This window comes from Buteo buteo, chromosome 9 (assembly GCF_964188355.1).
Source record: "Buteo buteo chromosome 9, bButBut1.hap1.1, whole genome shotgun sequence".
Lineage (NCBI taxonomy): Eukaryota > Metazoa > Chordata > Aves > Accipitriformes > Accipitridae > Buteo > Buteo buteo.
The window spans coordinates 10,045,171-10,169,906 of NC_134179.1; the positions used below are offsets into that span (position 1 = coordinate 10,045,171).

At 42.6% G+C, this 124,736-nt stretch overlaps 10 protein-coding genes across 18 annotated transcripts; 6 read left to right on the forward strand and 4 right to left on the reverse strand.

Annotated features, from left to right (window-relative positions):
- Positions 1-304: 304 nt before the first annotated feature.
- Positions 305-17,627, reverse strand: BUB1 (BUB1 mitotic checkpoint serine/threonine kinase). Its single transcript, XM_075035322.1, has 25 exons — positions 17,547-17,627; positions 17,206-17,265; positions 16,981-17,125; positions 16,402-16,598; positions 15,351-15,391; positions 14,973-15,079; positions 13,507-13,556; positions 13,186-13,376; positions 11,778-11,944; positions 11,092-11,426; positions 10,152-10,204; positions 9,486-9,623; positions 8,371-8,466; positions 7,622-7,712; positions 7,138-7,219; positions 6,286-6,466; positions 5,653-5,731; positions 4,912-5,126; positions 4,241-4,381; positions 3,500-3,615; positions 1,991-2,152; positions 1,634-1,791; positions 1,363-1,540; positions 1,012-1,118; positions 305-589 (listed from the first exon to the last, which is right to left on the reverse strand). The coding sequence occupies exons 1-25, from the start codon at positions 17,561-17,563 to the stop codon at positions 394-396; spliced, it is 3,303 nt and encodes a 1,100-aa protein (XP_074891423.1). The 5' UTR covers positions 17,564-17,627; the 3' UTR covers positions 305-393.
- Positions 17,628-17,960: 333 nt separating this feature from the next.
- Positions 17,961-32,826, reverse strand: LOC142034308 (two pore channel protein 2-like). 2 transcript variants are annotated; one of them, XM_075035323.1, is made up of 19 exons: positions 32,700-32,826; positions 32,422-32,504; positions 30,296-30,410; positions 29,523-29,651; positions 29,148-29,264; positions 27,932-28,050; positions 27,650-27,751; positions 26,548-26,674; positions 25,310-25,511; positions 24,481-24,625; positions 22,596-22,781; positions 22,088-22,152; positions 21,640-21,727; positions 21,280-21,349; positions 20,494-20,713; positions 20,164-20,254; positions 19,728-19,841; positions 19,255-19,373; positions 17,961-18,498 (listed from the first exon to the last, which is right to left on the reverse strand). In XM_075035323.1, the coding sequence occupies exons 1-19, from the start codon at positions 32,718-32,720 to the stop codon at positions 18,353-18,355; spliced, it is 2,259 nt and encodes a 752-aa protein (XP_074891424.1). In that variant the 5' UTR covers positions 32,721-32,826; the 3' UTR covers positions 17,961-18,352. The 2 variants fall into 2 exon arrangements, 1 of the variants encoding a protein (XP_074891424.1); XR_012651582.1 differs by lacking the exon at positions 17,961-18,498 and having other exon boundaries at positions 19,262-19,373; positions 19,633-19,841.
- Positions 32,748-33,443, forward strand: MTLN (mitoregulin). 2 transcript variants are annotated; one of them, XM_075035326.1, is made up of 2 exons: positions 32,748-33,033; positions 33,120-33,443. In XM_075035326.1, the coding sequence occupies exon 1, from the start codon at positions 32,837-32,839 to the stop codon at positions 33,011-33,013; it is 177 nt and encodes a 58-aa protein (XP_074891427.1). In that variant the 5' UTR covers positions 32,748-32,836; the 3' UTR covers positions 33,014-33,033; positions 33,120-33,443. The 2 variants fall into 2 exon arrangements, with proteins under 2 accessions (XP_074891427.1, XP_074891425.1); XM_075035324.1 differs by having other exon boundaries at positions 32,763-33,033; positions 33,123-33,443.
- Positions 33,444-34,624: 1,181 nt separating this feature from the next.
- NPHP1 (nephrocystin 1) lies at positions 34,625-52,732 on the forward strand. 4 transcript variants are annotated; one of them, XM_075035327.1, is made up of 20 exons: positions 34,625-34,708; positions 34,801-34,865; positions 35,394-35,454; positions 35,888-36,024; positions 36,471-36,675; positions 37,004-37,105; positions 37,952-38,043; positions 38,508-38,550; positions 39,086-39,170; positions 39,804-39,898; positions 40,564-40,692; positions 41,883-41,957; positions 42,700-42,810; positions 44,416-44,498; positions 45,733-45,809; positions 46,661-46,760; positions 47,169-47,281; positions 49,707-49,780; positions 50,608-50,652; positions 52,457-52,732. In XM_075035327.1, exons 1-20 carry the CDS (start codon positions 34,640-34,642, stop codon positions 52,730-52,732), a joined length of 2,037 nt encoding a protein of 678 aa, XP_074891428.1. In that variant the 5' UTR covers positions 34,625-34,639. The 4 variants fall into 4 exon arrangements, with proteins under 4 accessions (XP_074891428.1, XP_074891429.1, XP_074891431.1 ...); XM_075035328.1 differs by having other exon boundaries at positions 46,664-46,760; XM_075035330.1 differs by having other exon boundaries at positions 52,403-52,614.
- Positions 52,733-54,666: 1,934 nt separating this feature from the next.
- Positions 54,667-57,060, forward strand: LOC142034314 (MAL-like protein). The gene is made up of 4 exons (XM_075035338.1): positions 54,667-54,787; positions 55,916-56,083; positions 56,436-56,564; positions 56,922-57,060. The coding sequence occupies exons 1-4, from the start codon at positions 54,686-54,688 to the stop codon at positions 56,982-56,984; spliced, it is 462 nt and encodes a 153-aa protein (XP_074891439.1). The 5' UTR covers positions 54,667-54,685; the 3' UTR covers positions 56,985-57,060.
- A 201-nt stretch (positions 57,061-57,261) lies between these two features.
- Positions 57,262-87,651, reverse strand: ASB3 (ankyrin repeat and SOCS box containing 3). Of its 4 annotated transcripts, XM_075035331.1 has the most exons (12): positions 87,603-87,619; positions 86,935-87,001; positions 86,058-86,295; positions 69,678-69,891; positions 69,113-69,271; positions 67,492-67,604; positions 66,777-66,912; positions 65,893-66,070; positions 64,300-64,497; positions 60,971-61,222; positions 58,578-58,711; positions 57,290-57,997 (listed from the first exon to the last, which is right to left on the reverse strand). In XM_075035331.1, the coding sequence occupies exons 3-12, from the start codon at positions 86,085-86,087 to the stop codon at positions 57,726-57,728; spliced, it is 1,686 nt and encodes a 561-aa protein (XP_074891432.1). In that variant the 5' UTR covers positions 86,088-86,295; positions 86,935-87,001; positions 87,603-87,619; the 3' UTR covers positions 57,290-57,725. The 4 variants fall into 4 exon arrangements, with proteins under 4 accessions (XP_074891433.1, XP_074891432.1, XP_074891435.1 ...); XM_075035332.1 differs by lacking the exons at positions 86,058-86,295; positions 87,603-87,619 and having other exon boundaries at positions 57,262-57,997; positions 86,935-87,582; XM_075035334.1 differs by lacking the exons at positions 86,058-86,295; positions 86,935-87,001 and having other exon boundaries at positions 87,603-87,651.
- On the forward strand, positions 70,085-82,308 carry CHAC2 (ChaC glutathione specific gamma-glutamylcyclotransferase 2). Its single transcript, XM_075035337.1, has 3 exons — positions 70,085-70,485; positions 77,272-77,307; positions 80,686-82,308. The coding sequence occupies exons 1-3, from the start codon at positions 70,351-70,353 to the stop codon at positions 81,067-81,069; spliced, it is 555 nt and encodes a 184-aa protein (XP_074891438.1). The 5' UTR covers positions 70,085-70,350; the 3' UTR covers positions 81,070-82,308.
- Positions 87,636-103,249, forward strand: ERLEC1 (endoplasmic reticulum lectin 1). The gene is made up of 14 exons (XM_075035336.1): positions 87,636-87,893; positions 88,567-88,671; positions 90,487-90,567; positions 91,481-91,558; positions 91,705-91,768; positions 93,727-93,767; positions 96,091-96,314; positions 99,286-99,415; positions 99,880-100,041; positions 100,713-100,772; positions 101,267-101,391; positions 101,816-101,893; positions 102,091-102,166; positions 102,572-103,249. Exons 1-14 carry the CDS (start codon positions 87,636-87,638, stop codon positions 102,641-102,643), a joined length of 1,554 nt encoding a protein of 517 aa, XP_074891437.1. The 3' UTR covers positions 102,644-103,249.
- Positions 103,250-108,633: 5,384 nt separating this feature from the next.
- On the forward strand, positions 108,634-112,945 carry LOC142034937 (uncharacterized). Its single transcript, XM_075036773.1, has 2 exons — positions 108,634-108,854; positions 109,993-112,945. The coding sequence occupies exons 1-2, from the start codon at positions 108,634-108,636 to the stop codon at positions 112,616-112,618; spliced, it is 2,847 nt and encodes a 948-aa protein (XP_074892874.1). The 3' UTR covers positions 112,619-112,945.
- A 3,987-nt stretch (positions 112,946-116,932) lies between these two features.
- Positions 116,933-120,290, reverse strand: GPR75 (G protein-coupled receptor 75). The gene has a single exon (XM_075036775.1). It carries the CDS (start codon positions 120,288-120,290, stop codon positions 118,671-118,673), a length of 1,620 nt encoding a protein of 539 aa, XP_074892876.1. The 3' UTR covers positions 116,933-118,670.
- Positions 120,291-124,736: the final 4,446 nt, after the last annotated feature.

The window sequence follows — 124,736 nt, forward strand, 5'->3', positions numbered from 1 at the left end:
GAATGCAGCATTGACCCTGCTTTCAGGTCAGAGCAGCAGAGTTCCCAAGGTCCCTTTGACATGAACGCTTCGATGAACTTTTTCAAAAATCCCAGGGGAGGTTGAAAGCAATTACTTCATCTGCACACTACTTTTCACCAGCTTCTTTTCCCCTTTAGAAACATGCAATATTATGACAACTGTCTACAGTCTCCAGCATGCCCTTGCCTCCCAGACTGGACAAGTTAAATTAACAAGTAATGTTAGTGTAATTTTTTTCCACAAAGGCATAGAAAGATGAAAGTTATCATTCCTGAAGTTAATCCCAATAACATTTATTTTTAAAACAAGTTATTACAAAAAGATTTCACATCAACAAAATGCCAGGGCTCAGCAACTGTGCAAACTAAATGCTTATTTTCGTGACCGTTTGTGTTCTATGAGCAACACAACAAGTCTGTTCCGAAGGAACTTTATTTCCTTTGCATATGACCTGCAAAATAAGTCCTTCAGCCTTTTGCGCAAAACTCCTAGAGAAGGCAGGCTGTGGCAGTTGGGGATGTTTAGCATGCTCTCAAAGAACTCTTTCCACAGGTCAGCGTTGGCAAGCCTGCAAAGGAACAAGAATGCATCAAAATAATTTCTAAATTCAAGCTGTTAAAATATTGTTTCCCATATCTACCCTGCTCCCTCCCCCAGTTAGCAGCTGGAGTAGCTGCAGACATCGCTGTAACACAACGCAGCTTCCGTTGTGGTGTGCTGCTTACTGAACCAATGGGATTTTTCCTCATTAGTTGTTGTTTCCTCTTTCCAGGCAGCAAGTAGCTGAGGATGCCCTGCAATTCACCACGTGCACTGCTGATCCGGTGCTTAAGTCAGTGAATTCTATAAAGCATTTCCCATGCACTGAACACCCACAGGTTTTAGGGCATCAAGAAACGCATGCAAGCAACACTGAAAGCTGTACAGAAACTAGCCTCTAACAAGCCCGGTACTAATGACGCATCTTTCAAAAACATTTTTGACACCAACCTTCTGAAGGCTCCCTCAGGCTTCCAGATACCGTTTTCATTCTTCACTTGCATGTAGGTACCAAAGAGCATGCAGTAGACTGTTGCTGCAATGCCAAAGTAGTCTGTCTAAACAAAGCATAAAAAAGTTTCATATTAAAAACCTATCGAGACCACTAAAAATTAGCTGAAAAACACTTTGTGGAGCCAACAGGGCAAGCTCTGTAAGAAGAGGGTTCAGGACTGCATTTTTAAAGCAATTAGCTGAAGCTAGAACTCTAATGCAAAAGTCTAATATTTCTATATTCCATTTATTCATGCCAGATGCATGCAGTAAGCTCCAAACGTTCAGGCTGTCTATGCAATCTCATACCTGGTAGTTCCACGGTTTCTGTGTCAGCATTTCAATACACTGAAATCCAGATGTTTCACACTTTGCAGTAAATGCTGTTCCTTCAGGAAAGAGTTTCATGTCTATACTCTGGCCCAAGTCAATGAGTGTCAAGCCATGAGAGAGACCATCTATGTCACACGTATCATTGTCCAGAAACCTTCAACCATGACAACAAGAAGTGATCACATAAGTATCAAGGCTATGATATCATGATATGCTGGCATCTCAGGTAGCAAAGGGAAATACTGGCCTTTCTCCAAGTATGAAATTGTCAGGTTTAATGTCACCATGAATGATTTTGCAGCTGTGGAGCTCTTCCACCATATGAAGAATTTTTACAGCAAAGTAGACTACGAGTGCTTGAGGCATCACCTTTTCAGGAAGCCTTTTGTAAATGTTTATGGCATTCTGTAAACAAAAAGGTAGCAAAGAACCATCAGCTACGCAGAAACAACTTGATACAGATTACAGGTCCATGTTGATAACCACAGAATATGTTCACAATAAAGGTCCATAAAGTGGGGAGTAGAGGGGATATCTGAATATTGTAATGTGATAGCACTCGAAAGAATATAGATGATCCAGAGCACAAGCTGATCATGCTTACCAGCAATGTTCCATAGTTGTAGAGCTCACCAACCAAAATGCTTCCATTTTGAAAGAAATGAGCAGAATAAAAGTGGATGTAGAGATGGCGTATACTTGGATTGAGCCTTTCTACCAGTTGCGTTGCTATATAGAACTCCCAAGGGTTGGCAGGCTTCTGGACCTGATACCAAAAAGTTGATTTACTAGGAAAAATCTATCAGCATTAAAAGCAGAAGTTCTTCTCAAGTTGTTTTTTTTGTTTGTTTTGTTTTTAATGGCAGACTAGGCATTTTTCCTCTTGACCAAATAGAATACTTATATCTACAGCAATTAACCTCAGGTCGATACACTCAATGATTAATCCTCTTGAATAAATACTTCAATTACACACTACAATTCCATTCTGGCTTATACACTCTTGTGTTATTTAAAATGTCAGCCTTTCTGCAACATTGATGTTTCTGCTGGCAACGGATATTTTGTGTAAGACAGAAAGCTTTTGAAGTCAAAACAAGAAAACCTTTCCAATTCCTTTCCCTACTATTTCCCCCACTATGTTGAATACCTGATGCTCAAAAAAGAAAACAAAAACCAAAAAAAACTTAAACCACCTTGACATACTAGAAAGCTCTCAGTTAAGGTGTTAACAAGTTTGTGTTTTTTTTTTTTCTGAAAGATTAAATGTTGCAGAGGAGAGTCATAAAAAGGTTCCAAAAATAGATCTCATGTGGAAAGGCTAAGGGTGTGTGTATGTCAACTCAATCACATAAGCATGTTTCAGCCAGACTGTAGTAACTGTACATGTGCCCTCTCAGCCAGCAGCAGATGCAGGGGTGCATGACCTAGTACAACCCTCTTGGGCTAAGCTGACCTCACAGTTGCACAGACTTTCCTTTTGGCAGCGGTTCTGATGTAAACACATGCTATCATCTGTTGCTCATTCCTGCACTGAAGCAGCCTGGAAGAAGATAGGGCAGAGCAGAGAGGGAGCCACACAATCTACAAGCACCATCAAGACAAGTGTGTTTATTAATAAAACTGCACTAGAGAGTTATCACCCAGCAAAGTCTATGCAACAGCCAGCTGCCACCAAACAGGCTGGCTGCACAAAGTGCAAAAATGCTTGTGGAAAGCTAGTGGGCATGTATCTGGAATAAGGAGTGGCCCCAATTTTATCATCAATCTACACACTTTTTCATTTGCTGTGGACTAAGAGCACTCGCACAAGTAGCTGCCTTTGTTCAGCAGAGAAAGACAGCCTGGCTGTAGCTCTTACTCCTTACTTAGGATACTTGTGACTATTTTATAAAGAAAAGATGAAGAGGCAAGTCAAGTTAAGAGGATAAAAAATGTTCCATGTAGAGTGAATCAGACATCATGGCACTCAACCTGAACAAGGCTTTGAGGATAGACCAATATGCTTTACTTCATATTTATAAATAAGAAAACTCAGCAGAATCCACCCAGGGTAGGTGATATAAGACTCACAAATTTTCCAGCAGAGCTATTCTGAATCAACACTACTTACCTTGAATGTTACTTTCTGATTGTTTCTAGGGTTATTTGCATCCAGAATGGAAGCCTGATAGACTTGAGCAAAAGCTCCCTCTCCAACCAAGCAGTCCACATGGAATGAGCTGGAACCTTTAAGAGATTAACAACATTAAGTCCTGCTTGCAAACTTCACAGAAGAGACATCACTACTCCAAAAGAAAAAAAAAAAAAAGGGAAAAAGAAAAAAGCAAAAAGCACCAGCCTATATCAGTTATTGCTTCAACCCTAGTGCTAGTCTTTCTTTACAAGTCTCTTCTTGCTAGGCAGCCTTTCCATAGGAGAGAGCCTGTACTCACTCTTGAGAACAAGAGTGCTGTGAAGTGCCACACACTAAAAATCAGTGTTTCTGTTTTAGTCTGACTCCCTGGAAGTAATCAAATTCCAAAGTGCATTCCTTGAAAAAGTAAACACTAATGTTTAAGTCATACAAGTATGTTGCAATTACTGTCATACGGATTTTGTTGACACAGGATGGCTGCTGTTCTATAGTAAGTTTGAGAGTTGTGTCACAGATTACTAGGAGAGGAAAACTAGGAAAATTCCCTACTCAGAATGCCTAATCAAAAATGCTTATGCTATAAAAGACAAAAAACCCCCAGGTCTAATTTCAAATCTGAGGTTTAATTTGGAAGCTATCTGGGTATACATGCAAGTAAACTGAATTAGAAAAACATCAAGAAATCCTTTAAAGTGAAATATTTGAAGTAGCTCTTACCCAGTGGGAATTCAGCCTTCAGTATGATGGACGGAAGAGTAGATTTCCATTCAAAGTAGTTAGCATACGTGTGGAGTGGTTTAGGAAGCTCTGATAAGAATTTGCAAATTAATTCTTTATCCCAAGGGTTCTCAACAAGGACTTCATGGAAAGAAGAAAAATATTTAAGCTATAAAAGCTATAAGATAACCATCATTTCAAAAGGGTAACACAAGCTTATACTTGAATGAGTGTCACTGATTTAAAAAAAACAAAACAACCCACAACACAAAAATCAGAGAGGGGTAAGTTAAGTATTCCTTAATTTTGACAAACCAGCTTTTATACCTATGCCTTCTGTTAAAGTTGCCCAGAAGTTTTTTTTTAATCACAAGTTGAAAACAGATGTTTCTGAAGTATACTATTTGAGCCTCAACTAGCAAAGAACCCTTAGGTGCTCCCAAGTACTCCTGTACTTCTGAATATCTTTGGCATTATGTAATACAGTTACAACCCACACTTGTCCTTCCTTACGTCACTTGTACATACGCAGCAATCTCCTTGCAGAGGCCACAAGACAGTTTGCTTACTGCAGTGACCACATTCATATTGGAACAAAGCACTGCTGCAAGAACACGACGCTGCTCCGGTCTCAGACTTGGCAGAAGAAAACTGTAGGCAATGCTCAGTACCTGCAGCTCTAACACTCCAGGCTGTCCTGTCCTGCCCAGCACCAGACAGCTTTTCATGGGAAATTTTGTCCACCCCAACAGATGAGGAATATTCAGTTCTGCTCATGGCAGTCTGCTCCTGTAATCTTTGAGAAGCACCTGTAGCAATTCCTTGAATTCCATTTCCTTGTTTCAAGACATTTCCTTGGAGCTCTCCTTGTTCTGCAAGAGCAGGGCTACATATTTAAAACAAAATTTTATTAATTGACAGTACTGCCATGGTATTTTTGCATCTTCACTAAGCAAATGTGTCAAATGTCTGTGCTTGCAACCTTGGCTATAGCCAACATAAAGATGAATAAAATGGACATTTCTTAAGAAAATAAGATTTGGTCGTTTCATGTTACCCATAGTCTAATAACTTTCAAGTTCATCGGCCAACAAGTTCAGCCAATATTGAGAAGAAATCAGTAGTTTTACATACACAGCCATTAAAACTGTCTGGACAGTTAACTTTCAATTGAAACGTATCAGAAAACTTAAGTCATAGGAGCATTTTTGGGGCATTATCACCATACCCAGGTTCATTTAACACCACAAAGTGCTGAGATGTATGCTAAGCAGAGTCAGTCTGACACAAATACGTCAGCTCTAGATTACTTCAAAAACTTGCAACGAGAGCAGTATAGCAGACCTGCCTGCTCTGGCATAGCTTTGCCCAGCGCTCTCAAGCCTTGAAAATCTCAGCAAGTCACGACATACCTTAGCTTCTTAGTTTTTGTCTGCTTGTGCAGTTCTTCAGAAAACTCCAAATCCATTTGTGGCAAGTCATCCCCATAGGCTGAACAAAGGGAATAGCAACAATAGGAAATGTTTATTCTCCCCAAAGGCAAGCACATTTAGAGTATTCTTACCAAGACAAGAAGGTTAAGTCACACTGCAGCTGTGAAAGCTGCTAAGGTATCACAAAAGCTAGAACTGAATAAGCCTATTTTAAAATATGCAAGTAAAGACAACAGCTTGATTTCTTTAGGGAGTGTATTCCGAGACTAAAGAGGAGCAGACAAGCATAAAGGTGCCCCCAGAAGAAGAAGGTGCTGGGACTTCAGTCAATTTTTTGACTATTTATAACCCCTTGGAACAGTTCAGAATAGCAGTTTGACGGCACAGTCAAAGCTTCTCTTATCCCCCAATTAAAAATTCTTGGAACCTTATGCACCGGGTCAGCCCACGCTCCCAGCTGCTGTTCTGCAAGGCATGCGTACTTGGAAGTGGCAGCAGTGGGAGCCATACCTATGCGGTATTCGGCAAGGCCTGTGAGGTAACCAGGACACAGAAATGGAGTTATGTAGTACTGAATTAGATGCTCTCAACTTCAAATATTCATTATTTTACCTTTGTTGCCCAAAGCTTGTCGTGAATGTGCTGACAGGTAATTAAATGGTGTTGATACAAGCTGGGCAGCTCGTGCAAAGTCTCTCGTGTTATTTGGACTGGGACCTAAAGTTTTAGTATTACTTGGTACATTCCACACCGTATAATCATCCCTCAAGAACTCCGGTGTCCCTGTTTCATCCTAGATGGGAAAAAATATGTGAATATTTAAAACTAAGCCATCAAAACTACCCTGCCAGAGCTGCACTGTAACCTACCAGCAGTCTCTGCAGTCAGTTTCAATAATGGTGAACCTGCATGTGCCAACTTACAATATTAGAAAAATAAAGGAATGGCAATACAACCTAAATCACAAGTTTACATAGTTTTGTATCAGACCTGAATGTTGGCAATAACGAATACCACAGCAAAATGTTAGACAATAAAAAATTGCGATAAGAGTCTTAAAAAAAAAAACTCATTACATGGTGACCATGTATCCAAGCAGCCTGAAGTTTTATGGATCTCCTTGGCTATGAAAACTGTTAGGTGGTTATTAGAACATTAAGTGTCCTTTGCTCCCTCTTCCTCCCTCAAACAGATGCCAAATCCACCCATCAACTGCAGTAGGATTTGTTCTAGGGATAGAGATCGCCACTGTCAAGTTCCTGGAAGCTTTGTGAAAATTAACAACTGAAAGTTCATCCCATTGGCAGGAAATGGGAAAGGGTATCTAGACATCAGCTAGGTATCATTCATAAGAATACTGAAGGATTGGGATAGAACAAAGGTAAATACAACCACCTCTGATATCCCCTATAACTACATAACCCATTTTCAAGGCTAATTCTTGCAATAAGACCAAACACTCACTTCTGTACTTGCTGTACAGTCAGTCAAGGGACGTTCTCCAGTAGTTCTGGGCTCTTCTGGCTTGTTTTTATGCTGTGGGATCCTGACAAAACAGGTAGTTTAGAATAGCTTTTCCCCAGAAACTTTCCCAGGCAGACTGACTGTAACAAAGACCTGTTGGTTTTAATTTTTATTTTGTAAAATTTGTTTAAAGAATCCCATTTGCAGATACTTAGAGAAGTTGCAGTAGCTCAAAGAAACAAGCTATCCACAGTTTTCCAGAAAATTAAGCATCTCAAGCACACTATCCAAACAGGAAAGTTGCGCAATTCCACAGAGAAGCAACTACAACTTTCTCATGCCACTTCCACACAGCTGCTAGTGATTGTATTCAAGCCAATCCTGATACTGCAAATACAGTCACAGCAAAATTATATGGAATAGAATCAATCCTATACGTAATTCTTTATAAAATGAACTCAGCTGTTATTTTTTTCCTCCTTACCCACTGTTCTCTTTTTCATTCTCATCTTCAAAGATAGAAAATGCAGGCATGACAGGGGCAATGACATTAGTTTTCAGACTTCCATCAGGCTCTTAAAAATAAGAGATAACCAATATTATTTTCACCCAATAATGATTATATATACAGTCACATTTTCACCCCTAACCAGACAACTGATGGTCATGGCTGCATCTAGCTAGACCAGGAGCATCCTCAGAATTGCCACTCAAATCATGTCTCCTTTTGGAAATGGGGAAGATATTTCCATCTCAAAACCAAGCCTGGCCAGAGTACAGAAGCCTTCTTGGCTGCATCTGACCAGTTGTGAAATATCTCTTGCAAGCCACTGCTACTGCCTGGTTTTCAGACAACTTTAACTGTTACAATAAGCTGGCAATTCAGAGACTAACACACAGCCTGCAAAATGTTGTAGAAAAAGCTTTACTCATATGAAGTACCAGCTGTACCCTTTTCAAAGTTAGGTTTTAAATACCAGAGAAGTCTCTAGGGAGAAGCAACATGTCCAATGAACACATTAATAGGCTTGCTAACAGTAAAGTGCTTCTGCTGTTCTCAGACTGTGTATCAAAATTTGGAACTTGTCATTAAATTAAATTATCAGGAAAGAAGTTGCTTCTTCACACCTACTCAAACAACTACTCATCTCAAAATTATCAGGACTCGTGGGAGGGGTAAATGGGAAATAAAGGAGTGAAATATAATGGACCAAAAAAATAAATAGTACATACCACTTTTTCTGCAAAAGACTTCAAATTGCTCCTCGCTCTCTTCAAGAGTAGATGGTTCAGGCAAGATGGGTGTTTGAAACATATCCATGAGAAATCCTAAGAAACCAAACCAAAACAAACCCCACAGGAATATCACTCACAGTAAAAGAAATTTTCAGAAGTTCTTCCATTGTGTAGTAGTCAAATGCCAATTATTTATAATATTCTTATAATTTATCAAATGCCAATAACCAATTATTCCTTCATATTTAAACACTCCAGACAACTGAACAAACACAGGAAGATCTGACTTGGCCAACACATACTTGCTGGTGCCATGGCCTTTTTTTTTTTTTTTTTCAGTTCCTCTCCAAGATGAGATTTCAAAGTTCTCCTAAAGGAACAAATTCTCCTTTATCTTCTTAGATATTTGGAAGACTAATGAATATCACAAGGGGTTTTTCAATCATTATTTTTACAGATACATATTCAGCTGCAGCAGCTTGCTACATGGTAGCGGTTAATGGGCTTACTGTCAAAACAGAAGAACAGGGCAGAAGAGTACAAAAGGGATAAAACAGCATCAGGATATTATTACTCCACATCTGACATCAGAAACAATTGCAATTTCCCTTTTAGGATTTTGAAAAAGCAATGTTTAGAATTGACAATGTCTGTTAAATAATCAAAGACCTTTTGCATAAGTCACCCTTGTTTCAGCTTTGGGGGAAGCTTAACATCAACCAGAGTTGACTTACTAACCTCCTAACATTCTTCCACATTAGTCTGTTGTAGGTCTTCATCTCAGAAACAGGAGTCCCTGACAGTACTGACAAGAGCAGCTCAGAGAATGTGCTGCCCAAAGAAGCCTGGCAGGTGTATCACCAGTGACTTATCTGGGAGTTTACAGGATGTGGCTGCTGGGATGTTATTAAAGCATCTGTTTCTGGTCAAAAGTTTTGGGTCATCCAGAAAATTGCAAAGGAAGAGTACCAATTTAATTTTACTTTCCTCTTTGATTGAATGGTGCACACGCCCATCACTAGATAGCCTCCTTGTATATTCGGCACCGCTAAAATTACCAGGCAAGATCCCATTAACTCCAGTGGAACTAGCATGTTATTCCAGATGCTTACCCAACGCTTCCTTTGTATGAACCGTAGGTGAAGGTTGCACTTTGAAAGGTGTTGCCTGCATTGCTCCTCTCAGCGAGGTGTTTGGGGTAGCTTGAGAAGCATTTCCAGAAGCAAAGGAAGAATTTCCAACTCTAGATGCTAGAAAAGAGCACAGCAAGATCATTTCTGAAGTAGCCTGGGATTGTTTATTAACATTTCGGTAGCTAGCAAAGCATTAGTGAGAAAAGTGAACAAGATAAGTAGCAAAATGACAACCCAGAATTTCGGGGAGAGCAGATTTTGACTTGTTCTGAGATCTGCTTGGCAGGCTCCCAAGGGAGACTGCCCTGAAAGGCAAGAGGGACCTTGGACAGCTGGGTGGCCCCTGAGGACTCCATCTTCAATTCACGGGAGCGACCCATTCTGACACAGAGAGTCAAGCAGGCAGGAAGCCAGCAAGGACAAACAGTCCTCCTGTCCCAACTCAAACAAAAAGGAGTTACACAGAAGGTGGAAACAGGGACTGGCTCCATGGAAGGGATATAGGGACACTGCCCAAACATGCAGGGATGGAGTTAGGAAAGTCGAAAAGCTTAGCTAGGGTTGGAACTAGCCGCATGCTATTGATCCCCAGCCAGTAATGGTGATACCAATAGCACCAGTCTTTATCAAAACTGGGCTTACTACCTTCTTTCATGTCCACAGAAGCAGTTAGTCCACCAGCTTTCTTGTTAGGGTGCCTTCAAAGGAAAGATTAAGAACATTAGCTTGAAATAAAAGCTATCATTTAAATTCCAGCTTCAGGTCAGGACTTAGCAGTACTGCACTCTAAGCAGTATAGAGGCCTTTCCCAGCCTAGAACACAGGAAACATCCCAGAGAGACAACAACTAGTTACCCTATGTTTTTCTCCCATGAATGACTCTTTTTAGTCACATAAATGAAGCAAGTGAGAGATCCTTTAGAATATTATTAGAAACTGCCCCCCCGAAAGTTTCTCACACAGTTGCCAATAGGTGTAAAACCTGAAGGGCAGCAGACTCCTTTAAAAAGGTTAAAATGCAGGCATTAAATACTTTTTGGATACAGTTTGCCTCCAAGTAACTCCATAATATGAGTGAATAACAACTGGTTCCATTTCCTCTTGTTGGCCAAGCCTACTCACTCAGCCATGCTTGTCTGCCAACCTAGGTTTCTCCCTCTGCCCCTGAATTTTGTTTCCTATACTAGCTAAGTCACAGAAGCAAGAGCGCAGAAGATAAATACAAGTGCTTTTTTTCTTCTCTGGAGACCTCTGTGGCCAAGATGTAACATATGGGATCTGCATGCACTAAGCATATCCTGTTGTTTATTTCAGGCATGCCAGGGACAGCAATGCTGAATAATTACTTCAGTTATACATTGAATTTCCTCTTAGTTATTAGAACTAAAACACAGGGTTAAAGGAATTAAAAACTGAAATGAGGACTGTAAGTTTGATCTATGTCTAAATATTGGTTTCCACAAGCTACTTCAGATTTCTTTTCAGAAGAGAAAGAGACTTTTTTTTTTAGTTAATTCTCAGCTGACGTGTAGATACTGAAGACTGCACAATTTGCAGAGCCAAGAATTAGCCTGTTTATACGTACTGTTCTCCAGTGCTCCAGTTAGAAGCTGCATCAGGATGTGCCCGTTCCCGAGCTGCAATATTATCAAATGGAGGGTGTAACAAACTGTTCTGGAGTTCTCCAAGCTCTAGCTGAGTTTTGACTGCATCCTTCTTATGTGTTACTTCCCACATGGAGGTTGATGTCATCTGGTGGCCAGCGGGTTTCACTGACTGCAGTGTAAGAGCAGTGGATGATAAAGTACTTGATTGAGGCTGGTCTGGCACCAGACCTTGGGCATTTTGCAGATCTGAACTTTGACAAGATGCCATCCAGTTCTGCTGTAGAGCTGCATGGGGTGTCACATGCGGATGCACCTTCAGAGATGAGAAATGTTCTTTTACACTCAAACACCCCCCCAAAAGTATAGCCATTGCCATTTTCCCTTTTATTTCTGCAGAACTAGAATGATTTTTCATGCAGAAAAGAACTTTCATATGCAACTAAAACTAAATTGCGAAGAAGCAAAAACGAACTTTTGGGTTTAACAATTAAAACATATGTCATCGAGTATTTAAAGTTATGCCAGGTATCTATACTAGTCAGGCACTGCAGCCTGAACGTCCAGATCTGGTTAACAATCTCCTCTGGTTACTGTCTAAAGGATGGTTAAATTTTGTGAGATAAGTTCATGAAGACTGCTCCTATTGATCACAGTACATACTTACCACTGTCTTACTTGGTTCAGCTGATGATGTAGATGCTGGTGCTGGTTCCAGTCTAGTTTCCTCCAAGCTTTTGGTGAGCTGGGTGAGCTGCTCCAGCTTCTGCTGCAGGGCTTGCAGTTCAAGGACAGCTGACTCTTTTTTCCTTATGGAGTCTCTCTCTTCTTCTTCTAAGGATTAAACAATGTTATTAAGTGAAACAGTTAATCAGTATCTAAATGAGTTTCTCAACAGTGACTACAAGCTGCTTGAATTTTAAAAATTTAAATATATATAGTCTGTGCAACTGCAGGATGACACTAGGATCTAGAGGCATAAGTTTGGGAGAAGCAGGTATTTCCCACACGACTCAGTGCCTAACCTCTCAGTCCTGATCCCTCGAGGGAGGGCTACACAACACTATCTCAGCACTGGCCTGGCAACCAGCAGCAGCCCTAATTGCCTTTTAGCAGAGTTCACAGGCTAGCCTACCTCTCAGCTGGTGTGCGCTTGTGCTGCCAGACTCAACCACTTGTTTTAAAAATGCATTAGCGTCTTTCCTCCCACTGAATCTCTCTCCCTTTTCGACTGACTACAATTTATCCATTTCTTCCTTTACCCAATGAGATAAGTAATTCTTTCATCCAGCAACATTCCCTGGCAACTTTTTTCCCCCTCCTGTAAATGGTCAGATACACAACTAACTCACTTCTGAGCAGCTGCTCTTTATTTGCGCTCAGTTTTGGTTTTGCTTCCCTAGGACTTATCTGTTTGAAAGCCCACCTGCTTTTTCTCCAAAATGTCATCATTCAGCAAATAAAAGTATTAACTCTAATGACAAACTTTTCCTTGAGACCATCCCAGCTACAAGCATGCCATCGCTGACCATACAAGGAGCATCCCACAGCTGCATTTGCCAAGAAGGCCAAGTGAAGATGGAGTGCTGCTCTCTTAGCTGCAGCATGCCTTTAATTGACTTGGACAAACTGTGGCATCATATGTAAGCATGTGACAGTTTAAAGCATACTGTGGGCTCTTTCTGATTAAGCCTACCGATAGGAACCAAGATGCTCTCTATCTTGAATTACAGGTGGCAGAGAGCCACAGCTAGAGCTCACATCAGGGTAGCTAATACAGATCAGAGTTCCTCACACTTTCCTCCTGTTTCCTCAGGGGGAACACCACGATGACAACCTAGGTTTCAAAAGACAAACCCAAGGGATAAGCTTAAACAGTAAATATCAATGTCAGTCATGTGGCATGTTACCTGATGCTTCCAAGCTCACCCCACCCTGTTTCTGTATTGGGATGCCAACTTGGGCTTTGAGAAAGTTTTCAGGCTTCAGTAGAGAGGTTCAAAAGAAATGAATGCAGCCAAGTATTAGTTTTTCAAGAACATTTCTGAAATAGCTAGATGGAAAGAGAAGAATACCCCATTCTTGCTGTCTTCTGAGGCGCTCGTATTTCTTGAAGTATCTCTTGGCTCTTAGCTCCTCAAACGAAAGTTCAGAGCCTTCACATATGAGCAGTTTTTTGTCATACATTGCAACCTGCTCACATTCAACAACAGTGGATGACGACTTAGGGAGAACTTCAGATTTGGAGATGTAAGTAACATACTTTCTGTGAGGGAAAATAAGAAAAAGTTCTATTCAAGTTTATTGGATTTATTCTGTGAGCATGTTAATTGTCCTACAGTGTGACTTTTAAAAAAAAAAAAACCAAAAAAAAAAAAACCAACCCAAAAACTTACACTTCTTTTCCACCAGAAGAGCAGGACTGAGTACCAGCAGAATCAGGACCCTAACGTAGGACAGGGGAAATAAAAAAATGAGAAAGAAAGAATTCCAATATTATAGTTAACCACCCATTTTGACAAGACCAGCAACCACAAAGCCCCTAATATTTAATTCTAATTGAAGAGATGACAATTCAGACCATGCGCATGGCAAGAAGAGTTAGAAAGAGAGCTCTACAAGTCATCAGAGCCTGAGGAAGTTCATCCTGAAGAATTAACCATATAACAGTTTGCTGTCTTCTCTGAGAGCTTTTGGCAAACAAACAAGACCCCAGAGAACTGAGAGACAGACGTAGTTCTGGAAACTGCAGTCCAGAAGGACACTGGAACTAGTTGAACAGGTAATTTCTATTCCAAAAACCAGGAGCATAAGTTACAGATCACTTGGGTTTGTTAAGAACAGACTGGATGGCCCTACCCAATTTCTTTCTTTGACAAGCTATCCAACCTCAGGGCTAAGGAACAGGCAGTAAGTTTTAAGCTCTGTTCCATCATCCAAGATATCTTTCAGTGTTTGCAGGCAATATCAAACTGAAAGAGTCATAAGCACTTTAGAAAAGAGGACCAAGTTGAGAAAGGTTACATCAGTTTCCCACCCACCCACAATCTTTCAGTCTTTAATTTCACCCCCTGTTCACCTTTCATCTGACTGTGCCAGAAAGACTGTGAAGAATTGTAACTAGCTTTGCCAAACCTCAGAAGAACGAGAGTGCTGCATTCTGGTACTTAGCTGAATTACAAGAAGTATAGTTTCCTTTTTTGTTGTTTTATTGTGGGGAAAGGAGTGAAGTAAGATGACTACAGGGTGACAGGATTTGGACTGTAAAGTTAACCCAAGATCTCCATGAAGTATGAACAGACCCTCAGCTGGAACTTGCTAGAGACAAGCTAACTTGGCAAGCTAAAGAGGGGCTCATGAACTGTGATAAAGTGACCTCCTAGTCATTTCCCAGCTCAACAGACTGACTTCTATAAGAAGCCACCATCCCACTGAGGACCAGCCTGGAAACTTCTCTTCTTCCTCTGGCATTATCTTCTATTAATTCCTAGAGAGGGTATTTAAGAAGTAACTTGAATTTCACCAAAATTCAGTGTCAGCATCTCCCTAGAAGCATGACTGGCACAGAATCTATTGATAACATTATTCCTCCAAAGAATGCTAACCAGCCAGATGGATCGCTCTTTGCCTGTGGTTCTGGAAACGTGTCAAGTGACTCAAAAGTGTGTCCCAATGCTTCCCAGTCGAGACATTTCTATGAAGATGTTTTTATGCTGTAAGCATCACATCAGTAACATTTTTGAGATACATCAGATGCAGTTAATATATTTTATCTTTCTTATTCAGTCAAGCTCATCAATCTAAACTTTATGTGAGGGCTCCACATTTTTCCCACAACGTGTAAGTGGCTTAAGTCATTTACCTGATTTTTGCAAGTGTACACTGGGTCATCAAGATTTGAAACACCTTTTCGCGGAGCCATTTGATTTGCAGCATGAGAAGTTTGAAGTGGTTTTATAACAGCAGCACCTGGGACAGATAATATAGGTCTGCATTAATGAGTAGAAATCATTTTCTCATTTATGAACTTCTATTAACTTTAAGTATCGGAAAATTAATACCTCATTTTGAATACACGCCCCTTAAGAATTTTAAATATGGCCAGGAAAACGGCGGGGGGCGGGGAATAAATATCAGTTTCTACAGTAAAATTACTTTCTTCACTGACAAAATTCACCGATCGAGGTAAAAGATTCATCTAATTGAGCTACAGCTCACAGGCAGATATCTTTAGCCTCACCTTGCAAAGGAGGATTCTGAGGATCATAATTCTGCAGCCAGCTGAATTGCAAGAAATGTCAGTTACTATCAGTAAGTCACCTCTCCCTCATTCCTCCCTCCTCCCCAGGAACCTTTGATTTCCTTGTACGGTCATCATGCTATGAAATGTAACATTAAAAAATTCAAGTTACTTACAGGACACTTATTACTGTATATGGACATATCCTGTTAGCTTCACACTCACAAAATAAAAAAAGCCTCCAATAGGCAACAGTATATGGAAGTTGGGTTCTTGTTTTCTCATCACCAGAGGGAACACATACCATCATGATAAGCACCAATTCTAGCGCTTCCAACAGCTCTAGTGCTAAACTCCAACAGGCACCCGCTCTCAGCTACATATTGTGCAGTAAGCACAAGAAACTGGATATATGTTATTATTGTCAACATATCCCCAAGGTGAACTAAAAAGTCCAGCTCAGATCAGGAACTGATGTTTGATTTCACTGCAGTTCCAGCTATGGCCACAAACCAAAATCAAAGAGGTTGCAAATCATGCAGCAGCTGAAGTATGCATTCAACTGACAGTGTCAATAGAAGCACAGGCAGCTATAGGGTGAGCTACAGCCAGTTAATACACTCTGGAAAGCATACAGATGTCCCTAACTTGAAAAGCCAGGTGTCATGAGCATGGCCAAATTGCTTGATCTTCCAAGGAATTAAGGTCTCACACAGTATTTCCAAGGTAGGCTGCCTGAAGCAGGCCAGGCTATGCATCTTTATAGTCTGGATCAACTTAACAGAAAACAGACAGGAAATGAATCAATTAAGGGGGTTTCTTTCTGAGCCCTACTTCACTGAAGACACGCTGGTACAGTTTTTCTCAATACACCCAACAAATATTGAATGGTGAAGAAGTACTGTTAAGCTTATACCTACCTTTAACAAAAATATTATTAGTCTACCTCTGCTACAGCACAGGACATATGCACACAAGAAAAAAAAAAACAAAACAACAAAAAATGTACGCTACCTGAATAGCTCAACACGTAAAAGACAATCAGAATTACCAATACAGTTGTTGCAGGCTCTCTTGTGGCTGTGCCTGGTTGTGAAGTGCTTTTTGAAGGACAGCTCCTGCACACTGCACATTGCCTTCCTTTACAAGCTGCTGAGCCCAAGCAACATAGAAGTTAGATGCCTTTGCACCAATTCCCTCTCCATATAGGTAGTCAAAATACAGGCAAGGAGAAGTGATGAACTCTGCCTGAATAAGAGAAAGATGCAGAAGCCATAGGCACGTTCAAAAAGATCCAAGGAAGTTGCAGGCAAAAACCCAGTAATGATTTCTTAGTTACCATCATAGAAAAGCATTCTTTTCTAAAGGTAAAACCAGTTGGTAGATAAGATACCTCTCACAAGCTAAACAGCTTAATAACACAGCTTCAAAAAAATACGCTATCCTTCAGCAAGACTGAAAAGCTCTCAGAGCTCCTGCAGAGAGCAGTACATCTGAATTCCACACCACATCCCTGTGGGCTACTTTTCCTCCCACAGCTCTCTGCAGTCACAGAACTACAGAACTACAGAACGGTGGGACGACTTCAATTTTTTAGGATAGCTTAATTACCCCAAAACCATGTACCTACCAGCTTAACGCAGTAGTTAACAAATCTTGGATCTTGGTGGTACCTCTTGTCGCTCGCGAACGCCTTCACAAGCTGCTCCAGGAGACTGGGCAAGCGGTTTTGTTTTTCTTGAAGGGGAAGACATCCTTCCACCCACTGCACGTACCTGAAACGCACTCAAGCAAGTTACAACCCTGCCGTGCCACCAGCAGCGACGCCGACACCCGAGCCAGGGGGCGGGCTGACCTGTCCCACGGCTCCAGCGGGTCACTCCCTTGGTAGTTCCGTATCTGAGCCTCGTAGCTCCTGCAAGGCAAAGGGCAGGTCAGGCGGCCGCCTCAGCCCTGCCCGGCACGGGTTAAGGCCCCTCTGAGGCCTCAACACCCCCACAGCTCCGGCGGGCAAAGGCCGAGCCCTGCACCCCACCCTCTCCCCTACGCACCTCGGCCCCGGCGCCCGCCCCAGCACAGGTCCGGGTGGTCCCGGTGCCCTCCCGGCACACGGCGGCCGCCGGAACCGTCCCGTCCCGTCCCGTCCCGTCCCGTCCCGTCCCGTCCCCCCAGCCCGGCGCCGGTGTCCCCGCTCACCGCGCAGCCCCCTCCATGGCCGCCCGCCCCGCCCGCTCGCCTCAACCGCTGACCGACGATTCAAACCCGCCGCGCACGCGCGCCGCGGCCCCGCGCCGCCTCCCCATTGGCCACCGCGCTCCGCCAATCTCCCTCGCTTCCGCCGCGAGGCCACGCCTCCTGTGCCTCCCAGCGGCCGGTCCCGGACCCGGCTCGGGCAGAGGCTGCGGGAGGGAGACCCCGATCTGCGAAATCCTAAATCCAGATTTAGCAGAGCTCCAGGTTGCGCAGGGCAGGTCCAGACAGCGCTGTTCTCTGCGCCTTGGCCCTCGGCTTGGCTGGGATTACTTCCCCTGCAGGCAGCAGGGAAGGGGGCAGGCCGGAGGAGCCCAGCGCCCGGAGGTGTGCCGCGGCCCCCTCCCGTCATTAACGCTGGCAGAATCGGTCATTTTTTCCAGACTGCCCAGTTTAATGCACTAAAGAGCTGTTTAGTTCCGCTTACATTGGTCCACAGAGGCATATAAAAGCACTGTAATACAAGATTCCAGTTACAAGTAGTAGGTATTTCATAACATGCTGACTATGGCACCCTTTCTGGGCTGGCACAGCCAGGTACACCAACTCTCCCTCCGCCTTCCCGCGAGAGTACTTCCAGTTTCAACATTTATATGAGACTTTACAACAGATAAAGCCATTTCAGGCATCAGCCGCCCCTTCCCCTGTGTAATCTGGCCCCCATGCTGAAGGCAGCCAGCCAGGGAATGGGTTCCAGACCCAGAACAGCTGAGAATTAGCTCCTCCTCGCCGACTGCCATGGATTTCTCCCATTATGCAGTGTTCTCCAAAGTCAGATTACTGGGTACAGCAGCGGTAGGGGACAAGTTTAAGATCTCATCAAATGAAGGGCCTTCGTCCTCAAGGGGTATCTCTGCCTCAAACATACGCTGGAGCAGAGCGTCAACCGTCCTGTACCCTGCAGGTGGCCAAAAAAAAAAAAAAAAAAAAAAGGTCACTGTAAGCATCCACTCCTATTCCTCAGCAGGAGTTAAGTAGTGGCTGCCTTAAGGCAGCTCTTACACAAAGGCTGCTCCCCATGTTTTACGCTAAACAGGCAAGAAAACAAATGCCCCAAATGACATTTCCTGGTATTTTACCCCATATACTTTTAAGCACTGTGAGCGCTTGTAAAGGGTAAGACCATTATTTTAAGCACTTCTATTACCATGTGTCCTTCAATGGATTTGTGACCCCAATCAGCTGCCATGCCAAGAAGCATGAGCTTGGGGAACTGCTAAAGGTACAGCAAGAAAGCCAGTAGAATTAAAAATAGTCATTAAGCTAGAGGAAAGGAGCGTATAGTCACCCTGTGATTGAAGGCAGGAGGAATGCAAAGTGCATATAGGAAGGAGAAAAGATAACAGACTTCTTGGCAACAGCAGAACCTCAGCCACCAAGGCAGTGTCTTTGTAGACTGGCTAGTGAAGACAAGCGTGCACAGAAGGGCCAAGGTAGAAGAGAGGAAAAGAAGTTGCTACAGAAGTAAAAAGAAACAGCAAACATCAGTGTGTCCACAGTTCTCTCAAAACCTCCACCTGAGTTTTAGCTGCTTTTATAGCCCAAAGGAAGCAGAAGTGCTTGGGAGCTTCCCCAGAGAGAGCTATGATCAGAGACAGTTCAGAGCCACAGCCTCTTAAACAAAAGACTGGGCACACTGAAGGGCTGCACTTACGTTTGGAGGCAATTTTAAACACCAGTCCTTTAGACTGTGGCTTTGTTCCACCTTCCCCCTCAAGATCATGCTCAGCACTCTCCATGTTATCAAGGAGCTGTTCCTGCTGGAGCTCATCCCTGTACAAGAAGGACCACAAGTTACCCCAGGGAGGGACACGTCCTACCCCAGGGCCCCACACGTACCCAGCAGCAATGGATTCTCTCGGTTTCCAGCATCTCTCCTGTCCTCTGGGCAACAGCCCTGGGCTGGAAGAGCTCAACGAGACAGCTGCAAGGCCAATGCGAGTAGCCTTCTGCTAAGATCTAGACCATGCTTACATGGTCATGACAGGTTAGCAAGAACTTTGTGACAAGGAAAAGGAGTCTCAGCTCACACCTCAGGACAGAGAGTGGCGTCTTCCTCCAGTCCCACAGCCCTCATCAGATGTGCCAAGCCAGCCACATCTAGCACTACCCTTTTGGGGGGCTTACTCTTGAACTCCCATTCCCAGCTCCTGGATTTTCTGTTCAATGGCTGTTTCTACTTCACTCTTCTCTAGGGAGTACTCCACAAAGAAAGCTTCCAAAATGAATGACACAAAGATACTGAAAGAGATGATGAGCAGAATTACATAGCAGCATTTCCTTACTGGCTTCCCCCGCCCCGCTTTTGGGCATCAACAACTGTCTCAGTATTCCCAGGCTCATTCCCCAGCACTCCATCCCCTCCTCCACTAGAGATGGGGAGCTCTGAGTCAGAGCAGCACTCAGTGGAGACAAGAATAGATGAAGCCAGTTCCTCTGTAATGCATGTCCTGCCTGTCTCCAAGAGTCACACTATGTGTGACCCTGAGACCATCAGCAGCGGCCTGGCAGGGGACAGAGCCCCTCTTCCCTCCAACGCAGAGGAGAGCAAACCAAAACTTACTTGACAATAATTATCACCATCACAATGTGGAAGGCAATGAAATACAGCTTTGCAGGCTGAACCGTCACGTTGGCAAATCCATTGGCAAAGAGTATCATGGGAGTTAAGGGCAAGGGTGCTAAAGGAGGAGAAAATCTTGCTGCAGAATAGCGCTAAGGGAGAAACCAGGTAATACTGCCCAGCAACGACCTTCTGAACAAAGCCCTCTGCAGGGACCATTTCTCTGTTGTCTGGCACTGTGTGCATGGGCGCGTGCAATACAAGGGGAAGAGCAGAGTCAGGGAAGAGCATGGATCACCTCTAGTCTGGACCTTCCACCACAAAGGATATCATGCCACTGATTGACTACAGTGAGTTCCATCAGGACGATGAAGGACGATGCAAAGTTGTTGAAGTTGTTCTTGCAGTATTTCCCACGGGCAAAGAGAGAGTCTTTGAGAGCTGGGTTTCCACATTCCAGGGCATGAGGAACATTCGAGCTTGCAGGGAAGAACTGGATTTTCCCATGGAATAACTCCATGCCAATAATAGCAAATACACAATACACAACCTGGGAAGAGAAACCCCATTGCCTGCTTCTCCAGTGAGCAGCAAGCTCCATGGCAAGTTTAGAGTTCCAGCAGGTTTTGTGCAGTTTTTACAGACACGGCAAGCTGCTGAGGAGCAGCACAGAGTCCAAGAGACCCAAGCCACTCAAGAGCAACTACCAGGCAGGAATAATAAGCCAAGAACTACAGCCCAAATACAGGGAAATGAAGTATTCTCAAATCATAATAGAAGCTATTCTTAGGAAACTATTTGAGAAACAGGTTTCTCATTCAGCTTCTTGCCCAAACCATAGTTTGATTCCTTACAGTGTGAAGCCCAGACTGCACAGAACATCCTCACTGCCACGTAGAGCAAGTAAGGATGTCCTGACCTGGCAGTTAGCAGGAACCCAATCCTTTTGCACACGTCTACATGTGCAATGACCAGAATCAAATGGACACTTACAGTTTCAAAGGTCTGCCATCCAGAGATTTGCATTTATCCTCTTGGAAACAGCATGAGCATGAGACTTAAGACACATTCCTGTAAAACTGGAGTGCTTTGAGCTAAGATACCAGGATTTCTTACCAGAGTCAGCCCACCAAATGTCAACATTGTCGGTACGATGTTTATCAGTGTGTTCATGATGACCCGGAACCTACAGCAAATGATTCATGACAACACTTGCTGTGGGGAGGGTCTTTTAAAGCCCATGCTTGCTTATTGTCACATCCCATCCAGCATGTGCTCCCCACATATTCTTATTTATAAGTAAGTCTCTAGGGAGGCTGCAGCAACTGGGCTCACCCCAGGCATATTGGGATGCTTTGCTGAGCAGCCATAGTCAGTCCAAACCAGCCAGGCAGAACAACTCAAGGCACTGTCTCAGCCAGCCTCTGACACAGCCTGCCCCCAAAAAGCATATCCCTATCCCATTCTCTTCATTACCTTTGAATGCTGTCAACAATCCTTATTAGCCTGAGGACCCTTAAGATGAAGACAATGTCCAGGATCTGTTGGCTGTTGTACTTCGTAGCTGAGAAAGTAAAAAAGATTTTTTTGGTTACAAAAAATAAGCAGGGAAGCATAGAGGTAAAGCATGTTCTTACATTTGTTACGATTATGTCCTTGTTAAACACTATTTGTAACAGCTATAAAAATAGCTATAAAAATAGCTATAGCTATATATATATATATATACACTTTTATATATATATATATATATACTTATATATATAAAAGTAGCTATAAAAATAAAGACTACGTTAGTTCTTAGGAACCCTATAGGAAATTCATTGTCTTGTTAAAAAGCCTCCCAAGCCCAAGGTGATGGCAAAAGATGACTCAAGACCACCAAGTTTCCCAGATGCATGCAGACTGCTTAAGCTGCACTTACTCGATTTCAGGGTGGTATTGAGTACCGTTGCAGTCAAGGCAGCAAAGATGATGAGGGTATCAAACCTAGCACGAGGGAAGGCAGTGCTGTTAGATTTGTGGTGACAGAGAATGGGCACTTAAGCTGCCACACGACATAGAAAAGTAGTGTTCCCTCTTCCTCACATCTGTGCCAGACAGCCCTGCATCATCTCAAACTCTTTGCAGGGTGGGAAGATGGAAAAGCTTTGTTTAGCAAAATGCTTTCCCCTGCCCAGCCATTATCTTCACACACTGCAGAGTGACTTTTGACTGAGACAGAGAAGGGCAGAGAATAGTAGTCTCTGTCAGAGCCAGGTTAGGCCAGGAAAGAGCACAATGTCCTCTGATGCATACAATCATTTTAATTACACCCTGGCACAGGAGTTAAGCAGCCCATCTCTCCAAGAGACTTGCAATTATGAGGAGCTGAACACAAAGATCTCATCATACTTCACACCACCTTTAACAGAAACATTCATCCCACTCACCAGTTCCAGAATTGATTTTTGCCAAAGAACGCCCTTGGTTCGTAAGTGTACACTTTCAAGAGTATCTCGATTATATACAAAGCAAGGAAGACCCACTCCGCATAAGAAATATAAGGTGTTTCCTCATCCAGAGCAATGAAGATTGCATTTATTAGAATGATCACATCGTAAGTCCAAACAAATCCCCTGCAGAAAGAAAAAAGAGAAATCAGTTTGCCAGTCCCCAAAAGGTAAAAGTTACAGTGTTATTTCAGGAGTTCTTTGCCTCCTCTCTCAAACATTGCCATTTAGGAAGCTACCTTTATCCATCAGTTCTCCCCAAACCCAAGAGTTTGGAAAAGCTACTGCAGAGTTTAGCTTTTCCCCTGAAGTCCAACACAAAGCAGAGCACAAGCCTTCAAGGTACACCACTGCCAATGCTCTCAGTGTTAAACAAACTCTTAGAGACTGACTGCAACTGAGTTTCCAACAAGTCAAGCAGTATTTCTCAAGCAGAAAGACCAGATGAGTGAAATAGAAGACTATACAGGATTGGGAGGGGTGGCTGGTACACCAGATGGGTGTGCTGGAGCCAGAGGGACCTGGACAAGCTGAGAAAGTGGGCAGAGAAGAATCTTGCTATGTTCAAAGGGAAATGAAAAGTCCTGCTCCCAGGGAGGAATAACCTCAGGCAACACTGCAGGCTGGGGGTCAACTATCTGAAAAGCAGCACTGCAGACAATCGCGGGGGACTGGAGTGTCTTGGCTGAACGCGAGCCAGCAATGCACCCTGGTGGCAAAGGCGGCCAAAAACATGCTGGGCTACATCAGAAAGTGTTGTGAAGAGGTCGAGAGAAGTGATTTTTCCCATCTCCTCAGTGTGGTGAGGCCACATTTGGTGCGCTGTGTTGACAGCTAGGCTCCCCAGTACAAAAGAGATGTGAACATACTAGAGCAAGAGCAGCAAAGGGTCACAAAAATGATTAAAGGATAGGATAGTCTGACACATTGCATGTTGAGAGAGCTAGGATTGTTCAGCCTGAAGGAGAGAAGGGTCAGGAGGAACTCGGTATGTACAAATACCTGGTGGAAAGGTGTAGAGAAGATGGAGCCAGACTCTTCTGAGTGGGATCCAGTGAAAGCACAAGACGCAAGGGGCACAAGTTGAAATACAGGATTTTCCATTTAAACAAAAAAGCTTTTTTTGGTTTTGTTTGGGTTTGGTTTTTGTTTTGGGGGATTTTTTTTGTATTTGTTTTTTTTTTTAACTGAGGGTGGTCAAACACTGGAACTGGTTGCAGAGAGGTTATGGAGTTTCCATCCTTGAAGATACTCAAAACCCAACTAGACATAACCCTGAGTACCCTACTCTAGCTGACCCTGCTTTGAATGAGGCAGTTACACTAGACCATCTCTAGATGTTCCTTCTGATCTCAGTGATTTTGCAATGCTGGGAAGACTCAGGTGTGAAAAAGAGCACTAGTAGCTTATAGTACCAACTTGCTAAGAGCTGATGAAGCAGCACAATGCAGCTTTGCAGCAGAGACTGCTGAAGCAAGATCACCTTTAAGTGAGGCATTTAGTCTGGTCCTTCAAGGCAGGCCATAACGCACTTCTTGCTTTCAGTAAAAGCTATTTACACTTGGCACCTATAGAAGATCTGAACAAGTGGGACTGGAAGAGGTATGGACTCACCAATAGCCAAGTCTACTTTCTCTGCACCACTGAAAGAAGGCTAAGAGCAGAGCTGGTCCACAGAACACTTTCAAAAGTGGAACCCCCAATGTTTGCCTAAATGCAGTTTGCACTTCCCAGCATGACACCCAGATGAGCATTTGCTTGCAACACCACTGCTCTGCTGTCCATTGAACATTAAGAGCTGCTTGTTCCACCAGTAGAGGCTTACCTGTGCCTAACCATGCTGCGCAGGAACCGACTCACTGCTGACTTGTATACACGAGGCATCCATTGACCCAGCGGATGGCTGCGTATTTTCAGGGTAATCACCTGGATGTTGAGGAGATCTGCCAGTTGTACAAAGGACTTCTTGTCTGCAGTTGGGGAGAGCACTACACATCAGTCTGCCATCATTAAAAAAGACAGTGTCTGGCAAATGCAAACCTATATGCACACAAGTTGCAGCAGTCTGGACTCAGTATCTGTTCACTGCAGCAGACAAAGCACATGCCCAAAGTGGTATCCACCACAAAACAGGCTGAACTCAGTACTCAAGCAGCTCCTCTTGCCCCATTCCTGGGGGACTGGCTCAAACCATAGGCCAACAACCAACACAAACCTTTAATGATCAGGATGGGCACGATCTAGCATGAGAAGACTGACCCATCTCTCCCGATATCCTGTCTCCAGCAGGAGCAGAGCGAGAGGCTCCAGAGGACTGTGTGGGAAGCCACATTGCTTGGAGGAATCTGATAACAAGGGAGGCTTTCCTTTTCCTGTGCTGAGAACAGGAGGTCCCATTCTCCATGGCGAGCTTGGCCTGGTGTCAAATGGCCATGAAGAGCTGCCCACAGCGTACATGACACGGGCTACAGCACAGGCAGAAAGAACAACCTTTCAGGACTTAAGCAATCTGTAGGGAAGCAGGAAGAGGGGCCTGGAGTCCCTCTGGGTCCATCACAGACCACAAGTCCCAATGCCAAAACCCTTGAAGCATGAGGCTCCTGACCCTGGGCTCCTCCCCAATCCCTTGGGCATAGCGGTGCCCCACTGCTCACCTATGAAACCCTTCTGCTCATTATCCGAGATGCACAGCAGCAGCTCTCGGTGGGAGTTGCTGATATCAGGAGCCACCAGCTTGACAAGCTGCTTCCAGCGGGCTTCTCTAACCACAAACTGTGCTCCTTCCTCTTCCTTCAGGAGGTTGAAAGCCTCTATCATCTTGCGGTGCTTCATGTAAGCAAGCTTACGGATCTCATTCTAGAGAGAGTATTGTGATTCAGGCAGCTTCAGTCACCCTTCCCCCTCCTTTTTTTAAGAAAAAAAAAAATCTTATTTTCACAGCACAGAGATGCAAGAAGAGACTCAGAGGAAAACACCTGGAGTGGTATTAGACACAAAGTACAGCACAGTCAGTGGGGGTGACGAGAAACACCATTTAACAGGGAACCAGGGGCCCTCTGCACAGCACTGTGGAAGGATCAATAGATTGCTTGCTGTTGGGACATACATTGAAAAACCGGAAGAAAAGACAAAGGATAGTGTCTAACAGGAAGGAGATGACAAAGACCACAGGATCTGCATGTTCACAGGTCACAGAAGCAAAGAGGGTGTGTCCACACACGCTTCCCATCCATAAGTGAATACTGCTGAGATCAGGGGCAGAGATCCTCTTCTGCACACAGTTACAAGCAGGCTAAAGAACCTTATACCCTTGGGACACCAGCCTCTGGGAAGACCTAGCAGGCTGCTTACTGAGAAAGAACCAATCCCCTCATGGGAGCACCCAGGAATTTCCAGCTCTCACCCTTTGATCACAAGTACCAAACTGCACCTACTCAGTTTGGGTAGAAGCAGCAAGAGTTCCAATTTACTTAGACCTCCCTTTACATTTTCTTTGCTTTAAGAGCACGCACAGCGGCAGGAAAAGTGTGCCCGTGCTCATAGCCAACTGAAAACAGTCTCCTGCATACAGACAGCATTTCTGAGCTAGGACTAAGCCTCTAACAACCATAACACAGAGACATGTGCTTCCTATCTGTTGCAACTTCTTGGGTCCACAGCACCATAGAAAATTTTTGTTAAATGCTAAAAGTAGAACTCACAGCAATCCCCATGATACGAAAGGTGGGCCTGTCTTGTTATTTGCAGAGCATCAGCAAAGGTAAGAAGCTGTATGCCCTTCTCCACACTTTCCAGAAGCAGAACCTTTCCAAGGGAAAGCCAGGTATTTCCTTACAAGGCTATATAAAACAGCAGGCAGTCACCAATCACAATTCACCCCTCCAAACATTACCTTCAGGTGTTTTTTGTAGTTGTTGTACACTACAGCCAGGAAGAGAGACATGAAGATATAAGTGTTGACAATGACAAAGGCGATGAAGAACAGGGCATACCATGAACTGAAGTCAAATGCCGGCATCCTAGAGGAGGGGACAGACATTGCTACTTGCTGGGCAGACAAACAGGGAAATAAAATAAACCACAAGAAAACAGTCTTTCAGATAGATTTCTAAGTACTGTTTTGGACAGCCAGATCAAGATTGCCAGATAATACCCAAGCTAAAAACTATGCATTAATTCAGTTAGAGAACAGTTTTCTTCCACTAGGTTTTCATCCTAGTTTATCAGGCCCTGACTGAAGGGATGCAAAGGAGAAAGCACAGAGTTTAAGCTTCTGTCAGCATGGCTAAGTGTAAGTGCAGAGTCTTGAGGCGATGTCTCAGTCATAAGCTGGTTATTGGCTTCACAGACCCTAACTGCACTCAGACCTCCTCTTCCACTTACTCTAGGAGGACTAGCGGCATTTCTCAGTCCAAATGCCCAGGGTCCCTGTAACATCGCAGTTCTATTCAGAGTTCACACAAATGAGTGTGCCATTCCTCCCTGTCCCCCTCTTTGATGGCACCTTTGCAGCACAAACCAAAATGGGAACCCAGTTAGAACAAATAAGGATGGAAAGACCAACCTTTGCATAAGTTTAAACACAGCTGTGCAAATCAAAAAAAGTCTGCATAGAAAGCCCTGCAAATATTACAAGAGAAAAAGACATCTGATTACCAGACCACAACCTTCTTTTTCAGGAAAGGGTTTTAATCAGAGAGTGTGTGTGTTTGTCCTCTGGTTTAAGCCTTTATCAGCTACTGGGTCATTTGGAAAGCAGTATTTTTAATGCATCATTTCTAAAAGTCTTCCTAGACTCTGATTCTGGTTCGGAGCCATTTATAAAACAGATGGCTGAGAATTCATGAAACCCCTGCAGGCTGGAAAAGTAAAAGCCCTGTTGCTGCTCTGAAATACCTTGTACAAAACACAGTATTGTTCTAACCAGAGATCCTGCCACTAGGAGCAGGATACCAGCATTCACAACAGAAAGACTGCAAGCTCAGCATACATACATGACATCTGGGCTGTTTGCTGTCGTCACCAGCACATAGAGGTCAAACACAATTTCTAGGTAGTTTTTAAAATACGGCAAGCCTTCTGCTGTCTGGAGATTCCTAGGAGGAAAAGGACAGTCTGAAGTTAAGCACAGAGATGACATGTTCCACCGCAGGAACTGCATGTATGAGCAGTGCTTGTATTCACTAGCAATCGTTTGGAGTTGCCAGATTCCCTTCTGCCCCAAAGTATCACACACATTCCTCCCACCCAGCTCTGAGCAAAAGCAGTATTCACACCTCTCACCAAACAGCTTCAAGGCCATGAGGGAGAACATGAGAAGGCTAAACATGAAGAGCAAGAAGACGTAGGTGATCTCTGGCAGCGTGTTGCGGATGCTGCGGAAGGCTCTCCGAATCTGCCAGGGAGAAGGAAAGAAGCCTTTAGAGGCAAGGTGGTACCCATTTTTCCCCTCACCATCCCACCTGGATCAAATGTCTACACAGGGACAGGTAAGCAGAGTGGGATACAGGTACTCTTCTGTCGCTTGGCAGGAGAGATTCTGACCCAGATGGGCCAGCTCTGTTCTGCTAAAACCTGTGCAGGAGTACCGGACCTTTCCTCCTCATTCCCTAGAAGAGATGCTGGAAGGAGAGACCCTATCTGCTAGCCAAGGGACAGAAAGTCCTGTGGCATGGCTGGGATGCTCTTGCTGCAGGGGACTGGTCAGGGACAGAAGCCCATCACTCCAGGCCACAAAACACATGCTCTGAGCCTGAGAGTTCAACTGCCCCCTCCCCCAGGCCTCCACACCACCGTAGTTTATTAATTTGTAAGTCAGGACCAGAACGGTCTTGGGCAGCAGGGCAAAGATCTTCCTGTGACAAGAGGAATCAGAGTCCAAAGCACCCATCTGGACTACAAGTTCAGTTTCTGAGAACAGCATGACACTTGTGCTTGTTTGCCTAGGAGGCTTCCAGAAATAAGTAACCTGGCCCCTGACCCAGGGAGAAACAGTCTTCTCGTCTGCAGTGCTGCTCATGTTCACGCCTCCCAAGGACAGTATCTAACTCTGCTTGCAAACAGAGGCTGCTCCTCCACACAGGATGGACTAAGCACAGCTCATGGACTGACCTTACAAGAAATATTCCTCCTCCATGCAGCCTTACACTTTGTTAAGCATGATCTTCCCTAAATCATCACAGTACCGTGTTTGGTGAGAAGCTCTAGTTCCAGGCCCAAGCATGCCCAGGGCTCTGGACAACAATAACATGGCCCATGGGTACAGGGCAAAGCCTTTTGGTACTTTGCACAGAGCCCAAGCAGCACCAGTGAGAATGCACCCTTTTCTCCATCTCAAATTCTTGCTTCAGGCCACCTCCGAGAGAAACCTTCACTCGCAGGAACCTAAGTTCTGCTATTTCTGCACTAAATCCCCTGGGTCTCAGAAAGCAGCAGACTGTCCAAACATACGACCCTGCACCAGGGGTACACCCCACCAGACCTCTTCCTTACCTGGCGACTCTCTGCAAAGTTGATCAGGAAGATGGGCCTCACAATTCTTGACCATCGAATGCTCCTCATGTTGTACATCCTGAGGACCCCATATATGGCCAGGTCGGTTAGAGATAACTGTAGAAGAAAGAAGGAAAATTCCCAGAAGCAATGTTGGAAATATGTCTAGATGGTGAAGACAATAGGGTTAGCTGATACAAGATAGATGCACACACAACAGGCTTGTGAGAACAGGCCTGAGTGTTGGTTGATTCGGCCATGGCTCTTGTAGAGCCCTTGTACCTCAGTGCTATGTTACCAGGAAAGCAAGAGGAGGAAGAAGCCACCTCCATATTGGGCAATTCAACCTTGGAGGCTCCCCTAGGCCTAACTCACTAGGATTGCAACCATGATGCAGATGTTCTTGGTATCCTTCCAGAATACGTTGCGAAGGGTGACTTTTGCAAAATGTGTCAGTCGGCCAAAGAACACCAGAAGGCACAACACTTCGATCAGAGAAGTGACCTGCAGAGAGAGAAGGGGCCCAAGTCACGACATCCAAGAGCAGCTCTAGCCCTCTTTGCACAGATGAGGATGTGCAGGCTGGGGTACAGGCTAAGTGTAAACAGGCAGAGTCAGTATAAAAGTTTTTCCAGTGGTTTTTGCTGTTGGCTATTTTACAGGCTCACATATCTGACACTGAGCAATAGTTTCAGGCTTCCTTTTGTGAAATTCCTGCCACAGGCATGTTAAAGCCAGTAAACTTGTATTTACTTAGGATTCCAGGAGCACATTCAAGGAGTGCAGAACAAATAAAGGCTACAGAAAAGTCAGTCCCAAGGGCAACACTACACTTCTGCTTTCAGACATGAAGACTGGACTTGGGTCACATAGAAGGCTGGAATTTTTCTCCGAGATGCAGAAAAGCAACATGACTTTGTCTCTAGTCACACCAGCCATTGCTGATGGCCACAATGGCTCCCATAGTCCCTGTCTAGCTCCCATGCCCTTTTTCATCCCTGTTTCAGTAGATCAAAAATATCAACAGAAATACCAGCATCAATTGTCTCTCGAGGCCTTTGACAACTAGTTTCAAGCAAAGTACCCTTGCTTGCTCTACCGAGCAACACAACACTGGCTGCGTTGCTGCTTCTACACTGAAAACTTACCAGGAAGGGAAGCGGATACACAGCAGGTTCTTCAAACACAGCAAGGGAAAGGTTGAGAAAGATGAAGAAGTAGGTGACTGTTCGCATAATCCAGTGATTATAGAGATAATAAAGTCTGTAGAAAGAAGGCAGTGGCACCATAAATAAAGGCTTCAGTGCACATACCTATGGGCTCACCAAATGCACTTTGGCAGAACAGCACATGCTGTCCCAAACAGTCATGGAGGGAGAAGGGCAACAGCAGCACAATTTTTGCCAGCCAAGGATTTGGCAATTTGTTTCCTGGCCCTTCCTTATAGTCTCATAGCTGATAGACACTATACTCCTTTTCAGGGAGCAAAAAACCCAGGAAGGTGGAACACAGGCATTCTTCAGTTCAGTTTAAGACTGCAACATACAGATTTGGTAAAGTTGCTTCCTTTTTGTAATTACCTTGTTTCTTAATTCGAGTGCAAACTTATGCTAAGCTCAAGTATCCACATGACACACAAACTAAGTCTGATCAGTTATCTAACATCCTTTCTTTGCAGGTTAAAAAGCAAAGAGATAAGAAGAGCCACTGGAGAGAAGTATGGAGTCGCACAGTAAACTTTTTTTTTTGTGCAGTTTTTTTGTGTTTGTTTTTTTGGGTTTGGTTTTTTTTTTTAAATACACAACTCAAGCAGTATTCTATCCCCTATGGCAGCAAAACCTCCAGTGAATGCTGGCAATAACCATGAACACATCCAGCTCTAAGCCTCTCACAGGAGGTTTCACACAATGGCATGCAGCAGTGGCTCCTCTGGGGAGATGCAGAGTAGATCTATAGAGCCCATAGTTTCTCTGCCAATAAAAAAAGCTGCCAACATTGCCAAACAGTTATCTCATCTGCCCAATAACCACCTGCATAAAGGCTACAGGGCAGATAATTATACAGATTACATGATATTATGCCCTTAATAACATCACCAAGACACAGCCATGTAAAACCTGATCATTTATTTCTACTATTTATACTAAGCATACTTGGGCAGGATAAACTATATGCATGCAGTCTGTTTTTCCAAAGCCAACAGACATTACAGCTACACAACGGCATACATCTGCTCAAATCCTTTGTAACAAACATACTTAACCATACTTGTGCCTCCAAGACACCCAAAAAACTTTATTAGCTAAGACATGAGAATTAAATAAAAGGGAAGGGTTTTGGAGGGAAGGATATAGGAGTCATTAGTGCTCACACACTGCTTTGCTGGCAGCCTGTTTATCACCTTTCCTGCTACACTAGCCATTTCTCTTAGGTTTCACCCATGGAAACAGTTTGCCTAAAGCAGTCCAAGCCTGAAGGAAAAGTCATCTCTCTGACTGAAGCTGCTCAGCCTCTTACCAGCAACTAAAAGAGAAGAGAGTCAGCACTGCAGGCAAAACATTCTTGACTTGGGGAATTTCACTTAACTTATTGCCAATTAACATAAGCTTTTAATGACTCCTGCCCCTAGCAGCCACCACCCTTTCTGAAGTACACCTAAGCAGAGGTGCCACAGGCTCCTTTGATTAGCTGAAGTTTTGGTGTGCAGTGGATTGGTGCCACCTGTGACCAACCCAACCAGTAACAACCGTGACCACCAGGCACAGGGCTGTTCTACTACACAGGCCAACCATGCAGCCCCCTGTCACCGAAACCCTGCTGCTTACACCCAGCACGGCCACACTCCACACTCCAGCACCCATTCCACACAGGTGAGGGCTGATAACACTTCCCAAATTTTTCATCCCCGCAGAGTGCTTGCAGCTTCAGTCTTGAAACATTTTATTTTTTATTTTTTTTTTACACTCTGGGAAAAAAACAAGTTTTTGTTTCCTTTTCCATCCTCAACATACAGATGCACTGAGCCCCATTTGACATACAGATTTCAGCTTAAATCCAGTTCTTTGCATCCCACCCACCCAACCTTCTCAGCATTCAGCTGGTGAACCCAAGGCCCCCAGCCTTTTTTGGCTCTTGCTCTTTGGACACAATTGTGGTTAGCTCTCCCTATCCCAGCTTAAGCGCCCCACAGCACCGCACACCGCCTGTGAGACTAGTGCAGAGCCCCGCAGAAGTGCGATGGCGTGGGTGTTTGCGGGGACGTGGACCTCCTTACCTGACAGCCTCCGGAGAGGTCCTAAAAGGAATATTTCTGTTGTACTGCGCATCGGAGACGAAGGCTGCTGCCAGCAGGAGATCCTGGGGAAAGGGAGAAAACACAGACAGCTGGTCAGTGGGTGTGGGAGCAGACATTCACTCACAGGAGCTCCCTCTCACCCCGAGAAGCGGTACAAGGGATGCCGCAGCTTCGCACACCCGCCTCCCTCGATCTGCTAGCGAGGACCCATCACCGTCCCAGCCCGGGGACGGGACCCCCCGGACGGCTCTCGCTACCTGCGAAGCCCCCTCCGCCATGGCGCGGACAGACAGACAGACGCTGCGCCTCCCCGGTCCCGCCGCCTTTAACGGGGCCCGCCCCCGCTCCGGCGGAAGCGGGAGGCGGTGCCGAAGCTGGAGCCGGTTAACGGGGAATGGGGTTGGAGGTGCTGCGGCCGCGGGCCGTGCGCTGGGCGCTGCTGGCCGCCTTCGCGGCCGGGGTGCTGGTGGGCTGGCAGGCGGGCCGTGCCCGCCGCCGGTTCCTCCGCTGGCGCCAGCGCCGCCTGCAGCGCCGTCTCGCTGCCGCCCAGGAGCAGCTGGAGGCGGCTTGAGGCGAGGAGAGAGGTCCTCGGTGCGTCCCCGGAGCCCCTCCGCCTCCTTCCCTGCCCTCGCAGAGGGTTTGGGAGGTCAACACGACCCTCCGGTTGTCTCCTCCAGCAGCCTTGGCCTCGGTGGACGTTGGGTGAGCAGAAACGGATTCGCCCCCTGCGCTGCTGTGGGAGCCGGTTTGGAAAAGGGCTGGTGAAAAACGGCGTCCGTGGAATACCAGGGCCTCTCCTCTGTCCTTCAGAAGATGAGATTCCCAAACTGCGTCAGGCTAACCTAACAAAACACTGGGGATACAGGAACGACGACACCAGATGTATTTCCGTATTTCAAAGGGTTGTCTATGTTTGTCTTGCTTTCAGTCCGCTGCTGAGGTATGCTGCTCTGCCCTTGCCGAGAAGCACTGCTGATACATTAAACTAGCAAAAATCACGACGCGATGTTCCTAGATGTGTTTATTTCTCTGTGAAGGTGAAAACGTACCTTACAGGTGCTTGTAATGAGTGACGAATCTCATTATGAAAGTACGCACGTGAAAAAAACCTGTGGGGACAACTAAGTGGGGAAATAGCTGCATGCTTTGGGAGGGTGAATGAGCAAATTAAATGAAGGATGCTTGTGCTTCGGACTCTGAATTTCTTCCCGCGCTGTGGACAAGGAATTGTGGAGATGGCTGTAGCGGATTCCTTCTTTCCCTCCCATGGCTAGCAAATTCCAGAAAAGTATTTCCTCGAGACTGAGAGAAGGGGGTGCTCCTGCTTTGCGCCAGAGGATTTACTGCACGCTGTGCAGGCTGCTGGCTTTTCAGCTATATTACTGAACTGTGAAAAGTTATAAAAGTTTTTTGGGGAAAAAACCCCCGCTGCCCAGCCCCCCTTATGATCGTGAAATGCTGATTTCTAGCCAAATAAGTAGTCCTGTGGCTTTTTGGTAGAACCAGGTTTCAGACTTTGGAAGTTCCTTCAATGCAAAGGCTGGGGCATGCAATATCGAGTGCCCGTGTTCAGCAGAGCTGCTGTTCACTGGAGTGGGTGGTCCGAGCCACGTCTGCTCCATCCCAGTTGTGCTTACTTTACCAGTAAAGCATGGATACCTTTTCATGGTGCGCCTTTTGGTGTTCTTAACCTCGAGACCGGCAGACCATTAGAAATGGGGGCTTCCGTACAGCTCCCAGTGCCACGTCGTGGCCTTGCCTAGGTGGGAGTGCCATTTTGTGGAGGCGGGGGGGGGGGGGTAGCGATTCCCACTGAGCGTGAAGCGTGCGCTGGTGCACGTTTTCCAGCACAAGCTAGAAGTGGATGTACCGCAGGCTTTCGGGTTGCCCTGGGGAGGGCAGGCACAGGATTTACCCGCCTGCTGCGTGGCTGCAGGCCTGGCCGGCAGTGAGTCCCTGCCTGGTGGGCCAGGGTTGGGTGAGGCCCTTCTGGCTCCGTCCCGCCGCCCAAAGCGAGGTCCGGCGGGGGTCCCCGAGGGCGGGGGAAGCCCCCAGCGCGGCCGGGCCCTGCCCAGCCCCCGCCTGTCCCTCAGGCGGGCGCCCCGCGGCTCCTACAACTCCCGGCGTACAGCGCGGCCCGGAAGTGACGGCATCGCGCAGCGCCGCTGCCCGTCCCCACCCCCGTTGCCTAGCAACCATGTCGGGGCGGCGGGCGCGGGGCCCGCTGCAGCGGGTGCAGCGGCGGAGCCGGGAGCTGCAGGCGCAGGTACCGGGGGGGGAACGGCCCGGCGCGGCCCGGCCCGGCCCGGCCCGGCCCGGCCCGGCCCGGCGGCTGACGGCACCTGTCCTGTGTTGCAGGTGGAGGCGGTGCGGGCGGAGAGCGCGGCGCCGGCCCCCGGGCAGCGGAAGGCCCTTTGGCAAAGGTGAGGCGGAGCTCCGAGGAGGTCCCACCGGCCGGCCCCTGCCCTCAGCCTTCCCCTCACTCTTAACTTGAGTAGCGTCCGGCGGCCAGGAGTTGCGTGGCTTAACAAGAACCGTCTCCCGGTTGCTCTCAGCAAAGCCCCCGGCAGATTCACTCCGTTCCCCGTCAGCTTTGCGTCAGAAGAAGGAACAGACGGTCCCCCGTACACCGTCCCGTTTTTCTCCTAATCGTACACATGTCTTCCCTGCCCCTTCTCCCTCGTCTGTTTTCCAGGCAGAAGCAACAGGCTAGCTGCTTCCCAGTCCTCAAGGGCTGAGGTAGTTTTAAGTGGGAACTTGCATGTCACAGGTAATAACCAGCTAATCTGCCGTTTGGGCTGGTATCGGTATTTGTCACGCTGCATGCACACAGAGCTGGGCGAAGGTCTGAGTGTCTAAATGGACATCTTTCAGTAGGTGTGCCTGATTTGGGTCACCCATCTATCAGAAGTTTAAGAAAGTGCTATCTATCTGTCTTGCTGTCAATGCAGATGTATGCAGCTGAAGAAACTGGTGGATGAGAATAGAAATGCTCTTCATGATTTGAAAAAAGTAAGTATGGAGATGAATTTGTTAATGGTTTTCTCCAAAATGCATCATGGAGAGCATTTAGAGAACACCAGCCTCCTCTGATTTTAGGTGCCTCAGGACAAGGGTGATGCCTAGCACTGCATGATGCCTGATTGGGATCTCTGAGATCCATTTATGTTATTTAAAAGCACATTTTTAATGCTTTATCATGTATAAGTTCTGTGCTTATAATGTTTATCAACCCAACACATTATACTGGGAGTGGAGAATGCAGATTTGAAATTTAACACAAAATTTCGTCTTGGCGGAGTAAAAGGGCAAGAAAGATGTCACTAAACGGGGAGTGACAGCAGCCCAGGAAGGTGAAAGCTTGTAAGACATGTGTGGAAACTAACTTTATAGGGGGACTTTAACTTTGATTCTTTGCGCAATTTGTTGTGTTCTTCTTTCTCAGGCTGATGAGCCTGCACCTGTGGGGAATTACAATCTGAGGAAAGAAGAAGAAGAAAAGCTATTGCTAAAACTCTCTCAGCAGCTGCAGAAACTTATTCTTGTCTTGGATCAGGATAATGTGACTACAAATCATGCGGCGTAAGTAGCTTAAACAAATATACTCTGCGCTTTTACTGAATTGTACACGTATGGTTGGAAAGGACCCTGAAAAATTGTTAGCTCATCCCTTTATTATTTTAACACACAGTTAAAAAACGAAGTGCTCATGAGCCAGCTCTTCTGGGGCTTATTTTCTTGATGCAGTCGTGAATGACTTGCTGGAATTTTCTGAGGGTGTTGGTTAATGGCTGAAATGTAATGTGGCTGTTGAGAGGAGAGGATGCAATGTCATCTACATGCTTAGGGAGGAAACACCATTGGGATTTTGGAGTTTTTTCAGATCAGGACAGAGAGCGAAACATAGGAATGAAAATTCTGTATCTGGATAATGTCCTTGCAGAGAAGTCCATGTTGCAAGGCTTTACAGCAATTTCAAGAAGTTTTGTTAAAATAATAATAAGAAAAGTTTGATTTATTTTGGGTAGGGATGAAGAACATCAGAAAGATCCTCAAACAGAAGATGAAAGTGAAGAAGAGGATGAGAGTCAAGATGAAGAAAGTAGTGAGGAGGAAGATAGTGAAGAAGCAGATGATGATGATGAGGACAAACTGTTGGATGATCCAAATGTTAAAGAATGTATTGCAGTGGGAAACTTCAATGCACAGCAGGAAGGGGACCTCACATTTACAGTAAATATGTCACTCTCAAAGTTTTTTGACTGGAGATCATCCTGTATTAAGGAATAACACCAATTAAATCCTATGCTTCTGGGATTCAGCTGGTTCTTTGTGGGATTCAGGGAGAAATGGCTTTTCCTGGTGTATGTTTGGCTTAGTGGAGTCCAGTGTCCTTTTGCCACCTTCTGTAGCAGCAGGGTCTGTCACAGTAGTCTGTGATCTCTGTTGTGGGTAAAATTAAGCTTTTGTGGTTTTGTTTGTTGGTTTTTTTTAAATTGTGCTTGGAGCCATTTTGAAATACTTGGCTGTGTTTTGTTTCTGTCTCTTTCTAATGGCAAAGAAAGGTGAAGTCCTACTTATACATGACAAGAAGGCGGATGGCTGGTGGGTAGCTGAAAACTCGAAAGGGGAGAGAGGCCTCGTTCCTAGAACCTACCTTGCGGTTAGTGTGCTGCAACCTTCTTCTGTTCTAGTCTCACCTCTGTTATGTATATTAATGATAATATAGCTGCATAAAATTGGTCATAATGCTTACATGGTGACACACAGCAGTGTTTTGCCAGTTATTTGGAAATAACACTGTGTTTGTGTACATGTGTATAGAGATAGCTAGCAAAAGTGGTATTTTTGTGCCTTGTGAAGATGAGACATGTAAGTGCAGAGAAGTTTTTTGAATATTGAAGTCATAATCTTTGTCACTAAAGGTCGGCTCTGAAGACTCCAAGCAGATATGGACTAATTCGGGCTTTTCATAATTTATAGGAAATGTGAGTCCATGTAAATGTTGGAGTATTTCGTAATTCAACAAGGTTTGGAAGAACTTCTTAAAAATGGATTTTAAAGCTTTGTAACTTTTTTAAAATTATTTTTAGAGTTGTTTACACATTTTAGTTTATGTACTTATGCACACATATATCCAGTGTGCAATTATGGTGAACATTTAAATGTGGGTACACAGTTTGGATTGAGTGATCAGATGGAATAGAGCTTTTCACAATGTAACTAAAGAGCATGTTGAGTAGCTAGCTTTTTACTTCACGATGCTGATGTATTTCTCTTTTTAAAGAATCCACTTTGCAAATGCATCCTCTTGCTTACTTGTAGGAATACTCCAATCCCTTGCTGTAGCTGCAGAACTAAGGGCAGTGTTCTGCAGTTACAGTGCTCTGGAGTGATGCATCACAGACAGAAAATCTCCTCTTCTAAACTATTAATGTGTGCTATGGTTGGAGAAAGAACAGAACTGTGAAGAAATCAAGCACTTTGCCATTTTGAATCTGAATTACAGGTCCATAATGAAGATGGTGAAAGCCAAGAGCAAAGTGAAGAACACATAGAAGTGGTGGATGAAACAGCAGATGGAACTGAAATTAAAAAAAGGTAAATGGAGTGATGTGAAAGCAAGTAAGTATAGAATTATTCTTCCTTTTCCTTAAATCTGGCAGTACATTTCTTACAGTGAGAATACCTCACAAGGGTATTTGGTCCTTTGCATTTTTCTTTTTAGTACAGCAGTCACTTGCTTTTCTTTTTTTTCAGTTTGCAGACACACTTCTACTAGAGTGGTTTGTTGGGGAGTTTTGCTTTGGTTTGGCCTTTTTTTTTTTTTTTTTCCCCCCCTCCCTCATAAGATCAAAGAATGACTGGGTCATGTATTGAGTTATGCTCCAGCTCATGAGACAGTCTAGCAATTAGTTTTAGTGGCTGGAAATATGTCATTACTAGGATCTCAGATAGGTATGGTTATTAAGCTGCTGCTGTTTGAAAACAAGTCAATATTTAGTGTTTAAATTTTTGTCCACCTGAGGATGATATATTATAAAAAAACATTATTTTTCTTTCAGAACAGATTCTCACTGGAGTGCTGTAAGAAGAGCTATCACAGAGGTAGGTATATCTCTTACATAGCAACTTCATCTACCATAATGTTAATTATTTTGTAGACGAGGTTTGCCTTTTACCAAACACTGTTTCTCATATTACAGATGGTTGTTTTTAATTAGCATCTCTATTTTATTTTTTGTAGCAAGAAATGCTACATGAATGTTCTCTAATGCTTTAGAAATGGGCTGCAGCCCAGCCCATATGTCTGAATGAAGATGCAAATAAGATGTCTTTTGTTGTTTTGCCACAGTAGTACTATACCATTTCTTTTTCAAGGGTATGATTTTGTTCTGTAACTGGCTTCTCTGCTGCTGCTTTGAAATGGAAGGGGGATTTATCAAAATAGGAGCCTGGGTTCACACATGAAACAGAGTAAAAGTTCCTCAGGATGGGCCACACTAGCTTCGGATGAGAAGAGGTGCCTGATGCCCCAGGTCTCTGACATTGGTTGTGTGAGAGTTCTAAATTAGGATAGAATTAGCTGTTAAAATAGCAGGAATACTAATATCCTTTTTCTTTTTCTTTTTTTTTGTGATAGAATGACACAGTAGAGGTACTGGCAACGATAGGAGCAGTTCCTGCAGGATTCCGCCTCTCCACACTTTTCCAGCTCTTAGAGGAAGGTAGGATTTTCTCACAATAATTGCAGTACAGGATTCTCAAGTGTCTGTGGTGAGTTTCTTATCCTGGTTACTAGCCTATTGGACTAAAATCGGTATTGCTTAATTGTACTTGGGTAATCTGTACAGGCTATACTTGACCCATCAAATAATGTATAAAAGCCTTTTTTTCTTCTTCAATTAAGTTTTCATTTATCTGTGTGAAATCCTGGCCACACAGAGGCAATGACAAATTTCCTAATGATTTCAAAGATTTCTCTTTGTCATATAGTTCCTGTTGACATTGCAGAAAATGATGAGGTTTTTTTCTTTAATCTTCCCTTTTTCTCGGACACCTTTTGGAGTCTCCACCAAATATATTACACATCTCACATTTTGTTAGTCTTTTTGTTTAAAACTGTTTAAAATCAGTAGCTCTTTTTGTTCATTAAATTACTGTGTTTCTGGAATGAAATACTTACAAATAGTAAAAGTACCCTTTTTAAAGGGTGTTTGTAGAAGGTACCTTCATAGTTTTGTTTGGACCAGTCAAATATTCAAACAGACTTTAGCCACATCTGAATTTTGGGTGTCGTTCATTTTGTGGCAATAAAGATAATAAAAAAATGTTAAGAATTTTTAAAATTACTCTTGTAGGCTATCAGTTTCGAGCAAGTTACTTTTTGCAGCCTGAACTTACTCCATCACAGTTGGCTTTCAAAGACTTGGTGTGGAACTCTGAAAAAAATACTGTGAGTATTACTGGTAAGAAAGCTATGATGCTTTTGGTTTGAGAGAAATGACAGGATCCCTAGACGCGAATTGCTAGAAATCTTTCGTATTGGTAGCCAAATATTGCTGTGAAACAGATGATGGGTTTTGATGTCAATCCAGACTCCTTAGGCAGTAGGTGTTACCACATCCTACTCTCTAATAGGCAAAAAATTGGTACAAATTGTCATGTTGGGTATCTTTTAAGAGTCACGTTTCATCTTAAGTTTGTGGGTTCCTTCGCTGTCTGGGGTGAAGCAGCTCTGCATGGGTGACTAGCCCGGATTTTTAAACCATGAGCTTCTGCTAGGCACTGTGAAATCATGAATTTAAATCGTCTTCTTTCATTTTGGCTAATGATTATGTCTTCATCTGCACCAGTTTTAGAATATTTCTTTCTTCTCAAACTTTGATAGGACCTTCTATCTGTCACAGTAAAATATTTGTAGTAATTTCCTTAGAAGAGGGCTAAAGGCTTATGAAGAAATTTTGCTGCTGCTGCTGCTAATACTACGCAAGCTTTGTGGTTAGAAGAATCCAGTCTAGTGAACACTACGCTTGATCATCTCAGTAAATAAACACAAAATGATACCATGTGCAGGAGGACCCTGTAGATTTAATCCTTCTTCTGTTGTCTGTATTTCAGATCTATCCTAGACCAACTCGAGTATCCCTGACTGTGACTTTGTGTAGCTGTAAAATGATTCCTCTCCCAGGAGTCAGTATACAGGTTCTCAGTAGACATGTTCGACTCTGTCTATTTGATGGCAATCGGGTAAGTTGTTTGGCTATCAAAAAAAGTCTTGATGAGTGGATCTTTCAGGATCTTTCACGCTTTGGCTCCTCTGGTAGCCAACTCCTCCAGTTATCTCACTCAGACACAGACACACGCACACAATCTGCCTCCCAAGCCGCTTAACTGACTCTCTGATTAGTCTGGCTCGATACTTGCCTGTGATCACACGCTGACATACGTACCCTCTCTCACTTGCAATCACTGCAGACACATAGGCCCCCACCAACCTGTGGTCTGGCTGGTTGCTGACACCTAGATGTACACACACACATGCATTCAGAATAGAGAGCCCGTTCACCCGGAAAAGTAGTTATAAATGGAGTTTAATGAGAAAACAGGACAGACTGCATTGATAGGTGCCAGGCATGTCCAGACATGCATACTTAGCCCTCTATTTTCCCACCCTTGTTACTCCATAAAGCACCTCGTTCCTTCCCTTCTTTTGCCTTTGGTTTCTCCCCTGGACATCCCATAGTAAGTCACCTGCGGTCCCAAAATGCCCTTCCCTGGCAGGCCAGTGTCTCATACCCCTAAGCAGTAACCCCTTTCAGTCTGAAAGGTGATCCAGTGAGCCGCTTCTGTTGACTCATCATGATGGGAGTTGCACCCAGCCCCTGGGGCTGTCCTGGGCAGCCCGGGGAGGGGCTGGGGCGGGAGCTCTGAGTCCCTAATTTCAGTTCCCCCACCTGCCATTGTGCCTCTTTTCTCCTTTATGTTTGTGGAGAAAAGCCTTTTCCAGGCTGATCTCTCTCCTGTGATAGCCTGGGAATAGCTAGGTCAGGGTCATATTCAGATTCCCCCACCTGCTGTTGATCCTCTGTGTTCCTTTGTGTGGATGTGTAGAGCAGCTTTTTTTTTTTTTTATGACAGAATCTGACGCTGATGATCTGACAGTTTTCTTTCAGCTGCACTGAACGGTCTTGGGGGCAAAGGTACTATTACTGGTGTATATGAAGCAAGGATGGTTGGAAAGTGCTCTGTGGCTTTAGAGAAAAGTTCCTCTGTAGTCCCTTAAACTGAAACCATCTGATAAAGTTGAAGAGAAAGCATAATTTTATCTTTGTTATGTGCAGTGTTGGATTAATCTGGGATAATACTGCATTTTCTTAAAACTGCATAGCTTTCCAGAAAAACTTGTCTTAGCTTTTTTCACCACTATCATGCTTTAGGTGCTGAGCAACATTCACACAGTGAGAGCTACATGGCAACCTAAAAATTCTCAAACGTGGACCTTTTCTCCAAGGGTAGGTATCTCACTCAGGGAGTGACATAGCCAGTAACTATCTATTTACAGCTTCTTATTTAGTGATGTCTATTTCTTCTGGTACTCGTGTTGAAATAAAACATACTGCAACCAAAATGAACGTGCAGAAGAGAAAAGACTTGCTGAAGTGCATGAATTCAAACTTAAGCAAGTGTTTTAGCAAAAATACTTTGGACAAAAGAGTTGGGGGGGAAGGAAAAGTAGCAGGAGGGACTGGTGATCCAGCTGCTGGCAGTGGTCAACTCTCAATCAATATCAGGTGCACACTATGTGGTGGTCATGGAGAAGGGAAGAGGCTAGCCAGTTTGCATGTGAGCTTTTGCTTTGCTTTCATTAAAAAAAGAGCACATGGTTTGTCCCGTGTTTCAGGTGCCGTGCAGGGCCACATTCACAGCAGGAGTGTTGTCATGTTTTACCCCAGTTGTTGCTGTGTTCTTGGAGGGAATTAAGTGCTTTTTGACATCTAAAGTTCTTTAATAGCTTGTAATCACACACAAAAAAAGTACCTTGGTAGCATAGCTGTGTTTCATGGCAAGATAAAGAATAAGGGGAGCAAGGTTTCAACAAAAATTGGTTCTTTACTCATCCTTTTCTTTTATTTGCAATGGGATTGGGTCCGAGATCTTACGTGAATGAGTGATGTGTTCAATGGCCTTTAAAAATCAGAGGGTTTTTTTAATAGCTACATTCACCATTTTTTCCTCCCCCTCTCTCCGTATTAGGTAACAGGCATTTTACCCAGCTTGCTCGATGGTGACTGTTTTGTCAGATCCAACTCTGTGTCTTCGGACATTGGTATATTATTTGAACTTGGCATCACTTATATTCGCAATGTAAGTGTGTAAAGTTGCAGTATAAATCATTCCAAGCACAGGTTTATAAAGTTAACTAGCTATTCCATGTTCAATGTTAAGCTGCAGTATCCCAGCAGCAAACTGTGAGATCCAAATGGAAATTTAGCTGAACTTTTCCTAGCTTACTATGAGATTGTCTTCCTTTTGGCTTCTGGGAGGAAGGAGAGAGATGTTGGGTTTTGGAACTTTTAGTTCTAGTCAATATTTAGAGAATAAAAGACTTTCTGACTAGTGGACACGAATGTACCTTTATTTACACTGAAATAACTTCTGTTAGTCTGCCAAAGATCTCATGTAATGTGGTTGCAAAGGACCAATTCTCTCTTCACTCCTGCATTGTTTTTCTATCTTTGTGATTTGTTTCAGACTACTGTGCTATATAGTTTGGAAACTAAAATTTTAACTGTTTAAATAGTATGGATACTGTTTCTAGCTGCAATTGATACAGATATATCCTATCCATCTAGGATATATCTGAAAAGTACAATGGGTAATGACACAATAGATGGTAAAGCCCCTAAGAACTACCATAATAGAAGGTGGATGCATGCAGGAGCATAAGAAACACTTAATATTTGGAGGATACAAGCTTTTTGGAACAGGTCACTATTCTGAAAGATCTCAGCCATTTTGTCAACAAGACTGACTCGAGTCTTGCTGCCTCTTTCTGAACACTTAATTTTTATTATGGTTGCAATCTTACTCAGGTGAATCTTGGCAATCAAGTCAATCACGGGTGAAAGATGGAAAGTGGGGTAACCACGATGGTTAGCAAGCAGGGTAGTAAATGGTGGGCAACAGAATTCTGAAAAGGTGGATAGAGAAGTTGCAAAGGGGAGTATTGCTGTATTTGCTCTTTCACTAATACCTGTATGAACTTAGGGTGCAGGAGTGCAGTGCTGATTAAGTGATGGTTCAGAGAGACCTAATGGGGCATAACAGCCCTCCTCAGGCTAATTGGAGTAGTCAAGATTATGCAAAGTTGTCTGGTTCTGTTAACAGCGTAAGTGTAAATGAAGGCTGGAGTGTGTACAAGTTCCTACCTGTTATTAGTGCTTTTGGGGTCTGGAAACAGATGGGCTGGCACACAGGATCAGCTCCCTTTCCCAGGCACTGTCTCTGGTACTATGAATAAAGCCTCCCCATGTACAGGGTCACTGCCTTGGAAACTGTTAACTCTGGAATCAGATGAGTAAATCCTCTGGGTAAATTTTTTTCCCTCCTTCTTTTTGTCCTGCATTCTTCAGAGCATCAGTGCAGGTTTGGGGTTTTTTACCTTTGTATCTGTGCATTTCTTCTTTTTCAGGAGCTTGATCTACTTAGGTTTCTCTTAAATGTGTATTTCTTGGCTTAATAAATCCTTGTCTCTTAAATATGTTCATGGACAATCAGCCTCAGTATAACTGTGTGTGCTGTTTAGAAAATATCTTCAAACACCTGCAAATGCCCCATAATCAATGTTTGCTTACCACAAATCTGGGGCTTTTACCATTTTAATGTGATTATTCTAAATAATTGTTTGTGATTCAGTTACTCATTCTGGTTTAGCTGCTCAAGTTATTTACGTTTCTCCTTTTTTTCTAGTCAACAGGTGAAAGAGGAGAGCTAAGCTGTGGCTGGGCATTCCTGAAGCTTTTTACTTCTAATGGAATGCCTGTTCCTTCCAAGTAAGCTTATTATGTTTTCCTCTCTCTCTCTCTCTCTCTCTCTCTGTATATACATCTATTTTTAGGCTAGGAGTAGGGGCAGGTGTAATCCAGACTAATGTGCAGGTTGTACCTGGTCTTTCAGTGAGAATGCTGGTCCTGCTTCCCCACCCAGTGTATGTTCTACTAAGTTTGTGTGGGAAAAGTGCCCAACATTCAGGTTTGAAATGTTGCAAGTGAATATGTGTTTAAAAATATTCTTCAGTGGAATTTTAAAACCATGGAAATGTCTGAGTTAATAGGGAGTTATATAGAGGTTTGTTTATATAAAATAGAATCATTACCTAAATTGAAGGTGACAAGGTCCTTTTTGGTTCTGGCTCTTCTTTATGTGCACTTTGCCGTATATATGTAAAAATTAGGAGATTGGTTTCTAAGACCTGGGAGCAGGTAAGAGCTGTTGCGAATGAAGCTCTTACCATTCACTTGGAGAGTGTGAATAAGCTTGTATTTTGTAGCTGATCTATGATTAGTTCATGGGTCCAAAAATCTTAAAGAATAATAAAATGTATGTATTTCTATTTTATTAAATGTAGGAAAGCTTTCTGTTAATTTACAGAAATGATTCATTGTAGATCAGACTTGCAATACTTGGTTTTTACCAAATATATATACAGACATATATATGTGTATTCTGAATATATTTGGATTACAGGGCAAAAAAAATACCCACAAGAGACCTCTGCTGTTCTCTAAATCTCTTCTAAATCTGATCTCTTAACATTGTTTTTCTATTCCATTATGTTAAAGATAGTATCTAGAGAGTGAAATTGCATGCTTGCTTCAACAGTGGCTTAGTCTTGACAGAACTGGGATTACATTATTATTCAACATTTTAAATCTTCCGAATCTAAAATTTGCTCCATAAACAATGACTCCTCAAAAATATTTTAGTGAAACAATTGCTAAATTTCATATAAGAAAAATACTGGGAGTCATGTGGAAAAGAATCAATGTTGCTAATTTCTTCTAAAATAATTAACTAGTTTCCCAGTATAATACAAGTTTCAAATTTATCATTTGAGGTTTGGTTACTTCATTAGGTGTAGTCATTTCTTATAAAATACTAGTCATAACATCAAGCACCGTGTTGTTTTTTTATTTGAGATAGCAGGTTTCTTTCTTTCTCAGAAAGATGTGCTGTTCTCACATATCCTTACATCTTTTCATTTGAACTATGCTGCTCTTTTCACAGGATGTATGAGCTGCTATTAAATGGTGGTACTCCCTATGAAAGAGGCGTTGAAGTTGACCCATCAATATCAAGAAGAGGTGTGGTTTCTCCTAAACATTATATAAATGAAATGATACAACAAATGCTGTACCTATTTTACAACATGCTGTCATTATCTCCCATTAGCATGCGGTCACCACAGCCTGGTTTGGTTTTGTGTGCTCTCGTTTTGCGTGCTCTCTCATGAGAGTTGATTGTTAGGGCTGGTGGGATTCAGAACTGCCAGTGCTAATGTTTCTGTAATTTCCAGTTTTTGCAGGTTGAGGGTTATTTCTGATAAATGTATTCAATTATTTCTTTAGCTGCACTTAACACTTCTTGGCTATGGGGTGATGGTGCAAGGCTCAGCAGTTACACTGGTCTGAAGAGTTCCCAAGCCAGGCTGTTCAATCCCATATCACTTATGCACAAGTTGCACATGTGCATAAACACGCTACAGAATATCTCTACTGGTTCTTCCCTGCGGGGTTGAATAAAGCTTCGCTAAGGGTTGGTTCAGATGACAGACCACTTGTGTTTTAAATAAGGGTGGCTGTGGCTTTCCTCTGGAAGCTGTAATAACTTCCATTTGCCAGTGACACGTGCCACAAGCTACAGAAGCCTTTACCTTTTGGGTTTGGACACTTACCTCTGCATTACTCCCTGCATATTATGAATCCACCATCCTCGAGAGAGGATGGATAACTAGTTTATGTTAGACTAAATGTTGATATAGCTGATATGTTGGTATGTTTTCAGATGTTCAATTCCTCCTGGTTTTTAGACCATCCTTAAACCATTACAGTTACAGCAAAGCATCTCTTTCCAAATTTAAATGTCCATTCTTGTAATATAATGCTTAATATTATCTCAAAATGACAGATTTCATATCGGGTATTTATTTCTTAAGCAGGCAGTGGTGTTTTTCATCAGTTTATAACACTCAAGAAACAGCCTGTGCTTGTAGTGAAACTGAGGTCATTATGTGCACAGTCAAAAGACATCCTGAAGTAAGTATGCATGTGTGCTGCCATAAAATGAAATTTCAGATAGCCTAGAATGGTACCAGAGATCTAAAGTGTTCCCCTTCCCTCAAACACTGGCTATGGAAAAATCTGAGGGTCATGTCACCTGCATATTGTACTTGGTCTCTGTTTGACGCTTAGAGCTATTTTGTTGAAAACAACTGAAGACTCTATAAGTTTAGATAATATTCAAAACTGCAACAGCAGGAGTCTGGGTCTTGTAGCTGTATCAACGTACACATTAAAAAGTTCTGATAGATTCATGGAGATGCCAATATAAGCTAATAATCATCTCCATGAAGCTGTCATTACCCTCAAGTTTTGGTGAACAATGCCTCGTAGGAGCAGTTTTCAATAAAAATCTCAACTGCATGTTCTTTATTTTCTCAACAGTTTGCTACCAGAAACATTAATTGGCAGTATGTGCTACATCCATCTCTTGATATTTTATCGACAAATACTTGGTGATGCACTCCTGAAAGACAGAATAAGCATGCAAAGCACAGGTAAGAATTGCTGTTGTGGAGGAGAACTCAGTAATGGAGAGTGTGTTGGAGAAAGACCAGGTTCCTGAAGAGAATTACTCTTGCCAGAGTCTTCCTTTTGTAACCCCCACTGATACAGGGTACTTGCAGAATTTTGTTCCCTGGTAGTGCTGGTATTGACCAACCATCTCACAAGGTTAGGAGGTCATGCTCCCTGTGTAGAGGATTTCAGTGCTTTAACTTTCAGTCTGCAGGTGTTGTGGGGACAAATAGAAAGCCGTTGTCCCTGCTGATAAAAGAGAACAGCCTCTTGCTGTGAATACCACCACTCAGTGTGTTTGCATTTCAAACTAGTAATATTTCAACTCGCATCTAATGTGTTGCCCTGTTTGACATCAGTTCACATCACAGAACGCAAAAACCACAAGAACAGTTTTGTTTTCTGTGAAGTATGAATTAAGTGCTTTCAGTGAAGTTCTCGTTAAAAAAAAAGCCTATGTGGATAGGAAAATGGTTATTTCTAAATAAATAAACAAATAAATAAAAAGCAAATAAAGATAAAGGATTATTTGCAAGAGAAATGTTTCCTTTTCACCACCCATGCAATGAGAGATTAGACATGCACACAGGTTTACTCATTCATTTCTAGTGCATGCATGTTCTCTGAGTTACAGAAGAGATTAGGCAGATGTTTTTGTTATTGAGGCTAAGCCATCCTCTTTACTTTTTTGTTAATTATTATTTACTTATTGACTAATGCAGCAGGGAGAGACAGACGTGGAAGAGTTCTGGTTTTAGAACTCAGTATCTTGCTCTGATTTTGCAACTCTATCTTATTCTTTCCACATCTTTCCTTCAACAGAACTGTAATAGTTTATAGTCGTCTCCATTTTAAAATCAAATTGAAACATGGAAAAATTACATTTCTTAACTGTACTACAGGTGAATTTATATTGGTACTGCAAAGTGATTTTTCTTGTGTTTTCTCCTGTCTCTTCTCCAGACTGAATTATGTATCATCTGTTCCTACTGCAAATAAATTTGCTTGTGCACTTACTAACATTTTTAACTTACAATCTTTAGCCATACTTAGGCATCTGAATTACAGGTTCATCTTTCAAAGGTGCTCAGAACTTAACTCCCTTCCTGATTTTCTTGCACTTTAATATACATTCTGAGTATACTGATTTCAGTATCCGAAAGTCAGACCCTTTCATAAATTAATGCTTTATTTAATACATTTATCACAGAGAAACTGAAAATGCTTAGTTTTTAAAGGCCACCTGAGAACCGCTATACTTACTTGATTTATCTTTATAATGTAGGACAATAGATCAGGCTGATGACCTCTCCTGGAGTTAAATTGCATCCATTTGGATTCAGACTTCATTTGAAATTATTTAAAGGCTTTACCCCAGCATTTCAAAAGTTGTTCTGGTAGCCATTTTCTACTTTTTTCTGGTGTAACAAAACAAGATTTCTCTTATTTCAAAATCAACTATCACTTTAGAAATAGGCAACTTAAAATGCCTGTTTTATTTCACAAAAGCAATTGGTTCTGGCTTGCTTCTGTGAAATGTTTTGTTATTTGTAAATGGTTAGTGTTTACTAAACTTTCCATCAACTTCAACATGAAGAAACAACAGTGTACATTAAATATTTAAAATCGTAAGAGAAAGAAAACACTTCAACCAAAATTCCTCTATATGTCACTTGTAGCACTCTTGTAATCTCATCCACAATCTCATTAACTAAAATAATGGCAGGACCCCTGTGCCACTGGGGCTCAAGATTTGCTGTGTGTCATAACAGAGAGCTTTGATTCCTGCTAGTCATGGGGAGGCAGCTCTGCCTTGCCTGATTTTGATACAGCCAGCCTGTTCAGCTCAAGCAGGAGACCCAGCCATTACCTGGTAGCTAACCTGAAAGGCACGCAGGAGACCTGTGCAGTTTGATGATGTGCCCCATTTGGTAAATTTACTATGCCACTTGTTACCCGGTTATCTTAAAATCGCACACAACACAAGCCAGGTTAAGGTAGAATGAAAGTGTGTTTATTCATAACATCCAATTAAGGCAGCACAATTTCAGATGTTTATAAAAAAGACAGGTGCAGAAATGAGGAAAAACACCTCAGTCTACCCCTAGGTTAAATCAGTAAGGCCTCTTGCTTGCTGGCTTCTCCTAATAAAACAGCAATCGTTTTTTGTCTCTTGTCTCTCAGGTTAACTCTGTCTCTCAGCCACTGAGAGTTTGCTACAGTCAGAGAGTGCAGTTGTTAGAGAAGCTTTTCTACCTTCCCTGCTGCTCTGGAGTACTGTTACAGCTAATTTTTCCTTTGAAGTAATCTGAGTGGAGAGGATGTGCTGAATACATTGATGTGTCAATACCTTGAAAACCATCCTGTTTCTTCCTTAGCCTTGAATGTGTTTGTTTACCATTTCAGATTTAATCTGTAATCCTATTTTAACAACTTTCCCTCAACTCATGGATCAACCAGACCTGATGGATGCACTTCGGGTATGTTATCTACATATTGTTCAATTACATCTGACGTGTCAGGTTTTCCAGATAGTTTTGCAAAATTTGAGATTTTTTTTTATCCTGTGGAAAGATAAATAAATGGAAAAGCCAAACAGCAGAAAAAGTTTTATAATTGTTTCAAGTACGTGCATATCTTGTGTGTCTTAGTGCCTTCAAAACTGCAAGAGAACGCTTGAGTACATTCATAAGGGATGCAAAGACATGAATTGGCTAGTTTGAGCACTGCTAGCCATGTAGCCAGAGCAAGAGAGTGCTCAGGTGGATTAGCTGTCTGAATGTTCGTCTGGCTTCTAGGACAGTGCTGCTTTCATGACAGGGAGGAGCTGACTTAGCTTCTGACTGGCAGGACACTGCTCACCCTATTTACACCGCAGTCCGTCGCAGGCATCCTAGTACCAGACAGCAACAGCCGAGTTATTTCTGCCTGAAGGACACTTCTGTTAGAAGCTGTCAGCCTTTGGGGTTAGGCTGTATTTCTCCATCCTTGTAGGGTGGACAAAAATCAACCTCAGTTGTAACTGATTTTTCTGAAAAGAAAGGATCCCCTTGATTTCATTTATATGGCTCTGATAATTTCAAATCTCCAAATCCTTGCATCTGTAAAATTTGGTGGAATGGCTGTTTGCTTAAATCAACTAAACTGGCACAAGGGAGAAATGGGGAGTATGAGGAAAGTGGGACTGCAACACAAGCTTAAACTACTGCGGGATTGGATTGCAGTGAGAGAGATTTTTGCAGCTAAAAATGGAATTGCTTTAGAACTCCACAATCTCAGTCTGATTTTACATTTCATTTCATTTTAGAGTGCTTGGGCAGATAGAGAAAGAACATTGAAGAGATCTGAGAAGGTAATAAAGTACAGGTTTTTCTTTGACATATATTCAATCTAATTTGAACCAGAAGCTGTCAGTGTTATTGCTAGTTAACTTTTCCTCTCACCATACATTTATTTAGAAAATGTAAATAAGCTAAATGCAGTTCTTAACATTTCTTACCCATATTTCTAACAGTAAACTAGGAGAAGGAACATGAAATTAACTTGTAACTTTTTGTCTCAGTGTTTGTATGTGGCTGTTAGTGGGGAAGCTATTACAGATTCATACCTGAAGCGTGGCTCCTTTTCATGATGTGCTTCCAATACTTCACTGGTAAAAGCTTTCCACTGGTACAAAAGGGGCTGTGTATGCCCACAAAATAATCTTTCTGCCTCCAAAAAGACTGTGAGCTCCTCCCACAGTCTGCCTGGAAAAAGGTCCCCAAATTCTGCAAATCTCCCTACCTCAGACAGTTATGATCTCCCATTTTGGCGTGTAGACAGCTGGAGAAGAACTGAATTGGCCATGTCACCAGGTTTACCTGTACCTTGTCCTACCTTCTGTCCTCTGGACAAAGAGAAGCTGTAGGTATCTGAATGAGAAAGGCATTGGTTCTTGATCCAAGACACTTCACTTCTTGGGAGCAGCAGCAGGGTATTTCATTCATTGTGCATGCTACTGAATAGATACACAAAGAGATCTCCCTGTTTATGCAAACAAAATGCAATGCTCTTGAGTCAGAATCACTTTTTCAAGGCCATTCATCCAAAATGAAAGCTGATCTGCTCAAAGAATTAGTAACTCCTCGCTATCCCAGAACCATCCAGTTTTACCTGATTTGTCATGTGCCACTCCCATGGTAGGATTGCTGCCTGGCGAATTCTTACTCCTTGCATGGTTATATGATGTTTAGCTGCTAAATCTCCTGCTGAGATGTGAAGTGTTCAATGCCAGTCATAGCGCTCACATTTCTAGAACGTTTCTGGAAGAGTTCAGTGGTCAATAAGTTTTCCAGGAGGCAGTGCTCTGTCTCTGTCCTTCTTGCATGAAGGGGTTTTTCTAGTGTGCCTGTGGAAAACGAGGCACACAAATCTTGTCTAGTTAAAGTGGTTGGGATCTTTCAGTGTTTGATAATTGGCCAGGCTGATTCTTAGTTTCTGGGTTTTGCAAACTGGTCTTTACAGGGGAGGGCGTAATTCTCGCCACACACAGAATGTCCTGTCAAAGTGTGAAATAACACTACTTATGGTGTGGCCTTACCTCCTGCTAAGAGCCACGTGCTGCGCGGAGCGTGGGATTGTTGCAACTCTCTGCCTAGGGCAGTAGAGAAACAACTGGAGTTTGGGCTTCCGAGGTGGGGAGGATCTGGCACTTGCCCGGCAGCCATGGCAAAGAGTCTCTCAGTCTGTACCTGCAGAGGCTGTGGGGAACAGTTGTCAGACGCTGGTGTTTTTAGGAAGAAATAGAAATACCCCATGAGCAAAAGGCTCTCAGTGACCCTTGTACAGATTGCCGTTTTGTGGTAACACTGCCAGGGTTTGGCTGCGTATCGCTGCTGTTTGTTGTTTGGAAGAATAGGTGGGTTGAAGAGCAGATTTGTTGATCTATAGTTCATATAGTGTAATTCTTGGTGGTGAGTTTAAGGCTCATCCAAGCTAACTGACGTTTGCTTAGAAAGATCAAATCTCATCCCGTTGTTATCCTGGGAACTTGGGGTTAGTCAAATGTTTTCTTGTTTGTTTGTTGTTTTTTTTTTCCTGCGTACAATACTTCTGGAGAACAGCTTGGCAACACCACGTATTTGCACTGAAGTATTTTCAAATACTCTTCTCTGCAGAGAGATGGAGAATTTCTGAAGTCTCTGTTTGTCCTGGTGTACCACGACTCTGTCTTCCCTCTCCTCCAGTCCACTTTCCTCCCTGACTACAAATGGGCTGAGGAAGAGTCTGAAGCATCTCGCTGGAAGGCCATTGCTGACTTTTTGAAAAAGAGCCAAGAGAATGATGGTGCACTTCAGTATTTGCTGTCACCAGAAAACACTCACAGAGCCTTTGATATCTCAGAGCTGGCTTACGATTTCTTAGAAGTGAGGAAAAACAATCCTGGGGTATGAATGGATTATAGAAAACTATACGGGCTACGTAAGAATGGGGTAACAATATAAATAAATTCTTACAAAAAAGAAACTGTGTACTATCTGAATTGTGATGAATATTTTAACATATTTAACATTTTGAGAGACTAAAATTATTTCACCAGTTTAACTAATGTAAATTGTATTTTAAATTTTGCCCTTTGGAATGTTAGTCAAGGCTATGGTTGTCTGTTGCTAAGTGTACCTGTTGTAGCCACATCAAGTGTCCTATTTTGCCTAAGCTGAGCAAATGCTGAGGCAGCACTTTTCTCCTCTTGTGCACCTTCCAATTAATTTACAGTTTTGTTTTAATCAGGGTGAACAAAAGACTCTTTTTCACAGTACCCCAGTCGATGGGTAACAGGCAAGGAAAATAGCAATGACCTTTAAGAATGCTGCTGAGCAAGGTCAGCCAGGTTAGGGAAAAAAACTCATCTCTTGTCCAATCAGTGGACAGCAAGCTGTTCTGTATTTAGACTGTTTTACTGTTTTTCTTTCCCACTCAGGAAAAGGTTGGGTTATTCATAGGAATGTGCTTGACCCACCTAATACAAATAAAAGCTGGTGAGAATTCAGGGCACGCTGTGTTTCCCCTGCACACAGTCATGCCATACGGTAGTTCCCTCTGTGCTGACTTTCTAGGGCAGGCTAAGATGCTGCAGGGTACTCCTCAGATGGACCAGGATGTTAAAGGCTTCTTTCCCCTGAGCAGTTTGTAACCACAGGCTGTATGTGCTGCCTGCTCCCAGTGGGAAGTTATTCATCCGATTTCTCTCTTGTGCTGGAGTGTCTGGATGCTATCCACATGCTGATGGGTATGTTGCCACTGTGTCCCACGAGGCAGGCGGGCACTGAGTCACGTGTGGATTTAAGTCTCAGCCAGGCACTAGTTTTGTCTGGTATGAAATGTTGTTTTAAAGCCAGATCTTTCAAAGACCACAGCACACTGCATGGAGCCCAAAGCCAGCTCCCACTGACAGCATTTGTAAACTGGAGCCTCCAGAAATGCCACAAAGTGCTTCCCCCCAGCCTAGGAGGGGCTTGGACAATAAGAAACAGCATGGATTTGATCTTTGCTCTGTATTGTGCAGGAGCTTGTCATAGGCTCTAAATTCTTCGGGCATCACATCCTAACAGAGAGATATGGTATTTTACTAGGATGTTGTCCTCGTGCTGTAGCGTGTTGTCTAAGTTAGTGGAGTCATTCTGTCCTCTCTAGGCCATGAGGCAGATGCCACCTTCAGCCTTTCATCCCACCAGTTATTGGTGAGTTATGGGGTGAGGCAGAGTCTGCTGGAGGAAACAGCATGTGCTTGTTGAATCCAACAGGTAGAAATGAAAGCTGTCCCAGTAGCTGTCCTTCAGACCCTTCTGGGCACTTAAGAGCACACAGGCAAACCCTCCCGTGTTTTACCAGCGTGTTGAGTTGTCTGTAAAAAATGTTCAGCTGCAAGTTTTTGAAGGCTGGACGTGCCTGGTGGGTGTGGGGGAATCTGATGTGAACACGGAGCAGAAACCTGAACAGAAAGGGGAGGAGGCAACAACAGTGGAAGCAAAAATATTTCAGGCTTGAAAGAGTGCCAAGGACAAAAATTGATTGCAGGAAATGTTTTTGCCCTGGTGTGGTGTAGGATTTTTTTCTCCCCCCTCTTGTTAAAAGACCATGAATTGATTGTGTGCTGGTGGTGAGGCTGGGGTCCTGTTGGTCTCCGGTCCCAGTGTTGGTGGCAGGGTGTGTGAAGCCAGCTGCAATAACCGGAGGGCTGCCGAGGGCTCCTTCAGCCAGAGGAAGCAGTGTGGTGCCAGCCTGGGCTGGTTTCTGTGATTACGTCCCTACGGGTGTGTCAGTTAAAACCTCACGCAGGAGCGGCGCAGCACAGGCAAATGTGAGCGAAGCCGAGCCGGAGCGGTCACGGCATCAGCTGAGAAGAGATGGCCTCAGCGAGTCCCCCTGTGGCCTCCACACAGCCCACCTTGCCCTCTGGACCTGCTGTCTTCAAAACGGTCCCCTACGCCTTCATCCTACCGGAGATAGTGAGTATGCTGAGCTTTGCTGCGTTACAGCACCCCGCTAGTGGCTCTAGCGAATTTAAAAATCAGGGAGCAGCCCCCAGAATGATCCTGAAGACAGCATTAATAGGAAATAACATCTTCTCTTTTGCTTATACTGAATGCACAAAGGTGATCTTTGTGATGTTTTTGGAACAGCTTGAGGGCAAGATACAGTCCAGGTCCACGCCACAGCCTGCATAAGGGTCACTGGCTGCTGTGGGGCTGGGAGAGACTGAAGAATTGCCAGCGACTCCAGGGCAGGAGCAGCTCTGGTTATCACACAGAAATTGCTTGAAAATCAAGGAAATTTCATTCACTGTATTCAGTCTTTCCAAGGGCTTGAAGGCAATTGGGTGTTGTGTGACATTCCATGAATCCTTCAATTGCTTATGGGTCCAGAGGGCAGTCGGTGGGACTGGCTGAGATACCTGATGGTGTACTTTGACACATGACACAGCGCTGGTGACCCACACCACCCACGCTTCATGGGCGCAATTGCTGTGGATGGGCTTTGCTGTGAGCTGCCTGTGCTAGTGGGCTCAGCTCCCCGCTGCAAATCTGGGGGGCGGTTCATCCACCAGAGCTGGAACGGCACAGGGTGGCATGAGCTTATCCAGATAACCCTGCACGCTACCTGTGCACAGTAAATATTTTGGGTGGATCCAGAGCAAGCGACTCACTCTGGGCTGGTGCGTGGAGTCAGGGGGAGACTTCCTCATGCTGTGATTTCAAGCCCAGGAGATTAATGAGCGGGCAGGGCTGGGCTGATGGGGCTGTTCACCTTTCCCAGATAAAAGCACATTTTCTGGCTTCTCTGCCAAAGGCTTCGGCGTGAGATGTTTCCTTGCATTGAATACAGCAGCAAACCTTTGCCTTTTGTAATAAACATTTTTAAGTATTTTCCAAGAGTGTTAGGGGAAACTCGTGCCAGCTTGTGGTGCTCCTGTCATGCTGGGATGCTACAGGAGGCTGGTCCGCAGTGCCTGAAGATGCAGGGCTTCTCAACAGCCGCTGGGGCCAGTGTGGGAGGGAGGTGAGGAGAGACTCAGGGAGGAGAAGGGGCTTTCCCCATTCCGTGCTCACCGGAGGCACCTGTGTTTGTCCCCGCAGCTCTGCGGGACCTGGGTGTGGATCCTCATCTCTGCTACCTCCGTCTCCTTCCCACTGCTGCAGGGATGGGTGATGTACGTGTCCCTCAGCTCCTGCCTCATCTCCCTGCTGCTCCTTATAAGCTACCTCTTCGGCTTTCACAAAAACAGCGAGAACTGGAAAGTGCTGGTAAGGAGGGGCTGGGACACTGGCAAGATGTTGGCAGCAGCAGTGTGGGCGCAAGACCGCTGTGGCTGGTGACGGGTTAGCCGGCCAGCTGCCGGCCCTTCTGCAACCAACCAGCCTTTTTTCTTCCTTTTTCCTTGATTGGAAATGCCGAGGGAAGCTGTGCTACGCTGCAGGTGCTGTGTGGGCACGGGGGAGGGTTTGGCATGGTACAGGGGTTTGCTTCCAGCCCCTGTCTGGGCACGTCTGCTGTTTGAGCACTCGCACGTGCAGAGGATGGACCTCATCCTCAGGGCGAATCAGAAAAGGACAGTCCCGGGCAGGCTTTGATCCTCGCCGCTCCTTCGTATTGCAGGACAGTTTGTACCACGGTGCCACAGCCATTCTGTACATGAGCGCTGCTGTCTTGCAAGCCAATGCAACCATCCGCTCCGAGCTTGGCCCCAACTCGCCACTTTACTACCAGCTCAACAGCGCCGCATCGGTGAGTCAGTCCAGAAAACCCCAGGCAGGCCGAAGCACCTGCAGTTCCCCTTGGGGAGATGTAAGAGCAAATATTAAAGCCACAGCAGAGCCACCCCAAGCCCAGCAGTGTCATACTGGTCAGAGCTTCAGCTCCTCATCTCTTGCATTGTGCAGCCAGCGTGGGCTTCTCAGGGTCCAGCAGCTCATGGACAGCCGTGTGTGACAGCCTTCTGGGAAATGTGGGAGGCTTTGCCTTTTCTTTGAGGCTGGAGAGAGCTCTAGGCTGGGAGGTTTCTCTAGGTCAAGAGCACTGAGAGGAGATGGGGTTAGACTCTCCCAGCTGACCCCAGCTTTTGCTCTTCTTCCTCTCATGCAGTTCTTCGCCTTCATCACAACCTTCCTGTACATCCTCCATGCCTTCAGCATCTACTACCAGTGAGCCTGGCAGTGCCAGCTTTGCCTCTGCAGGACCAGGGCTGTCCCAGCGCGAGGGATGCAGCTGTCTTACACCATGGTGTCCTGGCCCCAGCCCTGTCACCCACCCTGTGGGGACGGGGGTTGCTTTTTCACTTCATTGAAGGAGGGATTTTTGTACAGCTGTGCCGTGTCGGTGTGCTTGTGGGGACATTTTGTGCCTTGCCTATGGGCTATGCAAGGGGAGGGACTGGGTGCAGGCTCCAAGGTTCTGCCAAATATAGACAACCAAGGACAAGAAAATAAAAGAAAATGACTGTTCCTTCAGCAAACGATTTCCTTTCTTATATTATTCTCCTATCTCTGGTTCAGCTAGACCGCTCCCCAATACATAAATACATAACAATGATACAATATTGTGTTCTTTGACTTTCAGATAATTTCATTTGGTATATGCAGTACTTGGAATAAAGTGTCTACTAACAGTGTCTGACCAAGTAGATTTCAACCACTAGATAAGCGGTGTTCATTGAACAAGCTAATTTTACTCCATAAGAGTTAAAAATTTCCTTTCAAAAACCAGAAAATGTTCACAGACTTAGAAAGCTACAACAGACTTTTTAAACAAATAAATCATAGAACTTCTAACAAACTTCTAGATATAGTATAAAACTACAGCATGAAAAGACTTATTACTACAGTTATTTACAGTAGTTCTCTAGTGTCTGCTAATTGCCATTACAAAATCTGCAGCTGCAGAGTTCAGTCACCACTTAACACAGGTGTTACAGGTGTCCCTCCTCTCTGCACCTTCAGCACTGGAGTGACTGGTAGAGGGAGCTCCCTCCTCTCTCTGCTTCAGATAATCCTCCGCTTCTGGGATAGCGTTGACTCGCAGTACATCTAGGTAGAGAAGGTAGTCTTGGAGACAAGCTGGCAATGGCAGTTCCCGGATAAACCGATCTGATCGCAGGCGTTCACTCGTTAGAAGGGACCGGATCTCAAGACGACAAAGATGAAACAGAGAAGGAATGAAGGCTGAAAAATTAAAAAACAAGTCAAACACTGAACAGGACACCATGGGATTACATTGCTTGCCTGCAGTTACCTGGTTTAGCTGGATCCCATCTGAACCCCCCAGTCTCTGGGCAGGTAATGACGCAGAGTTCTCGATAGTGAAGGGCTGTTGCCTGCTAGAATCAGCATTTTAAAAATCTCCCTCTAGCTAGAAAAGTTACCTTAAACGTCTAGAAACAAAGTGTCAAAAAATCATTTTATCCTTAATCAGAAAGTTTTATCTAACCAGCCTAGAACAGCTACCTGCTTGGGGAGAGAGAGGCTCATGCCATCTTACAAGAAATTAAACATTAAGTCTAGAAGTAAATCCAGCAACAAAATAAGAGAAGGGGAAACACTTTTAAGATAAGTACTAAATGACAGCATGACTCATTTGTTTGTTTAGGGTTACTACTATTTCTGCTCCCCAGTTTCTGGACAAACAATGTCTATCAACTATTGAACCTTCTTTGCTGTCGTGCATTAGCACAAAGAGCTGTTTCCTACTTACAGCCTGGAAGTTGGCATACACAGAAACTTTTTTCCTAACTCTACTGCTTACCAAAATGGCTCTTGGGAGTCCAAGTGAACTTCTCTTTGTAGTCTGAAAGGTCTTGCTCTACAGCTGGAGGAAGTCTCTTCCAGTTTGTAAACTCCAGGATGAAATTAAGGGCATTCCCGCTCACAGAGAAAATCCTGCATAACAAAAACTCCCATAAATATCATTTTACACAATAGCGTATGTATAATAATGGTAACAATGCATAGAAAGCTTTACTATTTTCTAACAAATCCTTAACAACCTACATCCCAAGCCCAGAAACAGAAAACCACTAAAAAGAAATTCAAAGTAGTTTTGACAGCCCAAGCCTTTAGTAATGTAATTTTATCTTCCTCCATTTCTTTTTAAAAGTTAGACTGTAAGAGAAAAATCTCTGCTCTGAAATTTAAATGCCTCAGTAATAGGCAGCATTCTCCTCTGCACTAATTTCTCATTCCATTCCCACCTAAATTTTAATAAGGGGTCAAGACACCAGAGCATTATAAGCATTACCATCACATTTGGGGAGAAAATGCACATAGATCCAGATACTTATTTATTAAAACAAAACAAAATAAAAATCCACAAAATTTGCAAGTGTTTCAAACTCTCCATCTACCAAAGACTGCGTTTACCTGTATTCAGAAATCAGTATGATTTACATTTCAAACCTTTAGCAGATTTGATTGTGAAGAACTTCTAATAAGAGCTTAACTGAATAAAGTGTATAAGGAGGTTTAAGTAACAGCAGGTAAAACAACTGTTTTAGTATTGCACGTGCTGAAAAGCCATGCAATTTCACAGAACAGCTTCTTGGCTAGATGTATACAATCCTGAATTTTCATTTGAATGAAAATCTAAATGCTCTAAATAGAGAAAAATACCAGACTAAAAATTTTTAATACACTTCCTTTTTACAAGAGATTCATGTCAAAATTATTTTATGTCCTTTCTAGTGTTTATTATTTCATTTTTCATATTTGACTCAACTTTCATAAATTCACCGAAAACCATACAGGATAGAGATCTGATTGCCTAACTTTCTCTACGGAGAACAGTGATTTTACTTTTTTCCACTGGTAATTAAAATTGTCACTGCTCTAGATTGACCAGTTTATGATTGATTATGCAGTTGTTTTACGCAATGAGCCAGAGACAGTTAATGAATGCATAAATGTCATTTGCTGTCTACTATCCTCCTGTTATTTTCCAGTATGGAATAGTTAATGTTGAAGTTAAACTTACAAAAACATTAGTTTTGTACATTATGATGTGATAAGCATTATTTTTAAAAGTGGATATTTAGACAAAGGAAGTGACTGGTATAAAAGTATTCGTGGACTACATAACAAAATATCAAAAATCATCATATATGATGTACACGGACAGTGAGATTTGTTTACTCACTGAATTGCAATCTTGTAGTGTGATTACTTTTGCAATCACTTAGTCTTCTATGCATAAATATGATCTACAGAAGCACTGCTATGCCATGCTTTATATATGCTCCTCTAATTACTGTTCAGAAAGCCATGGATGCTAATGATTAACAGAATCTCACTAAGTCATAAATGAATGCACTTAAAACTACCAATGATATCTTAACCACGGTATCTTAACAGTACCGGAAATATAAATCAGTATTTAAGTAAACCATAAAATCCTACTCCTTTCATACAGCTAAGTAATGCATGTAATGAGTTTATACATCTCACATTATGTTATTAACAGCTGAGACATATGGTAGTAGTCTAAGCATCATCTTCACAGACAAGAAAAAAACAGAAAAAACATATAAATACTTCATAATTTAAAATATAAGTTTAATTCTGTAGTGCCTAATTAAATATAAAACATCACCAAACAGTTATTTGTATGTGGAAAAACTTAAAAAAACCAAACAAACAAACAAAAAAACCACCCCCCCCAAAAAAAACCCAGACTGGAATTTTCACCACACTATTTTAACACAATCTCTAACTGCATCCGTTTCCTCTTCTCCTAGCCTTGGCCCAGCTTCACCTTACATTTGTTTCCCATCCCTCCTGACCTCTTTCTCAGTACTTGAATTTTTTCCTCCCATTACCATATTATACATACACATGCAATTTGCAACTAACTTTGGGGGCTAATAATAGATGTTCGACATAGAAACTGCAAAATTATGCCTTTCTCCAGGGTAGTGATAAAGCAATCTCATTTCTGACTTTCTTCCTAAAAGAAATTTGTTTTACTGAATCCAGCCATTACCTGTGGATGATTTATTTCAGACTTTCCGTAACCCTCACCATTCCCGATCATGGCAACTGATGATCAAGTACTATCCTCTGAAAGCACGTGTTAAATAACATTGGCAACAGCTTTGCAGATTAACATACAATATTTAAGTAAACAAGATAACATTATCTGCTTACCAGAATCTGTGCATTAAATTCACTGGATTAAAACCGGCCAAGAGCAGATAAGGCAGCCATTCCTTGTACTCCTCTTGCGCTTTAATTGTGTAACTTAGGAACTCCGATAACTGGTCCCCAGAAGGCAGTGAACAGCCCAGCTTCAAGAAGCGTTGAAACAAAGTAAACTTTTCATGGAACAGGCAATATCCCAAATTAATGCCAAGTAAGGTGATCCCGTATTTCAGGAAAATATCAATGAAATGAAAAAACCTATGAACAGCACACAAGGAACAGGACATCCTGTTAGTTCTTCCCCAGACCTTTGAGAAAGCAAATTTCTTCTACCAAAACTCCCCCCAAACCAAAGAAAAACCCAGCATGACATTCGGACTGCAGTTCTTTCTGGAAAGCATCACTTTAAAATGTAGAACTAGTTCAGGAGACTCCAGTCCTTATATTTAACTCATGTGTTCGTTTTATCCTGAAAAACCTGTAGTTCCAACCAGCTTCCAGCCCTTTAAAGCAAGCCTTTTGATCACAAATAGAAACCTCCCAAAGTCATCAATTACTGGGATCTGTAACCCAGAGGTATTACCACATTGCTGCTCCACCACGCGCTTGCTATAAGCAGAAAGCATGGTGCCCACTTGATGAGGTTTCACCTTAAAAACATGCCACGTGCAACAGATGGACAAGTATGCAAAAATATCAAATGACTGCATGCCCCAGAACTTGGGGACCAGCCTAATGTTCCAACTTACTAAGGGTTTAATTTACACCCAGCTCCATTTGCAGGTAGGTCTGCAACCCACTGAACTGTGGTAAACATTTTAAAATGTTTTTACAAGAATAATTTTATTACCATACTATAATTGATAATGATATGATAATGAATAAGATTATGACTGATAATTAGCATGGTGTTAGTTAGTAACTGGATTGCACATTACTTCATAGAAGTGGTTTTGAAGTGGCGATATATGTTACCTGCCTCATTTACAGCACATTTTAGTAGTTACCTGGTCTGCATCCCTTCCTAAATTATTATATACTAAGAATAGGACAGAAGGGGAAAAACAATGTCCAAGGATTTTTAACGATGCTTTCTGGGAGTCTGCGATGAAAATCAGTAATAACAAACCCTATGCACTGCTTCACTGCACACCTTATATGTCATGTATGGAGATACAGGAAAGCACATTCTGCCTTGTACCCCGATGTGTGATTTCACATGTGCCGTTTTGGATATGGATGAGTTCCTGCCTCAAGCAGTTCAAAATCACCTGCAGCCTGACCAGAGACACAAGAGGCTGTAACAGGCACAGTCACTGGGATGTACTTTCACTACTAATAAAAACTAATTCTGTTCTTGATTTCCCTCTTTGAAATAAGCCTTTTTATTTCAAGTAGGATAAACTCAATCAGAATATTACTGTAGTATTTTCACTTCAGGACCATTATGAAACTGGCAAGTTATTTATTGCAATTATGGCATTGTAGATCGATGGCATATATTTGGTAAAGTTTTAAAAAATTTTCCTAAGCCAACTGTAAGAATGTGCGATCCTATTAATTAGTAGCATGCAACTAGTACACACTTTACAAACGCATATATTCAAACATATTCAACAAAGAATATCCCAGCACAGTTAATTCTTTCAACAGCTTTATCCAGGGGAAAAAAAAGGTGCATCTCATCAAGACCATAATTTTTAATTAGAACAGGCTTTCTCATAAAAAGTAATTTCTCAAATAGCCTCTGCATATCTGTGTACAAGCCTCAACTGCTTACAGGATTCAGGGCACCAAGGCACATCCTCTAAATGTTAGTATTTTGGCTAAAAAGGTTTGCAGGTAATGAACTTCTGGAATGTAAGAAGTGTTAAAATATTGCATATTTTGATTTTTCTTCCCTACATAAAGGGAATCAGAGCAGGTCACATGTGGAAGACAAGCAGTAAGAATGAGAACCTGAAATCATGACTCCCAAATGTAAGCCAGCCCCAAGAGCTATGATTTTGTGTCTACTCGATAAACTGCTTTTTAATGGGGGTGAACAAAATTCACTACTACCATAACCTCATAAATTTAAATGGTAGCAACATAAGCAATAGATTTTGATCCATGTACATGAAATATTCTGTTAGAATCTGAGTTTTAAGAGCATTTAAAAGCATTTATGAAGATATTTACCTTAATGAAGCACACTAGCCACATAACATTACTTTGCATTAATATTCCTGAGGAAGAGTGTCTAGAAAGGGTCAACTAACTAGAATTCTAAATAGTAAATGAGAGCAATCAGATGAAGAAAAAAAGTTTCCAAATGTATTCTCTACCACATGAAATGCCTCTGTTGTTCTAAGGGGTAAAGCAGTTACCAGGTAATTGCTCTCAAGTCTCAATTAAAATCTAAAACATAATGACATTACAGCTCTATAGAAAGGTCAGAACTGCCAAGAAGTGACTGACATGTGATTCTCTATCTAGATTTGAGCTGTGCCAGTATTCAATCCTTTGAATGTTATTTTATACATTGAATTAGTTAGGGAGGAGCACAAGGTGAGCTTGGGGACAGCAACATCAAGAACTTCTACAGTAATAGCCCCCTCCTCCACAAATTTCCCACAGAAAAAGGAAGAAGAAATTTCTGTACTAAAAGAAAAAAAAAAAATCAACAGTAAGGACATGAAGAGCATGTCAACTGACATACCATATATACACACACACTTCGGAGTAAGGCTTTTATACTTTATTATTTTTCCTCCAAAATTATAGCCTTTGCGTTATGAAGTAAGCATTGTTTTATTTCCTGTTGAATACCAGGGGTGTGCATCACTCAGCAGGCATAAAAAGAAATGGGTCATGATCTAAAAGAATGTATCATCCAGTTTCTCAGTCCTCCTTACAGTTATAGCATGGAGCTGATTAATTCTGCTTGTCTTATGCACAAAACTGGCATACAGAAAAGGAAAACACTATTTCACAATAACTCATCCTTACTGAAAAGGATCTGGCTACTTAAGAGTCCTTTTGATCCAATTACAGCATCAAGTCACGTTCCCAGAAGACAGAGACATGTTGGTAAGGCCTTCTGAAAGCACGAGAACTGCAATTATGTTCTACAAGACTCTTCTTCAAAGAGCTGAGCTTCCCCTTGGAGATTTCAGTGAGCTTCTTCAGCTCATGCACGCAATCCAAAGCCCACACACCATTTGGATACTCACAGTTTAACTCCAGCAGCTCAAGAATTGAGGAAGGAGGGCAGGAAAACTGCACATTTAAAAAAAGTTAAATAAAGGCCAACATAATTATGAATAGTTTCAAAATATAAGAGATATACTTACTCTTTTTGGAAGACCATACACATGGGTGATCTGCAGTCGAAGTTAAGGCACTCTTGAGCATCTGGACTGTAGCCTTCTTTAAGTAACGCTTCCAAACATTCTTTATGACCACCATATACTGCTGAATACACAGGGCTCACTTTGCCTTTGCCTTTGTCACAAATCCGATCAGTAACTGGTATTAGCAACTCTAATATCCTGCAAATATTTAAAAAGAACTATCTATTTTGTGATCTTATACAACAATTAATTTCATTTGTCTGGTCATTACAACTTAAGAAGAAAATCCTACCTGTTTTTTCACTTTCATACATAGATAACAAACATTGTGCTTTGGGATGGATTTAGGCTGGCAATAAATATTTTAATCTGAACCAGGGACAGATATTTCCTATTATCCAACAATCCATTTTACAGCAATAGAGTACCTCTGCACATTAAATCCAGACTTCCGTGAAGGCTGGAAGCAAACTGAAAACGTGAGTTGCAAATAAATTAATATTTACTTCCATTCAACAACACTCACTGAGGTACTGAAACAGAAAAATCATTCTGTTTCATAGCTCACACCTCTACATCCTTTCCAGCCAACAAGGATTAGTGACAGACACCGATTCCTTTGCTACTGGAACTTACTGGCGCTGCTCAGAGGTTGCCAGTTACTTATTGTTGCAAAAGCTACGAAGGCAGCTAAACCACATAGTTTAACAGTGGACTTGGCAGTGCTAGGTCAACAGTCGGACTTGATGGTCTTCAAGATCTTTTCCAACCTAAACGATTCTGTGATCTTACGTTTCTGAGAAAATGAACAATACAGAGCTTCCTCAGTATCTACTACAGTCTGCCCTCCTCATCAGTTTGAGGAGTGGCATCGATTTGACACACCAACTTTAATGACAACTAAGCTGATGACCTCCTTTTGCTAGGGGTTAAGATCAAGCATCTACTGATAATTTTGCAGTTAGTATTGTCATTAATATATTTGATATTAAGTGCCGTCATACATGTGCAAATCATGGGGTTCTTGAGAGATGCTTCTCCACAACAGCATGCTACAATGGGACTTCCTTCCACTCTTGGTTTTCTGCTGTGAAAGCAGCTTTTATCATTGGGATTGGGGAAAGCTACAAATGCATTTTGAAAAGGATTAAAGGAACTGTTTTGTGGCTTTCATTTTCTGGCTGGTTCAGCTAATTCATTATTTGCATATGATTACTTCTACTACTTAATGGTCAGGACTATAATTCTAATTAAGAGCTGTTCAAGTCATGTATAAAGCATATGCTGTTGTCACCTGTATTTTAAAATGTAAAAGTAATATGGCTTTTGAGTGAATCGATATCTGGTTCAGCACTGTGGAAAACCCTCTAAACTCATTAGGGTACGGATCAGACCCAGGTTAGATGCTGAATTAAAAACGGTTGGTCACTTTACTGGGACTACTAACAGACATTAAAATAGGAAAATAATTCAGAATTCTAAATTACAAATCAGCTTGAGAACTTGTTTTTCTTCCTTTTAGAGCTGAACTTCCTCTTTGTTGATTAGGTTGTTACCAGAATCTTCTGTCTGAATGCCTTTTTAATCACCTACTTTTTATGGCCCATTTCAGCTGCTGCGTGAATAGGTAACTGCCAGTTATCCTCGTTGCAGTAGAGATTTGGATCTGCCCCTTCTGATAAGAGCAGTTCCACACATTCGGCATGGCCCTCCTGTGCAGCAATCAGCAGGGGAGTGGCTCTGTCCTTGGCTTGACAGTTTACGTCTGCACCTAACAAAAAAAGCCAATACTTTACATCACCACTACAGGACACAAAATAAACAACAAATTAATGTTAATCAGTAATGGGTTTTCACAGAGTGACTTCACAATACAACAGGTTTTCCACAGCAACAAGGAAACATTAGCCAGCTTGTCGCTAACTTTTTCAACACTCAGTGCTTTAACATTAACTCTGTCAAAGATCAGCACAACACGAGATAAACGTGCTGGAGGAAAGGCAATGGGCTAGACAATCTTTTAATCACAATTATTTTTTGAGATTCTCCCCCAGGAGACATGCGCTTAGATGCATAAAACTTGTTGATTATGTGAATGAAACTGTTGCTGTCACTTTATGATCAGAGAGAGGTATCTTCACTTAACCTGAACAATATTCTATCACAAAAGCAATGTCATCAAAATCAGACCACTAATGTAGTGCTATTGTGGGCCTCTAGAAGACCCTGATGATCCTTAATCTTTTCAGAGTTTTGGTTTATTACTTCCTACCATCACTTGCTGAAAACTATATTAAATTACTGAAACAAGATTTAAGCAATTAAGATGGTTTTGCATACCCATCTGCAATTAAAATTACATTAAAACCCCCTAAAATTTCAAGTTATGAAGTGCAAAAGTAGAACTAAAATTGTATCTGGTGACAGGCTGATGCGAGTTTACAAACAGTAAAAGCTAAACGAATGATCACTATTACCATGGGATACAAGCAGTCTTAAACTCTCCAGTTTTCCATACTGAGCAGCAACAAACAAAGGTGTAATTCCAAAGTCATCCTTACATTCCTTGCTTGCCCCTTTCTCCAGGAGTATTTTCATTATCTCAGTGCATTCCTGAAATAAATATTTTTATTCTTAACAAAAAAAGTGGGGAATTGACATAATGTATTTTTCCCACACATTCCAAACAGAAATAAGAAAAAAACACGATATATTCAATATTCTAAAGGTGTACCGAAAAATTAATCGCAGAAAAAGCTAGACAAGTTTAATTTTTCACATTTGTTCATTTACACAATATGTACAAATGGAAATTAAATAAGTTTATGAGAACCATTTCTAACACATTTCTATCCCAGAAATAGGTTGTACATCTCACTGATGATGAGATACTAAACAGAACTCTTTTTCAAAAAATCTTGTAAGAGATGCACTTCCCAAGTAACAACACATGAGCTTGTGAATACATGCGATACTTATACTATTTAAATAATTATTGCTTCCCAACATCACCATCTCATGTAGTTCCAGATACACTCTTCAGTGCATTGCAAGCCCTTCAGCGTTTAGGCAACCTTATGACTGCTAGGGTAGGTTAGGAAAAATTACCCGATAAAAAAGCAAAGAAATAGATAAATTATCACTCAGAATACAGCAGTTACATGGAAATTATATGATACACTTACAGGTTACCTGAAAAGAAGCTTGGTGCAAAGAATTCCATGCAGACCAAGAATGAGGTCCCTTAATATTTGCTCCATGTTGGAGCAGAAATTTTACAACATCTGCATGTCCATTTTCAACAGCTTCAGATAGAACAGTAAAAAAAAAGAAGAAAAAAGAATTCTTATTAAATGGATTTAAGGAACTCATTGAAAAATTCAAATGGTCTCACCACTAACTTCCTGACACAATAATCATAATTCTTTTAAACTTGCCTTATATATGCTTACATGCCTTTTACATTTACACCCCCAAAACAGTTTTGGAGAATGGAAATTTATCCACAAAGTTTTTAGTTAGACTTGTTAAAATTCTACCTACATTGTGCTAACAAGAGTAACAAAAGCAAATTTCTCTCCTCCCTCTTTCCTGTGGAACACAGAGACAAATCTGCAGCAGGCACCTAACTGCATGACAGTTGCAATGGCCTCCCAAATTTGTGGAGCCCAGTGGCTATCTTAAAACAAATTCCTCCAAACATAAACTTAAAAAAAAAATTTTAAAACTGTGTTAAACACTTATATAAAATTAATTTATAACGTGTACATTTAACTTATGCTAAAGCATTCATTAACAAAGCCTCCTTTAGCATCCTGATTCATCCTCAGGTTTTTGCCAATGACAATTATACCAAGGCACACTTCCTGTGTAACCGTAAAAGCTTGATATGGTGATAAATGACCTGCAAACAGTTGCTACTGATTGAATAATTTTTAGAGTATTAGCGCACAAGCTCGCCAAAGGGGCGCCAGTGGCTTGTAGTACTCAAAGTCCAACACAGAGCTGTACCATAACCCCATTATGTAGTTTGGACTAACCTGACCATATACTTTTTCCTTTTTAAAAATCTCTTGGATACACAACTCCAGGACCGTTCCTTGGCCCTGTCTAATCTATGTAAGCACTTACACATAGTGTTAATTATCATTATCCAATGTGCTTTTAGTGATGATTTCCCCACAAGTGCTACCTGTTACCAATTGTTTTAAGCAAATAAGCTATTTAGTCGCTTAAAAATAAAATGTGACTAGACTTGTAAACAGAGGTAATGTGGCAGCCATGTTTGCCTGGGTACAGAGGTGAGTAAAACAATAAGCATATTTAATCAGATGATTTAGGCTCTGAGAATTCACTATAGCAGAAGTTTTAAGCATTTAATTATGTCAAACATAAATCATAGGAAAAAAACCTACAATAATGGACTTTAATTGCTAAACTAGGAATTCCAAAAAGAATAAGAGGTCTTTCCACATAAGTAGGGAGGAATTAAAAAAATAATACTTGAAACACCCTCACATAGATGCAATCCTATACCTCCTAGACCTTTTCTGTGCCAGAAAGAAAGAAAAGGTGATACAGGAAACCAATTTGGTTATACAATTTTGTTTTAAAACACAGTCTGAAGCAGATTTGTCCACAAATAAAAGGTAATTTTTAGACCCACTCCATCTCTGAGCCTAAAGCCTAGTATTTAGGCTACAAAAATATGAAACATGGTAGGCAGTAAATGAACTCTGGTGAGTTTAAACTCAGCAAATAAGCTTTGCCCCACTCCTCAGTTGCTGTGAGATTTCAAGAAAGCTCGTGTCACCTAGGAACAGCGGGGTTGTTGCTTCGGTGGTAACTTCATTGGGGTCAGCCCCAGCTTCCAGAAGAACACGAATGCTTTCCAAAGACCCATGGCGTGCTGAAAGGTGCAGCGCACACAGCCCTTCAAATGTCTTTGAGTTTATGTAGTCATCAGATGGGGCTACAAATGAGAGTAAGGGAGGAGGAAAAAAAAAAACCAAAACATTTAGCAATGAATTACAAAACACAGTTATTTATTTTCTGAAAATAACCGAGTTATTTGAGATGCATGACCTACAGCGTATCCACGAGTGTGCTGTTATCAACTCTTCCAAACAGCAGTGTCAGTTACTGCTGGCCCTAGGCAGATACCCGCCTTGGACAGAGAAGGTGAAGTAAAATCAAATGTCATTCACAGACTGCAACGTGCCAATTTCTCTCTACCACAGCTAGGCAGTAACTACCAAACCACACAGAAATTTGCAAAACAAGTAAGAATAAGATAAGGGAAATCTACTTGGTTTATATTTTATATGACGGGGTAATTCAGCAGCAAATGACACTATCTCACATCAGATTTTCCTTACCTGCACGAACTAACAGCCTCAGACATTCACTCGAATTGTGAGCTGCTGCTTCGTGGATCGGCACCCAACCCCTGTTATCTGGAACATCGATGCTGTATCCCTGCTTAATTAGTTTCCTCAGCATTTTAACGTTTCCTTCTCTGGCTGCAAGCCCCACGGCAGAGCATCGATCGGAATAGGCTTCCGTGAAATCCATCCCTGCGTACGGCAAACCCTGCAGGAGCAAGGCGGGAGGAAGAAAGGGAAGGAGAGGAGGGGGAAGAAAATAAAAATAGTAGTTGAAAAAAGAGATGCCTGTTAGTACGAAGTATGTGTATTTTCGTTTTGTTTTGCAGAGGTTTTGGTTCGGCTTGCGGTTTCGGGGGCAGCGTGTTTGTTTGCGGCGGGTAACGGCTCCCCGGGCAGCAGTCACGGCGGGCGGGGGTCACCTCTCCCCGACCGGCCGGCCTAGCTGAGAAGGCAAACCCCAGCGCACCGGGCGGGCTCGGCCTCACGCTCACAGACACTCCGCCAAAACGGCGCCGTGGCCCCGGCAGGACCGGGACCGCCGCCGCCCCCCTCCCCCGAAACCCCGCAGCCGGCGGCCACCCCCGGGGCAGGACCCGCCGCCCCCCGCCCCGCCGGCAGTGCGCAGGCCCGCGGCCGCGCCGGCGCGCCCGGCGCTCGGTCAGCCATGTGGGTGTTCGGCTACGGCTCCCTCATCTGGAAGGTGGATTTCCCCTACGAGGAGAAGATGGTGGGGCGCATCCTGGGCTACAGCCGCCGCTTCTGGCAGGGCAGCACCGACCACCGCGGCGTGCCGGGCAAGGTGAGGGGAAGCGGGGCGCGGCGCGGCGCTCCCCGGGCGGCGGCGGCGGGCCCGGCAGCGCGGCCCCTCACGGCGGCGGCGGCGGCGGCGGGGCGGGCCTCGGCCTCCCGGCGCGGCCACCTCCACCCCCGCTGCTCTGAACGGCTCGGCGGTGGGGAGCGGGCCGAGCCCCTGCCCCGCGGCCGAAGAGAACCGGCTTTCCTCCGGCCCCCGCCTGCGGCCGGGCACCGTCCGGGTGCCGAGGGCGCTTCCCCCAGTGCGGGGGGGACCCGGGAGAAAATGCCGGCGGTGGCCCTAACGCGGACGGGGTCCGGCGGCTCGCCGTTAGCCGGCCTCCCCCGGGCTGCTGGGGGCCTCTCAGACGTACATCTCAGGAGCAACTGATACTTTCTGGTGCCAGTCCTTCCAGTCGTCTTCTGCCAAGTACTGAGGTGGAGTACATCCACTTCGACTTCTAACGTATTTCATCCTGGCAAGAAGTATTTCCTGAAGTACAAGAATTCATTTTCTTCTGTACTAGCAATCAAAAAAAACCCTAACCCATCAAACGACACCATGAACTTCGAAGAGAAGAACGGTAACAAAAATAACCATTCGTCCATTTTAATAGCTCAGAAATAACCGAGTTAGTTACTATAGACATTAATCTAAATAAATAACTAAGGGAAAATACCCCATTGTGGCTGTCAGGCTTTGAAGAGGAAGGCTAGTTAGTAACTCAAGGCCAGAAGCATTGATCTGAGTACCTACCCCGCTGTTTTTTTCAGCTTTTTTACTTTCAGATGAAAAGTTGTGAAGGAGGAAACACTTACTGTTTGGAAAAGGGGAAAAAAAAAGCCACCAAGAAAAAGAAACTAAAATTTCAGAAGTGAGCATTTCCCATTTCACGCGAACAGACATATTTTTTAAGCCACAGGAGTGAGAATAATAGTCTTACTCTGCTTTGAAAGCCTGTACCACCCTCCCCGTAGAAGGGCTAGCACCCTTATATAATTCTAAATAGCTTGACAAATATTAAAGAAACAATAGGTTACGGAAGCACCCAGCAAGTTAGATGAATGACTTTGATGTGGCAGGACTGTTATTTATGGCTGCAGGTGCTGCTCACAATTTAGTCATCAGAAATGCAAACTGATCATAAATGCACAGAAACTGATACTTGCATACAGCTCTCTAACAACTTACCTACTTTTAATGCTGGTTTTGTATCATGAAAGTATGTTTTCCTGATGCTCCCTAAAGCAGTCATCTAACCTGCACCCTGGTAACTCCACTCTAAAACTGGAATACGGCTTTAAAAGAGCTCCTCCAGAAAAGGCATAAGGATTCTTAAAAATAAAACACAGCATGCTACCTGTGGCATGGAAGAAATTTTCATCTAGTTCTGAATAGCACTAGTTAGAACCTCAAACACCAGAAAATAACTTTCACAGTGCTTAAAGATAATACAAACCCCACCCTTGCATTTACTTTTCTGCAAGGCATATCACCCTGCTTCAGGTACTAGCACAAGTTGGGCATTTAGTAGTTAAAAAAAAACCCAAAGTTTACTGCAAAGAAACAAATCATATGAAAGCGCCCTCGGCAGGCATGTTTTTCAGGTTGGAGCAGCGCTGTGCAAATGCAGCTGTCCCAGTTCTGAACTCGAGCTGCAAAACGCTTTGCCACGTTGCTTTTAAGATCGAGTTGAAAGCCTCACTTTGTCACCCAGCTTACGTGCTGTCATACAGACAATTCCTGTCTCCAAACCTGCCCTGCTCTCTGCTACTGCCTCACCTTGCTGGAGAGATGCAGCATGCCCTGCGGCTTGGTGACGTCTGCTGAATGGACAGCTATAGTTCGCTTTCTCAGTGGGAACACTAATTTCTCATCTACTAGTCGTTCCTTTTCAAAGATTATGTTTGGATGAGCATTAGGAAATTTCTATTCTTCTCTTGAATTTGGATGAATTGAAAAGCACGTGCAAAAGTTGTTAGGGTGCGGCATAAAAGAGTGTGATCCCATCAGCATCCCCTACTTAGGAAACCAGGCTTTAAAAAAGAAAATTTAAAAAAACTTAATTAGTCAACAGAGAAAGTCTTGCTCTTGGGGCTTCAGAAAGGAATAAAATCCACACCAGCCAGTTTTTCTTCCTTCTTGCAAGTATCCTTGGTGACCTCATTGCATTATCTTCTGCTGGGCTAGCCGTAATTCCGGGGAGTACTCGGACTGACTGTCTTTGTGCAGATATTGGAAATCTTGCAAAATGGCTATGCCAGGTTGCTACCCACTAGCATATACTTGGTTCCAAGAAGCTTAGACATTCATATTTCTGCCCCAGTCAAGATCATATGCAGAACCATCACCTGCAGGCATACAGAGCCTTAAAACAACCAAAAAACTGCCCCCATAACCCCATGCTTTGTTCTCCTTCTATTTAGATGCTTGTTTGGACAGACTGAGGGCACAGGTCATTAGTTATGTAGACCTGTTAATGCCTTTTACGTTTTATATAAAACACTTGGCATTAACAAAATACACTTTTTCTCAGCATCAACAAGTTAATGCCTTTTTGTATTCCTGCAGTCCTGAGTTGTTACTCCTGCTTGCAAGGCAAAAAGGCTCCCTGAGTGTACACTGAGAAAACACACAGCTGGGACATCCCATTTCACCAGGCCAAGTGCTCTCTGCTATAAAATCTTTACAATCCTTGACATGAGAGATGAATTACATCTCTTGTGGGTGAGCTACAAGTGAAACTGCTCCTTCAGTACTAACACATTTTAAAGAACAGCAATAAACTAGTAGCCAACAAGTTAAAAAACCTCTTCTGCAAACACTCGTTGCTCCAGCATTCCACGCTCAGCACAAGAAAAACACAGAGAGCACTTTTATGTACAGTGGCTGCAAGCTTTTAGTACAAAACTCGGTTGACCTTGTAATCATACTTTGAACCACTCAACTCTTACTGTAATAAGGCGGTTAACTAGTTATAAAGTGATGTTTAATCGTGGAGTCATATTTTATAGTTTACAGGGTGTTAAATTGGAAAAAGTTTTGCTAGAACAGATTAAAAATACAAAAAAAGGAATAAATATTTCTTGAAAAATATACAGCAACTTATACATTAGCTGTATTTAAAAATAAGATTTTCAGAGGATTATTCCAAATAGTACATTAAAGCAGCTTGAATTTTACCAGGCAATAACAGTGTGCCCTGAAAAAAAATGCTATCAGCTTAGAAAGACCTGAATAAGTAACAAAAATGTTTTCATAAATGGCAAACTCAAATTTCTTAGTGCGAGCTTCAGGAAAAACGGCATCAGAAATGCAAACCTCCATGATTCACATAAACCTTCTCAAATGTTAGTCTGGGGGTTTGGTTTTGCCTGGAACAGCACAGAAGTGTAAATGCGTTCAAGGGTTGAAGCCATTATTATCACAATATGGTTTGAACCAAACTAATAGCTTGCTGCTGCAAGTGAAGTTTGGCTTCCTCTCCTTACAATCCTCCTCCCTCCCAGCTTCGGACCGCTTGCTTTAGCCGCTCTTCTTGATTGGGCACCGGCACTCACTTGACTGCACAGCATACTGACAGGCCTGACACCTGGGGAATCTCAGTTCTGGCTCTGCCAGAGACCATCTTTGTTCCTAGCTCTCTGATGTGCTTAGAAAAAAAACCTGGGGGAACTTGATGTCGTGATTAATCTAGCTCCAGCTGTCTCCCATCAGACAGTGCCCAACCAGAAAACTCTTGAATAGAATTACTGGGTCAGCTTAAGGTTAAATCGTTTTAAGATAATGATGGGCTTTTAGTTTGTTAAAAGTGAAATGGAAAAAAGGAGGCTGAACTAAAGGATCTCCAGAGGTGCCTTCCCATGTCCACAATTCCCTCATTTACCGTGGTGGTTTCTTCCCATGGGATGGCTGCCAGTGAGGGGGCTATAGGGGAGAGGACAGATAGATAAGCTCCTGTTATGCCATAAGGAGCCACAGGAAAAGGAAGTAGAAAAGGCTACGCTTTCTTTAAATAAACTTATGCTTTTAAGGAAACCATTTTAAATTACTATATTCCTTATAGCAAACTTCCACCTCCCTTTCTGAAAAAATTTAAGAGGTAATCAAGGTAAAATTATTTCTAAGGTCATACTTCCTTTTATTCCATCTTAATTTCATGTCCAGATGCAAAAATTAATTGATTCCTCTATCATTAAATATTTAGTAATTTTAGTAGCTGAAGAGTTTATGGTACCACTGAAAACCATCTAACAGTGGAAGATCTTATTTCAGTTTACCCCACTATTTCATAGCACACCTCAGCTAGACCTCAGGACTGTCCTGAGGAACTTCATCTCCAAACAGATAGACAAAGCCCCCAAGCCAGGAGAACATCATAGACTCTAGTGCACACTCTGCACCAGTAAAACCTAGAAGAACCTCCCGTCACGTGCACTCTAAGACAGGAGTATGTTTGGGAGCTCTAGCATACAGTACAATTGAGGGCATGAAGTGAAATGCAACGCTAAGAGCTGACACAACGGGTATTTAATTTTCTGCAGTGGCTTCCCTTCCGATTCAGAGGGTGATGGCCCCTTAGCTCTACAGATGCCTTAGAAAATTCCTGCATGGCTGCAGACCACACTGTTGCTCCAGTGTGATCCAATGCAAGGTTGGCTTTATCAGCCTTCCTGGCAGCAGGCTGCACAGGACCGACACAAATCCCTCAAAGACATCTGCTTTAGGAGATCACTGAAGTTTGCCCTTGCCAGTACTCCCTGGGCACAACAAAGGCGGTTTTGGTTTATATCATATAGCTGGTCACTCATAGATGTGTTATTTTCTTTACTTAGCTAGCAGAGGTAATACCCATGGTTCCGTAGTGGTGTTTGGTTTAGGTAGATCCATGCAAGACAAGGGCTCTGCAAACCAGTAGAATAAGTATCCTGTCCTTCCCTAGACAAACAGATTGTTCTTCCATCACACAACCAATCTGAAGATTAAGTACTCTTCAGTACTTAACTTTCATTTAATATTTAAGCTTCAGGTGCAGACATTCCTGATAATAAAGAGGAATTTGTTTCCACCACATAATGTCTCTTTAATCCATAATTTACAAAATCTTAGCGACCAGTATTGAGTACACAAGTCAGGGAAGTATTAATGGCTATGGAAAAAACTTCCCAGAAGGAACACCTAAGTTATCTTGATTAATCATGGTAACAGACCTGTTTCCCTTCAGTACTTAAACAGTAATCATTTAGTATTCATTTAGTTTTGTTGCCTTATTTTATCAATCACATCAAGAATAGATGGCTGATGCTGGGAGAGAACTGGCATAAAAATGAAAAAATGCAGCATGTCAGAGCTTATAAATAGCCTTTAAGATTATAAAAGATCTGACACCAAATAAGCAATATCTACACTTGATGGTATCTATGAAGTGCTCTGCAAAAACTAGATTTCATATTTGGCTTTCATATCTTTCACATCACCTCATTCATATCTTTCACAAAAGAACATGTGGCTTGCCAATGACTCGGTGTAGGAGAAAACCCTACACTGTTACTGTGTGAGAGAGACAAACACAGGTACAGGCTTACCAAACAGAAGAGCACAGACAGGTCAATGAAACCATTAGTCATGAGTCATAAAAAGACCAAGATGTGGTAGCCCGAGACTGAAAGTTACCTAAGACTAAATGAAAGGCATGCATCCAAGTACATCAAGTTCAGATTATCTTTGCAACTCCTAAGAGACTGAATTTCTATCCTACACTAGAATTGAATGAATGCTAGTATTTCTGCTTTCCCTTACCTTTAACCAAAGACTGATTGGATGCCAAAATTAGCAATTTTAAACTATAGATGTAGTTCTCCATAGGGTTTTATGTTTTAAAATTTTATTCTCCAGGTTATACAACAAGTTTCAACAATTTTCTTTTCAGTATTTATAAACTGGCTTCTTACTCTTCCTGCAAGAAGTAACTCATTGGAAAAATAAGCCATTATGAAGGTACCCTCCATCTGTCCAGTAAGGAAGAATGAGCTGGGAGGGGGAAAAGAAGGGGAAAAGAGTCTTTTGCACAATAAACTTATTTTTTCAACTTTGAATAGCATGGTGCTTACTAAAAATTACTAGCAGATTTCTTTGTTCAAAAACATCTAATTAGCTAGGAGCTTTTAAACCTAGGAGTTGCCATGTGTCATAGTGTAAAATTAACATTTTCTAAAATCCAGTTAGTGCAAACCAAACCAGAAGTGGTAATATCTTGCTTAGTTCTATGCAAGCTAGATTTCTGTGTTACATTATTTTCCATGCCTGTGTATAAACTTTTTGAATACAAGTGAGAAGCTTCACCTTTTTGTCAGTCCAGAGATAAAAAAATTGCATAGTACTGTAGAGAAGCAACATGACTGAGGAAGGTGTGCTCCTTGAGGATAGTTTTACATTAATGAATTATTGTCACCATTTTAAACAGGAATAGAATTGAGTCTGGACAGCACATACAAAGCAAGGACATTCAAAACCTCCCCGTTTATGACTGCCCTTAGTTTAACTTGTTGCAGACACTTTCCACTCAGAATTTAACATTTTATTTATCACCGTTTAACTAATACAGATCAAAAGCTATTCTTAGAAAATATTTTTACTGGATGTCAAAGAAATAGACCTTATTGGGATTGTCCTGGACTAGTTCTCTGACCCTTTCATTACTTTTCATTGGGTTTTTTCTTGTTTTGTTTTGGTTTTGCTCATGATTTAAGCTAAAAGCTTCTAACTATGATTTTTTTTTAATTTTAATTTTAGCCTGGAAGAGTTGTGACTCTGGTTGAAGATCCTGAGGTAGAGTACTCCTGTTCTGTCTCTGTAGTGTACAGAATGTCTTGTTGCATTCTCAGCCTGTGTAGTAAGTCTCTATTAATTTTTGCTTCTCTACAAGCAAATAATTGAGTTATCTTTAGTGCAATTAAAAGTTCTCTCAAAATTTCTTGGAGTTACACCAATGACTCTTGATTGTTTCAAATCAATCAAAACTAAGAAACTGGAAGTAGTTTAGGTCTGTTATTACCAAAGGTATATTTTAAAGTACTTTCCAGAATAGTCATTTCAGCTGTCCTGTTATAAGATGCAGAAATTTACCTTCAGCATATGTATAGTGCTGATGATATGCCAATAGTAGTCCCCAGATGTTGTGTCAGAACTGTAATCTTGCCTTCCCAAAATAAAAACTGAAACAAATCAAGATTACACTGCAGTGATAAAAAAGGAGATACCCTTCCTTTATTTTTTGCTACACAGATAAAAAGCTTAAGGAATTAAATGCCACAACTGTCCTTTTGGTTTCTATGTAATACTGTGAAATTAGCTTCTGTTCAGAGAAAATGGTCATTAGCCCGAGTCTACCATTCTTACTTATCTTTGGACCTTTTCCCTAGGTCGGTCTCAGACACCACAATGGAATTGTTTGCAAGGGGAGTGCCTGGGCTGGGGAGGGAGGGGAGATGAAACAAGGCCTAGGCTTACAGTCATGTAAGCTGTAGGAAAATCAAGATTTTTCTGCTTATAAAAGTACTTAGACTTACATTTTACCCATTTCTAATTCTGTTTGATAGTAAAGAAGCTATCTTATAACTACCTGCAATGTTTTTTAGGGATCTTACCCACTAGAGAGCTCTTGGTTATACTGCTCACCAGCTAGGAAAAAAGCAGTGAGCTAGGCTGGGGAAGGCCAGGGGTGGCTATTGCAGGATATCCCTTGGATGGGATTGCTTTCCCGCTCCCTGCTGATCCTTCAGGCCCTCCCGCATCCAGCAGTGTGCCCTATTCTGGCACCTTGCTGAGGACGGCTGCAATGGTCGTGTCTATCCAGCTTCACACTGCTCCAGGAGAGGGAATCCCTGTGGGTACTGTTGCCTCCAGAGGGGCAGGAGGGAAGGAAGGATGGCATGGAAGCAGAGGGAGAGCAAGGCCACAAGACACCAGGCCATAACACACAGAGGATGGGTATTTTGGTAGTAGTAAAGTTTTTATTTATAGTTGCTTATCTGTACAATTATGATACTGCTGTCTTACCTATCTATTTTCCTGAAATAGCAGCCACAAAGAGAGGTAAGTTTAGCAGTAATTGAAAACTTCAACTGTTTTTTGCAGTTAGCAAAACCAACAAAATGCAGTGCACCGTCTCTCATTGTGATTTTCTGTACCTTTCTAGTAAGGGTTTTTTTCACATTACCGTACTGCTGGGTACCATTATGTTACACAGATGCCTATATAGACAAAGAATGCTTATGTTTATTGTCACTCAGTTTGTATTGTTAAGCAAACTTATTCGTTACCATAGAAACTTTTTTCCCGTTAGCAAACCAGTTTTGTTTGGTTGGGTTTTTTTCCCTTTTCTCCAGAATCTGGTGTGGCCAGATAATCACACTTCACACATAAATATCAAATGATACCACAAGTCATTTGCTTTAATTTCAGTTATTCATTCTGCAGTTTAAAAAGGTAACCTTATTTTGAAGATATCTTAGCAGACTACAGCAATTATTCCCCTGGACACAGACACCACATACTGTGGTGACAACAGCGGTGGTACTTTTACTAGCAATCCCAGCTCTCAGCTCTGTGCTAGCCTGTGCGTACTTTTCACTAGTGATACACATAGTGCAGCTTAGAAACCTCTAGTTTAGAGAGTTATTTTTACTTGCTCCATCTGAATTTCTTTGCCAGTTAAGAGGAAGCCACACAGAAAAAGAACATCATACTCCTTGTCAGATTTCTGGATTGTAATTTTCCATCATCTGAAATAGGAATCCTCTACACTGAAAACTAAATGAGTTAACAAGCAGTAACACTTAAGAGTGTTTGCTTTAAATCCCTGTCTCCACCACACCCATATATAGTTTCCTATCAACACCAAAGTAGGTCTGAATAGCTGATTTAACTCCAAGAGAGTAACATGCGTAGAAGAGGCTGTTTTTAAAACTAGCACATTTCCCGTAGACAGCTGGAGTGAACCCGCATCCTAGATGGCTGAGGTAAAGTGAGGAACCCATTTCTGTACTCGTTAGTGCTGTTCCTGGCCACAGCACATCAAATGCTGTAACCAACTACAAAGGATGCAATAGAAAATGACTCCTGATTTTTTTAATAAAATGCCTTTGACCGACATATAGTCTGACTGCAAAATTCAACATTCGTGAATTGACACCACCACCCCAGCACTGTCTGATATCATGACAAAATAGTAAGATCCAGTTTTAGGGGGAAAAAACCAAAATGTTACTTGCTTTATCATCATATACTGTAGCATTGATAACGTATACCTACTTAGCTGCAGGAAGAATCAACATCGATGTTGCAGCAGACAAAACAGTCTACCATTTATTTTAAAACAGCACTCGTAAGAAAATGGACCATCATCATTTTTCTAAGCTATTTCAAAACAAAAACCCATGCAAATCAATCCCTACACAGATCTTGCTCATTTGTTTATAAAAACTTGGTAAGGGAGTATAACTAATTCACACCACAGTTAAATACTTTTTGAGAGATGTTAACTGTGAAGAGGATGAAGAAATACTCAGGTTCTCAAAGATGGTAATGAAATTTATCCTAACAGTGTTTGCTGAGGTGCTGGATATGCCATGTTTATTTGTGCAAAATGAAGGTTCATCTCTCAGTTTTTTCTTCTCTGATTCAGTTTCAGTGCGGTAACATTACCACACTCAGCCCTCCAAGTACATGTAACAGATGTGACACCAGGGTCCTTAGAAACAAAACTGCAACTAAACAGAGAAAGAACCTGATGAAAATTGCTTTGAATTTGGCACTGTTTAAAACTTTAATTTTCAGTTACAAATTTTATGAGGTCAGAAAGATACTTTGTATCCTTTTTGCCAGCTCCTTAGTAGCCCATGCCAAGGCTATTTACTACTTCAAACTTAACTGCAACAAGAAATTGTTTTGTAAGAAAGGCCTTGGCATTAGCAAGAAAGTGGACGATCAATCGGCATAATAACCATTTTGACTGAAGATTTCCTAAATAAAACAACCCTTTTAATTTGGGACTCCTACAAACAGTGCGAGAAATAGCTATAAAAAGACTGAAAATTGAAGAATTATTTTTTAAGGGAGTTTTGTCTAAATAAAATAGAAGTACATTAATTTGTGAGTATCTTTATGAACACTGCTTGGATCTTCTTTTCTTATGTCCTTCAACAGGGGTGTGTATGGGGTGTTGCTTACAGATTGCCAGCTGGACAAGAATGTGAAGTAAAGGCATACCTGGACTTCAGAGAGAAGGGAGGCTACAGGACTACAACTGTCATTTTCTATCCAAAAGACTCATCAATAAAACCGTTTGATGTATTGCTATACATTGGAACTTGTGACAACCCTAACTACCTTGGTCCAGCACCTCTAGAAGAAATTGCTGAACAGATTTTTAATGCAGTTGGTCCTAGTGGAAGAAACACAGAATACCTGTTTGAACTCGCTAATTCTATCAGAAATCTCGTACCAGAAGACGTAGATGAGCATCTCTTCTCCTTAGAGAAACTAGTAAAGGAACTCTTGGAAAAGCATCAAAACCTAAATTGTCTATAAAATAACTTCTTACTTTTAATGATCTTGCTTCATCTTCACAGGAACGGTTGCGTTGCACAATGGGTATATGACTTAGAAGCATGTTTCTCTGTACTATGATATCTTATTTATTTTAATACTGCATTCAAAATAGTAGCCTACTGTTATAAAAATCATTCTTTCAGGAGTCTATAGAAAGGGGAGCAGGGGAAGTGTTTTAGGTTTGAACTTGGTGAAGCAGGTTTTTCCCCAAAGACATCTTTATGAAAATCTCAAGAGAAACACTTAACCTTCTCTATCTTTGAAGATTTTTTTTTAATTATTATTATTTCAGGTGTAAAATAAATCCTTATAATATTTTAAGATCAAAATCTGCATTCAAATACAACTCATATTGATTTAAGTGATAGTTCTTTCCGATTTAAGACCACAAGCGTGGAGCTCAGTGCAGCTAGAGAGATAAATGTTAAGTAGTTGTAAATTGCATAGTAGAATATTTATATCATCAACATTCAGCTTCACCAAAATTAAATTATTCCACTGAGTTAGTCATCCTACCCTTTATATCTTAGTTTGTCCTTAAATGCAGAGGATAAACTGTTTCATTGTCAAGGGAGTAATTCCTTCCCTTGGCTTATTATGTCAGGCCCCTGAAAACCAAAGCACAGGGTACTTTGACATGAAGAAGCCATAACATATCAGTGCCTCATTTTATTTTTTAACATTAATATAAAGAGTAAAGCCAAAATGTTAAAGTTAACTGACAGTATGACTTGAAGTCACAATGCAGCAAGAGTGTTCAGAAACTTTCATCTTTGTTATCTGCCTTTAGATGCTGTGTAACCCCACCTCTTAAAAAATTCACCAATCTCTGAGGATAGGTTTTAAGCCAGTAATTTTCAACCACTGTTTCAGGGATCCATGGACAAAAGATAATTAAGAAAGGAACCCTCTTTTCAGTAAATTTATGTGTGTTGTATGGACATCCAAACAAAAAGCATTAGAAAGCCACCAGTATAGGCTAGTAGGCTTACTTTACGCAAAACATCAGCAAATGGAGTTTCCATCACAACAAGGACTTGTCTTGCTTCTCAAAAATTAAGTTATTTTTGTTAACTTGTAACAAAGTATATTTTTCTATGTTAATATATGAAAGGTCCTATTTTAAACACCATGTAATGTCACATTTTCTCATACAGAGAATGTATAAGTGTTTAATAGTAGCTTGGAAGCTTATATTTTGTGTCACTAATTGTAAAACCCATATGTTTCTACTATACAGGTTGTCCCTCTCCTTTACATTTTCCTGTTTTATGTTTGTAATTGCTTGAAAATATCAGGGTTATCAAAATAACAAGCTGCTATTATTTTACCTGGCCACCTACAAAAGCCAACAAGAACATAAATGAATGTTAATAGGAAACATTGGAGAAAGACAGCTAGATGAGTAGAAAGTAGGATATTAAAATTCAAACCTAAATTCAAGTTAATTAGACCACTTAAAATATTTAACCAAGAAAGCTGTATTTTTTACATACCAGATTATAATTTTAGTGTGCCTCTGGCATCTCTCAAGCATTGATTCATTGGGGGGGGGGGCAGAAAAAAAGAGTATTAGTTTTTAGAAGCTACTGTTTACTACTAATAGTTGAATGCCACTTGAGAGTGCATGACGGGGTGTCACTTGATGGACTACTCTAAACTGTAGAAGCAAATCCCCTGATGATACTAGCAAAATAATCGTATGTACTGAGGCCCAATTTTTCCATTAGTACACGAGTTACTTGCAAACTGATGGAATATCCTTCAAAGGTCTTGATTCTCTACTGCACTGTGCTGGCTTGAGATTGAGGTAACTGAGTGGAAAAGCAACCCCAACTAATTCGGCTGTACAGCAGGATGGAAATATGATCAGAACTTCCAGGTGCCTGTACAGTCATTAAGATGCCCAAAGCTGGAATTGAATGACTTCATGCACCAAAGATGAACAGTGATAACCATCACCCAAATCAGCATTAATGAACCTGTTTCATTACACATGCATTTATTCACCTTGACTTAAAGCCTAAGTCTTAAGCATTACTGGATACTTAACTGTTACTAAAAATGTTATGTATTATTTATTTCAAAAACACTGAAGTGTTGAAAAGAATAGTGCCCTCAAGAAAATCCAACCAACAACAGCACTTCCTTTCTTGTGCTTACTTCAGATTTAAGCAAGCTGTAGTACAGTTAAAACATGTACAATGGCATGTCCACTCTATGCGGTTTTTTTAAATTCTTTCCTCAAAGGCTTATCCTTGTTCCTTAAAACAGGGCAGGGGATGCTTACACTCACTAATGATCCAAAAATATCAGTGATTATTCCCTTTTTAAACTCTATTTAAGTACTGTGTTGGGGCAATGTAATTATGTATAGCTCTACATTTTGTACCTTTAATTATATTCAGGACATTGTTGGTTCATTTGCTTTCCAGATTCATAAAACTTGCCATAATATCTGCAATGATACATTCCAGTTTGTGCATACAACTTCAATACAATAAAAACGCATCACACTTATTAATGGTGTTGGAGAAAGAAACTTCCAGAAGTGTTTTGTTTATTTAAAGTGTATCCATATTAGGATGGACATCAATGTCTGTCTTAATTGCATTGTTATAAAATGCTGTTAGATCTAATGATGAAAACAAATATACAAGAGCTAGCTACTAGCATGCAGTCTTAACCTGTGCCAACATAGGAATTAGTTAAAGCACTGGAAATATATAGTTGTTCTTGCTGTGTGGGATTTGAGCCATAACTCTTCCTACAGCTTCAGTCACCAACAAAAGCCCAGTATGCTTTCAGATCTGTTATTTGCCACAAAAAAAAAAAATTAACATACACTTTTTATACACCATATAGGCTTAATTTTTTTTTTCCCCTACTGGTTAGAACTGAATCTAAATTTGTGACAAATTATAGAGATTTTAGGTATGGTTTCGTTATATAACCACAAACACACACTAAGCTACCTCAACTTGTTTCCAAACAGTGTTTGAGGAAACAATCATATCCTGGGATGCACAGACTCAGATCACCAAGCAGTCAACATGCACCTCTGTCCTGCCATGCATGAAGGAAGCAGTACATAGTAGTACGCAACAACAGTCTTCCCTGGTGTAAAATTTCTGAGGCCATTTGTAGGAAAAGGAACTTGCCCAGCAGCTGGTCAAGATACACCCTCCCTGTGATGCTGAAAGGAATTATCTTGGAGCAGTACATAAGCTGATAAATCTGTAAATTATTTTGGAATCTCCCAAATAAAAGTTCTATATTAATTTAAGTTACAGGAGAAAAATGTAAGGTTTGTACAAAGACTGCAGCAAGGCAGTTTGATGTGATTGTGCTATAATTTGAATTAAAATAAAAAAGCAGATACTAAAAAGTAGCTTATGTAATATCTGATATTCCTTCATATGATCAATTAACCATTTGATAGCAAGTCATTAAATATGCAATAATCTTCTGTGAATATATGAATCCATAACCTGAATATGCAACATTTTACTTATTTTTTTGTCTAGCTTTTGATAGTAAGTACAATTCACACCCATTTTGACTGCCACTGACAAAATTAACGTGTCATCTGACTTAATCATAAAACTTATGTAAACAGATTTGCATTTCTTAATGCAAGAAAACTCATGAACAACGGAAATCAAAACATTCTGTAATTACCAGATTCTTTGTAGCATCCCCAATAATGATTTCTGTCTTTCCTTCTTCAACCATTTATCTGCTCCATATTTCCCATAGATGAGCAAACAACAAAGATCAGATGGGACTGGCCTAACCTGTTCTAATGTGGAAACTGTGCTGGACCATTCAGGTATACGTGTATATATCCATACACACACAGAGAGAACCCTTACGAGTTCTTTTTTTTTTATACACATAAACTTTCATTTGCTTTTAGCTATTGGTTAACATTTAACAGCTTTGTGCACCAACTATTTGCCAAAGTTTGGAGGGTCACAGGTCTTTCCAAAACAAAACAAAGCTAACTCATGCCCTCACTACACAGAAAGAAGAATTATTAATGATTTCATTACTTTTGTATCACTACATCTTTATTCCCACTTTCATGCTCTCAAATTTCTTTTTTCACAAGGGTACATAAAGACCAGACTCTTTCTAGACTAGGCTTCTTTCTAGAAACTAGCATTTGATGAAAATTCTTCACAAAGGTAACTAAAGTGCAGTTCAGTTATGCAGAAGGATGCAATGCTTGGTAATTCTTAAAAATCACTTTAACACTTTCAGTAAAACAGTTTTCACCACAAATGCAAGAATAACATTGTGTCATACTGCAGTTCTTTAACGACTGACAAAAAAAGGAAAACATACAGTCTTAACAGAAGCTCTACAATACTGAACATTTCAGGCAATTTTAAATGCACTTGCTTGCTCAAAATATGGATAACTTACCCCTTACAAGCAGAACCCCCCCCCACACACACACATTTTGAACACAACTTACCCTTAAAAGTTAAAGCAACACAGTTTCAAAATTGATTGCAGCATCCCTGGTCAGTATTATATCACTATTTTACATCATTATTTCCTGAAGCTCATCATGTCACCAGTTGAACTCTGATTTGTATCCCTTCCCATCCCTTCTTTCTGGTATATGTCTGGATACCGGCTTTACTCAAACTGAGGAGCTGAGGTGTTGAAAAAAAACCGGAACACTACAGCTCCCTCATCTGATCTATTCCTGTATGTCTGTTCTGTGTAACAAAAAAAGCTTACAAGGTGATCTTCCACTCTGTTCAGCCGAGCTACTGACTGGCAGAGGGGATGCAAACACACATCAGGATAGCAAGCTCCCAGCAGGGCCCTGTATCTTGACTTTCTACTATGCAAGTACATAATTGTCATCAGATTAGAAAGAGACTGTTTTTCAAGTAATTAGGCTTCTCTAACAGTCTTCTGCAAAAGCTGGACATTGACTATATACTCACTTTGATTCCAACTTCACACTCCCTCAGCATTCTTAGATTAATTTCCTTGCTCCTCTGGCTTTTTATTCAAGTAGCTTCCCTTTAATTGTTGCCCTCCTTTGTCTCAAACAAATGTCTTGCCTGCATCTCTCTGGTCTTTTACAGCTTAGGTCTCTTCTCTGCAGGTATTCTCCTGACACTTTCCTCTCATTGTGCATATGCTTGAACTGGAAGAATTCTTCTCTCAGTACAGCTGTATCTATTTTGGCACCAGTTTAACAGGAAAAAAAAAATTTACACCCTTAAGCAAGAAAATTACGGTAGCAAAGCTCAAAAGTATTGACTAGACTTGATGCAGCCATTTAGTGAAGTTTTAAGTAATCTCAACTATATTATCCCCATCTGGAAATTGTCCTTCTGATCTGGGCAAGAGTCAACCAAGGGATTACAAACCATATACTTAAACAGTTCGGACTCAGCCAGTTTTGCCCAACATAAACGTGGAAATGCAGGCACACGCATTGCTCTACTGGCAAAAGAGTGATAAAGAATGGCCTGAAACAAAACACCTTAAACCAAACCACCTGAATTCACCTGAATTTTTCCTGGTATCATCTGCTTCCTTTGCCTTCATGTACTTCCCTCACTAAACATTTCAGTGCCCACTCTGCTCATTAGGGTTTATTAAGAATTGCTATATGCTACCAAAACATTACCGCTATCCCCAAATGTCACCCCATCACCAATTGCAAAGCAGATGGTAAACTCCCCCACTTTTCTCCCTCCTCCAGAGTCTCCACTCCATCCCAGCTGCATCTCAACTTATAGTTCAGTCTTAATTGGAGATAAAGGCAAGTGCTTCGTTATATTTACTGCAATATTAAATGGTGTTGCTTACTTTTTTCTGTCTTCCAGACTTCTTCTATGCCATAGAAGTCTTGCTGGCACTACTTCATCAGTAAAAACTTGTGCAAAAAAAAAAAAAAAAAAGGAAAACAACACAATCTAGCCACCGAGGAACGTCAGCCCCGCGCACTCTGCTGATGTAAAAACCCCACGGTGACGATCACAGGTCCTGCGGAGCACACAGCCGCTCCAGAGCCTGCTGAGCCCTCCAGCCCATCTCTGCCGCACTGACCAGCAGCGGCGGGCCTGCAAGAGCGGGTGCTGGCTTTGCTGCAGCACTGCGTCAGGGCAGGGCCTCTTTTTTGAGGTGAATTCCACGGCCTTAGGTCCGGAGGAGCTGCGGCAGAAGCAGGAGCTCGCTAGCGCCCGGCACAGGCGGGGATTTCCCGAAAAGCCCACGCTACGGCCGTTCATAAACCCGTTACAGAACTAGCGCGGCTGCAGCCGTTACCCTCTGAGGGGCTTCTCAGCCAGCTGGGCGCCAACGGACAACACCCGCAGGGCGGCGGGGACCCTTAAAGCCCTCCCCGACTCCACCGCAGCCGTTAACGACCCCGCCGCCACGCCCCCGCTTTAACGGGACGGGACGGGGCGGGGCGGGAGTTTCCACACAGAAACGGCGGCTGCGCCCGCCCACCGCTCGCTCGTTCCCTCACTCACCGCCCGCCTTCCCGCCGCCGGCGGCTGCCCCGGATGTTGATGGGCAGCGGCCCGCTCCGCCCCGCCGGAAGCAGACGTGGCGGCGGCGCTGCCCGCCCGCCCTCCCCCGAGCCGCCGGCCGGCATGAGGGGGTGCCGGCACCGGGCCCCCGCCCCGGCCGCGCCGCGGGCGCTGCTCTGCGCTCTCTTGGCGGCGGCGGCGGCGGTAGCGGCGGAGGGCGGCCGCGCTCTCCCTCAGCTCAGCGACGACATCCCCTTCAGGGTGAACTGGCCCGGCACCGAGTTCAGTCTGGTCGGTACCGGGGCGGGGGCGCGGGTGGGGTGTGAGGTGTGAGGGGACTCTCGCTCCTCCTTTGCAGTCCCCCTGGCTGCAGGAGCTGGACGGCTCCACCCGTTCATAGGCAGCCCAGCGGCCAGAGCTCCCCCTCCCCTCACGCCCGGCGGTTATTTTGGAAGCCCCCACGCCCCAGAAGGGGTGTTTCGGTTTGGGGTGCTCCCAGCACAGCCTGGCTGGTGCCTGCCTTACACGTCACCCTGGGGTGGCAAGCAGTCGGTAGGTGGGCGCGGGCCAGGCCGGAGGGTGAGGGTTAGGCCGTGGCCTGAGTCTGGCAGCTGGGAAATCTGTCCTAAAAATCAACGTGGGAACGGCCGGTTGCAAAATGGAATGGTTTGGTGGTGGTGGTGGGGGGGATTCTTTAGTAAAGGCCTTTCGTAAGGGTTAGAAGTATGTAAGCAGGAGTAAGATGAGCAGGGATGTGGCTGGAGGTAGAAGGGTCGAAGCAAAGGAGAAGGCGAGCAAATACTAGCAAGCTTAAGTGCCAAAGCCCTGTCTTGTGATGTACTCGAGACCCAGAAAATACACCTGCCCTAGGAAGTAACTGTACCACTCGTGAATTCGGGAATATTTCTAACAAGTAGCATTAAAAAAAACACCGGACTAATCCATAGGCTGGTTGTTTTCTTAGCCAACAACTGGTGTCCTGTACAAAGAGGATAACTACATTATAATGACCACCGTGGATAAAGAAAAATATAAATGTATACTTCCACTGATAGCAAGTGGCAATGAGGTAAGTTCAGTCAAGTCTTTTTTGTAATTATAAACTGTAGGTAAGTCTTTTCAGCATCTTTTCAGTTCCTTTTTTTTTTCACCCCAAAATAAAGGCTTTGTTTTTCCTGTAAAAGGAAAATCATCTACAGAATGCTTCACAGTTTATGATAGATGCCTTCACTTTGTATAATGTACCAGCTCTGTATGAAGTGGGGCCAGTCTGAACAGTCCTGAAGTCCTTATTTGGCAACAAACAATTGCTCCAATGTTCTGTTTATTGCTAGGTCTATCATTGATTGGGAAATTCTTGTATTTTAAGTAACTGTCAAATTCTAGGTCAGTAAACAGCTATGAAGGTTGTTAACACTGCTGTCATGATCACTATCTGAAAATACTATCCCAGTAGTGCTTCTACCATCAGTAATTTTTATTCTCTGTCATCACTTCCTCAATTGGAAATCTGAATGCACAATTTGGGGTTTAAATTTAAAAAAAAAAAGTGTATAAATACATTTGTTTGTACAAGAGAAGGTAGATTGAGGAAGCCTTTGGTGAGGTTTATCACTGGTGATTTGTTCCTCCAACGGTTCATTTTTTCACATTGCGAGAACTTGCACAGACAAGCTGTACTCCTGTGGTAGGGACCTCTGTTTTGACATAGACCTCAACCTTTGAGTGACTGACAGTACAGAGTGCTTCAGTCCAGGTGAGAAATCTTTAGTACTGAAGAACTTTGTGTGGAAATCTCTTCAATAGCATGCACATTTATAGAGCAAAAATAATGCAGAAAGAAACTTCCACAGTATTGCCTATGCTTTTTTGATCTTTTTTTTTTTTTTTAAATTACATAAAAGCTGGTGTCCTGGTTTCGGCTGGGATGGAGGTAATTTTCCTCCTAGCTGGTATAGTGCTGTGTTTGAGTTCAGTATGAGAAGAATGTTGGTAACACACTGATGTTTTTAGTTGTTGCTCAGTAGTGTTTAGACCAAGTCAAGGATTTTTCAGCTTCTCATGCCCAGCCAGCAGGAAGGCTGGAGGGGCACAAGAAGTTGGGAGGGGACACAGCCAGGGCAGCTGACCCAAACTGGCCAAAGGGGTATTCCATACCATGTGATGTCATGCACAGTATGTAAACCGGGGGGAGTGGGCTGGGAGGGATTGCTGCTTGGGAATTAACTGGGCGTCAGTCGGCAGGTGGTGAGCAGTTGCATTGTGCATCACTTGTCTATTCCAACCCTTTTATTATTAATATTATTGTCAATTTATTATTGTTACTATCATCATTATTAGTTTCTTCCTTTCTGTTCTACTAAACTGTTCTTATCTCAACCTGTGAGTTTTACTTAGTTTTCCCCAATTCTCTCCCCTATGCCACTGGGTGGCAAGGGGCAGTGAGTGAGCAGCTCAGTGGTGCTTAGTTGCTGGCTGGGGTTAAACCATGACAGCTGGGTAATGTTCCAATTGTACTTCATCAGTATGGCATCAGCATTGACTAACAAATGAAAAGATTGTTGATGCTGTTTTCCTGTTCACATCCCAAGCTGCCACTCTGGATATGAGCAAGTTGAAAGCTCCTACTCATTTGCCACGTGTGCGTTTTCTAAACCACAAAACTTTTCTGTTTTGACTACTTTATTTGCGACTTCTATTTGCCCCTTCTAACTAATTTTTTTCTTTCTAATCGCCACACAGCTCCTTCAGGGCAGGAATTAATGAGGCTTTGTACCTTTTAATTTTGCGATAAAACTTATTTTGGTTTTTTAGTGCCACAAATGAATATTAACTAACCAAGCTACCATTAATTTTAATGTAATGAAATATCCTTCTGTTCTAGGAAGAAGAAAAGGACTATAAAGGTCCTACTCCAGGAGAATTGCTGGAACCTCTTTTTAAGCAAAGTAGCTGTTCATATAGAGTATGTTACATCTGTGTTGATAATTTAAATGCTAATCAAAAGTTTACAATCCAGTCCATTTCAAGGTTTAGGGTAGTAAACTGTTTGGATAAATATGTCTCAGACTTCAGGTACTAATTCAATCCAAAATAAGGTCTCTACAACTTTATGACTATATCTTAACATTGCTGATAAAATTCTGTATAATTGAAGATGTTAGGATTCAAATTAATTGGGTTGCTATAGTAGCAATTTAAAAATATTTACTTATGTGGATTTAAAATACTTACTTCCAGTAGTCAAGCCATAATGTGTAACAGTCTAATGAAGAGCATTTCTCAGAAAGTGTTAGAAGACCAAACCAAACATGCTTGTAGATATTCTGAAAGTTTTCCAGTTTTTCATCAACTGTTGTCCCAGTTCAAAGACTCATGTCTTTCGTGCATTACAAGAAGAAGCCTAATACCAAACCAGCTGGTACTGAGACCCAGAGGCAGCGAAAGTGGCCAAATATTATACCTACACAACATCCCACACAAGTCCTTGAGGAAGGCAGAGTAGGTCAACCACAGTTGGTAAACAGCCTGTGTCTACAGCAGTGGTTAAAACCAGTCTGTGCTGAGTCACTACAGCTTAGCCCCAGTGGTTTGGGGACAGATTTAGTCTTTACTTTTTATTTAATTTTTTTCCTTTGTTTTATCTGTGTGAAAGTTACGGAGACTTTGCCTGGTGTTTTTATTTGGAATGTCATCAAAATCCTTGGGGAAGAGTGAGACCATGCACTGTGCTATTGTTTTTGAGGGTGCCCAAGCCCACCTGCTTGGGCTGCGTTTCATTGCTGCAAAGGCCAAAATTTTGGGGGAATGGTTTTTTTTTTTGGGGGGGGGTGTGTAATGTGCCTAAAAATAAATCTTTTTTTAAATTATTTTTTAAGATTGAATCTTACTGGACTTATGAGGTCTGCCACGGAAAACACATCCGTCAATATCACGAGGAGAAGGAAACGGGACAGGTAGGCTTCTTACAATTTAGTAGTCTCAACCCCCTTTCCCACTGGCATGTTCATGCTTAACTCCTCTAGAAGACTTGAATTCGTGTACACTTGAAAAGGTATGCAAAAAGGTAACTGAAATTTGTTTTAACTTCTTTTGATTGTAGAAAATAAACATCCAAGAATACTATCTGGGGAATATGATGATAAAGAACCCGTTATCAGAACCAGGTTTGTCTTAGATTATTTTGCTGATGCTAATTTAATTCTTTGGGGTTTAATTATTACTGTCTGAGAAATATACTGTAGAAAACTGATTCCCAGTGCAACAGAATAGAATTTTGAGATTACTTTGTTTTTTACAAGATGTATTGTTTTCAGTGAATTCTTTTTCAGCACCTTACATTGCATCCATCTTGTCTGTTTTGCCATGCTGTTTAATTGATTAGAGTAACTAGTCTGCAATAATTAATTAGTGTCAGGGAAAGAAAATACATAGTACAAGAAATAGAAGCAATATATGCCAGACCAGAGTTTGATAATGTAGGCTGTTGCCATTCTCTTTCTGGGTGAGGAGAAGTGTCTTTTAAGCTGTGAGCAGAGGGCAGAGTGTGTAGCACATCTTGGGCTCTGCTATTCTGTAATAAAACAGTCTGCAAACCCAAACACTTACAGCCTTTGCAGGCAGAGTTGATCCTTGGAACTGTTTGAGAGTCTTTTTTAGGGATCCTGGTGCAGATCTTCAGAAATACTGAAGTGCCTAAAGTGCGACTGTGGTGGAAATTAGATAGCTGAGCCCCAAACTCAATTTAGAATAACTAATTTTCTGAGCACTTCAGGTTTTTTGCCCGTCAATCATTGTACATGCTGGAAATTCTGTGGTTGTGCCTGCCCAAATCTTCCCTGGGTGAGCACTTTGGCAGTGTATCAGTCCAAAGAAATCAAAAAATCCACAGACTAAGTGTTCATTCATCAGAGTTGATAGGAACAGTAGAAAAAAACATAATCTAGTTGTTTTGGTTTTGTGTTTTTTTTCAATTCTAGGCTAGTATGTAAAAGGTGGGCACCCCCATTTTTCTCTTCCTAAAAGTGGTTAACTTGAACGCCTCAGTCTTGGAGGGGTTTTAGCATTATTAGTCCCATTCCTTTGAATTCCTACTGCAGCCTTCAGTGGGGTATCTTAGTCCTGAAAAGAAACACGGCTTCAGAAACTGCGTTGTTTGGCATTTCTCTTGTAGCGAGTTACATGGCTTGTTTGTGCTGTCTTTAATCCTGTGCAGAGATGCCTAATTCTCCCTAGGTGCTGCTGTACAGAAAACAAAATGTTTAATTTGAGTTACCAGTTGTTTTGTGGGGTTAGATGCTGAAGTTGTGTGATGATACTTCAAGTCATCATATCTGAGTCTTTTAGGATGTTCACCCTCTGTCCTTTCCACTTAAGTGGCAGACTGTATCCTTTCTCTGCTTCCTATACAGCAATTCACGCTCCTTCTCTTAAAAAAATTACGTAGATGGTTTCTCAAACCATTGTGAGCTGAATCCACAAGTGTGATACAGTAAACTTGGAATAGCTGAATGGGTGACAGCAAAGCAGAGTGGCCTTCTGCTCACCTAATTCTGAATGGAGTCCAAACTATCTCCTGAAGCAGTTTGGAAGGCTAAGGATAGCTCTCACTGGTGACAGCTTGCAACCCCTGCCCCGTAAGGATGTTTACTCACATGATCATAAGTATGGCATACAGTCTGGCCTCACTTCTTCCTACAAGTGTATCCTCTGAGGCTGGCTAGTGGGTGGGCTGAAGTACTTGCCTGTTTACTGCCCCAGCCTGTAATTCACTCACTTTGAAAAGAGTAGTCAGCTACCCCTTGCAGAACAGCAGTAGTGACAAGTTCTTCTGCCCTGACTGCCCTTCCTGTGGTGCTAGGGCTGGATTTGGCCTGTCCTACGAACTCAAAATTATTTTAAGACTATGCTAACTCATATTTTATTCTGTTTGCTCTGGACCCCAGGTCACTGTTTATTTCCTTTCTTTCCTCTTTTGCACCTGCAAGTTCATGAAATTGACTCTTGGCAGTGTATACACAAAGTACTAGCAAATACACAACACATACAAACTTCTCTGTTTATAATTTCATTTTATTTCCAGTTCACAGACTTTATGCTTACCTCATTCTTAATTATTCCCTAGATCAAGAAGAGAAGGAAAATCCAAAAGAGAGTGCAAAAGAGGCAAGTGAAAAACATCTATTTTAACTTTTGCCGTCAATAGTGGAGGCAATTTATATATGATGAGATTATGTAATTAGTTCCCTGCCAAAATGAGCATCAAAAAATGAAACTCTGTTCTTGAGCTGCACTCTTCTTGCTTTTGATTATCAGTCCCAGCTCAGAAAGCTTATTTAGTCTAGCTAGTCAGATTTCTTGCCCTTCTACTTATTTACATTAAAGTTATGTTAATCTTAAACTTAAAGGAGATGATACTCTTCTTCTATGAAGACAATACACATAACCACAAAGTCACATTATGGTCTAGCGACAGTTATTTTTCCAGCTGCATCAGAGATCCCAATTGCCTTAATGACATTTTGGTGCATTTTGGGTAGGGAGAAATACTTAACGAAATCCTACAGCACAAAATCCCCAAACGATTTCTTAGCTGACTTGATGACCCATCCCATAAAACTCTGTGCTTCCCTTTTCCAGTAGAGAACTTTTACATTTTTTTGGACCCTGAAACTCAATTCTGAGTTGCTAACTTTATAGCAAAACAATGGAAGTACCTGAAGCACGTTGGAGTTTGGAATTAGCAATAGCAGATTTGACCTGTGGAGAGACATGCGCCTACCTTATTTCCAGTTGCCCTTCATTTTCATTCTGAAATGAAATTTTTGTCTATGTGTTCTTTGTAATGCTGATTTACATAGCACAGAGTGGTTCTTCTGCAGTAGATCTCAGAAAGTATACGTGCCTGATAAGCATTTTGGAGGTAATTGGGGGGCATACCGAAGTCAGAGTGTGGCCTGTCCTAATGGCAGTGACAGTTATGCCTCTTCCTTTTTTTTTTTTTTTTTAAACTTTATTTCAGAGGAAGTTAAGTCTTTTACTGACTTTTTTTTTTTACAGTATTTATGATGTACATACACTGTCTTGGTTTCAGTCCATAAAGAATTTAGACTTGCAATTTGCATGGAACGTCTAGTCACAAAAGGGAAAGAATGCATAACACAGCTTGGGTGGTGCTTAAAACTGCTGTGACTAGAGATTTATCTTCAGTCCTACTGGGGTGCCTTTCAGTTATGTGCAAGCAACAGCTATCTCCATTTAGGTTTCTTGAATGGTTACCTTCAAGGAAACATGTAGGCATAATTTTTCAATTTTTAAGGAAAAATCAGTTGTTTTATTCAGAAAGATAGAAAGGGAAGGCACTGGTACCCTTTTTGTCAGCTCTTTTGTACACCACCAGAATATATCTTCATTTTCTGCCTTTGACTGAATATTGAAGTACAGAGCAGATAAGTGACTGGAAGCCAAGGAGCGCCCGAGCAATTAAGCTGCTGGCACGTTCATTCTTTAACCTCATGAATGTCTCATTGCTTCATTCACAATGGAACAGTTTCAGGAGGAGAGAGTCAGTGGCCTGTGACAGGGTAACATGGTTTGAAAACCAAAGTAGGTGATTTATAGAAGGGTCTCAGGTCCCCGGGTTAGTGTCCTGACCACAGAAGGCACCACCACCTTTTAGCACAGAGCCTGATTTGTTGTGCACTGAAAACCTTTTACTAGCTCAAGCAACATGGGTAGAAAAAGGTCTAGTTTGTGGGTTCCAGCATGGCTTTTGCATGAACAGGGCTTTTGGTACCCAGAAACTTCAGCTGCTTCCAAGATAGGAGCCAGCAGAGGCACTTTTACCGGTTTGGGGAATTAATTTCTTAAAGTGAAAGCTGGATGAAACATATGAAGGAACAAGTCTGAAGAGAGCTTACTTGAAGTGTGTACAAAAGTGGGATTTACTTTGTATATATCATTAACTTTGTTAGCCACAGTAACAGGTGGTGTGGGATGCTCTGGGTATGGAGCAACCCGGGCTGGGTATGCCGAGGGGTGTAGTGCAGGTACCAGGATGACTTTGCAGGGGTGTTTTCAGATCCTTCATGGTGAAGGTAACATGCCTCGCCAGACCTGAGCTGAGTCTGGCAGAGCTACTCACATGTCCGTGTCTTCTAGACTACAGGGTGAACACAGCTGGCTCGGTGCTCTTCCAAAACATTGTACCCAGCTGGCAAGCTTTCATAGAACTGAAACCTCAGGCAGCCTGCACAGAGAAACCAGCTGCTTTTGCAGTCAGAGCTTGTGTGGCTTGGTGCATTTGTGCAGTGCTATGCTGGAGGTAATAAATCAGAACATGTTTGGATGTTGCAGAAACACCAAGTAACTACACAGGGGCTGGTTTCAATCCAGTAATGCTGGCTCTGCAAGTGTAATAATATTTTTCTATTCGGAAGAGTCGAAGGACCTTTACTGTGATTCTTAACTTTTACTTTCTTTCACCTAGATACCTACAAAAAATATAGAAGGGCAGATGACCCCATACTATCCTGTAGAAATGGGAAACGGCACACCTTGTAGCTTGAGACAGAACTTACCCAGATCAAGTACGGTGATGTACATCTGTCATCCAGAAGCTAAACATGAGATTCTTTCAGTAGCAGAAGTTACAACCTGTGAATATGAAGTGGTTATATTGACACCTCTGTTATGCAACCATCCTAAATATAGGTACGGTACTCAAATTTTGGCTAATATTATCACTTCAGATTTTCATCAATTTCCAGGCGTGTATGTGTTTACGTAAGTCATATATCCAGCTGTGGTATCTGATACAGAGGTGTAACACTTGTATGTACTTACTTCGGCAACTGTGGTTCTGCCAAGTCTTAAGTTTTCATGCTAAGTTTGCATTTTGTAAGTCTCTAGTGATTGATCCCAGATGGGAAGTATAACTTTATTTTCAGCAGGTAAATTTCTAGCCCTGTCATTCTGGAGAAACACAAACTAGGGCATTAAGGCTGCAGGCAGATGAAGAATGCCCTGTCTCTTAATGATTTCAAGGTCTTGGGGGATCATTTTCATGGTATTCAAAGACTGCAGATTGTGTATGTGCATTATATGTCTGCATAGACATCAACTTCTCTAATTTCAGAAAGCAAAAGTATGGTCTTCAGCCATAACCTTAACATTTATTTTAGCAGTACTCCCAACTTAGAGAGCTCCCATCTGTCTCTGTCCTGCTTTATTGCCTTACCTTCAGCTGTACAAGTAATTTTAATATGAAGAATTCACAATTTCAGTGTTATTTTCCAAAAATCAAGTTCAGGATTCTTCCCCCCACCCCTCCCTTAATTGTACCACGCATCTAAGAGATACCCTTGGTCTCAATAGTGCAGATTTTTGACCTTTCAAGGGGTGTAAACAGAATTGCAAAGTGAATATGACATACAAATGAAGGGAGAAATAATGGACAGGATTTCTGAATTTCTCATGGACACAAATGTCAGAACAAGTGAGTATTTAATCACTGTTCTGAAATAGGCAACAAAGTCTAAAGGACAAAATCCTCAATTATGCATTTTATAAACACGTGCCAGTTGGAGTAAATAAGGTATGCTATTGTTAAATATTTAGTATCAGTTATACATTTTCTCATGTAGATGGGTTTGGTAATACTATGTTATCTGTTGTACTTGTCTTTTGTACTGTTACCTGTTTATGAGTCTTTCAGGCCTCTGTATCAGTAGAAAAATAGAAAGTGCACACGGAAATAATAGAATCACAGAATGGTTTGGGTTGGAAGGGGCCTTAAAGATCATGTAGTTCCAACCCCCCTGCCATGGGTAGGGACACCTTCCATTAGACCAGGTTGCTCCCAGCCCCATCCAACCTGGCCTGGAACACTTCAGGGATGGGGCATGCACAACTTCTCTGGGCAACCTGTTCCAGTGTCTCACCACTCTCACAGGGAAGAACTTCTTCCTAATACCTAATCTAAATCTACCCTCTTTCAGTTCAAAATTGTTACCCCTCATCCTATCGCTATATTCCCTGATAAAGAGTCCCTCCCCATCTTTCCTGTAGGCCCCCGTTAAGTACCGGAAGGCCACTGTAAGGTCTTCCTGGAACCTTCTCTCCTACAGGCTGAGCAACCCCAACTCTTTCAGCCTGTCTTCCCTCATAGGGTAGGTGCTCCAGCCCCCTGATCATCTTTGTGGCCTCCTCTGGACCCACTTGAGCAGGTCCATGTCCTTCTTATGTTGGGGGCCCCAGAGCCGAACGCAGTACTGCTGGTTGTCCTGTTGTTTGATAAGAATAAAATCTTGAGCTGCTACCTCCTTCCAAAGGGAGGGCATGGAAGGCTTCCTGGCCACTAGCAGGAAATACTTAAAAACAAACATCCAAGATCTTTATCCTCCCACTTACCTCGTCTTAGTAAATAAAGATAGGTGGAGATGGCAGGCTGGAAATGCTGCTGGGGTCAGCAGAGGTAACAACAAACCAACCTCACTTTAAGTTAAGTGCACTTTTCCTGTCATGTGTTCTGAAACAGCACTGAGCAGTACTGCAGCCACCAGCGCTTTTCCTCTACACCCATTATCTTATCCAATAATGCACTTGCATTACCTTAGCAAAAGTATATCCATTAATTCTAGTTGTTGTTCTTATTTGGGTATAATTTGACTTTTTTTTTTTTTTTTTTTACTTGGTGAGAATTGGGGGACAGGAGGGAGGAAGGCAGTGAAAAGTAATATTTGTTTGCTTTAACTATTAAGCTTAATGTTGTTTAAATAAAATTCAGATAAAACTAGGCTTCTTTGGTACAGGGCTTATTTCATCTAGAGTGCAGTTACTATTTAGGAAATGTTTTCAGATTCTTTTACCTACAGTGGTGATCATTATACAGCTACTGCTGTGTATTACAGACTTCCTAGGAAAAGGACATCACAAAAAGCTACCTTGCCTCTGAAGCAGTATCTGCATATTTGTTTTGTAAACAAGCTTTCTCTAAAAAGGACCTTTTCAATGAGATAAGCAATGAAAATTGAACAAATGCTTCATTTGTCAGTACAATTTGCACTTTGATGTTTGCTTTCCTTTACTGTTTTGTTATGGCTTATTTGGTGTTTTAATGAGGCCTTCATTTGTGTAAACTAAGGAGAAAGCTGTTTTTACTCTGCTTCATCTTTTTGCTTTTTCTTTCCTGAAATAAGCTGCTTGTTGCAGACGTAGCTCATGAAGAGAGTGAGAGAGGAATAATGGGTATATATGCAGTATGAAAGGCCGTACATGTCAGATAATATAAGAATGTATTATTTTAATTATAAGGGAACTGCATCCATCAAGTTTAACCTTTGCCATTTCCTAGCTTCTGAGAGAGTTTTGGGGAGCCTTTGCACTACATTCATGGTACACATACAATGCAGTTTGCCTTTTAATACGCAGCTTTGTCCTTCTGACAAAGAGGGGTTAGACTGCATTGCCAGTTGTCTGGCAGCATTAGGAGTGAGACTATGCTGGGCCAAAAGCATATTTACATCAATTGTAAGAACAGTCTAGCTTTGGCTGAGACAGTGCAAGTACAAGAAAAGAAAAATACATGCTTCAGCCCAGCTCAGTCAGAAACTTACAGCAATAAAAAAAGTATGTTTTGTCTTTAAGGCGTAATAAGTGATGCATTGCTGACTTGTTTGGACAGGTTCAGGGCTTCCCCTGTGAATGACATCTTTTGCCAGTCTCTGCCAGGATCCCCGCTTAAACCCCATAATCTGGAACAGCTGGAGAAACAGCAAGAAATGATGAAGATGCCTTTTAGAAGGGTTAAGGAGGTAGGATTTTTTTAATTTTAAATAGAAGAATATTTATTTTCCATGTTGTAACACATACAACTTTTAGTTCTGTGGAATAAGTTCTCTTCCCCAACTTTGTAAGATCATGTCAGTCTTTCAAATGGTCTTTAAGCTTGTTGAAATAATCTGTAATTTACCTTATTTGGAAGGAAAACAAAGCAAGTAAGTTTGGGCTACTAATTTAAAACTTTAGTAGCCTTTGTAACCTACAGTTTACAAGCATGTAAACATTTAGACTTTTACAAATGCAAAAGTTTTTGACTTTTGATTATTTTTTTTTTTTCCAGCTATGCTGGAGACAGTGAAAACAATGACAAAATGCTTTCCTACTTTTTCACACAGCCTACTTCACTTAGTATTAAGTAACTTCATATAATTTATATGTCCCTTGCAAAGCCTTATAAAATCTAAAGGGGTGTATTTGCGTATACTTTTAATTTCAGGAAGAAATGCATTCAACAAAAGAAGAGAAATTTTCTTCCATTCATAAGCCTGTTGCTGTTGGAAGCCATCAACTATTAACTGTGGGAACAACCCACATCTCCAAATTGACAGATGACCAACTTATAAAGGAATTTCTTAGTGGTTCCTACTGCTTCCATGGGGTGAGAAATAAAGCTATGTATAATCAAATAGCTACTCCTTAATTGCACATACTGGTTTAGTATTTGTTTAGTTTTTCTGTGAATTCTGATAGTTGCCTTCTTACACACATAATAATTGCCTTTCCCAGTGTTGATATAGGGAAGGTTTATATACTGAAGTCTATGCCAGAAAGGTATCTTTAACCTTTCTGTTGAAACTCAGTTTATTTGAGCAGACAGTGAAATGAAAGTAGATCATGAGAATTTTTCAGTGCTAATTTTATTAATGAGAAGAAAAAAAAAAATATCTGATAAAACTTGGTGAGAGAACAGCCAGCAGAAAAAAGGCATCTCAAGTTTTCCCTGTCTTTGAAAGAGGAAAGTATTTCTTTAAAAGATGAAGAGGAGGTATACAAATATTTTAAGGAATTTAGTCCCATATGGCTCTTCCAAGAGTCTTTGCTTAAACTCATTTGCTCCATCCCTTGCTTATGATGTCAATTAGTCTAATAAGAGAAGGTCTCTCAGTGTAAACCTTGAATTAACATTTCTAATGAATAGGCATGGAGTTTTACAGCTAAAATAGCCAGTGGTTGAGGGTCTGGAGGGAAATGGATGTGGTTGTTTTGGGGTGTTTTGTCTGGTTTGGGGGTTTTGTTTGGTTTTAACGCTGAGATTATACCTCTCCGTAGGGTGTTGGTTGGTGGAAGTATGAATTCTGCTATGGCAAATATGTTCATCAGTATCATGAGGTATGTTTAAATAGTTTTATGTTCTGCCACTAGATGGCTGTGGGGGAAAAGAGGATTAGAGAATCTGTCTACAATTTGAAAAAAGCAGCATCCTTTTCTTGGCTGATCAACCTCTTGGGTTTAAGAAGTTGGATTTCAGAAAAGAAATCCTCTGTCTGCTGCCTAAGTTTATGCAGAGGGATGTAGGTACCATGTTGGGTAGAGCACAGTTACAAGCAAAGCTGAAAAAAATGTGAGTGTATTTTTGTGGAAATGCTCTTCTGGTCATTGAAACACTTTTATTGGCTCACACAGCCTGGGCGGCTGTTCTGAAGAGACCATCAACTTGACTGTTGACCCTAATACAAGATCTGTCATAGTTTGTCCCAAACACAAGAACATGTTGTGTTGACAGCAGCAGACTTGCTCTAGAAATGACGTTTTATGTGTCATTAAAATATCCTCACTGCTAATTGTATAATACAAGGTGTAATTATCAGCTTTTCCTTTTTTAGGATAAGGAAAGTGGCAAGACTTCTGTGGTTGTGGGTACCTGGAGCAAGGAGGAACACATTGAATGGTCCAGGAAGAATGCCGCAAGAACCTACTATCTTAGGGAAGACGGCACCCAGACAGTCCGGTACGGTTACCCTCACCACTATTACTACTCCGGCTATCTGTTCCTGAATTGGTCTCATACTTGTGATAGTGAAGAATAAATGGCAAGGCCCACTTCTGGAGCGCATGAATATTCAGCTTACAAATAGATACAATAAACTGTCAAGAGCAGTGTGTATAGATTAATTTATATCCCCCCCCCCCCCAATCAACATGCAACATCAGGAAAGGTAATTCAACGCTTTGGATGTGATGCAGAGAAAAATTTTCCAATATTGAACAACTGTTTGCTTCTGCAGTAACTGGAATACAGCATGTTACTACTTTTTGTATACTGGAGTTAAATATTTGAAGAATGATGAGATACTGTATCACACAAGTTAGCTGTGTGCTTAAGAATTGTGTTTAATATTTCCAAACCTTTTCATTCCGATCTTTTGTGGCAGGATGGTGTCTCATTTCTATGGAAATGGAGATGTTTGTGACTTAACAGACAAGCCCAGGCAGGTGACTGTGAAATTGAAGTAAGTTAACTTTTTCAGTAAACTGGTGTTTTGTCTCTGCTCCCTATGTCAGAGGGGAAAGCCTCTGTTGTCCTCATAAAGCCCAGAAAGCAGTGACTGTTAGCTTAGTAAAAATGCTATAGATACTAGGGAAATTGGCGTTTTAGTTTTGTGCTTATTACATGCTAAACACTACAAAACTTCTCTTCTGTTTTCAGATGCAAAGAATCTGATTCCCCTCACGCTGTGACCATATACATGTTAGAGCCTCATTCTTGCCAATACATCCTTGGGGTATGTACAGACGTACTTGAATTCCCCAAGAGCAGGTGCCACCTTGTAGAGGATGTCTCCAGGTGTATGTTTAAAATGGCCCCTTCCTTCCAGTGACTCTTCACAAGAGATTCCTGTGGTGTACTTCAGCCCATATACATAGCTGCTAAACAAGTGCTGCTTTTTGTGCCATTGCCTTTGCTCAGAGAAAGGAGGGGCATTATTAATTACAGTAGTTACACATTGTTAATAGGCTATAGAGGTCACCTGGAAGTAGAAAGCGCTTACTAAATTTTACAAAGTGATGTTTGAGTGCTGTGCCTCTTGCGATCTGTTGTCATTAATCTCACGATCTCTGTTGCAATCTCTTGTAAAAGTTTATCAATGATTTCATCATCTTTAATGTTTTGATCTGTTATGTTAAAGGTGGAGTCTCCGGTCATCTGTAAGATTTTGGATACAGCAGATGAGTATGGGCTCCTCTCAGTGCCCAGCTAAAGCCCACGAAGCAAGCCATACCTGTCAACAACCCCGCTGGCGTTTTCCATGTTAACATCCTGTCTGTGAGATGACAAAGGCAGAGAGCGGCTCTCAGCCAGCCAACCTCACCAGCAGAATTCTAGACAATGAGGGACTCGTGAACCACTTTGTGTATAACTATGTGTATATAAGAGGTTATCGATAAACTTTTAATGATTAAAATCTTGTCTTGCACTTCCTGTTTGACTTGTGTATGACACATTCTACAGTCATCGTCATCATCAAGGTATAAATTACCAACTTTAAAAAGGCAAAACGAACAAGGTCCAGCTTCAAGCGAGGAGTTCAACTGCCAAAAGAATGAAAAAGTGAACTACTGCTTCTCACTTGGGAGCCTTCAGCAGCCACTGCAACACTAACAGTTATTCTACTGCCATAACTTACTTTGTCCAAACACAAGTATTACCTCGGTTTGATTGCTTGGAACTGTACTAATATCAGTGTCCTTCCTCCCCTTACCCCCCTTCAACTGTTATTTCCTCCCCCAGCCTGGGCTGCTTTCCAGGACCTTTTTTTTTTTAACGCTGTAGGGTTTATCTGAATATATTTATTTTGTTGAACATTCTTACTGACTTGCTGTTTTGCTTCTAAGGATGCTAAAGTATGATACTAGTGAGCTACAATCTGCATTTTTTTGTGGCAGAGTTGTCAATATTAGCTAGACCTCTGGACTGCCACGTGCCTGTATTGAGCTCTGTGTGGTGTCTGCGTGGTTTCCTTTTCAGCGACAAAGACTCGGTGCATCCACCTGCCTCTTAATAGACAACACCAGGACAGAGGTCCATTTTTTAGTAGCATGCCTACCTTGCAAATAAGATATTTGGTGCAGGCACATGCAGTTTTAGTCTGCTGACAGTATACGTTCCTAGAAGATAACTGAAATATTACTTGACAGCAGTATCTCAAGCAGATTTCCATTATACTTCTAAAATAGTTTTTAAATGGGCAAGGAAAAAAGTTTCCAGATCAGTGGTTTATAGCCAACACACCCACCCTACCCTCATGGATTTCCTTCCCTCAGGAGAACAGTGTAGGGCTGGCAGAAATTCATCTCTGTGCTTTTACTGGCTGTGACACTGGTCACTTGTTTTGGGGCTGATTTACTCCAGATCATACCAAGATGATGTGTGCCTTCTTGTGCCAGCATGTGTCCTGTGCTGAGAGTCCAGAAACAGCGACGTTACAGCTGAGAAAGCTTACCAAATTCTCTCTCAGTTAAGTTTCCACCACAGCGAGCTTGAGAGCATTGGGTAAGGTAAGGTCTGTCATGATGCATGTGCTGGAAGAGGCAAAAGCTGGGCAGCATTTCGGTTGGTAGCAACGGTGTATGTTCAGCGTCCTGATCAGGTATGTAAGCCCACTACATTTCCTCCTTTCTAAAACTGTTGTGCAAGGTATAGGAATTTCCTAACATGTCAGATGGAAATCCACTAACCGTTTGGCATATGACTAGTTGAATACTACCTAAAGTACCAAGTTAAACTGCTAGACTGTTGCAATAGAACCCATTTTATTGTCTCAGATGATAGTAGAAGACAACCAAAACAGCAGCATGATACAGCCTTTTTGAAAGTCATCGTTCCTGATCATATCCTTATTTCTGAGGGCTTAGCAATATGACAGAGGAAACTGAAAAAGGGGGAACAGTCTTCAACCCAGGTTTTTCCCTCCCAATCTTCTTGTGAAGCATTAGATAAATAAGCAAAGAGTTACTTAATCCTGTATTTAGCCAGTAGCTTTTAGAAAAGAAGACATTAAAAGCAGTGTTCTCCAGCCTCTCAGATCTTTAACTTAGTTTCTCTAACTTGCCTGAACAGTCAACGGCACCAACCTTCTCATTACACATCGAGCAATAGAGGGTATGAATCTGGGCCCCATCGTGACCAAAGGTTGTCTTTGGTCACGCTCAAGCAACTTGTTGCACGATGGATACTGCCAACCCAGCTTCCAATGAGCATTTCAGCAGCAGCTCCTCCAGCTGCACCGTTACCCTTTAGCTGCCTTAATCCCAGTTCTGGACTGCCAGAGGTGTCACTCGCTTGGGTCCACAGAAGTGAAGATGCATCCCAAGCCAACATACAGTAAGAAAAAATAAAAACATGTTTAGCCTCAGCTTTCCTAAGCTGCCTTTGCAATGGGCTGCATGGATCGTCTCATTAAGGCTCTGGCAGTTAGGTGGAAGTAGTAGATTTATGCAATCCCTTGCAATAGTTTTATTTTCAATCGAGGCTGCCCTGTATCTACTTGGCTGCTCTTCAGAAAGGCAGTATAGACATAGACTCAGTGCTGTGCCGAGGTCTCAAACACCGAGAGCTCAAGCCTCAGGGATGACACGGACATATGTGTCACGGTGCCCCACAGCAGAACACCACGCAGCGTAGGTTGCAATGGTGTCAGACTTCCTCAGCATCCGTCGAGCTTGGTCATATTAAAGGGAAGAGAAACCACACCACGTTAAACCTTGCTGCACACCCCTCAGTTGTGGTAATTAGAGGAAAAGATAAGAATAGTTGTTTTGCAGAATGTAAAGAATTCCACTTCCCCGCACCGGAGGGAAGTCCCCAGCGTGATGGGGAAGCACAACGTCTTTGACTAAGCAGCCACAGCTCCTCAGTGCATCACAAATGCCAACTTTTGCTGCTTTAAGAACGAACCACACTTGCCAAACCCATGAAATCTGTACTCAGCCTCTACTTCCCCCGCACAGGAAGGAACATGCTCACAGATGTTCCTACCCTGCATCCAAACTACCCACAAGCATACAAATCCACAAAGATAAAGAACACGCTTTTCTCTTCTCCCACCTCCCATCTAAGGGCAACCAAGTTGGTGAGGGAGCACAAGTCTTTTACGAGGAGCGGCTGAGGGAACTGGGGCTGTTTAGTCTGGAGAAAAGGAGGCTGAGGGGAGACCTTATCGCTCCCTACAACTACCTGAAGGGGGTTGTAGCGAGGTGGGTGCTGGTCTCTTCTATCAGGTGGCTGGAGATAGGATGAGAGGAAATGGCCTCAAGTTGCAGCAAGGGAGGTTTAGGCTGGATATTAGGAAAAATTTCTTTACCGAAAGGCTTGTCAGACATTGGAATAGGCTGCCCAGGGAAGTGGTGGAGTCACCATCCCTGGAGGTATTCAAAAAGCACGTAGATGGGGTACTCAATAACATGGTTTAGTCGGCATGGATGATGGTTGGACTCGATGATCTTGAAGGTCTTTTCCAACCTAAATGATTCTATGATTCAATGATCTCTCCTCGACCAACAGCTGATTTGGGAGAGAACCACTGAGGTGGGGGTGAGGGGAGCAGGGAAGATGCACGGAAAAAACCCACAGGGCACAACAGAACATGAGTTGATACTGCTAGAAATAATTAATTCCAACATAATTTTATGTTCTAACACATTTGAATCTAAAAAGAAATGTGCAATTGAAAGCAACTTGCTGCTTCAACCCTTTCCCATACAAGCCCTGAGGTGCAGGAACCTGTCGGTACCAAAAATGGGGAAAAACCAGCCTCTTCTGGTATGCGGAAAGCACAAAGCAGAACTGGAAGGCTGCGGATTTCTGTGCTGGTCTGCTGAGTTTTATGCCCGAGATACTGCGCAGGTTTGCTTCTCAGCCTGAGAGGTATAGTTGCTTCCATGCACATTTAAGAATCAGCAATATGGCAAATAATGTGAATGGCAGACAGTAAATTTGCAGCAATGGTACTCATATAATCTGCAATTAGTCAAAGGGAATTACATCAAAGTAAAGCAGATTTGGGAAAGTGAAACATGCCACGTAGGTAAGATACTTCTATGGGAAGAGTTCAAAGAATGAGCTGGTTTAGGTCCCAAAGCACAGGATTTATCTACACAACGAACAAATGTCAGTAACAAGCACTTAAACTCCACAACTCACCTGTACATGAGTGCTTAAAACTCACTTAACACTCACTTGTGAGTTGGTTGATTCCTACACAAACCAAACCAGCGTAAAAATGGCAGCACTCACTTCTTGCCAAGACCTGCTGATTGAATATCAGAAAATGAAATCAGAATTTTCTATAGAAGAGTCATGTCATCATTGCTACGTCTTTATTTGCATTTCCACTCAAAAGATACTGCTCAAATATTGCAGCCGCTACACCTTAGACAATAAGGATTTATTCTAGACCTTATTTTTAATTGTCATTTAAACTCACAAATTATTAATGAGCTGCAAGGCTGGATCAGAAAGCAGAGAGAATATTTATGTAAGACATCTGCACAGCTGATAGACACAGCTGAGAGGAGTCAGTGGCTCAATCTGCAAGGTGAGACAGTCCCTGGGAAGTTCCACTTAGCTGAAGGGGTGAAATAAGGCAATCGGTCTCGGAAAGATTTTCTCAAGTGGTAAAGAAATGCAAGGTATTATTCCCTCTCCCTGCGTGGAGGCAGACAAGTGCATTTCCTGGTCATAAGTATCCTATTTGTATAGCTATACAGATACAACTACTTACAGTTTTCACCCAAATCTAAGCCCACCTTAATAAGAGAGGCTCCTTTGAGGTCTGGTCTCCTGAAGGCTGGTGCTCATCCTCTTTGGATTTGAGCAGGTCTTGCACAGGTTCAGCTCTCCTCCCTTAAATTACATTTCCAGCACAAAAAAATATCACCTGCAGATAGACAGTGAACAAGTGGAAGACGAGCTGGTTCAGGAATGAAATCTCTTTATTAGGTCCTTGCGGGGAACCACAACCCTGCCTTGGTTCTGCTCTCAGTCACGTTGTGTATACTTTCCCTGCTCATTCACACAGACCTTTCTTGTCTGCTGCTCTCCTCCAGTATTCCCCAAATAAGAGGCTGCCTTACAAAAAAAACCAAACAAAAAAACACCCCAAAAAAGGAGAATAAATGAACACACAGAACACATGCTGGATGAAACAAATGTTAGAATAATGCCAGCACAGCATGTTGGTAGAATAACCATTCTTGTACTGAAAAATACTCTTTTTCACTTTGTCACTTCCAAGCGTGATTTACTCTCATGGCCAGCCGAAGGGACACGGTTTGATGGGCCCCGTGCTAGTATGTGGCTGCTCCATCTTCCCAAAGAGGGAACTACAGGCTGAGTTTCAGGAGCAGCACAGCTGTGTTTAGATGAAGGAAGGAAGACCTGTCTGGGAGAAATGGCTGTCTACAGGGGGTCACCCCAAGTTGAAAACAGAAGCAAGAATCTTTCCCGACATGTCCAAAATGCTCTTAATTTCCTGTCTCTTCCCCTAAAGCAAGTTAGGATCTGTCTGAAGAATGGATTACTTCAGGGCAATTCCGAGCGCCTGCCGGGGCAGGAAGGTGCCCAGTCAGACTAGAAGGGGAGCACAAACAACCTTGGGGTTTTCCCGCCGCCCAGGACTGGACAGGGGAGCCTCTGGGCTACTGCAAGATTTTCCAGTCACTGGCAGTTACGAAAGAGTGGAAAAAAACCTCAACAGCGGAAAAAGTAGAGCAGATGGCAGGGCTCTACACCTTGTGCAATCTGCTGACTTCCCTTCTGTTGGGACCCCGAATTGAACGAGCTGCAGACAAAGAGCACATCTTTCAGGGCAGCACTACAAACACTGAGAAAATCTCCTGTGGTTTTTTTTTCCCCTCTTAAAGTGCGCAAAAGGTACGATCACTCGGTTTGCAGAGAGACTTCTGGCATGCAAGACCTCCTATTCACACATAAGAGAGACCCAATACAAAACCCTCACCATCTCAGGAAACACACCCCACAACAAATCACATGACAGGAGTAAATCAGTTTTATAACCCTGTGGTCACGCTTGGTGCTTCCAGACCTTCCCTGCGATGCTCGGGTAGGAGCAAAGCCAGCAGATACCTTGGGACGACACCGTTCACAGCATCTAAGCATTAAAACAAGCAACTTCCACCTTTGATTTTCACCTCAGCAGTAACGGGCTGAGCAGCTGCTGGTACCGCTGCGATGGGGAATACTTTACCGATTTCACCAGGGAAGAAGCACCTCTGTCGCAAGCCGCCTCCGCCAGCCTGGCAGAGGGGAGCAGGGCTGCGGATGCCGCTAGTCCAGGCAGGGCCGGGTGGTTCCTGGGCGGTTCCCATCCCACCCCACACCCCTCCTGGCACTACAAAAGGCGAAGGCAGTGGCAGCAGGCACCAGCGAGGGAGCAGCGCCAAGGACAGCAGGTAAAAGGGGGGTAAGAGGGACAGGGAAGGTCGCTGGAAGTATGAGGGAGATGTTAGCTGTCTTCCACCCTTCGATCTGCAATGCTTTTAACGCCCTGGGGGCTCGGTTACCTCTGTGGTGCGTTGGGTCCCGGCTGCGGGTTATTGCTGCTCGGTGCGAGGCAGGGATGCGAGGTGGTCTGGTGGGGGTCCTGCTGGCAGCGGAGGGTCCGAGGGACAGAGCCAGGAAGTCGTTGGGGGTCCCTTCAGTTAAACTTGACAGTCCAAGTCTGGTCGGCAGCAAGGGGGACTGTGCTAACACCAGGTTGCTCACCTGAAGGTCTGCACCTGCCTTTCGAGGTAATAAACACAAGACCTGGGCCGGAGGTGTCAGGAAAGTAGTGATAGACAGACCCGGGACAGGAGAGGAGCCGGGCAGTGGCATGACCAGGCAATGGGAGGTCTCCGAAGATGAACGATGCAGGGGCAGTGACCTCTCCTGGTGCAGGCTGCCTCATGCAAGCCTCCGATACTCGACTTCAAAGCAAACTTCCTCTTTCCCTTACTCCGACAGGTACGGCTAAAGAAACGGTCACTGGTAAATTCTTGGCAGAGGGCAAACCACCAAGGGGATGGGATCACAAGAAGATACGTGCTCACGCAGTTACACGGAGCTCCCTGCCACGTTACTCTTGAATATGCTACTTAAGGGGCTGAACAGGTTTTGGACAGGTCAGACTTACCTGGTGGTTGTGGGCCAGGATGAGAGACATAGAACCCGAGTCCCAGGCAGCAGTTACAAAAGTGCGTTTCAGATTATGCAGCGGAAAGATGCTACTGCAAAGGTTGCTCACTACCTGCCTGGGGTAGGGGGGAAGGAATAAAAAAGAAAAAAGAAAAAAAATCATTCAGACTTTATCTATAAAGACCTGAAATGAATAGCGTCCTTCAAATCATTCCCCGACACCATCTTTTAGCATTGTCTCTTGAAAATAGTAAAGAAACAAGATGTATTTTTTTTTATGTAGATAAAAAGGGATTCATGGATACAACTAATGAAACAATTTCTGTACTTGCAAGTAAACTAGGATTTTTTTTTAAGGGTATTCATTAATATGGAGCATATTATGATGATGGATTTTACATTTCTTTTCTCCAGGATGAGGATCCTTACCAGAACCCTTCATTTCTACTTCATTTCTTTCTTACTTAGTAGAGCAAATGGACTCCTCACTCTGAGAACACCCACAGCCTATGCCTTCCCATTTTATAACTACTCCTACTTAAATCTCTCTTCTGTATCAGAAGCACAACCTCCAAAAATGGCAAGAGCTCTCAATTTCTCACATAATGTAATTGAAAAAATAACCAAGAGAGACTTGGAAGGTTTTGACGCGCTGGAAGTTTTAGACCTTTCCTACAATCAGATTAAGGACGTTGAACCTGGTGCATTTGAGAGTCTGCTCAGCCTTGTTTCTGTGAATTTATCATTTAACGATAAGAAGCTTCTTGTACCAGGTCTCCCACCCCACCTGAAGCTCTTACCCACTAGCAAAGCCTCAGGGTCTTTGCAGCTTTCTAAGTACTTTGACAAACCCTCAGAGGCTGCTCTGGAGCCTTCTGTATCTGCTGAGGAGCTGCCACATTTGGGAGGTCCATCCATCCTGCAAAATGTTAGTCCGAGGCTCAGACGAAGTACAGAGAATCTTCTTCGAAGACCAGAGAAAAATGTAACAGTCTCTCCAACAGCCACATTAAAGCCTGATTTCTGTGGAGCACCAATAAACGGGATACTCGATCTGTCAAACAGCAAACTCTCCGAGGAAGAGCTGATGTTAAAACTGGATCCAGATCTCTGCCAAGCTCAGCTGGATGGTATTTTGGAGCTTGACATTAGTCACAGTGACCTGGAAATGGATCTTCTGTCGCTGTTTGTCCTGTTTATACCAATGAAAAACCTGCAGTCCGTTGATGCCAGTTACAACAAATTAACAATTAACATTCTAGATGTTGAGGCGATCTGTAACTTCCCATTCAGCAAGCTTTTGTTTTTAAATATTAGCAACAATCCCATAAACAGCTTGGATACACTGTGTCTCCCATCAACCATCAAGGTAATTGATTTGTCCTTCACCAATATAAGTCAAATACCCCCAAATTTTGCTAAAAAGATGTCTGACTTACAAAACATGTATGTTCAAGGAAATCACTTCATATATACTGTACGGCCAGAAACCACTAATGCAGCTCCACAATTTCCCCCTGGAACTGTACGTATTAATGCCATTTCATTTGTCAGAAACCAGGCTGGTACACCCATTGAAAGCCTTCCGAAGAAAGTGAAACACCTGAAAATGTCCAACTGCTCCATTGTAGAACTGCCAGAGTGGTTTGCTGGCACAATGGAAGAATTATTATTTTTGGATCTCAGCAGCAACCGGATTTCTGTGCTTCCTGTCTTACCTGCCTCCCTGCAGCATCTCGACATAAGCAACAGCGATATTAAAATAATACCGCCTAGTTTTAAATCTGTCTCCAACTTAACAATATTTAATATTCAAAATAATAAAATTACAGATATGCATCCTGACTATTTCCCGTCGACTTTAACAAAATGCGATATTAGTAAAAATAAGTTGAACATGTTGTCATTGACTGATGCCCTGGAGAAACTCGAACATCTTAATGTTTCTGGAAACTTAATCACTAGACTGGAACCTGCCAGCCACCTTTCCGCGCTCGCTAATCTGGACAGTAGTCACAACCTCATTTCAGAACTCCCCGATCACTTTGGGAAATCTCTTCCAATCCTGAAATATTTTAATTTATCAGGGAATAAGATCTCCTTTCTACAGCGTGGCTCTCTCCCAGCTTCTCTGATCGAGTTAGACATTAGCGACAATGCCATTACTACCATAGTGGAGGACACTTTTGGCCAGTTAACGAGTTTGAGTGTTTTGACTGTTCAAGGTAAACATTTTTTTTGTAACTGTGATTTGTACTGGTTCGTGAATGTCTATATCCACAACCCTCATCTGCAGATAAATGGGAAAGGAAACCTCAGGTGCAGCTTTCCACCAGACAGAAGGGGCTTGTTGGTGGAGAGCAGTAACCTCACGCTTCTGCACTGTTCCCTGGGCATCCAGATGGCTATTACAGCTTGTGTTGCCATCCTGGTTGTTTTGGTGTTAACCAGCTTATGCTGGCACTTCGATGGACTGTGGTACGTGAGAATGGGTTGGTACTGGTGTATGGCGAAGAGGAAGCAGTACGAGAAGAGGCCAGAAAACAAGCCCTTTGACGTCTTCATTTCATACAGCGAAGAAGACGCAAACTGGACAAAAGAGCATCTACTGGAAAAACTGGAAACTGATGGATTCAAGATATGTTACCATGAGAGGGATTTCAAACCGGGGCATCCAGTACTTGGTAACATTTTTTACTGCATAGAAAACAGCCATAAAGTCCTTTTTGTTCTCTCTCCCAGTTTTGTAAACAGCTGCTGGTGTCAGTACGAACTGTATTTTGCTGAACACCGGGTCCTGAATGAAAATCAGGATTCCCTCATCATGATTGTGCTGGAAGACCTCCCGCCCAACAGCGTGCCACAGAAGTTCAGCAAACTCAGGAAACTGCTGAAGAGGAAAACCTACTTGAAGTGGAGCCCTGAGGAGCACAAACAGAAAATGTTCTGGCATCAGCTAGCAGCTGTCTTAAAAACAACCAACGAACCACTTGTGAGAGCAGAAAATGGATCTGCTCAGGATATGTATGAGATGGAATGAGGTACGAGAATGTGTAAAGGTTGTGCCTAGAAAATCTGTAGTCAAATAAATGCTTTTCTGTGTTTACCTCCTGCAAAGGCTGCTGTGTTGCAATGGGGGTTTGTCACAAATCAGTCCCAGGAGAGGTTACTAGCGGGTTTGTAGCATACATGTTATTCCGTCCAATAAAAGAATCCGTTATCCAAAGGGCTGAGACCCAAGCAGTGATAAACAGCCTTTTCTTCCTGGGTGCTCGATTTTCTTCAGCTATTTCCAGCATTTCTTAAAATGCTGTGGATGTCACCTGAAAGGAAGAAGAGCTTGAGTCACACTGCATGTCCTAACTGTCTTTTTCAGATCATTGCAGTGAAAAGTGATGTCATTCAAAGGTAAGGCTGTAGTTCAGATTCTCAGTTCTAGTACAGCTTAAGGTGGGAACACACCCTGTGTACACGTAACAAAAACGCAAACCATGACAGTGCACAGGTAATGGCTTCTTTCTGTGGTTTAGCAAGACAAGATTAAAGATTTACTTAATGTAGCCACCTGAGAAATGCAATTGCAAATCCATGCTGCTACATCATTTGGTTTCAGTAGCTGGTAGAAGAGATCAGACATTAAAATCTTTTATAATTACAGATGAACATATACAACCAGACAAAAAAGAGCCAGCTGAGCATGTCAGTCTCCACTGTTAAATAATTGGTGTGAGCTGTATTTAAATGCTGTTATCATAAGTCTCTGAAGAATAAGCAAAAAAGTTCTGTATATTATTATTTAGACTTAGGAAATTGTCACTTGACACAGTCACCCTGACTCATTTCAAATGTATCTCCGCATAGCCCTTGTCATCACCTACTGCCACTTAATAATTTTATTTATTGCATCTGAAAAAATAAAAAAATTCAGCTGATCTAATTTTCACATTCAAGGATAATCAACAGACTGTGATGGAAAATACAAACCAGGTAAGAACCATCATTTAGCATAGCATGATCTGGACTTGCTGATAAGGTGAGCAAACCCAAACAACTTACCAGCAGAAGATCACAGACCCAGGAAGGCAGAATGTCTATGTACAGCACAGGGGACAGCACATTTGAAACACATAGTCTGAAAAGGAATTAGCTCTGCTGTGACAAAATAAGACTAATACCAACTATTTGTTGCCGAAAGGGGAAACATGAAACAAACATAAGGAGATATCAGCAAATAAAACTCTTCTGCAATGTATTTTGGAAAGGAAAAGATCCAGCTAGAGCAGTACATGGTTTTCACCCTCCCTTTGCTGCTTCTGAGTAAAAAGGAAAAACCCCACACTGCAGCATGTAGCATGTTTGATTCTTGGAACCAAGGTTCAGGGACAGCTTTTGTAATGAATGAAAGCATTTTTCTAACGCTAAACATAAACTAATTTTACATAGGAACTGACAACGACCTGTTGTCAGCATTTATTAGCACATAATTAATGATGTTTTTAAGTCAATTTGACAGTACTGATTAAACTTCAGGATACTGTACTTGGTGTACCCATGAAGCACCATGCTTTGAGTTGACAATAACCAGAGAGCTATTCAAGCCAAAGGAATCTGCACCAATCACACCAGAGGACAGAATCAGTGCTTGCAAACCCCGCAAGTCCTTTGAAATTGCCTTCTCCCCCTTTGTCCCACAGTGCTGACTCTCCGGTTTTCCACCAGTGCAAATTATGAGAAACAGAGTAGGACTTACGCTCCTCTACCACCTCCATTTACGGAGAGATCTCTTTGCACTCTGCAAACCCACCTTTCACCAGCAAGCATGAGGAGTCATGTATGCCAACTGTCATGAAAACAGAATCGTTTTCCTCTTCTTTAGATTGCTGTCAGCCTAGCAGCCAAGCTAACTGGTGAAAGAGAGAGCTGGGATCTTTTTCCTCATGTGCAGCACAAGCAGGATTGCTTACCAGCACTCAGTGGCAGGACCATTTATGTAATCCTCCATCCACCTGTGGCATTGGTTCAAATATACTCCTCTTCAACACTTAAAAAAAATTTAAAAAAAACCCATTCAAAACAGACAGAAGGCAAACCTAGAAAACATCCCTAGGACTCTACCGTAATCCCTGCAAGGCTATTCTATTATTTTAAGATACTACACTTCCTGCCTTATCTATTTCCATCATGAACATCTCACGTTGCTCTCTGTAGCCCTGCTTTGCTACCTCATGGAATAAGGTGAAGAGATAACGGTGCAGGTAAGCCCAACCCTTGCAGCTCAGAAGTCCCTTTATTTTTTATTCCCTGTGCTGCAGGTGGAGGGGTACTGAAGATTATATGCGGGATAATTTTCACAGCTTTCCTAACAAGTGACAAATGATATACCTAAACCATACATACCATAAAATACCACAAGATACCACAAAATTATTAGCCACTGATTGTTCTTGACTATCATCTGTCCGATTTTTGCATCTTGCCCTCCCCAGCTTGTTGAAGCCTTACTGGTAAGGCAGACTGGCTCTGTGACTTTGGGGGAAAAAAAAAAAAAAAGTATGCCGCCTTACAGAAATCTCTCTTATCTCTAGTCTAAAAAGTTCTGAGGTGGTGCCCAACTATTGAATATTCTTTAGCAACTTTTTGAGGTTTTGTAGATATTGTTTAAAATTATTTGGCATTAGCAGCTTTTAGGTTTTATAGATCTAAAGGATAAAAAAAAATACAATACTGCAGGCCACCAGCTGAAAAAGTCAACTCATCAGCATAAAGCAAGATCTATGACTTAAAAAGACTGTGAATTATAAAATCTTTCAAATATTTTGGTCATGTAAACAACCGGAAGTCACTTGTTAGTGAGATCAGGCCCAAGTAATTCATCAGCTGTTCTCCTAATAAGCTTCTTTAGGCTTTCTTTGAGACCGCTCCTTATTTCATGAAATACGTTGGTCAAACCACTAGCAGTACACCTAACACCACACACGCAGATTTTCAATAATAAAGCATAAACAGTCCTCGGGCCAAATATAGTGACAGTGGCCAACACCGGCAACTTCAAAAGAAGCTGAAAAGCACTCTGAAAACATACGTTGGATAACATGTTCCAAAATTTTACATATGTTCCAAAACATGTTGGCATCAACTGTCAGGACCCTGATACTCGTATTACCCATGTGAAGCACTTCTTAAACCTTCCTAGTTTTTTCTAAACAGTCCTGCAGCAATGAGGTCCACAGTGTATGTACAGGCAGTAAGGAAAATACAGCACTTTATGGGTCTTGGATTTGCCACCTTTCATATTCATGAGACGCTTTCTTGTTCTTGTGTTACGGTCTGCACTAACTACAGACCTACATTTTCTAAACCATTCAGTATTCACATAATTTTATTGCTCACTCTCTTACCCATCTCCTCTCTTCACATACATTTTCCAGCACTCTGTTGCTTCCCCTCTCAATCAGATTGCTGTTTTTTTAATCTCGCAGTCACGCTGGTTCTGTGCTCAGCAGAGGAGGGTTCTGATACAAGAGGGCTAAAGGAAAAAAGAAAAGTTATAGTCCAGAAGAGGCTAAACCAATTATTTTATCATATGATAATCGATTACTTTGGTTTATGATTCACTTCAAAGAAATTGTACCTACATATTTTCAAAATCCAATCTCTATTTACTACATCCATAAACCTCCCCCCAAACGGTTCTTTAGTGCAATTGACAATTTAAATCAGATTTTGTTCCTACTGCAGATTAAAAGGCGTTGCACTTTCCTATCTGACACTATAAACATATTAACACATTGGTTGTATTAAGAATACAACTGGCACCAGGAGTTAACAGAAGAGAAACATTACAAAGTGCTCTGAAGGGACTTCAGTTCTTTTGTCTCAATAATACATCACATAAAGGCAATAAAACCTCCTTCTGTCCTAAAGCTGTACCCTTCTTGCTTTACTCCCACGTGAATACTCAATGCAAATTACTTTTATGAGTAAGGCGCGAGGGATTTAATCTTCTATTATGTGATCCAAACCAAAAGCACAGGAGGAGTCGTACATACGTGCAGCAAACCCCCAAACTGCTTAATATTAAAACCAGTCGTAATGCGCATTTTCAACTCCCTTAAATTACATACAGGACCCCATCTTGCAACCACTTTTGGGGTCCTGCCCTATATTCCTTATGACCTGAAACCGTAATTGCTGCTAAGAATGTACAATATGAGACAAAATGACAGGATCCCATGTATTTTTTCCCTCCAAATTAGTATGCTTTGTACTGAAAAGAAATGCAAAGACAGAAAAACCAAACAAGACAGATCTTTTAGTTATCTTTTGTAATTACTTTAGTAAGAACCATGTTATTCATTTATAGAGAAAAATATCTGGGCAGAGAGAAAAGACTTATGGAAATAATTTCAATTTTACATTTGTATTAGAAAGTTGTTCACATCCATTTTATTGCAAGAAAGCTGTCTTGAATTATTCAAAATTAATTAAAATTCAGAGTGTTAAACAAAGAACAGTGTTCATCATGTAATAGTCTTCCAGGAAAATCTTGAAAATAGTTAACAAATAGCCTAAACCAACAACTCACAGGCAGCAATGATGTGAATGTTTTTTTTCCTAAAATAACAAATCATCTTTCCATCACTGTAATTTTGCTAAAGATGTGGCATTTTCCTATAATGAGGTACAAAAAGTCTGTGGCACAATTATTTCGGAGATACTAAGGCTCTGCTGAAGTCCGTAGAAGTTGAAAGGTGATTGCCTGTTTTGAAAAGATCTGGCAACTTAAAGCGATAATTGTCAGGCATTTAAATGCCTCCCAATCATTCCGTTTCATAAGGAATTCCCACAACACGTGACACAACACAAATGGTTGGATTTATAAAATAATATTTAACTTCTGTTATTTGCTCACTGTGTAGACCAACAGATAAAGTTTATAAGTAGACGATTATTAATCTTTAAATCAAACTGATGTTAGGCTTCTTTAGAAAACCACAAAAACTTGTGATCATCTTGTCATGTGGTCATTCTGTTTTTAAAAATGTTAATAGCTGTCAGTTCTACCTGTCAAGAGTATCACAGCCGAATCCCAATTCCCGCTTTTATACAAAGTCATAAAAAAAAGCAACCAGCAACACTACTCTCTGCGTAACAGCTTACGAATTAGAAAATTCCAGAGGTGACTACATTACTAATAGTGTATCGGTACTATAATATTGCAAAATTCATCTTTATCCTCAAGTAAAACCTATAATTACGTATTGCACAGTTATTTCTATCAGATGTAAAATACTTCTCCAAATATATTATTCTGGGATACATAATGCCACCGATCCCTGAAATAAATGTACAGTGGAAATTTATATATATATATACTTCAGAGGTTTATTACAGTGCCACAACATTTTTCAAAAGTCCTTCCCCAGTGGCAATATAATGGTGCTTGTAAAGTGCCCTGTCCTGCTTTAGGAAGCCTAGGCTGAAATCCTGAACTTCCAGCTGACTTTCATGAAAATTTTGCCATTTACCTCAACGGAACCAGGACTTCACCCTGCACATAGAAAGGACTCCTGCTATCACCAACACTTGCTATAACAAAATACCACCGATTCTTTCAACCTCCTGCAATAGGGAGAGTTTAAACTTAAGTATCATAATACTGAGCATCCTCCCAATTTTTCCTTCTTGAAAATACGGCAAACATGCTATTTAACAGGTAATACTTCTGGCGCAGCCTCAGATGGTTCTCTGAGATACTCTGCCTCGTGACATAATGAATCGCATAGTTACAGTGCTTTTTTTTTTACTTGTCCAGCAGTAAGATTTAATAATAAAAACACCGTCATGTAACAATTCCAAGTACAAATCTAAAATAGCGCCCTTTTTGACTTGCCACAGAAGTTCAAGAAAGCGTCGCACAAGTAATATCCTAGTATTCACTTCAAATGCAAATAGCTAGATATTAACAGTAGTGGCATTTTTCTTAATTGGCAGCAGTACAGCAAAACTGTATCATTGAGTTTAGAATAATCATTAACAAAAGCAAAGAAGGGGACCCACTGGATCAGCTAGATCAGAACCCTTTCCTAGGGTTACACCGAGGGCACTGGTATCTGCTTAGTTGAAGCACTATCGTAGTCTCGCACCAAGTCGTTGGTGGTGTGATAATGCATGGCAATGTAGGACTTGGCAAACCCGAAAGTTGAGTTCACGGGCTGTAAGCTATTTGGGGTGCTCACTTCCTGAGAAGGGCTGCTGTTATAGATACTGTAATAGGGCTCGATTCGAGTGTTCATGGGGGTTGAGCTGCTCTGTGCGTAGTGCTGATGCCCGACAGAAGCCTTGGGACTCAGCACGCTTTCCTTGGAGTGACTAGGACCACAGGCTTGGTCCACAACCTTTTTCTGAGGTTTTGGAGACAACATGTACGCTGAATTGGTCTCGTGGTGGGATGACTTGTTCCTGTTGACTTCCAGGCTGCCTTTGCCCATGGCCCGAAGCCTTGTCTTCTGCTTGCAGCAGAAAAAGACAAGGGCTACATACTGCAGGCACCAGAGGACTCGTCTCCGAAGTCCCGCACTGTTGCGGGAATATATAAAAGGATTTAATCCAGATTTGAAAAAAATGAGGGTAAACCCACACAGCTCAAACTGGTAGAGGACAAAGCCACCGCTGCTGGACAGCACGTCCTGCACCAAAGAGATGCCCAGGGGCAGGCAGCAAACCAAGACGGAGAGCACGATGACAACGCACGTCACCACTGCCCTGGAGTCTTTGGCTGTGGACAGGTTGACCGCCGACACCAGCTGGAGCCGGCCAGCAGCAGCGGCCGGTGGCTGGCCGAGGTGCTTGCCGTAGCCATGCGTCTGGACGTGCTGCGGCTTGCTGTAGCTCTGGTTCCTGTACAAGGCGGGCACGGCGCTCTGTGCAGCCGGGGGCCCTGCAAAGGGCTGCGGTCTGGAGGTGTCCACAGCCACCACGGGCGGGCGCTTCCTCACCCGGGCGTTCCTCCGCAGGGCCTGGGCAATCATGACGTAGGAGATGGACACCACGGCCACGCAGCAGATGAAGTCAGTAACGTAGAGGTAGAGGATGATCTTGCCCTCGCCGCTGGCGAAGCTGGACATGGGCAGGCAGAGGCGGGAGCCGTGGGTTTTCAGGGTGGCCAGGGTGGCCAAGGTGAAGCTGGTGGCCCACAGGAGCAGGGTGAGGAGAAGAGTGCAGGGGAAGGAGGCGGCGCGGTGCGGCTGCTTCCCCAGCACCATGCGCAGCCGGTGCAGGGCGATGACTGCCACCGTCTTGAGCGACATGATGATGAAGCCCGAGCTGGTGAGGTGGAAGGCGAAGCAGAAGGCGCCCGGGACGCCGCGGGCCGAGTCGAAGAAGAGGACAAAGGCGAACATGGGGGCGGCCGCCCCGCAGATGAAGAGATCGCAGAAGGAGAGGTTGAGGATCATGAAGTCGAAGTTGGTCCTGAATTTCCTGAGGGCCGGGTCGAAGAAGGACAGGAGGACGATGAGGTTGCCGTAGGAGCCCAGGCAGAAGACGAGGGCCAGCAGGGAGGCGCAGGCCGCCAGGGTGGCGGCGTGGGTCCCCTCCCGCAGCTCCCCGGGGCCGGCGCTGCCGTTCCCGCCCAGCGGCAGCAGCGGCGCCAGCGAGGCGCCCGGGGGTTCCTCCTCGCCCCCCACCGGCAGCCGCCCCGACGCGTTCATCTCCGCCCGCCGCCTGACCGCGGCTGCGGCCGAGGCGGGCCCGCGCCGGGGGCGGCCCGCCCGCAGCACGCACGCCGCCGCCGCCGCCGCCGCTCCCTCAGGGCTGCCCCCGACATGGCGCCGCCCGCCCCGCCATGGCGCCCGCCCGCCTCAGCGGCCGCTGCGCCCGGGCCCGGCCCCGGAGCCCCCGCCGGCGCTCGCCGGGCTGGCGGCGCTGGAAGTCAGGGCCGACGCGTGGCTGCAGCGGGGACAGGGCCCGCCGCGCACGCCGCCCGGCACCCCGACCCCGGCAGGGACAGACCCGCGGCCCCCCCGCGCCCATCTCCCCCCCCCAGCGCCGGGTGAAGCGCTGGTGCAGCCTCCGGCAAGAGCTGCTGCGGGGAAAGGTGTTGGCCAGGCGGTGAGGGGGGGCTGCAGCGCGAGGTGCAGGCACCCCCCGCCCCGCCCCGGGTTGCCTAAATCGCCTCGGGGGCTGCAGCTGCGTTTGCAGCTGGGCGAGCAGCAGGGGCACAAACCCCGGCGCCCGCTCCACCAACTCGAGCTCCGAACGTAAGCAGCTGCCTTTGGTGCAAGGCGCTGCAGCAGCATCGACTTTTGATCCGTTCCTTCCCACGGTTTCCACCAGGTCTCTCCCCATTAACTTCCAGCGGCTGTCCAAGTGTCCCAGGCCCTGCCCAGCCTCATGCAGAAGCGCCATCAGGAGCCCTTCCTCCTCCGTGGGCACCCACAGCATCAGCCAAGGGCCGGGCAGAGCAAAGCCGGCTGCGGGGCCAGGGACACGGCCGAGGCTTACCCCTAAAGCTTCATGAAGCAGAGAAGGCAGCAGCTAGAGGTTTTACTACGAGTCACATCACAGCCATGGCCTTACCCAGGATACCAAGTCAACAGCTGGGCACTCAAGGCTTCGAGGTCCCTCCATCTTGACTTAAACACCAACACAACACCTGCCCCCACCCAAAACCTGAGGATCATCAAAACTGAAGGCAGAGTTTTGCACATTATGTTTTACCCTGCTTGCACTTTTGCATTACTTTCCCGAGCAAACTCATCAGGGTAGGGACGCCCTTTTTGTTTGCTTGTCTGCGCCCAGAAGCACAGGATCTAAGGCGAAGGATCTTCTGTACTCCCGGAGGGGAAATCAGTATTATTTCTTTATCTGTTTACTGCCAACTACTATCATCACAAATACCGTAGTTGCCATTTAAAGTGATGGAAAATGTTGGATGTCTGAGCACTTAAAGGGATCATTTTGAAATACTTACATGGGCTTGACGATAAGGACACGCTCAGCACACATTCTCTGAGCCAGCCCAGGCTGTCACAGGCAGACACACCTGAGGGACCTCAATGTCACACACTGGAAATGCAGTTGGAATAAATAAAAGTCCAGCCAGGTGAAGCACAAAAGTGCTATGAAAATACAGTAGACCCAATATTTCTGACTTATGCATGGGCACTTGTCTTATACTGTACATTTCTACATACTCATTATATCCATATATATTAATATGTATATTGTCTTAATAAAATCTTCCCCTACCTCCCGCAATCACGCAGAAGTGCAGTGATGCTTTGTAGAACCCTCAAGACAGCGATGAGAGTGCTAGGTTGACATCTGAAAGCTTGTCAGTGCTACCTGCTCGTTTTATTTTTCAATGCATTTCTTTCTAAAACTAAGAGCAATTTTTTTAGTAAACCTATGACTCACAGCAGTGGCCCAGCCTATGAGCCTCGCATGCTAAACACACTTCCAGCTGGCCATCACTCTGGATTTGTTATCAGGAGCTGTGGCAAGGAAATGCCAGCAGCTGTCAGAGCAGGCTGCAACAGTGCATTGCAACCTGGGCACCTACATCAGGTGTGTTTTGCCTTTTGTTCTTAAACTAGTTGCATACAGGAGGGAGAAGGTCCAAAAACTGAAACATGATGTCCATGGTTTCCTGTGGCTTCAAGCTATGTTCTCTCTCAGCTTGGCTATCACTTATATTTCCACTCTTATTTATATTTTTGTTCTCCAGTCATGGTTAATTTGAATTCTGTGGGTGAATCCTGGCCCTATTGAGTATGAGTTGTTTTTTCATTGACAAGCTGGGATCTCCCTCCTTGAATTTTCTTATTTATAAACATCAGAGAGTGCTGAATTGCATGATTAAACAAGACTGACAAAGTATCAGCCTAATGCAAGAGTGAATTACTTCAAAGTGATTAATGCTGAGGAAACACTGATGATTGTTCTCTTCACGTGAAACTAATGTGCACACAATATGCACATCCTTTCAGATCAGGTAATGCACCGCACTTCAGTTGTAAGCAAGATGCTGCATAAAAACTGACCTTAGTTTCACACTATGTCTAATCCCCAACTCCACATTAGGCTATGACAATCAGAAACATAGGAGTAGTAACACATTTTGCAAAACAGGAGTCCTTTAAGAAGTTGGGAAGGTCTACATAATTCCAGGTGTTATTTGGCCAAATGCTCAGCCTTGGATGACCACAGTTAAGACTACTTAATTTCCTATAATTACTAGATTAGCAGGTGGAAGCACACATGCAGAAATAAGGCTGCATATACCTAATGGCATTGTTTTTAGCAAGGTTGTGGGGTTTAAAGGAGTTAGCAAGACTGAGACTCTGATCTATTATGTGCTTTTGAAACCCCTACTTGAGATACTGAAAAATGGATTTAGCAGTCAAAACTGTAAGACTTGGGCCCAACAGAAGATTAGCTATTTTCAAACCAGTTATGTGCAAAACAGCAAAAGAAAAGTCTGCATTTTTCTATTAGTAATAGGTTTAGATTGTCACTAATTTCATTGTAGGCCCATGAGGAGCAAGGGTGGGGTTTGGTTTTGTTTAAGATGTTTTACCCCTCTATAGTTATTAACTGTAGTTTGAAATCACAACCCCAATAACTTTTGCAGTACTTTGCACGAGGTACCAGGATATTAACTCTTTCTTTGCAGCACTCAAGCTTTTCCTTAAACTAAGTCATTAAAAAACCCGGCGCTCTCTAGTACTATCAAGCCTCTCAAACATTGTTCAGTCTTGGAGTTCCTACTGCATAAGGAGAAATTGTATTCTCAAGACATTTTTTACAGCAGTGTCAAGTTTTGCAGATACTTAGCACAAGAAACTGGTAATTACTTTTACTTGTGGAAACCTGCCCACATCTCAGCCTAAGAACAGTACCATATCATTTTAATGAAAAGAGTTGTAGAGGAAGGAAGCTGGAATAATTAAAGGGGAAATTAATCCAGAAAAAATAAAAGCCAGGAGAGAATAAATAAAAGCTTTTAAGTGATACTCTTAACAGAACCCTTTCTGGGTGAACTCATCTAGGCTTCCACCTAGAATTATCGCTAATCTGACTATACTTACTGCTAAAACAGGTTTATTGGGTTTACTGCTGTTTTTCCTAAGTACGCCAATCAGAAATGATTGCACCTCATATTTCCTAGTACCCCTCACTATTTCCCAAGGAAAGTGGGTGTTCAGCTCCACCTCTAGCAGCAAAATTTGCTCAGGTAATTTATACAAAATACCTGCAGCAGGGAGGGTGCTAAGAGCCCAAGCCGGGAAAGCAGGCTGAATTTCCACAAGCCATTTCTGGAAAAAGTAATTTAATCTAGAATTAGAAAAGGATCATGGCCAGGAAGGCTCCCTCTCCTTTTCACCTGTTGAAAAAGTCTGCCTTGTTAGGATGCAGCTAATTCCTCCAAGCAGCGCGTTCTAATCCATCAGCAATCAAAGATCATTTTGCTAATAATCTTTGTAGGCAACAGACTAAGCTTTTGTCTGTGCTGAGAGAACTCTTGATTCAAGACTGCTTTACTAAGTCACTCTCCTTCCCAGGGAGCGAATACTAACCTTTTTTTTTCCTCTCACCTCACAGACTTTACCTTCTAAATATCTAATAGCTCTGAGAAAGACCTGTTGATCAGAAAGAGAAAAAACCCTCAGTGCCAACCAATTACAATTTGCTTGTAATGTGTGTGCATTGCCTTAAACAGCCTAGCAATATTCTTCATCTTCCACACAGTTTAATTTCCTTCTGTAATCAAACCTCCAATTTCTTGCAGTAGACTGTGACATTACTGCTGCCCTAGTGCCCCAGGTACCTTGTTGGATTAACCACCACAAAACCCCCTCTCTGGAGCATAGTTACCTCTAGCCTACAGACAACCTAGAAGTCTGGATCAGGTTCAGGTGAAATTCCCCCCATCTTACTGGGAATCCAGTTGTCCAGAGCCTGTGCAGCAGCAACGTGACTATCTACAACAAGTATTTTGTCATGGGGAAATCCAAAGAAGTTGCCTTCCAGTTACTGCACAATGCCAGTGAGAATGTAAAACAAATGAGCTAGAAATTCACAGCGGAGTTAATATTAAAATCTTGCAAGGACAATGGCCAGCAAAGCTTTCTACTGGTATGTTGGTATTTTCT

What these genes read in the sequence shown, in the direction of transcription:
- BUB1 (XM_075035322.1), bottom strand. An exon ending in AACTGGAGCACTGGAGAACA is followed by an intron (nt 10,205 to 11,091) that starts GTACGTATAAAC and finishes TTTCCTTTGAAG; the next exon opens with GCACCCTAACAAGAAAGCTG. An exon ending in AATTTCATACTTGGAGAAAG is followed by an intron (nt 1,541 to 1,633) that starts GCCAGTATTTCC and finishes TCATGGTTGAAG; the next exon opens with GTTTCTGGACAATGATACGT.
- LOC142034308 (XM_075035323.1), bottom strand. Translation starts at nt 32,720, where the DNA reads ATGGCGGAGGGGGCTTCGCAG. An exon ending in ACTACAAAAAACACCTGAAG is followed by an intron (nt 25,512 to 26,547) that starts GTAATGTTTGGA and finishes TACTCTCTCTAG; the next exon opens with AATGAGATCCGTAAGCTTGC. An exon ending in ATGGTGATAATTATTGTCAA is followed by an intron (nt 19,842 to 20,163) that starts GTAAGTTTTGGT and finishes CATCTCTTTCAG; the next exon opens with TATCTTTGTGTCATTCATTT.
- MTLN (XM_075035326.1), top strand. Translation starts at nt 32,837, where the DNA reads ATGGGGTTGGAGGTGCTGCGGCCGCGGGCCGTGCGCTGGGCGCTGCTG.
- NPHP1 (XM_075035327.1), top strand. Translation starts at nt 34,640, where the DNA reads ATGTCGGGGCGGCGGGCGCGGGGCCCGCTGCAGCGGGTGCAGCGGCGG. An exon ending in TTCCTAGAACCTACCTTGCG is followed by an intron (nt 37,106 to 37,951) that starts GTTAGTGTGCTG and finishes TCTGAATTACAG; the next exon opens with GTCCATAATGAAGATGGTGA. An exon ending in GCATCACTTATATTCGCAAT is followed by an intron (nt 42,811 to 44,415) that starts GTAAGTGTGTAA and finishes CTTTTTTTCTAG; the next exon opens with TCAACAGGTGAAAGAGGAGA.
- LOC142034314 (XM_075035338.1), top strand. Translation starts at nt 54,686, where the DNA reads ATGGCCTCAGCGAGTCCCCCTGTGGCCTCCACACAGCCCACCTTGCCC. An exon ending in GCGAGAACTGGAAAGTGCTG is followed by an intron (nt 56,084 to 56,435) that starts GTAAGGAGGGGC and finishes TTCGTATTGCAG; the next exon opens with GACAGTTTGTACCACGGTGC. An exon ending in AGCTCAACAGCGCCGCATCG is followed by an intron (nt 56,565 to 56,921) that starts GTGAGTCAGTCC and finishes CCTCTCATGCAG; the next exon opens with TTCTTCGCCTTCATCACAAC.
- CHAC2 (XM_075035337.1), top strand. Translation starts at nt 70,351, where the DNA reads ATGTGGGTGTTCGGCTACGGCTCCCTCATCTGGAAGGTGGATTTCCCC. An exon ending in ACCGCGGCGTGCCGGGCAAG is followed by an intron (nt 70,486 to 77,271) that starts GTGAGGGGAAGC and finishes TTTTAATTTTAG; the next exon opens with CCTGGAAGAGTTGTGACTCT. An exon ending in CTCTGGTTGAAGATCCTGAG is followed by an intron (nt 77,308 to 80,685) that starts GTAGAGTACTCC and finishes GTCCTTCAACAG; the next exon opens with GGGTGTGTATGGGGTGTTGC.
- ASB3 (XM_075035331.1), bottom strand. Translation starts at nt 86,087, where the DNA reads ATGCTGAGGGAGTGTGAAGTTGGAATCAAA. An exon ending in TGCACCAAGCTTCTTTTCAG is followed by an intron (nt 66,913 to 67,491) that starts GTAACCTGTAAG and finishes TATTTATTTCAG; the next exon opens with GAATGCACTGAGATAATGAA. An exon ending in AATTTAATGCACAGATTCTG is followed by an intron (nt 58,712 to 60,970) that starts GTAAGCAGATAA and finishes TTTGTTATGCAG; the next exon opens with GATTTTCTCTGTGAGCGGGA.
- ERLEC1 (XM_075035336.1), top strand. Translation starts at nt 87,636, where the DNA reads ATGTTGATGGGCAGCGGCCCGCTCCGCCCCGCCGGAAGCAGACGTGGC. An exon ending in CCGGCACCGAGTTCAGTCTG is followed by an intron (nt 87,894 to 88,566) that starts GTCGGTACCGGG and finishes TTGTTTTCTTAG; the next exon opens with CCAACAACTGGTGTCCTGTA. An exon ending in CTTTTAGAAGGGTTAAGGAG is followed by an intron (nt 99,416 to 99,879) that starts GTAGGATTTTTT and finishes TTTTAATTTCAG; the next exon opens with GAAGAAATGCATTCAACAAA.
- LOC142034937 (XM_075036773.1), top strand. Translation starts at nt 108,634, where the DNA reads ATGGGGAATACTTTACCGATTTCACCAGGGAAGAAGCACCTCTGTCGC. An exon ending in AGCAGCGCCAAGGACAGCAG is followed by an intron (nt 108,855 to 109,992) that starts GTAAAAGGGGGG and finishes TCTTTTCTCCAG; the next exon opens with GATGAGGATCCTTACCAGAA.
- GPR75 (XM_075036775.1), bottom strand. Translation starts at nt 120,290, where the DNA reads ATGAACGCGTCGGGGCGGCTGCCGGTGGGGGGCGAGGAGGAACCCCCG.